At 39.2% G+C, this 144,179-nt stretch overlaps 5 protein-coding genes and 1 pseudogene across 21 annotated transcripts in view; 1 reads left to right on the plus strand and 5 right to left on the minus strand.

The window, feature by feature from the left end:
- Nucleotides 1–2,562: 2,562 nt before the first annotated feature.
- LOC148116827 (amine sulfotransferase-like) lies at nt 2,563–45,917 on the minus strand (annotated as a pseudogene). The gene is made up of 7 exons (XR_015731402.1): nt 45,873–45,917; nt 23,172–23,326; nt 21,049–21,257; nt 14,162–14,288; nt 12,504–12,598; nt 4,520–4,700; nt 2,563–3,483 (listed from the first exon to the last, which is right to left on the minus strand). The product of XR_015731402.1 is annotated as an amine sulfotransferase-like (transcript).
- LOC132711998 (amine sulfotransferase-like) lies at nt 40,077–70,498 on the minus strand. 2 transcript variants are annotated; one of them, XM_087882684.1, is made up of 8 exons: nt 70,321–70,498; nt 68,105–68,259; nt 54,315–54,469; nt 52,200–52,408; nt 45,873–45,993; nt 44,224–44,318; nt 42,027–42,207; nt 40,077–40,991 (listed from the first exon to the last, which is right to left on the minus strand). In XM_087882684.1, exons 3-8 carry the CDS (start codon nt 54,457–54,459, stop codon nt 40,798–40,800), a joined length of 945 nt encoding a protein of 314 aa, XP_087738810.1. In that variant the 5' UTR covers nt 54,460–54,469; nt 68,105–68,259; nt 70,321–70,498; the 3' UTR covers nt 40,077–40,797. The 2 variants fall into 2 exon arrangements, with proteins under 2 accessions (XP_087738810.1, XP_060548159.2); XM_060692176.2 differs by lacking the exons at nt 68,105–68,259; nt 70,321–70,498 and adding an exon at nt 55,245–55,344.
- A 691-nt stretch (nt 70,499–71,189) lies between these two features.
- On the minus strand, nt 71,190–83,121 carry LOC148116828 (amine sulfotransferase-like). Its single transcript, XM_087882683.1, has 7 exons — nt 81,708–83,121; nt 80,504–80,658; nt 78,050–78,258; nt 76,977–77,103; nt 75,324–75,418; nt 73,135–73,315; nt 71,190–72,104 (listed from the first exon to the last, which is right to left on the minus strand). Exons 2-7 carry the CDS (start codon nt 80,646–80,648, stop codon nt 71,911–71,913), a joined length of 951 nt encoding a protein of 316 aa, XP_087738809.1. The 5' UTR covers nt 80,649–80,658; nt 81,708–83,121; the 3' UTR covers nt 71,190–71,910.
- Nucleotides 83,122–89,269: 6,148 nt separating this feature from the next.
- LOC117658132 (amine sulfotransferase-like) lies at nt 89,270–128,300 on the minus strand. 8 transcript variants are annotated; one of them, XM_087882681.1, is made up of 9 exons: nt 128,191–128,300; nt 126,743–126,837; nt 125,459–125,535; nt 112,807–112,961; nt 104,226–104,434; nt 103,028–103,154; nt 93,210–93,304; nt 90,844–91,024; nt 89,270–89,778 (listed from the first exon to the last, which is right to left on the minus strand). In XM_087882681.1, exons 4-9 carry the CDS (start codon nt 112,949–112,951, stop codon nt 89,585–89,587), a joined length of 951 nt encoding a protein of 316 aa, XP_087738807.1. In that variant the 5' UTR covers nt 112,952–112,961; nt 125,459–125,535; nt 126,743–126,837; nt 128,191–128,300; the 3' UTR covers nt 89,270–89,584. The 8 variants fall into 8 exon arrangements, with proteins under 8 accessions (XP_087738807.1, XP_060548152.2, XP_087738808.1 ...); XM_060692169.2 differs by lacking the exon at nt 125,459–125,535; XM_087882682.1 differs by lacking the exons at nt 126,743–126,837; nt 128,191–128,300 and adding an exon at nt 126,875–127,256.
- On the minus strand, nt 127,388–143,339 carry LOC117659057 (amine sulfotransferase-like). 8 transcript variants are annotated; one of them, XM_087882686.1, is made up of 9 exons: nt 143,203–143,339; nt 141,806–141,960; nt 138,885–138,979; nt 134,352–134,498; nt 133,786–133,994; nt 131,453–131,579; nt 130,909–131,003; nt 129,844–130,024; nt 129,030–129,348 (listed from the first exon to the last, which is right to left on the minus strand). In XM_087882686.1, exons 4-9 carry the CDS (start codon nt 134,488–134,490, stop codon nt 129,188–129,190), a joined length of 912 nt encoding a protein of 303 aa, XP_087738812.1. In that variant the 5' UTR covers nt 134,491–134,498; nt 138,885–138,979; nt 141,806–141,960; nt 143,203–143,339; the 3' UTR covers nt 129,030–129,187. The 8 variants fall into 8 exon arrangements, with proteins under 8 accessions (XP_087738814.1, XP_087738812.1, XP_087738811.1 ...); XM_087882685.1 differs by lacking the exon at nt 138,885–138,979; XM_060692180.2 differs by lacking the exons at nt 138,885–138,979; nt 141,806–141,960; nt 143,203–143,339 and adding exons at nt 136,760–136,938; nt 139,017–139,566.
- A 112-nt stretch (nt 143,340–143,451) lies between these two features.
- The window catches only part of LOC117656841 (dehydrogenase/reductase SDR family member 1-like), a 3,403-nt gene continuing 2,675 nt past the window's right edge, over nt 143,452–144,179 (plus strand). Inside the window, exon 1 of the mRNA XM_034405009.3 lies at nt 143,452–144,179. This exon is cut by the window's right edge and continues 2,675 nt beyond it. Coding sequence (XP_034260900.3) covers nt 143,452–144,179 — 728 coding nt within the window.

Below are 144,179 nucleotides of genomic sequence, written 5' to 3' on the forward strand. Positions count from 1 at the left end.
CTGGTTTAATCCTAAACAAATGTATGCATTTTTTGATCCTTGCATCCACATGACTTTTTTCTAAAAAAAAAAAATGAAACAATGTATGTGCTATACCTGTTAATAGTAAAACGTCAGAGAACTACTTTAAAACGAAGCTTAAAATCATTAACATCTTAATCAAACATTTTCTAATAAACTACTATCATCTGTCTTAATGCTAGGAATAAATCTTTTAGAATTACCTTTATGGTTCTTTCTTGCTGATTATTTAATATCTTTCAGAAATAAAGCACTGAACAGAGCAGAAGGAAAATGACACTCCTGAAATTTAGAAGCAGGCTTTTATCTGTTGACTATGAAAGGATGCACGGTTGACTGACATTGTTTCTTTAAAGGGTTTGAACTGTGGACTGTTGACATCAGAAAGCAAGCCTAAATTGCCTCTCTAAACAGTTTACAGAATCAGGATATTGACCCCAACAATCTATGTCCTCTTTTTATCAATCTCAGAAAGATGGAAGGCTGAGTCAACCTTGAGCCAGTCAGAATGTTTGTGACTGGTTTGGCAAGATTGTCCGCATTAGGTATCAGCAAATGTAGGATTGGATTCAACTGGATTTTACTGTGTCGTCTCAGGTGTAGGACAACTCGGCAAGGGTGGGTCGGTGCAAGCAGCTCAGTGTGGATTGGTCGGCGCCAACAGATCGGTGTGGAGCACTTGGCACCAATGGGCCAGTGTTCATGGATTGGCGCTGACGGGTTGCCGATGATAGTTCGGTGCAATGGCATGCCCGGTTGTCTGAATGCATAACAAGTGGTCCCCCGCCCCCTGGATGTGGGGACAATTCACCACCATGGGACAACGAAGTGGGGAGGAGATAATTTATGAACGGGGAGGGAATAACATCTGCACCAATTTATTACACATAAAAATATATCTCATTTTGCAAGATGTTATGATTTGAATGTAAGGGATAAAAATAATATAAATAAGTGACTTTTTAAATATTAAATCTGCTCAAATTTTAAATTTACTCAAAGGTTCTGTGTTTCTTTGCAGCATCACACACTTGCAAGAGGTTAGGAGTTTGGATACGTACTGAAAACGATTTTCAAAGATAAGAGTTTTTAAAAGTGCAATGCGGTTTAATTAATTATACATTATTGTTTCCTTTCCTTTTTAAAATGAAACATTTCCTCTCTTTGGTATCCGTTTCAGTAATGAACATGAGGAATGAAAAAATAAGTGATTACATATGACTTTAGTGGACTGGATTTCTAGCTGGACCTCGTCTGATAGTTGTGACTCCATGTTCCATAACCTCTCAACCTTAAATATGGTTTCCCATAAATTGTCTGGAGGATCCCAGATCTGATCTTTACCTTGAAAGCAGGTTTAATAGTGCCAAAAGGCAAATCTTCAGAGGATAACCCAATGTGCATTAAAGCATGGGAAGACTACTTGGGAGAAATTATAAGTATCTTGCAAACTGAATTTAGCACGGACGCCTGGATTTAATTCACACAGAGCATGTTTGATTTGTTGGTTGGTTTAACTATGAGGTTGGCATTTTAGGCAGTTTTATCTGCAAGCTGTAGTTTATAGTTTAAACATGATGTGTGAATCAAGTCAGATGTGTTTTATTCTGTTAATAAAACTTACATCTGGTTTATATCTTTAGTGATGTGTTCATAGTTTGATAATCAGGTCAAAGGGATAACCTTGAGCTAATGTTTACCTTGCTTTCCATCATACCTTCAATTATAACCTCATATTTGCTGTTGGAATTTCAGGTTAGTTTATAGAATCTGTTGCAGATTAAATGTTGATAGTAACTTGAATAGTGGGAAGTAAACTGCTGCAAATTTATATGGCCTGGCCAAAATTGGTAACCATAAGTCTATATAACCATATGTTTTATATTACTGTCTTACCATGGGGAGTAGTGATGTCTCTCTTGGACAATTCCTCTGATTCGTTTTCGGAGGCCTGCTTGAGGGAGGATGAGTTTATTCCGGACATTTTAGGAACAAGGTTAATTACTGACCCTGAACCGCCAGGAGAAAGAGAATTACAGGCTTCTGCTGGGGACAGCTTGCAGGTAAGTGAAGAGGATGGGGAAGAGTTGCCGTCCATGGTGGATCTCAGAGCACGCAGAATAGAGAAATGGAGGTCTGCCAGGTTACTCAGGAGAAGGCCCCACTCCTCTTGATAGGATGCACCAGGAAGATATTTAGTATGGCAGGCAGAGGGAGGTGTTGCTGGCATCAGTGTGTATGATTTATGGCTGTGTGTTTGTTCATGCTTCCTGCTGGACTTTTGAACTTCTCCTGACCAGTGAGTTTCCGTGGAGGTACTTTTAGTTTTGCCTAGTGACTTTGAGTTGGTTTAGTGGACTTACTTGCTGGAGCAGCTTTGCATTTGTTTTATGGACTATTGGCCATTGCATGGTGGACTAATCTTGGCTTGCTTGTGGATGACTTATTGTTCGATGATTGAGTGTTTTAATATTTGTAAACCACTGAGAGTTGCAAAATTGCAACAAGTTAAAAAACCCTAATGAAATTGATCTGATCAACTAATTTTTGAATAATTTTATTAGTGAGGCAGATCAAATAAATGAAGAAGAATGATAATGTTTGGCAAGAAACTATATGGAAAGAGAAGGAAGAACTTAGGGGAAAAATAAGCTCCATATGATATCAACTGCATTTTAATTTTTAAACTTATTAAACTAGAGCTATAGAGAAAACTGATCACTTGTACCCTCTGACTTGGCCTCTACATCATAATCTATATCCATAGGTATTACTTAAAGTTGTTGGATGTAGCATGTAAGTAACCAAATGTGCTAAATATTTTTTCCCTAACTTCATCTTTTTTATAAAATCGAGCAATACAAAATTAATATATCCAAGATATATAAAGGTGCTGTTCCAAAATAGTTTTCCCATTATCGAAGCAACCATTATGTTGACCCATTAAAAAAATTGATTAGCATATCTTTATTCTCTACTATATTACAAAAGTCATTTCTCCCAGCCGCCAAAGCATTTGTTTCTATTGAAAAATATTTATGAAATCATTCTGGTATATCTTGACCCATTTGTGGTGATAAATTATAGGATGTTTTCAATATTTCGAAAAAGAAAAAGATGGGGTTACCGAAAGCCATGTTTTTTTTAAGGGTGCAGGAAAGCAGGAAACAACTTTGAGAAGAAAGCAGTTATGCACACAATACACATAAGTACATACAGAAAATACATAGGTGTATTGTGATAGCTTAAACTACTGTGCATATACGTATTATGGTTGTGTTGAACATTTCGGCTCTTTGTCCTCCTGGAGAGGTTCCTGCCGCTTCCCATGCTGAGTAGATTGTATTTCTTTTATATCCCAAATGAATTTGAGAGGTATATCCTTCATTTGTGCTTGAAAAATATTGTCAAACCTTTCACTTTGCGATACTGTCATAATATTCTTCCAGTCTCCAACAGTTCCTGATGAAAAAGGAGCAGATTGAAGAATCAATTATTGGTCCTAGCCAGTAGTCTGTTCTCGTGAAAAGAGCCCCAGCATTGATGTTGAATCCTCACAGACCTGCCCACCATGAAGGTCCCACCAGTGATGATCATCCTTTTGGCTCTGTGTATCTAGTACAATTCTGGAACCACTGTTCTGTCTTCCCACAAGATCCAGCTGCCACCGTTATTCTCTCATAGCACATTTATTCATCACAGGAGTAAGTAAATGAGTGAGTTTTGGACTCAGCAATAGTCACAACTGAGGTTTTTTATAGTAATACCTTACTTTGGACAATTTTTTCAGCAGAAAGAGGATATACATGTAGTCCTTGAGTTACAAACACAATTGAGCCCAACTTTATGTCTTATTTTGGGGGAAACAGGGTAATAAAGGTGGGATCAAAACCTAATAAATAAAAAGCTGCACTTCTGAAGGACCAGGAAATCCTCTCAAAGGAGTCATGGGGCACAGCAGTGAAGATCCAGCTATTGCTCAAGTTGCAGGGACATCAGCTCTCTCTCTTTTCATCTCCCATTTCTCTCCCTCTTTCTTTCTCTCCTCCAACACAACCTCTCAGCCTGGTTCAGCCCCCTTTCAAAGCTACATCTCAAAATCTGGAAGATTCAGGGGAAAGCCTCATCAGAAAGAATTGGATTCTTCACTGTCCAAGCCAGAATGGCCCTGATAGGCCTAGAGAATTGAGGCCATGTCCTTTCTAGTGACCAATGGGAGTTGAACTGAACCTACCCCCAGGAATAACGTGAGTGCAGAATTCACCTCTCCTCTACAATAAACTAACATAGATTTTGCCTGCTGAAGAAGGGGAGATGTTCATTCAACACTGGAGAAGCTGAGGATGACGTAGAACTACCTCAGGTATATGCTGGGGACAAGAAGTCAATGTCTTGAGGACACAAGAGAAAAAGAAGTGATTTCTAAAGCATTTTTGTCCCATGGTTAGATGCAAGAGAGGGAAAATACCAAAGTTTGATTTTGTTCTGTTGGTATTACCTTTGCGTATATGCTTTACATTTTTTTGTCCAAAACACTCTTCATATGTTTTCACATAATTTGCCCTAGGATCAGCTTTCATGTTCTTGAATGTAGACATCTCTACAACTTTGTCCACTTCCTGGCTGCTCAGCTCTTTTCCAATAAATTTGCATATTTTAAGTACTGTGCCTCTGAGATCCTGGAAGAAGAATTATTTGCTTTTGGAATATTTCTACAGTATACCCTTGTATACCCTTAATTTGGAGGAAGCTCCACTGAACAGAATGGAATTGATTTCTGAGTGAAAACATTATATAGAATAGCATTAAAAAGGTTTAAAAAGTGTCATTTCTTTCTTTATGCAGATAAAACACTGGTGAAAATGAATTGGATGGAGATCCTGGACTTCCCACTACATCTATAGGCACTTCCCACTACATCTATATAAATTTCAGATGAAGCAAGTTATGTATGTATGTATGTATGTATGTATGTATGTATGTATGTATGTATTGTAAATAATTACATGCACATACATACATGTGTTTTATATCTTACATTATTTATCTAGAAATGTTATAGTGAGCTGAACACCATATAAACCAACTAATCAACCAATTGATTAGTATACATCAATTCCCATCATGCTTTTTTCCTTTGGGAACAAGCAATGTTATGCAAAGCACACAAAAGGAATAAGGCAACCAGGAAAAAAAGAAATAGAACAATGGTTAAATCAAGCTAAATCAATACTGTGCACTATACCTTTCCAATCTTATCAGCTTCATCTAACTATCATTTTCTCTGCCTTCTTCTGCATCCATTCAGTGTTCCTTCAAATATTTGTTATGTAATTGATCCTGATTAATATGACTAAATCATTTCAACAAATGTGCTTCTCTCAAATACTCATTTGTATTTAATCCACATTCATTCAGCACTTATTGAATCTTAATGCTAACTCTTCTTGTTTCGTTACCTATTTACACCTTAAGTTGATATTTCTCCTGACCACATCTCAATTCCTTTTAACAAATTGAGCAAAGCATGCTCTTATATGAAGTCATTTTCATTGCATTCTTTGTCATGCACATACATGAAGCAAGCATGTCAAAGTGCTATGGCAGAGAGAAGCAGCTGAATCTCCGGTGTGTCAGATCTTGCAGCTTTTTCTTCCAGCCCTTGGTGCTGGGTGAGCCTTGGTCACTTGGGGATATGCTCCACGTGCTCTCCCGAGACAATGGCACAGCCCCGCTGCTTTTCTCCACCACTGCTCTTGCTGGTGGCCTGCCGGAAAAGTGTCTTGTGCAACACAGTGAAATTTAGCAGCCGTGAGCTGCCGCTTTGGGTCCTTTAAGTCACATCCAGAAAGCACTGCAGTGGAGAGAAGCAGCATTTAACCCGGCTGCTTCTCTTTTCTGCAGCACTTGTCAAACCCTTAAAGAAGGATGAAAAGAGAATAGGGATAGAAGAATGGTGTGTTCTTCCTGTATCTGTCAGATGTAAATGCCTTATTCTCCAATGTGTAAATAATGTATATATGGAACATCAGAGGTTAACTTATTCTTTGGACTTTAATGTATTCATAACTTACCACTCCCATTCCTAGCTCCACCCCTTGTATATATAAGGAGCCACCCTCACCATTCTCATTGCTTCTACCTTGAATATTCAGTGAATATAGAATGCCTATCATAATTAAAAAGAAATATATTTAAAGCTTTAACTTCTATTATTTTTATTGAGTCTGATCCTGGAAATATTGCAACAAGCTGGTAGCAGAGGATGGTTAATTGACTCAATAAGTAATTAAAAATGTCCAAGAAAGATAGGCCCAACACCAGGGCCTACAGCAAAGAAATAGAAACTGATCAAGAGATGATCAACGAATCCACCAATGCGATTTCGAGAGAATCCGAAGAATACACCACTGAAGAAGAAGAACTAATGAGTGAAAATAATGACCAGAAAGAAATCGAAATAGAAAATAACGAACTCAGGTCAGAGATATTAAAGATACTAAAAAGCCAAAAGAATGATGAAAGTCTCATCGCGGACCTCCAGGAGATGCTGAAGAACAGCGGAGCAGCGAGAGAGAAAAACGTCATTAAAGAAAAACCCAAAGATCAAAAAATCGTAAGTGAGATGACTACTGAGAAAATAGTTGTTAAAAAGAAAAGATGTGATCCCGCGCGAAATTTTGAATGGCAGCCATCTTGGTTTCAACGAACTTCAAAAGAGAATGGAGCAGAGCCAATCAAAACGCTCAGTTCAAAATTTCTGGCGCGAAAAACACTATCAGACGAAGAAAGTGAGAAAGAAGTCTCAAACTCTTCAGATGATCCAAAATCAGAAAGTGAAGACGATTTAACAAAATCTCAAGTAAAATCAGCAATGAAAACGCTTTTTGCTGCTTTTGGGCCAAGACTGAAAATTACCAAGACATCTACGAAGAAGCAAGAAATCAAACCGGCGACTCAAGACCTGCACGCTCCCATCCTGACTTCGAAAGCAACGACGCCCGAGCCCAGAGAGCCATGCCGATTTCGCCCTACACCACAGACAAAATCGAATACCAACGCACACAAAAAGAAGAAAAGAACCGTCACCACCACCAGAACCCCAAAAACCGAGCCAGAGACCGACTCATCTGAGGAGGAGCGGATCGAGAGAGCTGAAAGGGAGAGAACCTTCCACGACGCCACCAAAGAAGAAATGAACAACGCGCATGTGCGAAACTACGTAGACGACCCAGAAGGACTTGAACTGGCCAGAGAACCGCGCAGACTCATTGCAAGCATCCCAATGCCGTTCTGTAATTTCCTGCACTTGAGAGATCACGGACTGCCCCAGGTTGTAAGTAATGGACAGAATAATGTAGGTAACTTACCCAGTGACTTCCCAAAACTTAGAATTGATGGCATTAATTTACAAGAGTGGTATCAACAGCTTCAGGTTATTTTCATGAAAGAAAATTTACTATTCTTTATAACTAGCCCTCCAAGAAGACCTTGGACTTTAAAAATAGATTGTTTACATCATAGAGCATTTTTCATAATAATATCTAGCGTGTCTCCTGCAATGTATCATAGCATCAAACCAAACCTAACTGTATCAGAAATAATTCAATGCATGTTTAATCTATTTCACAGCGATAGCGTAGCTACAACCACAAGAATGTCTAAGGATTTCTTTTCCTCTAGAGTAAAACCAGGGGTTTCTATAAGTGAGCATTTGATAAATCTAAACAAAATAAGAGCTGAGCTACAATTGAGGGGGGAAGTGATTTCAGATCAAACAATGAAAAGTGTTATTATCAATTCACTTGATCCATCATGGGATAGCTTTATGTCACACTTAGATACCATTAATTTGGGATATTTATCCATAGAAAGTCTATCTAACAAATTGATAGCAGAAGACAATTCAAGAAAAAATCGATCCAGTAACCAAACAGACCACAAACCTTTTAGGAAAGTAGTCTTTCAAGATAAACATAATGAGGCCTTTAGATGCTACAATTGTGGATCCAGGGAACATAGTAGAAGAGACTGCCCCAAAGTCTCAAGAGAGAGACATAGACCAGAATATAGGAGCAAATATAATTACAGACAATCTTCCACAGATAGACACAAATATAGAAGCCCACCAAATTACAAAGAAGGTAGAGGGGGTAGAGAAAATTCAAAAGAGAGGAAATCTGGGTCACTGAATGGGCTAAATAAACAAGACAGCACCAGAACACAGCAGGATGAGAATAACAATTGGCTTATTGATTCTGGTGCAACAAATCACACCACCAACAACAAAAGTATATTATCTTCATTTATAGAAGATAAGTTTGTGATAAAGGTAGCTAATCAAGAAAAGGTTCAAGTACTAGGCAAAGGAAATGTGACCTTGCCTGGTCTAGGGAAAATAGAGGGGGTATTATTAATCCCAGAAATACCTCACAACATACTAAGTGCCATAAAATTAAGCAGAGAATCTGATATCAATATAGTTTTCTCAAAGGGGAAAGCAACTATAGAAAAGAACAAAACAAATGTAGGTACTGTAATGATAAAAGGAGGTCTACCCTATCTGATAACTAAAGAAAGATGTTTACATAACATTGATTCAAATATGGAAGATTGTATTGAAGCAGATGATGAAAATGTCAGTAACAGTGACAATGATGAGTGTAGAATAACTCATGATCACAAAAACACATACAAGGAAAAGAAACCAAAAATAGGTAAACCAATTCATGATGAGTGTGCTCACATCTTACACAGGAAGTTAGGACATGCAAGCTTTCCTGTAGTACAAAAAATGACTGAACACGCAGAAGGTGTCAAAATAAAAAATTGTGAAAATTATTTGGAATGCTCAGTATGTAAGTCCACCAAACTAAAAACCAGTCCCAGACCAAAAAAATCTAACAGATCAACTAACAATATTTTTGATTTGGTACATATGGACTTAGTTGGTCCATTAAGTCCCTCAATTACCTATAGAAAACGTTACTTCCTAACAATAGTGGATGACTACAGCCGATATGGTTTTGTTTACACATTAAAGCACAAGGATGAAACATTTCAGAAATTTAAGGAATTCTACAAACGTATAGAAACACAACATAATATCAGAATAAAGCAAATTATGACAGATAGGGGATGTGAGTTCATGTCTAAAGAATTCTCCCAATGGTTAAAGGATAGAGGAATGTTACATTTCACGTCCAATCCTTTTTCTGCATTTCAAAATGGAGTTGCAGAGAGGAAAAATTCCACACTACAAACCATGATTAGGTGCACATTAGAGGATGCTGGTTTAGGCAAACAATTTTGGTCAGAGGCATTACATTATTCGAATTACACTCAAAATAGAACCTGGTCCAGTATTGTGAATAAGACACCATATGAGGTGATGTACAATAGAAAACCCAAATTATCACACATGCACATATTTGGAGTCACTGCAGACGTACACATACCTAAACAATTGAGGAGAAAGGGAGAAAACGTATCCAGGAGATTAAGATTCATGGGATACGAAACTGGAACCAAAGGGTACAGATTTATTGATAGTAATAACAAATTTATAGTATCCAGAACAGCTGTGTTCCATGAACAGGCCAATTGGTCAAAATTGCACCTTAATGAAATATTTCCTAATAAATGTAAAGATAAGATATCTTGCGAGGAAGGAACAACAGAAAATCAAAATATTAACAAAAGTAAGAACAAAACCAAAACTTGGACTAATAGTCAGCATAAAATAAAGACAGACACATTAACAAAAAAGGAAGCTAGATATTTGCATGATAACCATAGCAAGCCTGAAAGAACTATTAGAAACAATAGAAACCAAATACCAAATAAATACAAAGATTACATAATGTATATGAATGGAGAACAAATAACACCTAATACATATGAAGAAGTATTGAAACTTCCACATGAAGAAAGAGAAAAATGGGAACTAGCTATGGAAAAAGAGATGGAAAGTTTACAAGGATTAAATGTATTCACACCTGCGATCGCACCTAAGGATAAAACAATTATAGGTACCAGATGGATTTATAAAATTAAGAACTTAGAAGGAGGCAATACCTTATACAAGGCTAGACTAGTTGCACAAGGCTATGCACAAAAATATCCAGAAGACTATACTGATACATATTCACCCACAGTGAGAACAGAGAGTGTCAAAACAGCCCTTGTAGTAGCATCTGCACTCAATCTGGACGTATTCCAATATGACATACAGACCGCATACTTACATGCAAAATTAGATAAGGAAATATATGTAAGAGCACCACACAGTCAATACACTAATAAGAACGAAATTTGGTTATTAAATAAGAGTCTGTACGGATTAAAGCAATCCGGCAAAAGATGGTACGATTGCTTGGTAAAAGTACTTAAGACCATGGATTTCAACGCCACCACTGCTGATAACTGTTTCTTTGTAAAAAAGAGTAATGATCATATTGAATTTGTATTAATTTACGTGGACGATATTTTATACATTGGAAAACATAAAGAGAGCAGGGAAATCTTTGTAAATAAGTTAAATGAACACTTCTCACTGAAATCTCTGGGTAAAGTGAATAAATACCTTGGTGTGCAAATTAACAAAACTAAAAGGGGATTCAAACTTACACAGAAAGATAAAATCATCGAACTCCTAAACAAATGTAACTTAAATAATGCTAAAACCTGTGACACCCCTATGCAAACTGATTTTCTTAGAAACACTGATGAATCTTCCCCTGAGTTTAAAGACAACACATTTTACAGATCAGTTATAGGTTCACTCCTTTATATATCTAATTGGACTAGGCCAGATATTGCATTACCTCTCAATCTATTGTCAAGATATGTTAGTAAACCAACCTTGTATCATTGGGAAGCTGTCAAAAGAATTCTAAGATATCTGAAGGGTACATTAGATTTTTGTTTAATGTTGGAACCCAATAATGACAGAGAACCAAAAATTACTTGTTATGCTGATGCAGATTGGGCTGGTGATACATCATGCAGAAAGAGTACTTCTGGTTATGTTTTTCTATTGAATGATTGTCCAGTTTACTGGTATACTGGTAAACAAGAACTAGTAGCCACTTCTACTACAGAAGCGGAATATGTTTGTTTGTCCAAAGCTGCAAATAACCTTGTATGGTTCAATGATCTGATCACTGATGTTTGGAAGAAACCCACCTTACCATTTATTATGCATGAAGACAATAAAGCGGCCATTGAAATATCCAGATCCGATGCAATTGGACAAAGGTCCAGGCATATTGATATAAAGTTTAAGCATGTGAGACAACTGTCTCAAGACGGATTCATTAAAGCAATACATTGCGATACTTCTGAACAATTAGCTGACATATTAACAAAACCCTTACCTTCTAAACAACACAAATATTTAACTTCTAAATTATATGTATTATATTGTCCTGAATCAGAATGTAATTGGTGTTGTGTAACGAACCGGCATTTAGAGGGGGATTTGTCAGATGTAAATGCCTTATTCTCCAATGTGTAAATAATGTATATATGGAACATCAGAGGTTAACTTATTCTTTGGACTTTAATGTATTCATAACTTACCACTCCCATTCCTAGCTCCACCCCTTGTATATATAAGGAGCCACCCTCACCATTCTCATTGCTTCTACCTTGAATATTCAGTGAATATAGAATGCCTATCATAATTAAAAAGAAATATATTTAAAGCTTTAACTTCTATTATTTTTATTGAGTCTGATCCTGGAAATATTGCAACAGTATCTCCTCTTCAGGAACTTGATCTATCCAAAAGCTTTGGAACAAACCCTTTTCTTCCCTTGTCCCTTTTCTATACACTTCTTTTAGGGGGAAAAAAAAAGCCCTGTCTGAATCAGCTCTACAAACTCTGCTTAGCTGCATAAGCAGAGAGTTAGCAGGAGTCTGATTTTCAAGTTCTTGGCAAACCCACTGGAATAGTTTATGTTGAATGGAAAAGAAAAACAGGCATGAACTCTTCGGACCTTAAAAATGTAAAAGTTAGTTTGTTCAGAACATTCACAAATGTTCAATCATAGATAAAAGCGAACTGTACCTGAAGCTGCATCTCTATTTGTCTAGGCCTATTCCCTGAATCCTATTGACCTTGACAAAGGAATACAGCATTTTTCGGAGTATAAGATGCACATTAGTTTTTGGGGAGGAAAACAAGCTGTTCCAGGCTGTGGTGATCGCCCAGGCCATCGCCACCTCCACACATGGTGTTTTGGGCCTCCTCCGCATGTTACGTTTTTGGCCGCCAATCCCCACCACCTAGAACCGGCCAAAAACACGATGCGCTGATGTAAAAAACGGCCAAAGGGTGGGGGCCGGAGGATGGGTGGGTCTTCAGCAACATTTGCTGTATAAGATGCACAGACATTTCCACCCACTTTTGGTGGGGGAAAGTGCATCTTATACTTGGAAGAATATGGTAAGTGGGGGAAATAAGTGAATACTCTCACCTGGATCATTTACTCATAGCACAGGAAGAGAATATTGAATTCATTCTGATGTGTATACCAGCCTTTCACATGATTGAAGACCAGACTGCTAGGAACTGAGAATGGAAATAAGAATTGTCGTGCTTAAGTTAATTCTGATTCCTCACATGAGCTATAAGGAAAATATTTTTCTTTTAAACATTATATACACAAAGCCAATGTCAGTAAGGCATAATGATTTTGAGGATCACTTCTTTCTAAACAGCATGCATTATACAATTAGAATAGGAACTCTTTGGAGATCTCTTTGGAAATGGAAAAAAAATTGCTAAGGATACCAACAATTGTTTTTGCATTTTAAGGCGTACAGGAGGCCATCAACTGTTTGTACAGGGACTGTTTGAAATTATGACATCACTGAATTAAGGGGCTTATAACTCCTGCCCGAATTTATGGCTACTGCCATGCCCCCATGATTGTGTGAACAAAATTTGAGCTCTTTGCAATCCACCTGCCTTTACAAGGGATGCTATAGAGGCCTCCCCTCCTATATTCTTACCATACTGTCCCACTGGGTCCCTGTGGGCCTCTTTCCTACCTCCATCACTGATGAGTCAGTTGCTATTTTGGTGCTGTAGATCTCCTTCTGGAAGCAGCTACTCCACCATGTGGCCTTCCTACATAGTGAAAATACAGCCACCATATGGCTGTATTCAGGAAGTGGGCATCATGTCGGAGCAGACACTAATTCATTGCAGCAACTCACAAAATGGTCTCTGCTTCCAAGGCAGACCCAAAGGAGCCCACGGGACTGAGTGGCCTGCTCTCCTTCCCCAGCGTGATCTCTGGAGCTCCATTGGGGAACAAGAACAGGTTGTTCTACCCCTCTACAATGTTTGTCTACAATTTCCCTCGGCCTGTTTCTCTACAGTGGAGGTTGTGTTGCTCCATTCCACAAATGGCTGCAATTTTGGGAGCAGCTACCATAAATTGTGGGACCTATGGGATGCTGAGGTCTAGGAAGCAGAGCGTGGGCTGCCTCAGAGAGTGGGGCAGGCCTTGGAGGCCCGGGGCAGGCCATGAGTGGGCTGTAAAAGTGTTGCAGCACATGCCTGGGCCTGCACTAGGCTTCCCAGGGTCTCCCCCAACCCAGAGACACCCTTTGCTCTGCTTAATTGCCAGCCTGGTTACTTAACACCCGTGAAGAGCAGGGATGGGGATTGTTAGGCAAGGCAGTGAAGACAGTTACAATTAATGATAGCCCTGAGTTGAAAAATGACTCAGTTGGGATTGTTTTCCAACTCATCCAAGTCACATGTTGTCTCTGGCCAAATTTACACCATTACTGTTTAATGCAGTTCCTCTAGTGGACCCCGTTAGATCCTTATCGCTATGTTGGCTGACATGGATTTTATTTTAATAGAGAGAGGTGGAAGTTTCTGAGTGTTTAATTTTTCCCCACACACAAACCAATATGAGCAACTGTGCAAAGTGAGATTTAGCCTGGAGTTTCACTGGAGAATGAGGAAACTTGGGATTCATTAAATGTAAAGTTCTCTCCTATTGCTGAAATGCTTCAAACTGAGTGTTGTTGTTGTTAATAACTCCAAGGGGACACACTAGCAAACCAGCCCTTTTTGACAGTGTTGTGATAATTAAAGTTTTTATTTCCATCTTACCATTTCCAGATAAAAATCTTTCCATGTATTCCTCCAAATTAAATGAATTTTCCACTGCCCTGAATGAGTTGATATAATGAAAAAAGGACACTAAAGTGTCTTTTGGATTTCGGTATACGTAAATAACCTGCAAGAATATATATTATATGTAATCTGTAATAAATACATTCATTTTTAATAAACTGAGGATACTTTCTAAAGTACATTGAAAAACATTCTTATAAAATTATATAAATGTTTCCCCTTTCCTCTTATAAAACTATATAAATGTTTTCCTTTTCTTCATATAAAGTATATTTCACTGGCCCACATTTTATTCTCACTTCCATGTCATGAATTAGAGTACATTGAGCTAGAGCAGCGGTTCTCAACCTGGGAGTCGCGAACCTTTTGGGGGTCGAACGGCCATTTCACAGGGGTCGCCAAAGCCCTCTCTTGCCCCCCCCATGCCTTCACTCACCCTCACTCTCTGCTCTGTTGGATCGCCGGCCGTTCGCTTACCCCGCCCACCCCCAATCTATTGCTGCCTCCTGAGTCCCAGCTGATGGCTAGAGGAAAAAAAACTGTTTAAATTCTTGCCGCGGGGCTTCAAAGGGCCGCCCTATAGCCAGTGGTGGGATTCTGCCGGAACCGTTTGTTAAATTGCTGGCTTGCCCCACCCCTCCGCACCTTATTTATTGCCAATAAATAATGGTGGGCAAGGGGCGGGCGAGCCAGCAATTTAACAAATGGTTCGGTGTTTTTTTGTAATTTTATTAGCCCGCGGAGCTTCAGCATAGGCTAATTAGCCCTTGATTAGATCGGCTCCCGACTCTCAGATGATTTGTCTCAGCTGTTTTGCTCAGGGCTCTGCTGCTTCCTTGCAAAGAGTCCTGGAGCAGATTTTTTTTTCCCCTAGCTATGCTGAAAAACGAAACTGAAACTGCTTTGCTGTTGCTGCAAGGTTGGAAAATTAGGCAGGCAGATTTCTTTTCTTTTTCCTCACCAGAAAAGGTAGGTGCAAACATTGGGAAATTTAGGGAAAAAGAGGAGAATTCAAGATTTTAAAACACAAAAGAAAAAAAGCTCTATTTAACTAGGGAATTGTAATAATTGAGATACTATTAATTGTTTATTGTGTTGAAAGCAGAAATAGTTAAGTTGTGGTTTGGAGGAATATATGGGGGAAATTATTTGGTTTATTATTATTGGTAAATATAATTAATTGATTTGTAAGAAATTGGATTGCATGGAATTAATTGGAATATTCATGTTCATATTGATTAATATACAAAAAAGGTAGTTATATAACTAATTGATTCATATTAAAATGTTGAATTTATATTAAACAACTGTAATATTACATAATTAACCAATGTGAGGATGGATATAAAAATATATGACAATGGGAAGGGGTATAATATAGAATAGAAGGGGGAAATAGAATTTGATTAACATTAGAGATGAGGATGAAGGGTAATATTGGTTTTTTACAAAAATAGATGAGGAATAAATATGGCAAAAAGGAAATATAGAAATTGTACATTTAATTGAAATGACTAAACACTGTTTAAATTTGTGAACCAGCCAAATACTCTGTTCAAAGAAAATACATTGTATGTTTGTCTGTGTGTTTCTAATTATTGTTATTTATTCATATTTGTTTTCTTTTATTCTTTAAAGTTTAACAATTCATTCTTTATCTTAATATCTTTATATTTGTTTGGGGTTGGCTTTTTTCCCTTTCATCTTTTTTATTGTACAGCAATCTTTCTCCTCAAACCTACTACCTCTCTCTTTTCTTTCCTTCTTACTTTCTCTTCCTCCCCCTCTTCTTCTCCTCCCTACTTCCTCTTCCTTTCTCCTTCTCCTCCTCTCTTCCTCCCTCTCTTACCCTCCCTCCTACTCTAATTTCCCTTCCCTTCCTTCATCCCTCTCTATTGCTGTATCCTTTTATGCATATGGACTACTCAAAGGGCTGAAAAAGTTATTTTTGACTGGTCCTCGCACTTTTGATCAGTCCTCGAACTTACGACTGTCCTCACATTTTACGTTTTTGCCCTAGCTTGTCACCATGGTGAAGAGAAGCAGTTGTGAAATGAGTGACATGGTTGTTAAGAATTCCTCTTCCTTTCTCCTTCTCCTCCTCTCTTCCTCCCTCTCTTACCCTCCCTCCTGCTCTAATTTCCCTTCCCTTCCTTCATCCCTCTCTATTGCTGTATCCTTTTATGCATATGGACTACTCAGAGGGCTGAAAAAGTTATTTCTAACTGGTCCTCGTACTTTTGACCAGTCCTCGAACTTACGACTGTCCTCACATTTTACGTTTTTGCCCTAGCTTGTCACCATGGTGAAGAGAAGCAGTTGTGAAATGAGTGACATGGTTGTTAAGAATTCCTCTTCCTTTCTCCTTCTCCTCCTCTCTTCCTCCCTCTCTTACCCTCCCTCCTGCTCTAATTTCCCTTCCCTTCCTTCATCCCTCTCTATTGCTGTATCCTTTTATGCATATGGACTACTCAGAGGGCTGAAAAAGTTATTTCTGACTGGTCCTCGCACTTTTGACCAGTCCTCGAATTTACGACTGTCCTCACATTTTACGTTTTTGCCCTAGCTTGTCACCATGGTGAAGAGAAGCAGTTGTGAAATGAGTGACATGGTTGTTAAGAATGCTGCACGGGCATAAATGTGAAGATGGTCATAAGTGTGAGGACCAATCAAAAGTGCGAGGATCTGTCAGAAATGACTTTTTTCAGCCCTCTGAGTAGTCCCTATACACATAGCCATGGCCACCCGGTCACGTGACCAGCTAGCCACGCCCACCCAGTCACATGACCTCCAAGCCACGCCCACAAAATAAGCCACGCCCACAGACCCCCCTGGTTGGGGGTCACCACAACATGAGGTACTGTATTAATGGGTCGCGGCATTAGGAAGGTTGAGAACCACTGAGCTAGAGCAATTGGCTATATAGTAATTGGCTGTCAACTTGCAAAGCTTTCAAGTTGCCATGAGCAGGAGGAGGGAGAACTGAAGTGAATTCCATACATTTTTCTGCCGCAATCAGAAGGAGGGTGTTAGGTTTCACAGCCAGCCAAAGTGGTTAATTGGAGAATGTGATTTATGACATGGCCAGGGGGGAGGGGAGAGACAGGGTCATAGGGGAACGTAAATCTACGTGGGATCAGTCCTGACTGCATCCGAGTATGGCCTGCATCCGAGAATGTTGCTCCTAATAAATCACTATATTTCCTTTGAAGTTTGGCTCATGGCTCATGAATTAATTAGGGCATCTTTCGGAAACTTGACATTGGCTATATTAGCAATCAAACAATAGATAATACCTTAATCAAGAAACCACTAACTTAGTCACACAGTAAACAACAGCCTAATCAAGGAACTACCAAGAACACTCCTACCAACACTGGCAGGGGAAGCCTCTTCTATATAAAGTGAGCAAAGTCCACTACTTTCAAGCACTCAGGATTTTATCTAATTGGGTAATGAATACAGTTACATTACAGTGCTTTTTCTCCTACAATCTGTACTCTTTTCTCCTGCTTTTCTCCTATATGAATATAAATACATATATACATAAATATGCACATATACTTATACAATCATTGTAGTTTTTCAGCTAACTCATTTTTATAGTCAGACTAGAGTAACAAGATTGACCTACTTTTCCCTTCTTGCCCCTCAGTTTCTTGCATTTGCATTTCTTGCATTCTTGCATTCTTGCTTTGCATTTCTTTGAAGCTTGTAGAAATAGTTTAGCTAATTTGTGATAGAGGTGTGGTGTGATTCCTCTGAAGTGGGGAGAGTTGAGTATTTATTGAGACTTTATTGATTTATTGATAGTTAATTCTAAACTACGTTGTTTGGAAGAAAGGTTGAAGAGTTGAAGAAAGTAATAATATAGTGTTGCTCCAGTGTTATGTTTGCCTGGTTTAAGGAAAAAAATTTCCACTTGTCTGTAGTAGTGGAAGATGGTATAGCCAAAGGAGTGTTGGTTCGCATGTGGACTGGGAACTAAAAGGTGGTGCACAAATGCTAGGTTTTTAAAATTGTCTCAAGGGAGTTTGGTTCTCTTGACCAATAGGAGAGAGAGATGGGACGATGTGGAACGAAATTGTGTGGTTATGAATAAATGAATTGAGAATGGGATGGGACTGGATGGTTATGCAGTTGTGAATGGAGACACTATTGAGATATTGGACGCTGGAAAGTTACCATTTGAATGGTCAGTGTAGACATGTGAGGTTTTTGCTTTATTGTAAGCATTGCACATATTAACTAATGAGGTAGGGAATATTCATGCTGATTTAAACTATGCTTATGGTATCTTACATACTTTTGGGATAATCTGGATTGAAAGGGGGTTGATATTTAGTAAAAGGGATTGCGATAGGTGGAACTTATCACAGCTGTTTTAAAGGCAGCTGAGGATCCTTCTAACCTTGATATTATACAAATAGTGGATGAAGGGGTGTGTAAGTGAATGGGAAATGGATGCCTAAAGATGGGGTGAAAATTTTTACTAAAGTTGTGATGTGGAATGTGATTGAACAAGTGCATGAGGGAACCTATTGGGGAACGCAAGCACTTATTGATTTTATTAAATGTATATGCATATATGTGTCTAGGGGTGTGTATACAATAGTTATACAAATGGTACGGAAATGAATACATTTTGTATGTAAAAAAAATGTAGAGATTTGACCATTTGGCCTTTTCAAATGAATCTAAGTAGATTACATTGAAATGCTGGTGGTGTGACCATTGATATATGTAATAATAATAGTGGATTATTTTACTGGATAGGTTGAAGCCTTTCTTTCTGTAAAGACAGGTGCTCAGAAGATTGTTAAATCATATTGGAGCGAATAATACCCAAATATGCATTGGTTGATCTTATTGATAGTGATAGGGGTATACATTTCATTGTCCAAGGTGATGAAGCTTATGGAACAATTAGGAATTGATTGGCAACTACATTTATTGTTTATGCCAAGTTCTACAGGGTGTTGTGAATGTGCTAATCAGATAAGTAAATCTATGTTATAAAAATTAATGTTAGAGCTTCAACTACCTTGGATGAAGTGTTTGCCTTTAGCTCTATTAAGAATAGGAACTAGTCCTAGGAAAGATCTGGGGATATCTACATATGAAATGATGTTTGGATTGCCATATGTGGGGAAAGTTGAGATGCCTAGGATAGAATTGAAGGATGTTTTTTTCTGAAAATATATACAGGGACTGTCCCAGTGTTTTTCTCATTTAAGGTAAAAAGGACAGAATCCACCTCTTGATTTCCAAGCACATGAATATAAAAGTGGAGTCTGGGTCCGATAAAAGCCACTACTGAGAAGAAGTTGCAGCTGGTGTGGAAGGGACCGTTCCAAGTTCTGCTAACTACAGGGTTGGCTGTAAGGACTAAGGAACAAGGTTGGGTATGCTATTCCAGAGTCAAGGGACTGGTGACTTTGCCTTATGGAAGGACAGTTGCTACGGAACCTGCAAACCCTCTTAAACTGACTTTTTGATGACAAACCTTAGACGATTGGGGACCAACGGATGGAAGAAGAGTTTTATGAAGAATTTTGTATTTGGCTAGGAGTGGTAATAATTCTTGTTGTGTTTTTGATTGTATTGAGGAAAGATATTATTGATTGGTGTAAATCTATGTTTTGGTATCCAGTGGATGTAAGTTCTCCTTGATTGATTGATGAATTGGAGGTAAGATAATAATCTTTTATCTTTTGGACAATACGTTGGGGGAGCTAGTTCACTAGGAATAATGGATTTTTTTTGTGGTAATGTTTGTTATTCTACAGGTGCAGATAGGAATGGGGATTTTGGCTGTGTTGCCTAGTTACCCTATAACATGGTAGCAGTTATGTTTCCATACTGAATTCGAGCACCGTTATTCTTTTATAGAAACACCACTAACCCTAATAGACACCACTGAGGAAGCTGAGATATATATTAAGTCATCTTTTGAAGATGGTGTGTGCCAAGTGCAAACGTACATATGAGATAAGTTCCTCAATACATTGGCCTTACAAATAGAATGGAATTTTTATATAAGCAATGCACTGAGCTATTTGGTAATTATACACCTTCATACAAGAAGTTTTAGATTTTGGAGGAAGGGTTACATTTTCTATGTTTAAGGATACAAGTTCCCTCCAAGTTAATGTTTTTATGTGGTAACATGGCATTGCCCAAATTACCTATTGTATGGAGAGGAGTTTCTATACTGTTACAGGATATTCATAATTTACAGGAATAAACTGATAAAGAGAAGAATTGGGGATTGTGAGAAAAATAAGAATTATTCCTGTAAAAGCATAACCTGAGTTACGCCATTTTAAAATCATGTTAAGGCTTTGTTTAACCTTGTATAACCTGATTATATAATTTAGCTGACATTTAAGAACATGAGAAAGGAAGTGTGTAATTCCTGTGTTTTTGAGGATGTTTATCTTGCAGGAAATATGCTCTTGGGTTAACTTGCCCTAATTAATTAAAGGAAGTACGCAATTGAGGGGTATTTCTGTTGGGAATTGGGGAATTTCCAGGGTGGATTATGTACTGCATATGTTATATAAGATGTTATGTAAGATCTGAAACTGATTCCCAAGGTACTTTATTGACGTGTATTCTGATGTTCCTGAAGACTATAAAAACTCGTGTAAATTGTTTTATTTCCGTCTTTCTCTACAGCAGAGAGAAAGGCCCTTTGCAAAGTGAATAAGTAAATAAACTCTGTCCCAGGATTATTTTAGTCTCTGTCTCTTTAAAACGGTAATGGGATTTACCTGTTGACCACATATACTTATACAATCATTGTAGTTTTTCAGCTAACTCATTTTTATAGTCAGACTAGAGTAACAAGATTGACCTACTTTTCCCTTTTTGGCCCTCAGTTTCTTGGGAACTAGGTAATATGGCAGATGGGACATGAGGACACGAGGTGATGGCATCTGGGTGATATCCACATTGTATATGTTGTATTCTATGGATGCACACCGATGTGATATGGAAATATTTTCTGTTCCATTCCGATGGCCTTCATACAAAATCAAGCATATAATATTCTGGGTCCAGATAGTTCCTAAAAATGAAAATCAACTTGTTTTAAAGTTGAGGAAATTATCTGGGTTTCACATTACTTATATCACCAAAGTTGTATCACTAAGCAAAGAAATAATTAAGAAATAATTTATCACTAAGCAGAAAAAAACGTAGCTGTATCACATACTCATACATCACCTAGAGAGAAAACTCACTTAGAATCTAGAAATGTTCCATTTGACATTTAAATATGCTTTAAATAGTATTTGCTTATAGTATATAAGAATAGTATTTGATTATATAGTGAGTTGTATGAGGTAGTCTATGATTCTGAAGGTCCGGTTTGAGAGCTTTTAGGCTATCAAACCTATGTCCCCATATGTACGAACTTCTAAACTCTGGGATTTATGTTTGTCCCTTGTTGGAGTAGGAAGGAATTAATTTCATAGTAAAGGGATGATTTTTTGCTACTTCTAGAGCTCTTCTTCCAAGAGTTCCTCAGGGAGGGAGGGAGGAAGGGAGGGAGGGAAGGAGGGAGGGAGGGAGGAAGGAAGGAAGGAAGGAAGGAAGAAAGAAAGAAAGAAAGAAAGGGTTGTTGCATACTGTAGATGCATTCTTTCCTTCTTTCTAGCTCTAGAGCTCTGGAGAAAGAAAGGAGCTTGGAAATTGTTTTTTCAAAGTCACAGCATAGAAAATACTCCAGAATCTTAAGAAAACAAAGGGGAGGTAGAACCATGCATTTAATAAGGCTTGTTCTGTGAACAAGGCACAACATGTAAGAAATGTGAGGCTTGTTCTGTGAGCAAGGCATGTTCTGTAAGAAATGCCTGATTTCAATGATATAGACCAAGTTCCAAAATAAAGGCATTTATTTGTGAAGAGGGGAACTCACATGTACAGAATTCCAAATGAAATCAACATAATCAGTGCAATGTATCTATTCACAAGTGTTGGAAGAAATGTCCCTCTGGGTTCAGTTCCAAGTAGGGAGGAAAACATTGGAAACATGGAGGATGTTTGGAAAGATGGTTTAATGGTTGGCAGGACCATATGGTTTGAAGTCCTAGGCCCATGATGGCGAATCTATGGTACATGTGTGAGAGGTGGCACACAGAGCCCTCTCTGTGGGCACGCGCTCCATCACCAGCTGCTCTTCTTTGTTCTGTCGCACACATGGGCGCTGGCCAGCTGCTCTCTTCCGGGTTCCGGCAGGCACATGTGTGCTGGAAAACCAGCTGGGTGGCACCCATGTGTGCACCAGAACCCGGAAGAGAGCAGCTGGCCAGTGCACATGCGTACTGGATTAGGTGTCTGGCACCCCGGTGCGCGATGGAACCCAGATTAGCTGGCTGCCGTGCACCTGCTAACCTGCCAGCTGCTCTCTTCTGGGTTCCAGAGCTTGCCTTACAGTTCCTGTATAAGGGCAGGTATCCTAATTGGTTATCAGACTCCCATGGAACCATGCAGGGTAACTTTGTAGGTTGTCTTGAGTCCCAGGCTTGGTTGAATCTTGCTGGGTGATGATGTAATGAAGAGGGTTGTGTACTGAAAGTGTGTTGGGCAATTCCTATTATGGCTTAATGGCTTTGTCCTGTTTTGGATCTTGAGTAAGGGCTAATCCTATCATGTCCTGAGGGTGAAGGTCTTTTGTTTTGTAGATAAGCTGGGCCAGCCTTTTGTTTTGTAGATAGGTTGGCACCAAAATATCTGCTGGGAGGGCAGGGAGCTGAGGCTCTGAGTTTATGTCTTTAGAAACATGTTTCTCCTTTAGGGAAAATATAATATTCTGCCTTTTTAATATTTTCTAGAATATTTCATTTTTTTAGGAGGGCGGATGCTAGCTTTCTATATTACTTTCATACAGAGGGGCAGAATGAAACTTCCCAAGGAGAAAGTTTAGTTACAGTATGAAATTTAAATATACATTGCTCATGTCATATTACAGAATTCTTACCAGACTTTGGATAAGTGATTATGAATATATCACTATCCCTGGTTTCAAAATCTTCTAGTGCTTCAACGAGATCAAGTTTCATGGTTTCTTTTGCTAAATTATACCCTTTATAGTTGAATAATGCTGCATGTTCTGCTTTTTCCATAATAACAGGGCTGCAATAAAAGAGAAATTAAAGGGTTTTTTCTCCTTCCTTAATGCTAGCAGCATAAACAGAGGGTCAAGATCTCTCACTTCACAATTATTGGAATTATTGTTTCAATAATTCACATTTGGCAACCTTCTTCAGTGATGATCCCCAGGAGAAAACAACCTGGAAAAAGTCAACTTTTTTTTTCTACAACTGTTAAAACAGGAACTCAAAAAGTTACATTTATGGTCTTCAATGTTATCAAGAGGAAAACAAGGAAGTTTGTATACTGTGTTAGTCTGGGATAGTAACAAATAAAACTGTGTTAGTCTGGGATAGTAACAAATCAGGAGTCTGATAGCATCTTTCCAAATTAACACTTTTTATTAAGAGGCATAAGCTTTTGTGAGATACTACTCAGCTCCTTCTGATTTCTAGTTTATAGTAATTACAGATGTACATATCTAGTTGATATTCTAATGATTAGATGACCATATGCATGCCTCATATGCAAAAAGTCTTAATACCTTTTAATAGCACTGATCTGTTTAATATTCTGGTTAATATATGAAGTCAAACTGGTTTAATCCTAAACAAATGTATGCATTTTTTGATCCTTGCATCCACCTGACTTTTTTTTTTAAAAAAATGAAAGAATGTATGTGCTATACCTGTTAATAGTAAAACGTCACAGAACTACTTTAAAACGAAGCTTAAAATCATTAACGTCTTAATCAAACATTTTCTAATAAACTACTATCATCTATCTTAATGTTAGAAATAAATCTTTTAGAATTACCTTTATGGTTCTTTCTTGCTGATTATTTAATATCTTTCAGAAATAAAGCACTGAACAGAGCAGAAGGAAAATGATACTCCTGAAATTTAGAAGCAGGCTTTTATCTGTTGACTATGAAAGGATGCACAGGTGACTGACTTTGTTTCTTTAAAGGGTTTGAACTCTGGACTGTTGACATCAGAAAGCAAACCTAAATCGCAGTATCATTTCATAAACAACCATTTTGCAATCCAGAATTAACTTGATAAAGCCATATCCACATAAAACACAACCTGGATCAGTATCATGCAGGGGATGAATAGTGAAGGACATTGCACAAACCATAAAGGTGGAAAGGAGAAAAAAGAATGGCAGGAGTTGCCTTTTTTCCTTCTTTCTCATCAGATACAGTAGGGTGGGAAGGGATACCTGTTTCACACTTCACCTTCACTCAAACCACCAAGTGTTGTGGTTTTGTTAATGATGACCAGATTGACATCAGGAAAGAAGTCTTATTTGGCATGTATTATAGTGATTCTTTCCTTAGAAAAGTGTTTATAGACATTATAAACCCATTAGATCAAAGAGATCATGGTATCACATCAAGGCGATGTAACAGTAACAGAGTTGGAAGGGACCTTGGAGGTCATCTAGTCCAAACTCTTGCTCATGCAGGAGACCTCTACTAGGGATTCAAACCGCTGAACTGCTGACCTTTCTGATCGACAAGCTCAGTGTCTTAGCCACTGAGCCACCTAGTCAGGTTTAAAGGCAATGCAATTATTTGAATCTTGATTCTTTATATTTAACGCATGTGTATTTTATTATTGTATTTCTTTTTTCTTGATTTTGAAGGAACCAAATTAATCTCCAAAACTGAACACCTCAACAAGAGAATAATTATGGAAGCCATTGAAATAGAAAAACACCCCCATAACATGAATAAATGTGACAATACCTCCTGCCTGCCAGACATCTGGAAACTAGCCCTTGTCAACAAATGAGTCCCAGCACCCACAGACAGAAAAATCTGCACCCCAGAAGCCAGACACACACACCCCGAGACTTCCAACCAAATCACATTCCAGCCAGCCACAAAGATGAAGCCCTGCCACCTGGTGGAGAAAAACCAACCATACACCCGAAGCCAAGCCAATAGACACAGACTGAAACTCCCAACCAATCAGAACGAAGAGATGGGGAAGATTTGAAATAGTAACGGCAGTTGCTGCAAAAGACCCCTTGCATAAACCTGATGATGGCAGATGAGATTCTGTCGAAACGTTGCCAAAGTGCTCTCAATCTTACACGGGAGAAGACCCGAATACACCAAGACTTGCATACCTGTACCCATGAAAATCTACAAATATATATATACCCGAGCACAACCAAGCCCCCACCCAAACAGAACACACCCCCATCCAATCAGAGCACAGCCAAACCCCCAACCAATCAGAACACACTTCCACCCAATCAGAACACAGCCAAGCTCCCACCCAATCAATTCACACCCCCACTGGCAGTTAAAAGGAAGAAACAGCTGCAATCACACATTGCTCCTAGAAGCCCGAAGCCGAAAACACCAGCCTGAAGATGACGAATGAGACTATATAATACAAGCAACATGGCTATAGACATAAGTGGGAAGAGGTAGGTACTAGTAAGGATGAGAATAATAGTAATATAGTCTTAGTAGATAATTTGACAGTGTTGTGGGAATTGGTTGTTTAGCAGAGTGATGGCATTCGGGAAAAAACTGTCCTTGTGTCTTGTTGTTCGTGTATGCAGAGCCCTATAGCATCGTTTTGAGGGTAGAAGTTGAAACAATTTATGTCCAGGATGGGAAGGGTATGTAGCAGGGATGAAATGCTCCCAGTTCGGACCAGATCACCTGATGTTCAGAGAACCAGGAAAAATCCCTGCCCCACCCCCCATGCCCAGCTGAGCCGCGCAATCATCAGAGGCTTTTTTTTTTTTACTTTTAAAAGCATTTTTTCTACAACTGCTTTGGCCAAAAAAATGCTTTTAAAAGTTAATGATGATTGCACGGCTCAGCTGGGATTCTCAGAGGTTTTTAAAAGCATTTTTTCTACAACCTCTTCAGCGAAAGAGGTAGTAGAAAAAATGCTTTTAAAAGTAAAAAAAAAAAAAAAGTTGGCCACGCCCACCCAGTCACATTAGTCTCCCCCACCAAGAACCGGGAGTAACAAATTTTACATTTCACCACTGGTCTCTAGATATTTTCACAGCCCTCTTTTTGACTCGTGCAGTATACAGGTCCTCAGTGGAAGACAGGTTGGTAGCAATTGCTCTCTCTGCAGTTCTGATTATCTGTTGAAGTCTGTGTCTGTCATGTATGGTTGCAGAGCCAAACCAGACAGTTATAGAGGTGCAGATGACAGACTCAATAATTCCTCTGTAGAATTGAATCAGCAGCTCTTTGGGCAGTTTGAGTTTTCTGAGTTGGCGCAGAAAGAACATTCTTTGTTGAGCTTTTTTGATGACATTTTTGATGTTAGGTGTCCACTTTAAGTCGTGAGATATAATAGAACCTAGAAACTTAAAGGACTCTACTGCTGATACCGTGTTGTCTAGTATTGTAAGAGGTGGTAGTATAGGAGGGTTTCTCCTAAAATCTACCACCATAAGTACAGTTTTGAGTGTACTTAGTTCAAGATTGTTCTGGTCGCACCACAAGGCTAGTTGTTCAACCTCCTGTCTGTATGCAGATTCATGTTGTCTCAAATGAGACCAATCACTGTTGTATCATCTGCAAACTTTAGTACTTTAACAGAGGGATCTTTTGAGGAGGAGAAAGTGTTAAAGTATTTACAAGAAGCAAAATTACCTCGGATTTCTAAAGATATGGAGGAGATGCTGGAAAGAAACATAACGACGATGGAATTAACAGAAGCAATCAAGAAGCAAAAGAACGGGAAGGCACCAGGGCCAGACGGTCTACCAGTTGAATACTATAGGACATTACAAGAGTCTCTAACCCTTCCATTATCGAAGGTGATGAATGAAGCAATGACAAAGAAGGAAATACCTAAATCATGGGATGAGGCATATATTACATTGATACACAAAGAAGATACAGACCCACAACAAATCAAAAACTATAGGCCTATATCCTTGCTAAATTCAGATTATAAAATTTTTGCTTCAATATTGGCGGAAAGACTTAAGAGATATTTGAATAATTTTATACATGCAGATCAAAATGGATTCCTCCCAAAAAGACAAATTAGATATAATATAAGGATAATTTTGGATGCATTAGAGTATTACAAAGCACACCCTGAAAAACAGATGGCTTTGGTATTTTTAGATGCACAAAAAGCTTTTGAAAATGTAAATTGGCGATTCATGATACTCCAAATGGAAAAGTTGGGCTTTGGCAGGAAATTTATACAGTTTGAAGCCATATACTTCAAACGGACGGCAAAAGTAATGATAAACTGATCCTATCAAAATAGAAAAAGGTACTAGACAAGGATGCCCGCTATCCCCATTGTTGTTTATATTGACTTTAGAGTCTTAAACAGACAGATTAGAGAAGAAAAAGAGATAAAAGGCATGAAAATTTGAAAAGAAGAATATAAACTACAAGCCTTCGCAGACAATTTGATCTTTATTATTGAAGAACCATTAATAACAATAAATAAATTGATAAAAACTATTGGAGAATTTGGGAAAGTAGCTGGATTGAAAATTAATAAAGATAAAATGAAGATAATGACTAGAAATATGTTGAAAAAGCAAAAAGAAGAACTGATGGAGATTTCAAAAATGCAGGTTACAAATAAAGTAAAATATCTGCGGATATATTTAACACCAAGATGTAGCGCACTTAAAGAAAATAACTATAATAAGCTTAAACAACAGATAGGCCAAGATTTGATGAAATGGGGAAATTTGCAGTTATCCTTGATTGGTAGGATCTCAACTATTAAGATGAATATTCTGCCCAGAATTTTGTACTTAATTTTGTACTTTCAGACAATTCCAATCAAGTTAGGTAAGGAATTTTTTGTAGATTTAAATAAAATGATATTGAAATATATTTGGCAAGGGAAAAAGGCGAGAATAAAACTAAAGCTGTTACAACATGCTAAAGTTAGAGGTGGTTTTGGTTTGCCTAATTTTGAATTGTATTACCAAGCTGCAAGTTTAATGTGGATTAAAGACTGGATAACTTTGAGAAATACCAGATTATTGAATTTGGAGGGACATGATTTGTTGATGAGGTGGCATGCCTTTTTATGGTAGAAAGGAACAAAAATACAAGGGTATTTTAGAAGACATCAGATTCGTGAAGCTTTATGGTTGAATTGGGAGGAGGTCAAAAAATATCACTATTTGAAGATTCCAGTCTGGGTATCTACAATTTATTTTATTTTATTTTATTTTACTTCAAATTTATATACCGCCCTTCTCCCTAGGGACTCAGGGCGGTGTACAGCCAAATAAAAACACATAATAAATACATTAAGAACAGATTAAAAGAAAATATCTCAATTTGGCCCAAAATTTAAAAAGACAAACAAATTTAAAATCATTTAAAAGATTTGTTAGGCCAGCCCGGCTTGTTGGAAAAGGAAAGTTTTAAGGGCACGGCGGAAGGCACGGAGGTCTTGGATTCTCCTTATCTCTGGGGGCAGCTGATTCCAGAGGGTGGGAGCCCCCACAGAGAAGGCCCTCCCCCTGGGGGTCACCAGCCTGCATTGCTTGGCTGATGGCACCCCGAGGAGGCCCTCTCTGTGGGAGCGCACGGGTCGATGGGAGGTCGTCGGTGGCAGAAGGCGGTCTTGAAGATAACTAGGTCCTATGCCATGGAGCGCTTGCAAATATTTTCTAGATATCGAGAGGATCTCAAACAAAAGGTTTTTATAATGTTTTGACTAATTTGGATAAGATTTTAATGGGCTCTGTTGATCATATAATTAAAAAGTTGTATGGATATTTGTTAGAAGTAAAACTGGAAGAAGAACAAGTTAAAGAAGCAATGATAGCATGGGGGGAAAATGTTGGCTATGGTATTGATTTAGAGAAATGGCAAAAATTGTGGTCACATAATTATAAAATGACGATGTCAACAGCATATAAGGAGAATTTGTATAAGATGTTTTACAGGTGGCATTTACCCCCAACAAGGATAGCCAGGATGTTCCAGAATAAATTGGAGAAATGTTGGAAGTGCCATCAGACTCCAGGATCCTATTACCATATGTGGTGGACATGCAGAGAAGCAAAGCGATATTGGACTAAGATACACACGTGGTTGGAAAAAATGACGAAGAGACATATTGACTTTAAACCAGAGATATTTTTATTAGGGATCTTACCAGAGACATATAATAAAGAATTGCAATATTTAATTGTAAACCTTCTAACGGCGGCTAGAATTGTATTTGCTAAAAATTGGAAAGGAGAAAAGACACTTACTGATGAAGAAATTATTAAGAAAATGATGGATTGTGCTGAAATGAGTAAATTGACATTTGAAAGAGCCTTGGTAGTACTGGGGCTTAAGGCACCCTGTTATTAAGCTTATTAAGACCAGCTGCCTGCAATTACTGCAGGGTTCGAATCTCGCCAAGGCTCAAGGTTGACTCAGCCTTCCATCCTTTCTAAGGTAGGTGAAATGAGGACCCAGTTTGTGGGGGCTTTGTATATTTATGACTTTGTATAAATATACAAAAGGATGAAGGCTATTGCTGAGCACATTGTAAGCCGCCTGAGTCTTCGGAGAAGGGCGGCATATAAATCAAATTAAAAAAAAAAGAGAGAGAACAGGAAGATAAACAATATTATTTGATATGGGACTTATTTTATCAATGGATGGACAATAAAACATGGAGATAAATATATAACATGTAGATATTGAGATCAATTAAGTGAAATATTTTTTATGAAATTAAGCTTTGGATGTATAGTGATATTTTGAAGAAAAGAGGGAGCACAATAGGATGTTAACCGATCACTGTCTGTAATTATTTGGAATGATGATGTTTTTATGTTTTATTTTTGTTTTAAAATTAAAAAAAGTGATTTGGGGGAAAAAACAGAGGGATCTTTTGAGATGCAGTCATTGGTATAGAGAGAGAGAAGAGAGAAGTGGAGAGAGCACACAGCCTTGGGGGGCTGCTGTGCTAATTGCACAGGTATCAGATGTGATTTTGCCTAGGTTCACCTGCTGCTTCACCTTCTTCACCTGCTGTAGCTACATTCTTTCCTTCTTTCTAGCTCTAGAGCTCTTGAGAAAGAAAGAAGCTTGGAAATTGTTTTTTCAAAGCCACAGCATAGGAAATACTCCAGAATCTTAAAAAAACAAAAGGGGAGGTAGAACCATGCATTCAATGAGGCTTGTTATGTTCAATGATACAGACCAAGTTCTAAAATAAAGGCATTTATTTGTGAAGAGGGGAACTAACAAAGGCTACAATCACAGGTGCGGAATTCCAAACTAAATCAACATAATCAGGGCAATGTATCTATTCACAAGTTAGAACTGTGTCATGGGAAAGGTCCATCTCCTGCTTTGATGGAATCCAGCATTTTCCCCAAACCAGAGAAAATAGTTTTCAGAAAAACTATTCTTGAAATTCCTTCTGTCTATAAAGCCCTTGAATACAAGAGATCAAAGTAGCTATTATTTTTTTCCTGGCTGACAGAGGTGAGTCAGAATATGGAGGAAGTGATAGGGTGAATAGTAAAGAGCACCAAGCTCTTGAATGGGGTGTCACTGCGTTATTTTATTTACCAGCTGAGCTCATTATTTCTGGACTGTCAGACTCTCCGTAGCTTTGCCAACTTCTTATCAGTAAGCTACGTGTTTCCGTATCCACCCACATTCCTTCACACTCTTCCTTTGTTCTCTTTCCAGAAAGGTCCGGCTAAGAGATAGCCGGCCCGAATTACTTTCAAAAATGTAACAATTAACTTTTCTTAGTTAGTGAGGTGTTTTATTATCTTTATAACAAATAAATGAGTTTTATTAGAAACTTTCCTCGCGTTTCTTTTCAGATTATTGCAACTTGGAATAAGCCTCGATTCATCTCCTCCTCTAAACCAGGGTAATTAGTCCCAGAGCCAAACATGGGATTAATAAATGCCCTGACATTCTGGTAGCAGAGGATGGTTTGATTTATGGCTTTTTTCCTTGTTTTGTTATTTCTGATAAGAGCGCATAGGCAATTAGTTTTTAGCTACTGAGGTACGCTAATTATATTGCTGAGATGCCGAAACAGAAGTAAAACAAATACAAAATGTATTTTGCTGAGAAGGTGGCAGAAAGGAGGTTTCCAGATTTCCAGCCCCTTACTACAGCCACACGCCTGGAACAAGAAAAAGCCGTGGGAACAGAAATGGAGACAGATAAGACAGAAGCTGTTTTTGAAGATGATGATTTACGACTGAGGTCAGTAACATTTTCTTCTGGTCTTCCAAGCTCTGAAAAAGTCTTCCCAGAACCTTCTGAATTTGTAACGCTCGATGCAAGGCCAAAGCACACTGCTGAGCAAAATTCCTCCCACACAGAGAGAGAAACATTTCATTACTCTTCTCAAAGCCCTGAGCTCACCCAGCGTGAGATGGCTATGAAAGCCTATCGTGACCGTATAAAACTCTATGAACAGCAGCTATCCCAGGCAAAAATGGCTATATCTATGCTTGAGCAAGATAAGGGAGATATCTTAAATTTTTCAAAAAGCGCCATATTGTCTTCTTGCTCAGAGCCAAAGACACTCCCCCTGGTGGATTCTGTGTCAGGCCAATTAAGGCAGAGAGCACTGCATACGTCACATGAAAGTCTCCCTGATCAAGTTACACATGTCTTACATAACCACTCCTACTCTAAAGCATACAATGCCTTGTATGCAAAGCTGCCCAAATGTGCAGCACCATCTGCTGGCAAAAGTAATTTACTACAGGAAGCTGAAATGCCACAAGTGTTTCCACAGGCCCAAACTCAAACACCCCCTGGCGGTGTTGGTGTCCTTTTAGATGGAACACAGCAAAGGCAAATGACTGCATCTCCAGCAGGTCATGCCAATATTGCAGCTCAAGCACAAATGGCAACTGGAATACAGCAGATTCCAGTGCATCAGCCACAGCAGCTACAAATGCCTGCATATGTGCCCCAGCCACAAGTGCAAATAGGGCCACCTCCTGGCCCACCTCCAATGGCACAACCAAGACCATTTTTAGGTCCACAACAGGCACAGCAAATACCACAGGCATTTCTGCCAGCACAGCCAGCATATCAAGTGCAGGCTCCTTACCAGGCATTTTCTGTCTCTCCACTAACTGGTGAGTCAAAACTAAAAATGTCTGAACTCCACGGTTCGAGATTGAAACCTGGTGAACAAATTGGAGGACATTTGACCAAACTGAAAGGTCTGAGAACAGAATTGAGAGAAAGAGGCCATAACATTGAAGATATCCAAATGATCAGCATCATTATTAACTCTTTGAATTATGAATGGAAAGATGCTGTTACAAAAATTAACCAAGTCCCAATTGCTCAACGCACAGTGGACAATGTTTGTAGACTTTTAATTGAAGAAGAGGCATTCATGTTGGCCACGCCACACTTGAGAGGACCACCCGCATCAAGAGCTCCAGCTAAGCGCCCCTTCCGAGGAAGGACCTACGCTCCAAGGATGCCAAGATGCAACACCTGCAATCGTGTGGGACATGCCACCCGGGATTGTCCCCAACGAGTTCCAGCTCCCGTCACATACCAGCCCAGAGGAACAGACTCCAGAGGCAGAGGCAGAGACGGAAGACAAGGTCGTCGTGGTCCCCGGCGTGATCCACAAACTCCACTCGCCACATTGGCTTTAACCAATGATCCACAACCTCAACCAGAGTACGACAGACGACTCCTGTGGACTTTGGACAGTGGTGCAGCATTGCATGTTACCTACAGAAAGGAACTTTTCACAGAGATGCACGAGCCTGAATCAGAACTACGTGAACTTTATTCTTTTTCAAATCATCCTTGTCAGGTCAAAGGAAAAGGAACTGTTTATGTTGAAGAGCTCGATGCATTGATTCCTGATGTTTATTACATACCAACAGCAACCAGTAATTTGCTTAGTCAGTGTCACTTGTCTAGAATGTTAAAGTTCCAGGTTCACCACCTTGAAAAAGCAAGTTACATAGTTAAAGATGGAGATATTGTTGCTGAAACCATATTAATTGGTGGTGTTTATTACTTAAAGCCAAAGCCTAAAACACAAACACAGGGAAGTATGCAAACTCCAAAAAGGGAGAGCACAGGCCCAGAGAGAGATGCTCCAGTGAGAGATCCTGTTGCTACCCCTAAGGCTCCTAAAGCCAACAAAAGAAAGTTGGTAAACAGGTTGCTCAGAGCAAGCCTGAGGTTCCGCATAAAAATGTTAATGTTGAGAATTCACTAACAGGTAAACCTTTGCATTCCAGGTGTATCCACAAATGGCATAGAAGATTGGGGCATGCCAGTTTCCGTGTTCTTAGGAAGATGCCGGAGTTCGCAAAAGGTTTGGATCTAAAGGGGTGTAAGGTGTTTTTGGATTGTGCTGTATGCAAGAAGGCCAAATCCAAAGCAGCAGCCATTCCCAAACACGCTACACGCCTGTCAACACGCATTTTTGATTTGGTTCACATTGACATAGTTGGTCCATTCCCGCCATCATTTGGTGGTAGAAAATATTTTCTAACAATTGTTGATAATTACTCTAGATATGGATATGTATATCCTATGAAAGAAAAATCAGAGACCTTTCAGATCTTTAAAGACTTTGCAACCCTTGTTTCTACCCAACACCAAGTTCGCAGCGCCAGAATCCAGAGTGATCGTGGTGCCGAATTCATGTCTCAGCGTTTCCAGGACTGGATGCGTAAGAATGGAATTCTTCATCAGACATCGGCCCCTTTCACACCAGCTCATAATGGAGTCGTAGAACGAAGACAAGGGGTACTGCAAACCATGATGCGTTGTCTCCTAGAAGACGCCAACCTTGATATGATATACTGGGGTGAAGCTATCAAGTATGCAAATTACATTGTCAACCGTACTTGGAGCAGTGTAACAAATCAGACTCCTTTCTTCATGTTGTATGGCTACAAGCCCGATCTTAAAAACATCCATATTTTTGGTGAGCTATGGTGAACATTCCCTTAGCTCAAAGAAGAAAAGGAGGTCCAACAGCAAAGAGACTGAGATTTATGGGTATTGATGATAATTCAAAATGGAGCAAATTTATTGACTCTAAACATGCAATTGTGATTTCCCAATCTGCTAATTTTGAGGAAGATATTGACTGGTCCAGGATTCATTCCAATGATCCTGGAGTTTATTTTCCCAGAGATGATACTGCTGATGCTACGCAGATTGATGATCAAGATTCCACTGATTCTTCTCAACCCGATGTTCCGTCTTCGCAAGCCGCGGATGCTGATGCTAGCGACGAAAGTGAGGACGAGGACGAAGAAGAAGACTGGACAGTTGTTCCGAGACATTCCAAGAGGGTCACAAAAGGAATTCCTCCACAACGATATTCTTGGCAACTGACAAAAGCACCCTTGCCTTTGATTTGCAATGTCACACTTCCACCTGATAATTTCACACAAATCAAGCAGCTCCCTGATTCAGAGCAAGACAAATGGTATGAAGCAATGCAGGTTGAAATGGACAGTCTAAAGAAACTTAAAGTATTTACACCTGCAAAACCTCCAGCAAACAAAAAGGTCATTGGCACTCGATGGGTCTACAGAATCAAAAAGAAACCAAATGGTGAGTCACTGTACAAGGCCAGACTTGTAGCTCAGGGTTTCGCTCAACGTTATCCTGAGGACTACACAAATACTTACTCACCGACAGTCAGAACTGAGAGTGTAAAAATTGCTTTAGCAACTGCAACTATCCTTGGTTTAGAAGTTTTCCAGTTTGATGTTGACACGGCTTATCTACATGCAGACCTAGACGAAGAGATCTACGTGAGAAGTCTTCCAGGATTCCGACAGCAAGAAGGGGATACCTGGTTCCTAAACAAAAGTCTCTATGGTCTGAAACAATCTGGTTTAATGTGGTACTTATGTCTTACTGACAAACTAAATTCAATGGGCTTTATTAAGTCCGAAACTGATGAGTGTGTGTTCACAAAAAGATCTAACAATGCATATGAGATAGTTCTTGTTTATGTTGATGATATTGTTTATATTGGTCCAAATAAGCAAATGAGTGAAATTTTTGCCAAAGCTTTGCAGAGATTCTTCACATTGAAATCATTAGGTCACAATAGCACTTATTTAGGTGTTCAGATTGAAAAAACACAGAAGGGGTTTAGTCTTTCACAAGAAGATAAAATTGAACAAATTTTGCATCATTGCAACATGAAAGATGCTAACACAACAAAGACACCCATGCAAACAGATTTTCACAACTTGACACAAGAAGAAAGTCCTGAGTTCAAAGATCAAACACTTTATCGTTCAGTCATTGGGTCACTGTTATACATTAGTAGTTGGACCAGACCCGACATTGCACTTAGTGTTAATCTCTTATCTCGACACGTAGGTAAGGCAAAACAGTTTCATTGGACATGCATTAAGAAATTACTAAGATACCTAAAATACACTAAACACATGAAGTTATTGTTAGAACCAACACACACTGATTATGCAGAATTATGTTGTTATGCAGATTCTGATTGGGCAAGTGATAAGAAATCACGCAAAAGTACTTCAGGTTATATGATGTTCTTAAATGGATGTCCTGTTTATTGGCAAGTACGTAAGCAGAATTTTGTTTCTTGTTCATCTACTGAAGCTGAATATGCTTGTGTTTCAGATGCATGTAATTCTCTAACTTGGTTTGATGCTTTAGTCACAGATATCTGGACACACCCGATCCGACCGATCACCGTGATGGAAGACAATGAATCGGTGGTTTATATTTCTGAATCTCATTTCACAGGTTCTAGGTCCAGACACATTGACATTCGTTATCAAAATATAAACCATTTAGTGAAAAAGGGTTTTGTCAAAATGCAATATGTATCAACACATGATCAAATTGCTGATATGCTCAACAAACCACTTCCAGCAGCTCAACACGAGTATCTGCGTGAGAAGATGTGCCTTATTTGATGATGAACTGATATTCGCTCAACTGGCAAAGAAGGGGAATGTCACTGCATTATTTTATTTACCAGCTGAGCTCATTATTTCTGGACTGTCAGACTCTCCGTAGCTTTGCCAACTTCTTATCAGTAAGCTACGTGTTTCCGTATCCACCCACATTCCTTCACACACTCTTCCTTTGTTCTCTTTCCAGAAAGGTCCGGCTAAGAGATAGCCGGCCCGAATTACTTTCAAAAATGTAACAATTAACTTTTCTTAGTTAGTGAGGTGTTTTATTTTCTTTATAACAAATAAATGAGTTTTATTAGAAACTTTCCTCGCGTTTCTTTTCAGATTATTGCAACTTGGAATAAGCCTCGATTCATCTCCTCCTCTAAACCAGGGTAATTAGTCCCAGAGCCAAACATGGGATTAATAAATGCCCTGACATGGGGATCCTTATTTCGCTTTAATACTTTCAAAATATCCTTTAAACAAAACCATAATCGCGCAGAATTCCCTTTGTTAGTAAAGGATACAAATATGGAGGATTTCTGAGATTCTCTTAGCTTCACTAGTACCAGATTTAAAAAATAAATCATACCCTTTTGGCAGACCTATTACCTTTTGTTAAATGCAGAATGATTTCCAACAAGAAGGGTTACTTACTTTCATACAGAGGGGCAGATTGCAACTTCCCAAAGAGAAAGCTTAGTTACAGTATGAAATTTAAATATGCATTGCTCATGTCATATTACAGAATTCTTACCAGACTTTGGATAAGTGTCTATGAATATATCACTGTCCCTGGTTTCAAAATCTTCTACTGCTTCAAGAAGATCAAGTTTCATTAATTCTTTTGTTAAATTATACTCTTTATAGTTGAATAATTCTGCATATTCTGCTTTTTCCATAATAATAGGGCTGCAATAAAAGAAAAATTAAAGGGTTTATTTTCCTTCCTTAATGTTAGCAGCATAAACAGAAGGTCAAGATCTCTCACTTTATAATTATTGTTTCAATAATTCACATTTGGCAATCTTCTTCAGCGATGAATCCCAAGAGAAACAACCCAGAAAAAGTCTATTTCTTTTTTCTACAACTGTTAAAATTGGAACTCAAAAAGTTACATTTAAGGTCTTCAATGCAGGGGTGAAATCCAGCAGGTTTGGACAGGTTCTGGAGAACCGGTAGCAGAAATTTTGATTATTCGGAGAACCAGCAAATACCACCTCTGGATGGGCCCAGAATGGGGTGGGAATGGAGATTTGGCAACTCGGAATGGGTGGGTTGGTGCAAGCAGCTCAGTGTGGATTGGTTGGCGCCACAGATTGGTGTGGAGCGCTTGGCACCACTGGGCCACTGTTCATGGATTGGCGCTGACAGGTTGCCGATGATAGTTCAGTGCCAATGGCATGCCCGGTTGTCTGAATGCATAACAAGTGGTCCCCCGCCCCCTGGATGTGGGGACAATTCACCACCATGGGACAACGAAGTGGGGAGGAGATAATTTACGAACGGGGAGGGAATAACATCTGCACCAATTTATTACACATAAAAATATATCTCATTTTGCAAGATGTTATGATTTGAATGTAAGGGATAAAAATAGTATAAATAAGTGACTTTTTAAATATTAAATCTATTCAAATTTTAAATTTACTCAAAGGTTCTGTGTTTCTTTGCAGCATCACACACTGTGCCTGATCAATAGAAACCAATCTCAACTCCTGTTAGAAGAGAAGCTTGCAAGAGTTTATGAGTTTGGATACGTACTGAAAACGATTTTCAAAGATAAGAGTTTTTAAAAGTGCAATGCGGTTTAATTAATTATACATTATTGTTTCCTTTCCTTTTTAAAATGAAACATTTCCTCTCTTTGGTATCTGTTTCAGTAATGAACATGAGGAATGAAAAAATAAGTGATTACATATGACTTCATATGTACATATGAAATCCAGTGGCCTGGATTTCTAGCTGGACCTCGTCTGATAGTTGTGACTCCATGTTCCATAACCTCTCAACCTTAAATATGGTTTCCCATAAATTGTCTGGAGGATCCCAGATCTGATCTTTACCTTGAAAGCAGGTTTAATAGTGCCAAAAGGCAAATCTTCAGAGGATAACCCAATGTGCATTAAAGCATGGGAAGACTACTTGGGAGAAATTATAAGTATCTTGCAAACTGAATTTAGCACGGACGCCTGGATTTAATTCACACAGAGCATGTTTGATTTGTTGGTTGGTTTAACTATGAGGTTGGCATTTTAGCCAGTTTTATCTGCAAGCTGCAGTTTAAACATGATGTGTGAATCAAGTCAGATGTGTTTTATTCTGTTAATAAAACTTACATCTGGTTTATATCTTTAGTGATGTGTTCATAGTTTGATAATCAGGTCAAAGGGATAACCTAGAGCTAATGTTTACCTTGCTTTCCATCATACCTTCAATTATAACCTCATATTGCCCTTTCTGTGATGTCCCACTGCCTGGAAGCGGTGCGGGTTTGGATGGGGAGGAACAGGCTTAGACTCAACCCTTCCAAGACTGAGTGGCTGTGGATGCCGGCATCCTGGGACCTGGAGGTTCCATCCTTAATGATCGGAGGTGAAACCCTTGCTCCCTCCGATAGGGTCCACAACTTGGGTGTCCTCCTGGATTCTCGGCTGTCTTTAGATGACCATCTGATGGCCGTAACCAGGGGGGCCTTCGCACAGGTCCGTCTTATGCGCCAGTTGCGCCCATTCCTAGACCGGGATGCCCTCGCCATGGTCACTCACGCCCTTGTTACCTGTAGGTTGGACTACTGTAACACCCTCTACATGGGGCTGCCCTTGGGATGTGTCCAGAGGCTTCAGCTAGTCCAAAATGTAGCTGCGCGGGTAGTTACGGGAGCGTCTAGATACTCCCGTGTAACACCCTCCTGTGTGAGCTGCACTGGCTACCTGTAGCACTCCAGATACGTTTCAAGGTGCTGGTGCTCACCTATAAAGCCATTCGTGGCTTAGGCCCGGGGTACTTGCAGGACCATCTCCAGCCGTTCTCCCATCGTCCTGTGCGCTCTTACAGAGTCGGCCTCCTCAGGGTGCCGTCGGCCAAACAATGTTGGCTGACAGCCCACAGGGGGAGAGCGTTCTCTGAGGGAGCCCCGACCCTCTGGAATGGATTGCCCACTGAGCTCAGGACAGCCCCCGACCGTCTTTCCTTCCGTCACGAGCTGAAGACGTGGCTCTTCCGCCAATTAAACTGATCCGTTTGGGGGTACACTGGTATAATTTTAAATCGTTTTTTAATTGGGTTACTGATTTTAATTTGGTATTGTATTGTGATTTGTATTGAAGTTGTCATCTTGTAAGCCGCCTTGAGTCCCTAGGGAGAAAGGCGGCATATAAATCGCAATAAATAAATAAATAAATAAATAAATAAATAAATAAATAAATAAATAAATAAATAAATAAATAAATATATATTTGCTGTTGGAATTTCAGGTTAGTTTATAGAATCTGTTGCAGATTAAATGTTGATAGTAACTTGAATAGTGGGAAGTAAACTGCTGCAAATTTATATGGCCTGGCCAAAATTGGTAACCAGAAGTCTATATAACCATATGTTTTATATTACTGTCTTACCATGGGGAGTAGTGATGTCTCCCTTGGACAATTCCTCTGACTCGTTTTCGGAGGCCTGCTCGAGGGAGGATGAGTTTATTCCTGGCATTTTAGGAACAAGGTTAATTACTGACCCTGAACCGCCAGGAGTGGACTAATCTTGGCTTGCTTGTGGATGACTTATTGTTCGATGATTGAGTGTTTTAATATTTGTAAACCACTGAGAGTTGCAGAATTGCAACAAGTTAAAAAACCCTAATGAAATTGATCTGATCAACTAATTTTTGAATAATTTTATTAGTGAGGCAGATCAAATAAATGAAGAAGAATGATAATGTTTGGCAAGAAACTATATGGAAAGAGAAGGAAGAACTTAGGGGAAAAATAAGCTCCATATGATATCAACTGCACATTAATTTTTAAACTTATTATTAAACTAGAGCTATAGAGAAAACTGATCAGCTGTACCCTCTGACTTGGCCTCTACATCATGAGTAAGTTTTACTTAAAGTTGTTGGATGTAGGATGTAAGTAACCAAATGTGCTAAATATTTTTTCCCTAACTTCATCTTTTTTATAAAATCAAGCAATACAAAATTAATATATCCAAGATATATGAAGGTGCTGTTCCAAAAGAGTTTTCCCATTATCGAAGCAACCATTATGTTGACCCATAAAAAAAAATTGATTAGCATATCTTTAATCTCTTCTCATTACAAAAGTCATTTCTCCCAGCCTCCAAAGCATTTGTTTCTATTGAAAAATCTTTATGAAATCATTCTGGTATATCTTGACCCATTTGTGGTGATAAATTATAGGATGTTTTCAATATTTCGAAAAAGAAAAAGATGGGGTTACCGAAAGCCATGTTTTTTTTAAGGGTGCAGGAAAGCAGGAAACAACTTTGAGAAGAAAGCAGTTATGCACACAATACACATAAGTACATACAGAAAATACATAGGTATATTGTGATAGTTTAAACTATTGTACATATACGTATTATGGTTGTGTTGAACATTTCTGCTCTTTGTCCTCCTGGAGAGGTTCCTGCCGCTTCCCATGCTGAGTAGATTGTATTTCTTTTATATCCCAAATGAATTTGAGAGGTATATCCTTCATTTGTGCTTGAAAAATATTGTCAAACCTTTCACTTTGTGATACTGTCATAATATTCTTCCAGTCTCCAACAGTTCCTGATGAAAAAGGAGCAGATTGAAGAATCAATTATTGGTCCTAGCCTGTAGTCTGTTCTCCTGAAAAGAGCCCCAGCATTGATGCTGAATCGTCACAGATCTGCCCACCATGAAGGTCCCACCAGTGATGATCATCCTTTTGGCTCTGTGTATCTAGTATAATTCTGGAACCACTGTTTTGTCTTCCCACAAGATCCAGCTGCCACCGTTATTCTCTCATAGCACATTTATTCATCACAGGAGTAAGTAAAAGAGTGAGTTTTGGACTCAGCAATAGTCACAGCTGAGGTTTTTATAGTAATACCTTACTTTGGACAATTTTTTCAGCAGAAAGAGGATATACATGTAGTCCTTGAGTTACAAACACAATTGAGCCCAACTTTATGTCTTATTTTGGGGGAAACAGGGTAATAAAGGTGGGATCAAAACCTAATAAATAAAAAGCTGCACTTCTGAAGGACCAGGAAATCCTCTCAAAGGAGTCATGGGGCACAGCAGTGAAGATCCAGCTATTGCTCAAGTTGCAGGGACATCAGCTCTCTCTCTTTTCATCTCCCATTTCTCTCCCTCTTTCTTTCTCTCCTCCAACACAACCTCTCAGCCTGGTTCAGCCCCCTTTCAAAGCTACATCTCAAAATCTGGGAGATTCAGGGGAAAGCCTCATCAGAAAGAATTGGATTCTTCACTGTCCAAGCCAGAATGGCCCTGATAGGCCTAGAGAATTCAGGCCATGTCCTTTCTAGTGACCAATGGGAGTTGAACTGAACCTACCCCCAGGAATAACGTGAGTGCAGAATTCACCTCTCCTCTACAATAAACTAACATAGATTTTGCCTGCTGAAGAAGTGGAGATGTTCATTCAACACTGGAGAAGCTGAGGATGACGTAGAACTACCTCAGGTATATGCTGGGGACAAGAAGTCAATGTCTTGAGGACACAAGAGAAAAAGAAGTGATTTCTAAAGCATTTTTGTCCCATGGTTAGATGCAAGAGAGGGAAAATACCAAAGTTTGATTTTGTTCTGTTGGTATTACCTTTGCGTATATGCTTTACATTTTTTTGTCCAAAACACTCTTCATATGTTTTCACATAATTTGCCCTAGGATCAGCTTTCATGTTCTTGAATGTAGACATCTCCACAACTTTGTCCACTTCCGGGCTGCTCAGCTCTTTTCCAATAAATTTGCATATTTTAAGTACTGTGCCTCTGAGATCCTGGAAGAAAAATTATTTGCTTTTGGAATATTTCTACAGTATACCCTTGTATACCCTTAATTTGGAGGAAGCTCCACTGAACAGAACGGAATTGATTTCTGAGTGAAAACATTATATAGAATAGCATTAAAAAGGTTTAAAAAGTGTCATTTCTTTCTTTATGCAGATAAAACACTGGTGAAAATGAATTGGATGGAGATCCTGGACTTCCCACTACATCTATAGGCACTTCCCACTACATCTATATCAATTTCAGATGAAGCAAGTTATGTATGTATGTATGTATGTATGTATGTATGTATGTATGTATGTATGTATTGTAAATAATTACATGCACATACATGCATGTGTTTTATATCTTACATTATTTATCTAGAAATGTTATAGTGAGCTGAACACCATATAAACCAACTAATCAACCAATTGATTAGTATACATCCATTCCCATCATGCTTTTTCCTTTGGGAACAAGCAATGTTATGCAAAGCACAGAAAAGGAATAAGGCAACCAGGAGAGAAAGAAATAGAACGATGGTTAAATCAAGCTAAATCAATACTGTGCACTATACCTTTCCAATCTTATCAGCTTCATCTAACTATCATTTTCTCTGCCTTCTTCTGCATCCATTCAGTGTTCCTTCAAATATTTGTTATGTAATTGATCCTGATTAATATGACTAAATCATTTCAACAAATGTGCTTCTCTCAAATACTCATTTGTATTTAATCCACATTCATTCAGCACTTATTGAATCTTAATGCTAACTCTTCTTGTTTCGTTACCTATTTACACCTTAAGTTGATATTTCTCCTGACCACATCTCAATTCCTTTTAACAAATTGAGCAAAGCATGCTCTTATATGAAGTCATTTTCATTGCATTCTTTGTCATGCACATACATGAAGCAAGCATGTCAAAGTGCTATGGCAGAGAGAAGCAGCTGAATCTCCGGTGTGTCAGATCTTGCAGCTTTTTCTTCCAGCCCTTGGTGCTGGGTAAGCCTTGGTCACTTGGGGAGATGCTCCACATGCTCTCCCGAGACAATGGCACAGCCCCGCTGCTTTTCTCCACCACTGCTCTTGCTGGTGGCCTGCCGGAAAAGTGTCTTGTGCAGCACAGTGAAATTTAGCAGCCGTGAGCTGCTGCTTTGGGTCCTTTAAGTCACATCCAGAAAGCACTGCAGTGGAGAGAAGCAGCATTTAATCCGGCTGCTTCTCTTTTCTGCAGCGCTTGTCAAACCCTTAAAGAAGGATGAAAAGAGAATAGGGGTAGAAGAATGGTGTGTTCTTCCTGTATCTCCTCTTCAGGAACTTGATCTATCCAAAAGCTTTGGAACAAACCCTTTTCCTCCCTTGTCCCTTTTCTATACACTTCTTTTAGGGGAAAAAAAAAAGCCCTGTCTGAATCAGCTCTACAAACTCTGCTTAGCTGCATAAGCAGAGAGTTAGCAGGAGTCTGATTTTCAAGTTCTTGGCAAACCCACTGGAATAGTTTATGTTGAATGGAAAAGAAAAACAGGCATGAACTCTTCGGACCTTAAAAATGTAAAAGTTAGTTTGTTCAGAACATTCACAAATGTTCAATCATAGATAAAAGCGAACTGTACCTGAAGCTGCATCTCTATTTGTCTAGGCCTATTCCCTGAATCCTATTGACCTTGACAAAGGAATACAGCATTTTTCGGAGTATAAGATGCACATTAGTTTTTGGGGAGGAAAACAAGCTGTTCCAGGCTGTGGTGATCGCCCAGGCCATCGCCACCTCCACACATTGTGTTTTGGGCCTCCTCCGCATGTTACATTTTTGGCCGCCAATCCCCGCCACCTAGAACCGGCCAAAAACACGATGCGCTGATGTAAAAAATGGCCAAAGAGTGGGGGCCGGAGGATGGGTGGGTCTTCAGCAACATTTGCTTTATAAGACGCACAGACATTTCCACCCACTTTTGGTGGGGGAAAGTGCATCTTATATTTGGAAGAATATGGTAAGTGGGGGAAATAAGTGAATACTCTCACCTGGATCATTTCCTCATAGCACAGGAAGAGAATATTGAATTCATTCTGATGTGTATACCAGCCTTTCACATGATCGAAGACCAAACTGCCAATAACTGTTGGTTCAAGCAGAGAATGGAAATAAGAATGGTCGTGCTTAATTCTGAGCTATAAGGAAAATATTTTTCTTTTAAACATTATATACACAAAGCCAATGTCAGTAAGGCATAATGATTTTGAGGATCACTTCTTTCTAAACAGCATGCATTATACAATTAGAATAAGAACTCTTTGGAAATGTCTTTGGAAATGGAAAAAAAATTGCTAAGGATACCAACAATCGTTTCTGCATTTTAAGGCGTACAGGAGGCCATCAACTGTTTGTACAGGGACTGTTTGAAATTATGACATCACTGAATGAAGGGGCTTATAACTCCTGCCCGAATTTATGGCTACTGCCATGCCCCCATGATTGTGTGAACAAAATTTGAGCTCTTTGCAATCCACCTGCCTTTACAAGGGATGCTGTAGCGGCCTCCCCTCCTATATTCTTACCATACTGTCCCACTGGGTCCCTGTGGGCCTCTTTCCTACCTCCATTACTGATGAGTCAGTTGCCATTTTGGTGCTGTAGATCTCCTTCTGGAAGCAGTTACTCCACCATGTGGCCTTCCTACACAGTGAAAATGGCTCCACCATATGGCTGTTTTCAGGAAGTGGGCATCATGTCGGAGCAGACACCAATTCATTGCAGCAACTCCCAAAATGGTCTCTGCTTCCAAGGTAGACCCAAATGGCCTCCAGGAGCCCATGGGACTGAGTGGCCTGCTCTCTTTCCCCAGCGTGATCTCTGGAGCTCCAGGGATCACATTGGGGAACAAGAACAGGTTGTTCTGCCTCTCTACAATGTTTCTCTACAGTGTCCCTCAGTCTGTTCCTCTACAGTGGAGGTTGTGTTGCTCTATTCCACAAATGACTGCAATTTTGGGAGCAGCTACCATAAATTGTGGGACCTATGGGATGCTGAGGTCTAGGAAGCAGAGTGTGGGCTGCCTCAGAGAGTGGGGCAGGCCTCGGAGGCCCATGGGCAGGCCATGAGTGGGCTGTAAAAGTGTTGCAGCACATGCCTGGGCCTGCACTAGGCTTCCCAGGGTCTCCCCCACCCCAGAGACACCCTTTGCTCTGCTTAATTGCCAGCCTGGTTGCTTAACACCCAGGAAGGATGGGGATTGTTAGGCAATGAAGACAGTTACAATTAATGATAGCCCTGAGTTGAAAAAATGACTCAGTTGGGATTGTTTTCCAACTCATCCAAGCCACATGTTGTCTCTGGCCAGATTTACACCATTACTGTTTAATGCAGTTCCTCTAGTGAACCCCGTTAGATCCTTATCGCTATGTTGGCTGACATGGATTTTATTTTAATAGAGAGAGGTGGAAGTTTATGAGTGTTTAATTTTTCCCCACACACAAACCAATATGAGCAACTGTGCAAAGTGAGATTTAGCCTGGAGTTTCACTGGAGAATGAGGAAACTTGGGATTCATTAAATGTAAAGTTCTCTCCTATTGCTGAAATGCTTCAAACTGAGTGTTGTTGTTGTTGTTAATAACTCCAAGGGGACACACTAGCAAACCAGCCCTTTTATTTAGTTTTTATTTCCATCTTACCGTTTCCAGATAAAAATCTTTCCATGTATTCCTCCAAATTAAATGCCACTGCCCTGAATGAGTTGATATAATGAAAAAAGGACACTAAAGTGTCTTTTGGATTTCGGTATACGTAAATAACCTGCAAGAATATATATTATATGTAATCTGTAATAAATACATTCATTTTTAATAAACTGAGGATACGTTCTAAAGTACATTGAAAAACATTCTTATAAAATTATATAAATGTTTCCCTTTTCCTCTTATAAAACTATATAAATGTTTTCCTTTTCTTCATATAAAGTATATTTCACTGGCCCACATTTTATTCTCACTTCTATGTCATGAATTAGAGTACATTGAGCTAGAGCAGGGGTTCTCAACCTGGGAGTCGCGACCCTTTTGGGGGTCGAACGGCCATTTCACAGGGGTCGCCAAAGCCCTCTCTTGCCCCCCCCATGCCTTCACTCACCCTCACTCTCTGCTCTGTTGGATCGCCGGCCGTTCGCTTACCCCGCCCACCCCCAATCTATTGCTGCCTCCTGAGTCCCAGCTGATGGCTAGAGGAAAAAAAACTGTTTAAATTCTTGCCGCGGGGTTCAAAGGGCCGCCCTATAGCCAGTGGTGGGATTCTGCCGGAACCGTTTGTTAAATTGCTGGGTTACCCCGCCCCTCCACACCACTATTTATTGCCAATAAATAATGGTGGGCGAGGGGCGGGCGAGCCAGCAATTTAACAAATGGTTCGGTGTTTTTTTGTAATTTTATTGGCCCGCGGAGCTTCAGCATAGGCTAATTAGCCCTTGATTAGATCGGCTCCCGACTCTCAGATGATTTGTCTCAGCTGTTTTGCTCAGGGCTCTGCTGCTTCCTTGCAAAGAGTCCTGGAGCAGATTTTTTTTCCCCTAGCTATGCTGAAAAACGAAACTGAAACTGCTTTGCTGTTGCTGCAAGGTTGGAAAATTAGGCAGGCAGATTTCTTTTCTTTTTCCTCACCAGAAAAGGTAGGTGCAAACAATGGGAAATTTAGGGAAAAAGAGGAGAATTCAAGATTTTAAAACACAAAAGAAAAAAAGCTCTATTTAACTAGGGAATTGTAATAATTGAGAAACTATTAATTTTATATTGTGTTGAAAGCAGAAATAGTTAAGTTGTGGTTTGGAGGAATATATGGGGGAAATTATTTGGTTTATTATTATTGGTAAATATAATTAATTGATTTGTAAGAAATTGGATTGCATGGAAATAATTGGAATCTTCATGTTCATATTGATTAATATACAAAAAAGGTAGTTATATAACTAATTGATTCATATTAAAATGTTGAATTTATATTAAACAACTGTAATATTACATAATTAACCAATGTGAGGATGGATATAAAAATAGATGACAATGGGAAGGGGTATAATATAGAATAGAAGGGGAAAATAGAATTTGATTAACATTAGAGATGAGGATGAAGGGTAATATTGGTTTTTTACAAAAATAGATGAGGAATAAATATGGCAAAAAGGAAATATAGAAATTGTAAATTTAATTGAAATGACTAAACACTGTTTAAATTTGTGAACCGGCCAAATACTCTGTTCAAAGAAAATACATTGTATGTTTGTCTGTGTGTTTCTAATTATTGTTATTTATTCATATTTGTTCTCTTTTATTCTTTAAAGTTTAACAATTCATTCTTTATCTTAATATCTTTATATTTGTTTGGGGTTGGCTTTCTTCCCTTTCATCTTTTTTATTGTACAGCAATCTTTCTCCTCAAACCTACCACCTCTCTCTTTTCTTTCCTTCTTACTTTCTCTTCCTCCCCCTCTTCTTCTCCTCCCTACTTCCTCTTCCTTTCTCCTTCTCCTCCTCTCTTCCTCCCTCTCTTACCCTCCCTCCTACTCTAATTTCCCTTCCCTTCCTTCATCCCTCTCTATTGCTGTATCCTTTTATGCATATGGACTACTCAGAGGGCTGAAAAAGTTATTTCTGACTGGTCCTCACACATTTGACCAGTCCTCGAACTTACGACTGTCCTCACATTTTACGTTTTTGCCCTAGCTTGTCACCATGGTGAAGAGAAGCAGTTGTGAAATGAGTGACATGGTTGTTAAGAATGCTGCACGGGCATAAATGTGAAGATGGTCGTAAGTGTGAGGATCAGTCAAAAGTGCGAGGATCTGTCAGAAATGACTTTTTTCAGCCCTCTGAGTAGTCCCTATACACATAGCCATGGCCACCCGGTCACATGACCAGCTAGCCACGCCCACCCAGTCACATGACCTCCAAGCCATGCCCACAAAATAAGCCACGCCCACAGACCCCCCTGGTTGGGGGTCACCACAACATGAGGAACTGTATTAATGGGTCGCAGCATTAGGAAGGTTGAGAACCACTGAGCTAGAGCAATTGGCTATATAGTAATTGGCTGTCAACTTGCAAAGTTTTCAAGTTGCCATGAGCAGGAGGAGGGAGAACTGAAGTGAATTCCATACATTTTTCTGACCGCAATCAGAAGGAGGGTGTTAGGTTTCACAGCCAGCCAAAGTGGTTAATTGGAGAATGTGATTTATGACATGGCCAGGGGGGAGGGGAGAGACAGGGTCATAGGGGAACGTAAATCTATGTGGGATCAGTCCTGACTGCATCCGAGTATGGCCGGAATGTTGCTCCTAATAAATCACTATATTTCCTTTGAAGTTTGGCTCATGGCTCATGAATTAATTAGGGCATCTTTCGGAAACTTGACATTGGCTATATTAGCAATCAAACAATAGATAATACCTTAATCAAGGAACCACTAACTTAGTCACACAGTAAACAACAGCCTAATCAAGGAACTACCAAGAACACTCCTACCAACACTGGCAGGGGAAGCCTCTTCTATATAAAGTGAGCAAAGTCCACTACTTTCAAGCACTCAGGATTTTATCTAATTGGGTAATGAATACAGTTACATTACAGTGCTTTTTCTCCTACAATCTGTACTCTTTTCTCCTGCTTTTCTCCTATATGAATATAAACACATATATACATAAATATGCACATATACTTATACAATCATTGTAGTTTTTCAGCTAACTCATTTGTATAGTCAGACTAGAGTAACAAGATTGACCTACTTTTCCCTTCTTGCCCCTCAGTTTCTTGCATTTGCATTTCTTGCATTCTTGCATTCTTGCTTTGCATTTCTTTGAAGCTTGTAGAAATAGTTTAGCTAATTTGTGATAGAGGTGTGGTGTGATTCCTCTGAAGTGGGGAGAGTTGAGTATTTATTGAGACTTTATTGATTTATTGATAGTTAATTCTAAACTACGTTGTTTGGAAGAAAGGTTGAAGAGTTGAAGAAAGTAATAATATAGTGTTGCTCCAGTGTTATGTTTGCCTGGTTTAAGGAAAAAAATTTCCACTTGTCTGTAGTAGTGGAAGATGGTATAGCCAAAGGAGTGTTGGTTCGCATGTGGACTGGGAACTAAAAGGTGGTGCACAAATGCTAGGTTTTTAAAATTGTCTCAAGGGAGTTTGGTTCTCTTGACCAATAGGAGAGAGAGATGGGACGATGTGGAACGAAATTGTGTGGTTATGAATAAATGAATTGAGAATGGGATGGGACTGGATGGTTATGCAGTTGTGAATGGAGACACTATTGAGATATTGGACGCTGGAAAGTTACCATTTGAATGGTCAGTGTAGACATGTGAGGTTTTTGCTTTATTGTAAGCATTGCACATATTAACTAATGAGGTAGGGAATATTCATGCTGATTTAAACTATGCTTATGGTATCTTACATACTTTTGGGATAATCTGGATTGAAAGGGGGTTGATATTTAGTAAAAGGGATTGCGATAGGTGGAACTTATCACAGCTGTTTTAAAGGCAGCTGAGGATCCTTCTAACCTTGATATTATACAAATAGTGGATGAAGGGGTGTGTAAGTGAATGGGAAATGGATGCCTAAAGATGGGGTGAAAATTTTTACTAAAGTTGTGATGTGGAATGTGATTGAACAAGTGCATGAGGGAACCTATTGGGGAACGCAAGCACTTATTGATTTTATTAAATGTATATGCATATATGTGTCTAGGGGTGTGTATACAATAGTTATACAAATGGTACGGAAATGAATACATTTTGTATGTAAAAAAAATGTAGAGATTTGACCATTTGGCCTTTTCAAATGAATCTAAGTAGATTACATTGAAATGCTGGTGGTGTGACCATTGATATATGTAATAATAATAGTGGATTATTTTACTGGATAGGTTGAAGCCTTTCTTTCTGTAAAGACAGGTGCTCAGAAGATTGTTAAATCATATTGGAGCGAATAATACCCAAATATGCATTGGTTGATCTTATTGATAGTGATAGGGGTATACATTTCATTGTCCAAGGTGATAAAGCTTATGGAACAATTAGGAATTGATTGGCAACTACATTTATTGTTTATGCCAAGTTCTACAGGGTGTTGTGAATGTGCTAATCAGATAAGTAAATCTATGTTATAAAAATTAATGTTAGAGCTTCAACTACCTTGGATGAAGTGTTTGCCTTTAGCTCTATTAAGAATAGGAACTAGTCCTAGGAAAGATCTGGGGATATCTACATATGAAATGATGTTTGGATTGCCATATGTGGGGAAAGTTGAGATGCCTAGGATAGAATTGAAGGATGTTTTTTTCTGAAAATATATACAGGGACTGTCCCAGTGTTTTTCTCATTTAAGGTAAAAAGGACAGAATCCACCTCTTGATTTCCAAGCACATGAATATAAAAGTGGAGTCTGGGTCCGATAAAAGCCACTACTGAGAAGAAGTTGCAGCTGGTGTGGAAGGGACCGTTCCAAGTTCTGCTAACTACAGGGTTGGCTGTAAGGACTAAGGAACAAGGTTGGGTATGCTATTCCAGAGTCAAGGGACTGGTGACTTTGCCTTATGGAAGGACAGTTGCTACGGAACCTGCAAACCCTCTTAAACTGACTTTTTGATGACAAACCTTAGACGATTGGGGACCAACGGATGGAAGAAGAGTTTTATGAAGAATTTTGTATTTGGCTAGGAGTGGTAATAATTCTTGTTGTGTTTTTGATTGTATTGAGGAAAGATATTATTGATTGGTGTAAATCTATGTTTTGGTATCCAGTGGATGTAAGTTCTCCTTGATTGATTGATGAATTGGAGGTAAGATAATAATCTTTTATCTTTTGGACAATACGTTGGGGGAGCTAGTTCACTAGGAATAATGGATTTTTTTTGTGGTAATGTTTGTTATTCTACAGGTGCAGATAGGAATGGGGATTTTGTCTGTGTTGCCTAGTTACCCTATAACATGGTAGCAGCTATGTTTCCATACTGAATTCGAGCACCGTTATTCTTTTATAGAAACACCACTAACCCTAATAGACACCACTGAGGAAGCTGAGATATATATTAAGTCATCTTTTGAAGATGGTGTGTGCCAAGTGCAAACGTACATATGAGATAAGCTCCTCAATACATTGGCCTTACAAATAGAATGGAATTTTTATATAAGCAATGCACTGAGCTATTTGGTAATTATACACCTTCATACAAGAAGTTTTGGATTTTGGAGGAAGGGTTACATTTTCTATGTTTAAGGATACAAGTTCCCTCCAAGTTAATGTTTTTATGTGGTAACATGGCATTGCCCAAATTACCTATTGTATGGAGAGGAGTTTCTATACTGTTACAGGATATTCATAATTTACAGGAATAAACTGATAAAGAGAAGAATTGGGGATTGTGAGAAAAATAAGAATTATTCCTGTAAAAGCATAACCTGAGTTACGCCATTTTAAAATCATGTTAAGGCTTTGTTTAACCTTGTATAACCTGATTATATAATTTAGCTGACATTTAAGAACATGAGAAAGGAAGTGTGTAATTCCTGTGTTTTTGAGGATGTTTATCTTGCAGGAAATATGCTCTTGGGTTAACTTGCCCTAATTAATTAAAGGAAGTACGCAATTGAGGGGTATTTCTGTTGGGAATTGGGGAATTTCCAGGGTGGATTATGTACTGCATATGTTATATAAGATGTTATGTAAGATCTGAAACTGATTCCCAAGGTACTTTATTGACGTGTATTCTGATGTTCCTGAAGACTATAAAAACTCGTGTAAATTGTTTTATTTCCGTCTTTCTCTACAGCAGAGAGAAAGGCCCTTTGCAAAGTGAATAAGTAAATAAACTCTGTCCCAGGATTATTTTAGTCTCTGTCTCTTTAAAACGGTAATGGGATTTACCTGTTGACCACATATACTTATACAATCATTGTAGTTTTTCAGCTAACTCATTTTTATAGTCAGACTAGAGTAACAAGATTGACCTACTTTTCCCTTCTTGCCCCTCAGTTTCTTGGGAACTAGGTAATATGGCAGATGGGACATGAGGACACGAGGTGATGGCATCTGGGTGATATCCACATTGTATATGTTGTATTCTATGGATGCACACCGATGTGATATGCAAATATTTTCTGTTCCATTCCGATGGCCTTCATACAAAATCAAGCATATAATATTCTGGGTCCAGATAGTTCCTAAAAATGAAAATCAACTTGTTTTAAAGTTGAGGAAATTATCTGGGTTTCACATTACTTATATCACCAAAGTTGTATCACTAAGCAAAGAAATAATTAAGAAATAATTTATCACTAAGCAGAAAAAAACGTAGCTGTATCACATACTCATACATCACCTAGAGAGAAAACTCACTTAGAATCTAGAAATGTTCCATTTGACATTTAAATATGTTTTAAATAGTATTTGCTTATAGTATATAAGAATAGTATTTGATTATATAGTGAGTTGTATGAGGTAGTCTATGATTCTGAAGGTCCAGTTTGAGAGCTTTTAGGCTATCAAACCTATGTCCCCATATGTACGAACTTCTAAACTCTGGGATTTATGTTTGTCCCTTGTTGGAGTAGGAAGGAATTAATTTCATAGTAAAGGGATGATTTTTTGCTACTTCTAGAGCTCTTCTTCCAAGAGTTCCTCAGGGAGGGAGGGAGGAAGGGAGGGAGGGAAGGAGGGAGGGAGGGAGGAAGGAAGGAAGGAAGAAAGAAAGAAAGAAAGAAAGGGTTGTTGCATACTGTAGATGCATTCTTTCCTTCTTTCTAGCTCTAGAGCTCTGGAGAAAGAAAGGAGCTTGGAAATTGTTTTTTCAAAGTCACAGCATAGAAAATACTCCAGAATCTTAAGAAAACAAAGGGGAGGTAGAACCATGCATTTAATAAGGCTTGTTCTGTGAACAAGGCACAACATGTAAGAAATGTGAGGCTTGTTCTGTGAGCAAGGCATGTTCTGTAAGAAATGCCTGATTTCAATGATATAGACCAAGTTCCAAAATAAAGGCATTTATTTGTGAAGAGGGGAACTCACATGTACAGAATTCCAAATGAAATCAACATAATCAGTGCAATGTATCTATTCACAAGTGTTGGAAGAAATGTCCCTCTGGGTTCAGTTCCAAGTAGGGAGGAAAACATTGGAAACATGGAGGATGTTTGGAAAGATGGTTTAATGGTTGGCAGGACCATATGGTTTGAAGTCCTAGGCCCATGATGGCGAATCTATGGTACATGTGTGAGAGGTGGCACACAGAGCCCTCTCTGTGGGCACGCGCTCCATCACCAGCTGCTCTTCTTTGTTCTGTCGCACACATGGGCGCTGGCCAGCTGCTCTCTTCCGGGTTCCGGCAGGCACATGTGTGCTGGAAAACCAGCTGGGTGGCACCCATGTGTGCACCAGAACCCGGAAGAGAGCAGCTGGCCAGTGCATATGCGTACTGGATTAGGTGTCTGGCACCCCGGTGCGCGATGGAACCCAGATTAGCTGGCTGCCGTGCACCTGCTAACCTGCCAGCTGCTCTCTTCTGGGTTCCAGAGCTTGCCTTACAGTTCCTGTATAAGGGCAGGTATCCTAATTGGTTATCAGACTCCCATGGAACCATGCAGGGTAACTTTGTAGGTTGTCTTGAGTCCCAGGCTTGGTTGAATCTTGCTGGGTGATGATGTAATGAAGAGGGTTGTGTACTGAAAGTGTGTTGGGCAATTCCTATTATGGCTTAATGGCTTTGTCCTGTTTTGGATCTTGAGTAAGGGCTAATCCTATCATGTCCTGAGGGTGAAGGTCTTTTGTTTTGTAGATAAGCTGGGCCAGCCTTTTGTTTTGTAGATAGGTTGGCACCAAAATATCTGCTGGGAGGGCAGGGAGCTGAGGCTCTGAGTTTATGTCTTTAGAAACATGTTTCTCCTTTAGGGAAAATATAATATTCTGCCTTTTTAATATTTTCTAGAATATTTCATTTTTTTAGGAGGGCGGATGCTAGCTTTCTATATTACTTTCATACAGAGGGGCAGAATGAAACTTCCCAAGGAGAAAGTTTAGTTACAGTATGAAATTTAAATATACATTGCTCATGTCATATTACAGAATTCTTACCAGACTTTGGATAAGTGATTATGAATATATCACTATCCCTGGTTTCAAAATCTTCTAGTGCTTCAACGAGATCAAGTTTCATGGTTTCTTTTGCTAAATTATACCCTTTATAGTTGAATAATGCTGCATGTTCTGCTTTTTCCATAATAACAGGGCTGCAATAAAAGAGAAATTAAAGGGTTTTTTCTCCTTCCTTAATGCTAGCAGCATAAACAGAGGGTCAAGATCTCTCACTTCACAATTATTGGAATTATTGTTTCAATAATTCACATTTGGCAACCTTCTTCAGTGATGATCCCCAGGAGAAAACAACCTGGAAAAAGTCAACTTTTTTTTTCCTACAACTGTTAAAACAGGAACTCATAAAGTTACATTTATGGTCTTCAATGTTATCAAGAGGAAAACAAGGAAGTTTGTATACTGTGTTAGTCTGGGATAGTAACAAATAAAACTGTGTTAGTCTGGGATAGTAACAAATCAGGAGTCTGATAGCATCTTTCCAAATTAACACTTTTTATTAAGAGGCATAAGCTTTTGTGAGATACTACTCAGCTCCTTCTGATTTCTAGTTTATAGTAATTACAGATGTACATATCTAGTTGATATTCTAATGATTAGATGACCATATGCATGCCTCATATGCAAAAAGTCTTAATACCTTTTAATAGCACTGATCTGTTTAATATTCTGGTTAATATATGAAGTCAAACTGGTTTAATCCTAAACAAATGTATGCATTTTTCGATCCTTGCATCCACCTGACTTTTTTTTTAAAAAAAATGAAAGAATGTATGTGCTATACCTGTTAATAGTAAAACGTCACAGAACTACTTTAAAACGAAGCTTAAAATCATTAACGTCTTAATCAAACATTTTCTAATAAACTACTATCATCTATCTTAATGTTAGAAATAAATCTTTTAGAATTACCTTTATGGTTCTTTCTTGCTGATTATTTAATATCTTTCAGAAATAAAGCACTGAACAGAGCAGAAGGAAAATGATACTCCTGAAATTTAGAAGCAGGCTTTTATCTGTTGACTGTGAAAAGATGCACAGGTGACTGACTTTGTTTCTTTAAAGGGTTTGAACTCTGGACTGTTGACATCAGAAAGCAAACCTAAATCGCAGTATCATTTCATAAACAACCATTTTGCAATCCAGAATTAACTTGATAAAGCCATATCCACATAAAACACAACCTGGATCAGTATCATGCAGGGGATGAATAGTGAAGGACATTGCACAAACCATAAAGGTGGAAAGGAGAAAAAAGAATGGCAGGAGTTGCCTTTTTTCCTTCTTTCTCATCAGATACAGTAGGGTGGGAAGGGATACCTGTTTCACACTTCACCTTCACTCAAACCACCAAGTGTTGTGGTTTTGTTAATGATGACCAGATTGACATCAGGAAAGAAGTCTTATTTGGCATGTATTATAGTGATTCTTTCCTTAGAAAAGTGTTTATAGACATTATAAACCCATTAGATCAAAGAGATCATGGTATCACATCAAGGCGATGTAACAGTAACAGAGTTGGAAGGGACCTTGGAGGTCATCTAGTCCAAACTCTTGCTCATGCAGGAGACCTCTACTAGGGATTCAAACCGCTGAACTGCTGACCTTTCTGATCGACAAGCTCAGTGTCTTAGCCACTGAGCCACCTAGTCAGGTTTAAAGGCAATGCAATTATTTGAATCTTGATTCTTTATATTTAACGCATGTGTATTTTATTATTGTATTTCTTTTTTCTTGATTTTGAAGGAACCAAATTAATCTCCAAAACTGAACACCTCAACAAGAGAATAATTATGGAAGCCATTGAAATAGAAAAACACCCCCATAACATGAATAAATGTGACAATACCTCCTGCCTGCCAGACATCTGGAAACTAGCCCTTGTCAACAAATGAGTCCCAGCACCCACAGACAGAAAAATCTGCACCCCAGAAGCCAGACACACACACCCCGAGACTTCCAACCAAATCACATTCCAGCCAGCCACAAAGATGAAGCCCTGCCACCTGGTGGAGAAAAACCAACCATACACCCGAAGCCAAGCCAATAGACACAGACTGAAACTCCCAACCAATCAGAACGAAGAGATGGGGAAGATTTGAAATAGTAACGGCAGTTGCTGCAAAAGACCCCTTGCATAAACCTGATGATGGCAGATGAGATTCTGTCGAAACGTTGCCAAAGTGCTCTCAATCTTACACGGGAGAAGACCCGAATACACCAAGACTTGCATACCTGTACCCATGAAAATCTACGAATATATATATACCCGAGCACAACCAAGCCCCCACCCAAACAGAACACACCCCCATCCAATCAGAGCACAGCCAAACCCCCAACCAATCAGAACACACTTCCACCCAATCAGAACACAGCCAAGCTCCCACCCAATCAATTCACACCCCCACTGGCAGTTAAAAGGAAGAAACAGCTGCAATCACACATTGCTCCTAGAAGCCCGAAGCCGAAAACACCAGCCTGAAGATGACGAATGAGACTATATAATACAAGCAACATGGCTATAGACATAAGTGGGAAGAGGTAGGTACTAGTAAGGATGAGAATAATAGTAATATAGTCTTAGTAGATAATTTGACAGTGTTGTGGGAATTGGTTGTTTAGCAGAGTGATGGCATTCGGGGAAAAACTGTCCTTGTGTCTTGTTGTTCGTGTATGCAGAGCCCTATAGCATCGTTTTGAGGGTAGAAGTTGAAACAATTTATGTCCAGGATGGGAAGGGTATGTAGCAGGGATGAAATGCTCCCAGTTCGGACCAGATCACCTGATGTTCAGAGAACCAGGAAAAATCCCTGCCCCACCCCCCATGCCCAGCTGAGCCGCGCAATCATCAGAGGCTTTTTTTTTTTTACTTTTAAAAGCATTTTTTCTACAACTGCTTTGGCCAAAAAAATGCTTTTAAAAGTTAATGATGATTGCACGGCTCAGCTGGGATTCTCAGAGGTTTTTAAAAGCATTTTTTCTACAACCTCTTCAGCGAAAGAGGTAGTAGAAAAAATGCTTTTAAAAGTAAAAAAAAAAAAAAAGTTGGCCACGCCCACCCAGTCACATTAGTCTCCCCCACCAAGAACCGGGAGTAACAAATTTTACATTTCACCACTGGTCTCTAGATATTTTCACAGCCCTCTTTTTGACTCGTGCAGTATACAGGTCCTCAGTGGAAGACAGGTTGGTAGCAATTGCTCTCTCTGCAGTTCTGATTATCTGTTGAAGTCTGTGTCTGTCATGTATGGTTGCAGAGCCAAACCAGACAGTTATAGAGGTGCAGATGACAGACTCAATAATTCCTCTGTAGAATTGAATCAGCAGCTCTTTGGGCAGTTTGAGTTTTCTGAGTTGGCGCAGAAAGAACATTCTTTGTTGAGCTTTTTTGATGACATTTTTGATGTTAGGTGTCCACTTTAAGTCGTGAGATATAATAGAACCTAGAAACTTAAAGGACTCTACTGCTGATACCGTGTTGTCTAGTATTGTAAGAGGTGGTAGTATAGGAGGGTTTCTCCTAAAATCTACCACCATAAGTACAGTTTTGAGTGTACTTAGTTCAAGATTGTTCTGGTCGCACCACAAGGCTAGTTGTTCAACCTCCTGTCTGTATGCAGATTCATGTTGTCTCAAATGAGACCAATCACTGTTGTATCATCTGCAAACTTTAGTACTTTAACAGAGGGATCTTTTGAGGAGGAGAAAGTGTTAAAGTATTTACAAGAAGCAAAATTACCTCGGATTTCTAAAGATATGGAGGAGATGCTGGAAAGAAACATAACGACGATGGAATTAACAGAAGCAATCAAGAAGCAAAAGAACGGGAAGGCACCAGGGCCAGACGGTCTACCAGTTGAATACTATAGGACATTACAAGAGTCTCTAACCCTTCCATTATCGAAGGTGATGAATGAAGCAATGACAAAGAAGGAAATACCTAAATCATGGGATGAGGCATATATTACATTGATACACAAAGAAGATACAGACCCACAACAAATCAAAAACTATAGGCCTATATCCTTGCTAAATTCAGATTATAAAATTTTTGCTTCAATATTGGCGGAAAGACTTAAGAGATATTTGAATAATTTTATACATGCAGATCAAAATGGATTCCTCCCAAAAAGACAAATTAGATATAATATAAGGATAATTTTGGATGCATTAGAGTATTACAAAGCACACCCTGAAAAACAGATGGCTTTGGTATTTTTAGATGCACAAAAAGCTTTTGAAAATGTAAATTGGCGATTCATGATACTCCAAATGGAAAAGTTGGGCTTTGGCAGGAAATTTATACAGTTTGAAGCCATATACTTCAAACGGACGGCAAAAGTAATGATAAACTGATCCTATCAAAATAGAAAAAGGTACTAGACAAGGATGCCCGCTATCCCCATTGTTGTTTATATTGACTTTAGAGTCTTAAACAGACAGATTAGAGAAGAAAAAGAGATAAAAGGCATGAAAATTTGAAAAGAAGAATATAAACTACAAGCCTTCGCAGACAATTTGATCTTTATTATTGAAGAACCATTAATAACAATAAATAAATTGATAAAAACTATTGGAGAATTTGGGAAAGTAGCTGGATTGAAAATTAATAAAGATAAAATGAAGACAATGACTAGAAATATGTTGAAAAAGCAAAAAGAAGAACTGATGGAGATTTCAAAAATGCAGGTTACAAATAAAGTAAAATATCTGCGGATATATTTAACACCAAGATGTAGCGCACTTAAAGAAAATAACTATAATAAGCTTAAACAACAGATAGGCCAAGATTTGATGAAATGGGGAAATTTGCAGTTATCCTTGATTGGTAGGATCTCAACTATTAAGATGAATATTCTGCCCAGAATTTTGTACTTAATTTTGTACTTTCAGACAATTCCAATCAAGTTAGGTAAGGAATTTTTTGTAGATTTAAATAAAATGATATTGAAATATATTTGGCAAGGGAAAAAGGCGAGAATAAAACTAAAGCTGTTACAACATGCTAAAGTTAGAGGTGGTTTTGGTTTGCCTAATTTTGAATTGTATTACCAAGCTGCAAGTTTAATGTGGATTAAAGACTGGATAACTTTGAGAAATACCAGATTATTGAATTTGGAGGGACATGATTTGTTGATGAGGTGGCATGCCTTTTTATGGTACAAAGGAACAAAAATACAAGGGTATTTTAGAAGACATCAGATTCGTGAAGCTTTATGGTTGAATTGGGAGGAGGTCAAAAAATATCACTATTTGAAGATTCCAGTCTGGGTATCTACAATTTATTTTATTTTATTTTATTTTACTTCAAATTTATATACCGCCCTTCTCCCTAGGGACTCAGGGCGGTGTACAGCCAAATAAAAACACATAATAAATACATTAAGAACAGATTAAAAGAAAATATCTCAATTTGGCCCAAAATTTAAAAAGACAAACAAATTTAAAATCATTTAAAAGATTTGTTAGGCCAGCCCGGCTTGTTGGAAAAGGAAAGTTTTAAGGGCACGGCGGAAGGCACGGAGGTCTTGGATTCTCCTTATCTCTGGGGGCAGCTGATTCCAGAGGGTGGGAGCCCCCACAGAGAAGGCCCTCCCCCTGGGGGTCACCAGCCTGCATTGCTTGGCTGATGGCACCCCGAGGAGGCCCTCTCTGTGGGAGCGCACGGGTCGATGGGAGGTCGTCGGTGGCAGAAGGCGGTCTTGAAGATAACTAGGTCCTATGCCATGGAGCGCTTGCAAATATTTTCTAGATATCGAGAGGATCTCAAACAAAAGGTTTTTATAATGTTTTGACTAATTTGGATAAGATTTTAATGGGCTCTGTTGATCATATAATTAAAAAGTTGTATGGATATTTGTTAGAAGTAAAACTGGAAGAAGAACAAGTTAAAGAAGCAATGATAGCATGGGGGGAAAATGTTGGCTATGGTATTGATTTAGAGAAATGGCAAAAATTGTGGTCACATAATTATAAAATGACGATGTCAACAGCATATAAGGAGAATTTGTATAAGATGTTTTACAGGTGGCATTTACCCCCAACAAGGATAGCCAGGATGTTCCAGAATAAATTGGAGAAATGTTGGAAGTGCCATCAGACTCCAGGATCCTATTACCATATGTGGTGGACATGCAGAGAAGCAAAGCGATATTGGACTAAGATACACACGTGGTTGGAAAAAATGACGAAGAGACATATTGACTTTAAACCAGAGATATTTTTATTAGGGATCTTACCAGAGACATATAATAAAGAATTGCAATATTTAATTGTAAACCTTCTAACGGCGGCTAGAATTGTATTTGCTAAAAATTGGAAAGGAGAAAAGACACTTACTGATGAAGAAATTATTAAGAAAATGATGGATTGTGCTGAAATGAGTAAATTGACATTTGAAAGAGCCTTGGTAGTACTGGGGCTTAAGGCACCCTGTTATTAAGCTTATTAAGACCAGCTGCCTGCAATTACTGCAGGGTTCGAATCTCGCCAAGGCTCAAGGTTGACTCAGCCTTCCATCCTTTCTAAGGTAGGTGAAATGAGGACCCAGTTTGTGGGGGCTTTGTATATTTATGACTTTGTATAAATATACAAAAGGATGAAGGCTATTGCTGAGCACATTGTAAGCCGCCTGAGTCTTCGGAGAAGGGCGGCATATAAATCAAATTAAAAAAAAAAAAAAGAGAACAGGAAGATAAACAATATTATTTGATATGGGACTTATTTTATCAATGGATGGACAATAAAACATGGAGATAAATATATAACATGTAGATATTGAGATCAATTAAGTGGAATATTTTTTATGAAATTAAGCTTTGGATGTATAGTGATATTTTGAAGAAAAGAGGGAGCACAATAGGATGTTAACCGATCACTGTCTGTAATTATTTGGAATGATGATGTTTTTATGTTTTATTTTTGTTTTAAAATTAAAAAAAGTGATTTGGGGGAAAAAACAGAGGGATCTTTTGAGATGCAGTCATTGGTATAGAGAGAGAGAAGAGAGAAGTGGAGAGAGCACACAGCCTTGGGGGGCTGCTGTGCTAATTGCACAGGTATCAGATGTGATTTTGCCTAGGTTCACCTGCTGCTTCACCTTCTTCACCTGCTGTAGCTACATTCTTTCCTTCTTTCTAGCTCTAGAGCTCTTGAGAAAGAAAGAAGCTTGGAAATTGTTTTTTCAAAGCCACAGTATAGGAAATACTCCAGAATCTTAAAAAAACAAAAGGGGAGGTAGAACCATGCATTCAATGAGGCTTGTTATGTTCAATGATACAGACCAAGTTCTAAAATAAAGGCATTTATTTGTGAAGAGGGGAACTAACAAAGGCTACAATCACAGGTGCGGAATTCCAAACTAAATCAACATAATCAGGGCAATGTATCTATTCACAAGTTAGAACTGTGTCATGGGAAAGGTCCATCTCCTGCTTTGATGGAATCCAGCATTTTCCCCAAACCAGAGAAAATAGTTTTCAGAAAAACTATTCTTGAAATTCCTTCTGTCTATAAAGCCCTTGAATACAAGAGATCAAAGTAGCTATTATTTTTTTCCTGGCTGACAGAGGTGAGTCAGAATATGGAGGAAGTGATAGGGTGAATAGTAAAGAGCACCAAGCTCTTGAATGGGGTGTCACTGCGTTATTTTATTTACCAGCTGAGCTCATTATTTCTGGACTGTCAGACTCTCCGTAGCTTTGCCAACTTCTTATCAGTAAGCTACGTGTTTCCGTATCCACCCACATTCCTTCACACTCTTCCTTTGTTCTCTTTCCAGAAAGGTCCGGCTAAGAGATAGCCGGCCCGAATTACTTTCAAAAATGTAACAATTAACTTTTCTTAGTTAGTGAGGTGTTTTATTATCTTTATAACAAATAAATGAGTTTTATTAGAAACTTTCCTCGCGTTTCTTTTCAGATTATTGCAACTTGGAATAAGCCTCGATTCATCTCCTCCTCTAAACCAGGGTAATTAGTCCCAGAGCCAAACATGGGATTAATAAATGCCCTGACATTCTGGTAGCAGAGGATGGTTTGATTTATGGCTTTTTTCCTTGTTTTGTTATTTCTGATAAGAGCGCATAGGCAATTAGTTTTTAGCTACTGAGGTACGCTAATTATATTGCTGAGATGCCGAAACAGAAGTAAAACAAATACAAAATGTATTTTGCTGAGAAGGTGGCAGAAAGGAGGTTTCCAGATTTCCAGCCCCTTACTACAGCCACACGCCTGGAACAAGAAAAAGCCGTGGGAACAGAAATGGAGACAGATAAGACAGAAGCTGTTTTTGAAGATGATGATTTACGACTGAGGTCAGTAACATTTTCTTCTGGTCTTCCAAGCTCTGAAAAAGTCTTCCCAGAACCTTCTGAATTTGTAACGCTCGATGCAAGGCCAAAGCACACTGCTGAGCAAAATTCCTCCCACACAGAGAGAGAAACATTTCATTACTCTTCTCAAAGCCCTGAGCTCACCCAGCGTGAGATGGCTATGAAAGCCTATCGTGACCGTATAAAACTCTATGAACAGCAGCTATCCCAGGCAAAAATGGCTATATCTATGCTTGAGCAAGATAAGGGAGATATCTTAAATTTTTCAAAAAGCGCCATATTGTCTTCTTGCTCAGAGCCAAAGACACTCCCCCTGGTGGATTCTGTGTCAGGCCAATTAAGGCAGAGAGCACTGCATACGTCACATGAAAGTCTCCCTGATCAAGTTACACATGTCTTACATAACCACTCCTACTCTAAAGCATACAATGCCTTGTATGCAAAGCTGCCCAAATGTGCAGCACCATCTGCTGGCAAAAGTAATTTACTACAGGAAGCTGAAATGCCACAAGTGTTTCCACAGGCCCAAACTCAAACACCCCCTGGCGGTGTTGGTGTCCTTTTAGATGGAACACAGCAAAGGCAAATGACTGCATCTCCAGCAGGTCATGCCAATATTGCAGCTCAAGCACAAATGGCAACTGGAATACAGCAGATTCCAGTGCATCAGCCACAGCAGCTACAAATGCCTGCATATGTGCCCCAGCCACAAGTGCAAATAGGGCCACCTCCTGGCCCACCTCCAATGGCACAACCAAGACCATTTTTAGGTCCACAACAGGCACAGCAAATACCACAGGCATTTCTGCCAGCACAGCCAGCATATCAAGTGCAGGCTCCTTACCAGGCATTTTCTGTCTCTCCACTAACTGGTGAGTCAAAACTAAAAATGTCTGAACTCCACGGTTCGAGATTGAAACCTGGTGAACAAATTGGAGGACATTTGACCAAACTGAAAGGTCTGAGAACAGAATTGAGAGAAAGAGGCCATAACATTGAAGATATCCAAATGATCAGCATCATTATTAACTCTTTGAATTATGAATGGAAAGATGCTGTTACAAAAATTAACCAAGTCCCAATTGCTCAACGCACAGTGGACAATGTTTGTAGACTTTTAATTGAAGAAGAGGCATTCATGTTGGCCACGCCACACTTGAGAGGACCACCCGCATCAAGAGCTCCAGCTAAGCGCCCCTTCCGAGGAAGGACCTACGCTCCAAGGATGCCAAGATGCAACACCTGCAATCGTGTGGGACATGCCACCCGGGATTGTCCCCAACGAGTTCCAGCTCCCGTCACATACCAGCCCAGAGGAACAGACTCCAGAGGCAGAGGCAGAGACGGAAGACAAGGTCGTCGTGGTCCCCGGCGTGATCCACAAACTCCACTCGCCACATTGGCTTTAACCAATGATCCACAACCTCAACCAGAGTACGACAGACGACTCCTGTGGACTTTGGACAGTGGTGCAGCATTGCATGTTACCTACAGAAAGGAACTTTTCACAGAGATGCACGAGCCTGAATCAGAACTACGTGAACTTTATTCTTTTTCAAATCATCCTTGTCAGGTCAAAGGAAAAGGAACTGTTTATGTTGAAGAGCTCGATGCATTGATTCCTGATGTTTATTACATACCAACAGCAACCAGTAATTTGCTTAGTCAGTGTCACTTGTCTAGAATGTTAAAGTTCCAGGTTCACCACCTTGAAAAAGCAAGTTACATAGTTAAAGATGGAGATATTGTTGCTGGAACCATATTAATTGGTGGTGTTTATTACTTAAAGCCAAAGCCTAAACCGCAAACACAGGCAAGTATACACACTCCAAAGAGGGAGAGCACAGGACCAGAGAGAGATGCTCCAGAGAGAGATCCTGTTGCTGCTCCAAAGGCTCCTAAAGCCAACAAAAAGAAAAATGGGAAACAGGTTGCTCAGAGCAAGCCTGAGGTTCCGCATAAAAATGTTAATGTTGAGAATTCACTAACAGGTAAACCTTTGCATTCCAGGTGTATCCACAAATGGCATAGAAGATTGGGGCATGCCAGTTTCCGTGTTCTTAGGAAGATGCCGGAGTTCGCAAAAGGTTTGGATCTAAAGGGGTGTAAGGTGTTTTTGGATTGTGCTGTATGCAAGAAGGCCAAATCCAAAGCAGCAGCCATTCCCAAACACGCTACACGCCTGTCAACACGCATTTTTGATTTGGTTCACATTGACATAGTTGGTCCATTCCCGCCATCATTTGGTGGTAGAAAATATTTTCTAACAATTGTTGATAATTACTCTAGATATGGATATGTATATCCTATGAAAGAAAAATCAGAGACCTTTCAGATCTTTAAAGACTTTGCAACCCTTGTTTCTACCCAACACCAAGTTCGCAGCGCCAGAATCCAGAGTGATCGTGGTGCCGAATTCATGTCTCAGCGTTTCCAGGACTGGATGCGTAAGAATGGAATTCTTCATCAGACATCGGCCCCTTTCACACCAGCTCATAATGGAGTCGTAGAACGAAGACAAGGGGTACTGCAAACCATGATGCGTTGTCTCCTAGAAGACGCCAACCTTGATATGATATACTGGGGTGAAGCTATCAAGTATGCAAATTACATTGTCAACCGTACTTGGAGCAGTGTAACAAATCAGACTCCTTTCTTCATGTTGTATGGCTACAAGCCCGATCTTAAAAACATCCATATTTTTGGTGAGCTATGGTGAACATTCCCTTAGCTCAAAGAAGAAAAGGAGGTCCAACAGCAAAGAGACTGAGATTTATGGGTATTGATGATAATTCAAAATGGAGCAAATTTATTGACTCTAAACATGCAATTGTGATTTCCCAATCTGCTAATTTTGAGGAAGATATTGACTGGTCCAGGATTCATTCCAATGATCCTGGAGTTTATTTTCCCAGAGATGATACTGCTGATGCTACGCAGATTGATGATCAAGATTCCACTGATTCTTCTCAACCCGATGTTCCGTCTTTGCAAGCCGCGGATGCTGATGCTAGCGACGAAAGTGAGGACGAGGACGAAGAAGAAGACTGGACAGTTGTTCCGAGACGTTCCAAGAGGGTCACAAAAGGAATCCCTCCACAACGATATTCTTGGCAACTGACAAAAGCACCCTTGCCTTTGATTTGCAATGTCACACTTCCACCTGATAATTTCACACAAATCAAGCAGCTCCCTGATTCAGAGCAAGACAAATGGTATGAAGCAATGCAGGTTGAAATGGACAGTCTAAAGAAACTTAAAGTATTTACACCTGCAAAACCTCCAGCAAACAAAAAGGTCATTGGCACTCGATGGGTCTACAGAATCAAAAAGAAACCAAATGGTGAGTCACTGTACAAGGCCAGACTTGTAGCTCAGGGTTTCGCTCAACGTTATCCTGAGGACTACACAAATACTTACTCACCGACAGTCAGAACTGAGAGTGTAAAAATTGCTTTAGCAACTGCAACTATCCTTGGTTTAGAAGTTTTCCAGTTTGATGTTGACACGGTTTATCTACATGCAGACCTAGACGAAGAGATCTACGTGAGAAGTCTTCCAGGATTCCGACAGCAAGAAGGGGATACCTGGTTCCTAAACAAAAGTCTCTATGGTCTGAAACAATCTGGTTTAATGTGGTACTTATGTCTTACTGACAAACTAAATTCAATGGGCTTTATTAAGTCCGAAACTGATGAGTGCGTGTTCACAAAAAGATCTAACAATGCATATGAGATAGTTCTTGTTTATGTTGATGATATTGTTTATATTGGTCCAAATAAGCAAATGAGTGAAATTTTTGCCAAAGCTTTGCAGAGATTCTTCACATTGAAATCATTAGGTCACAATAGCACTTATTTAGGTGTTCAGATTGAAAAAACACAGAAGGGGTTTAGTCTTTCACAAGAAGATAAAATTGAACAAATTTTGCATCATTGCAACATGAAAGATGCTAACACAACAAAGACACCCATGCAAACAGATTTTCACAACTTGACACAAGAAGAAAGTCCTGAGTTCAAAGATCAAACACTTTATCGTTCAGTCATTGGGTCACTGTTATACATTAGTAGTTGGACCAGACCCGACATTGCACTTAGTGTTAATCTCTTATCTCGACACGTAGGTAAGGCAAAACAGTTTCATTGGACATGCATTAAGAAATTACTAAGATACCTAAAATACACTAAACACATGAAGTTATTGTTAGAACCAACACACACTGATTATGCAGAATTATGTTGTTATGCAGATTCTGATTGGGCAAGTGATAAGAAATCACGCAAAAGTACTTCAGGTTATATGATGTTCTTAAATGGATGTCCTGTTTATTGGCAAGTACGTAAGCAGAATTTTGTTTCTTGTTCATCTACTGAAGCTGAATATGCTTGTGTTTCAGATGCATGTAATTCTCTAACTTGGTTTGATGCTTTAGTCACAGATATCTGGACACACCCGATCCGACCGATCACCGTGATGGAAGACAATGAATCGGTGGTTTATATTTCTGAATCTCATTTCACAGGTTCTAGGTCCAGACACATTGACATTCGTTATCAAAATATAAACCATTTAGTGAAAAAAGGTTTTGTCAAAATGCAATATGTATCAACACATGATCAAATTGCTGATATGCTCAACAAACCACTTCCAGCAGCTCAACACGAGTATCTGCGTGAGAAGATGTGCCTTATTTGATGATGAACTGATATTCGCTCAACTGGCAAAGAAGGGGAATGTCACTGCATTATTTTATTTACCAGCTGAGCTCATTATTTCTGGACTGTCAGACTCTCCGTAGCTTTGCCAACTTCTTATCAGTAAGCTACGTGTTTCCGTATCCACCCACATTCCTTCACACACTCTTCCTTTGTTCTCTTTCCAGAAAGGTCCGGCTAAGAGATAGCCGGCCCGAATTACTTTCAAAAATGTAACAATTAACTTTTCTTAGTTAGTGAGGTGTTTTATTTTCTTTATAACAAATAAATGAGTTTTATTAGAAACTTTCCTTGCGTTTCTTTTCAGATTATTGCAACTTGGAATAAGCCTCGATTCATCTCCTCCTCTAAACCAGGGTAATTAGTCCCAGAGCCAAACATGGGATTAATAAATGCCCTGACATGGGGATCCTTATTTCGCTTTAATACTTTCAAAATATCCTTTAAACAAAACCATAATCGCACAGAATTCCCTTTGTTAGTAAAGGATACAAATATGGAGGATTTCTGAGATTCTCTTAGCTTCACTAGTACCAGATTTAAAAAATAAATCATACCCTTTTGGCAGACCTATTACCTTTTGTTAAATGCAGAATGATTTCCAACAAGAAGGGTTACTTACTTTCATACAGAGGGGCAGAATGCAACTTCCCAAAGAGAAAGCTTAGTTACAGTATGAAATTTAAATATGCATTGCTCATGTCATATTACAGAATTCTTACCAGACTTTGGATAAGTGTCTATGAATATATCACTGTCCCTGGTTTCAAAATCTTCTACTGCTTCAAGAAGATCAAGTTTCATTAATTCTTTTGTTAAATTATACTCTTTATAGTTGAATAATTCTGCATATTCTGCTTTTTCCATAATAATAGGGCTGCAATAAAAGAAAAATTAAAGGGTTTATTTTCCTTCCTTAATGTTAGCAGCATAAACAGAAGGTCAAGATCTCTCACTTTATAATTATTGTTTCAATAATTCACATTTGGCAATCTTCTTCAGCGATGAATCCCAAGAGAAACAACCCAGAAAAAGTCTATTTCTTTTTTCTACAACTGTTAAAATTGGAACTCAAAAAGTTACATTTAAGGTCTTCAATGCAGGAGTGAAATCCAGCAGGTTTGGACAGGTTCTGGAGAACCGGTAGCAGAAATTTTGATTATTCGGAGAACCAGCAAATACCACCTCTGGATGGGCCCAGAATGGGGTGGGAATGGAGATTTGGCAACTCGGAATGGGTGGGTTGGTGCAAGCAGCTCAGTGTGGATTGGTTGGCGCCACAGATTGGTGTGGAGCGCTTGGCACCACTGGGCCACTGTTCATGGATTGGTGCTGACAGGTTGCCGATGATAGTTCAGTGCCAATGGCATGCCCGGTTGTCTGAATGCATAACAAGTGGTCCCCCGCCCCCTGGATGTGGGGACAATTCACCACCATGGGACAACGAAGTGGGGAGGAGATAATTTACGAACGGGGAGGGAATAACATCTGCACCAATTTATTACACATAAAAATATATCTCATTTTGCAAGATGTTATGATTTGAATGTAAGGGATAAAAATAGTATAAATAAGTGACTTTTTAAATATTAAATCTATTCAAATTTTAAATTTACTCAAAGGTTCTGTGTTTCTTTGCAGCATCACACACTGTGCCTGATCAATAGAAAAAAATCTAAACTCCTGTTAGAAGAGAAGCTTGCAAGAGTTTATGAGTTTGGATACGTACTGAAAACGATTTTCAAAGATAAGAGTTTTTAAAAGTGCAATGCGGTTTAATTAATTATACATTATTGTTTCCTTTCCTTTTTAAAATGAAACATTTCCTCTCTTTGGTATCTGTTTCAGTAATGAACATGAGGAATGAAAAAATAAGTGATTACATATGACTTCATATGTACATATGAAATCCAGTGGCCTGGATTTCTAGCTGGACCTCGTCTGATAGTTGTGACTCCATGTTCCATAACCTCTCAACCTTAAATATGGTTTCCCATAAATTGTCTGGAGGATCCCAGATCTGATCTTTACCTTGAAAGCAGGTTTAATAGTGCCAAAAGGCAAATCTTCAGAGGATAACCCAATGTGCATTAAAGCATGGGAAGACTACTTGGGAGAAATTATAAGTATCTTGCAAACTGAATTTAGCACGGACGCCTGGATTTAATTCACACAGAGCATGTTTGATTTGTTGGTTGGTTTAACTATGAGGTTGGCATTTTAGCCAGTTTTATCTGCAAGCTGCAGTTTAAACATGATGTGTGAATCAAGTCAGATGTGTTTTATTCTGTTAATAAAACTTACATCTGGTTTATATCTTTAGTGATGTGTTCATAGTTTGATAATCAGGTCAAAGGGATAACCTAGAGCTAATGTTTACCTTGCTTTCCATCATACCTTCAATTATAACCTCATATTGCCCTTTCTGTGATGTCCCACTGCCTGGAAGCGGTGCGGGTTTGGATGGGGAGGAACAGGCTTAGACTCAACCCTTCCAAGACTGAGTGGCTGTGGATGCCGGCATCCTGGGACCTGGAGGTTCCATCCTTAATGATCGGAGGTGAAACCCTTGCTCCCTCCGATAGGGTCCACAACTTGGGTGTCCTCCTGGATTCTCGGCTGTCTTTAGATGACCATCTGATGGCCGTAACCAGGGGGGCCTTCGCACAGGTCCGTCTTATGCGCCAGTTGCGCCCATTCCTAGACCGGGATGCCCTCGCCATGGTCACTCACGCCCTTGTTACCTGTAGGTTGGACTACTGTAACACCCTCTACATGGGGCTGCCCTTGGGATGTGTCCAGAGGCTTCAGCTAGTCCAAAATGTAGCTGCGCGGGTAGTTACGGGAGCGTCTAGATACTCCCGTGTAACACCCTCCTGTGTGAGCTGCACTGGCTACCTGTAGCACTCCAGATACGTTTCAAGGTGCTGGTGCTCACCTATAAAGCCATTCGTGGCTTAGGCCCGGGGTACTTGCAGGACCATCTCCAGCCGTTCTCCCATCGTCCTGTGCGCTCTCACAGAGTCGGCCTCCTCAGGGTGCCGTCGGCCAAACAATGTTGGCTGACAGCCCCCAGGGGGAGAGCGTTCTCTGAGGGAGCCCCGACCCTCTGGAATGGATTGCCCACTGAGCTCAGGACAGCCCCCGACCGTCTTTCCTTCCGTCACGAGCTGAAGAAGTGGCTCTTCCGCCAATTAAACTGATCCGTTTGGGGGTACACTGGTATAATTTTAAATCGTTTTTTAATTGGGTTACTGATTTTAATTTGGTATTGTATTGTGATTTGTATTGAAGTTGTCATCTTGTAAGCCGCCTTGAGTCCCTAGGGAGAAAGGCGGCATATAAATCGCAATAAATAAATAAATAAATAAATAAATAAATAAATAAATATTTGCTGTTGGAATTTCAGGTTAGTTTATACAATCTGTTGCAGATTAAATGTTGATAGTAACTTGAATAGTGGGAAGTAAACTGCTGCAAATTTATATGGCCTGGCCAAAATTGGTAACCAGAAGTCTATATAACCATATGTTTTATATTACTGTCTTACCATGGGGAGTAGTGATGTCTCCCTTGGACAATTCCTCTGACTCGTTTTCGGAGGCCTGCTCGAGGGAGGATGAGTTTATTCCTGGCATTTTAGGAACAAGGTTAATTACTGACCCTGAACCGCCAGGAGTGGACTAATCTTGGCTTGCTTGTGGATGACTTATTGTTCGATGATTGAGTGTTTTAATATTTGTAAACCACTGAGAGTTGCAGAATTGCAACAAGTTAAAAAACCCTAATGAAATTGATCTGATCAACTAATTTTTGAATAATTTTATTAGTGAGGCAGATCAAATAAATGAAGAAGAATGATAATGTTTGGCAAGAAACTATATGGAAAGAGAAGGAAGAACTTAGGGGAAAAATAAGCTCCATATGATATCAACTGCACATTAATTTTTAAACTTATTATTAAACTAGAGCTATAGAGAAAACTGATCAGCTGTACCCTCTGACTTGGCCTCTACATCATGAGTAAGTTTTACTTAAAGTTGTTGGATGTAGGATGTAAGTAACCAAATGTGCTAAATATTTTTTCCCTAACTTCATCTTTTTTATAAAATCAAGCAATACAAAATTAATATATCCAAGATATATGAAGGTGCTGTTCCAAAAGAGTTTTCCCATTATCGAAGCAACCATTATGTTGACCCATAAAAAAAAATTGATTAGCATATCTTTAATCTCTTCTCATTACAAAAGTCATTTCTCCCAGCCTCCAAAGCATTTGTTTCTATTGAAAAATATTTATGAAATCATTCTGGTATATCTTGACCCATTTGTGGTGATAAATTATAGGATGTTTTCAATATTTCGAAAAAGAAAAAGATGGGGTTACCGAAAGCCATGTTTTTTTTAAGGGTGCAGGAAAGCAGGAAACAACTTTGAGAAGAAAGCAGTTATGCACACAATACACATAAGTACATACAGAAAATACATAGGTATATTGTGATAGTTTAAACTATTGTACATATACGTATTATGGTTGTGTTGAACATTTCTGCTCTTTGTCCTCCTGGAGAGGTTCCTGCCGCTTCCCATGCTGAGTAGATTGTATTTCTTTTATATCCCAAATGAATTTGAGAGGTATATCCTTCATTTGTGCTTGAAAAATATTGTCAAACCTTTCACTTTGCGATACTGTCATAATATTCTTCCAGTCTCCAACAGTTCCTGATGAAAAAGGAGCAGATTGAAGAATCAATTATTGGTCCTAGCCAGTAGTCTGTTCTCCTGAAAAGAGCCCCAGCATTGATGTTGAATCCTCACAGACCTGCCCACCATGAAGGTCCCACCAGTGATGATCATCCTTTTGGCTCTGTGTATCTAGTATAATTCTGGAACCACTGTTTTGTCTTCCCACAAGATCCAGCTGCCACCGTTATTCTCTCATAGCACATTTATTCATCACAGGAGTAAGTAAAAGAGTGAGTTTTGGACTCAGCAATAGTCACAGCTGAGGTTTTTATAGTAATACCTTACTTTGGACAATTTATTCAGCAGAAAGAGGATATACATGTAGTCCTTGAGTTACAAACACAATTGAGCCCAACTTTATGTCTTATTTTGGGGGAAACAGGGTAATAAAGGTGGGATCAAAACCTAATAAATAAAAAGCTGCACTTCCCAAAGGACCAGGAAATCCTCTCAAAGGGGTCGTGGGGCACAGCAGTGAAGATCCAGCTATTGCTCAAGTTGCAGGGGCATCAGCTCTCTCTCTTTTCATCTCCCATTTCTCTCCCTCTTTCTTTCTCTCCTCCAACTCAACCTCTCAGCCTGATTCAGCCCCCTTTCAAAGCTACATCTCAAGATCTGGAAGATTCAGGGGAAAGCCTCATCAGAAAGAATTGGATTCTTCACTGTCCAAGCCAGAATGGCCCTGATAGGCCTAGAGAATTGAGGCCTTTCTAGTGACCAATGGGAGTTGAACTGAACCTACCCCCAGGAATAACGTGAGTGCAGAATTCACCTCTCCTCTACAATAAACTAACATAGATTTTGCCTGCTGAAGAAGTGGAGATGTTCATTCAACACTGGAGAAGCTGAGGATGACTTAGAACTACCTCAGGTATATGCTGGGGACAAGAAGTCAATGTCTTGAGGACACAAGAGAAAAAGAAGTGATTTCTGAAGCGTTTTTGTCCCGTGGTTAGATGCAAGAGAGGGAAAATACCAAAGTTTGTTTTTGTTCTGTCGGTATTACCTTTGCGTATATGCTTTACGTTTTTTCGTCCAAAACACTCTTCATATGTTTTCACATAATTTGCCCTAGGATCAGCTTTCATGTTCTTGAATGTAGACATCTCCACAACTTTGTCCACTTCCGGGCTGCTCAGCTCTTTTCCAATAAATTTGCATATTTTAAGTACTGTGCCTCTGAGATCCTGGAAGAAAAATTATTTCCTTTTGGAATATTTCTACAGTATACCCTTGTATACCCTTAATTTGGAGGAAGCTCCACTGAACAGAATGGAATTGATTTCTGAGTGAAAACATTATATAGAATAGCATTAAAAAGGTTTAAAAAGTGTCATTTCTTTCTTTATGCAGATAAAACACTGGTGGAAATGAATTGGATGGAGATCCTGGACTTCCCACTACATCTATAGGCACTTCCCACTACATCTATATCAATTTCAGATGAAGCAAGTTATGTATGTATGTATGTATGTATGTATGTATGTATGTATGTATTGTAAATAATTACATGCACATACATGCATGTGTTTTATATCTTACATTATTCATCTAGAAATGTTATAGTGAGCTGAACACCATATAAACCAACTAATCAACCAATTGATTAGTATACATCAATTCCCATCATGCTTTTTCCTTTGGGAACAAGCAATGTTATGCAAAGCACACAAAAGGAATAAGGCAACCAGGAGAGAAAGAAATAGAACGATAGTTAAATCAAGCTAAATCAATACTGTGCACTATACCTTTCCAATCTTATCAGCTTCATCTAACTATCATTTTCTCTGCCTTCTTCTGCATCGATTCGGTGTTCCTTCAAATATTTGTTATGTAATTGATCCTGATTAATATGACTAAATCATTTCAACAAATGTGCTTCTCTCAAATACTCATTTGTATTTAATCCACATTCATTCAACACTTATTGAATCTTAATGCTAACTCTTCTTGTTTCGTTACCTATTTACACCTTAAGCTGATATTTCTCCTGACCACATCTCAATTCCTTTTAACAAATTGAGCAAAGCATGCTCTTATATGAAGTCATTTTCATTGCATTCTTTGTCATGCACATACATGAAGCAAGCATGTGAAAGTGCTATGGCAGAGAGAAGCAGCTGGGTTGAATCTCCGGCGTGTCAGATCTTGCAGCCGCTTCTTCCAGCCCTTGGTGCTGGGTGAGCCTTGGTCAGTTGGGGAGATGCTCCACGTGCTCTCCTGAGACACTGGCCCAGCCCCGCTGCTTTTCTCCACCACTGCTCTTGCTGGTGGCCTGCCGGAAGAGTGTCTTGTGCAGCACAGTGAAATTTAGCAGCCGTGAGCTGCCGCTTTGGGTCCTTTAAGTCACATCCGGAAAGCACTGCAGTGGAGAGAAGCAGCATTTAACCCGGCTGCTTCTCTCTTCTGCAGCACTTGTCAAACCCTTAAAGAAGGATGAAAAGAGAATAGGGGTAGGAGAATGGTGTCTTCTTCCTGTATCTCCTCTTCAGGAACTTGATCTATCCAAAAGCTTTGGAACAAACCCTTTTCTTCCCTTGTCCCTTTTCTATACACTTCTTTTAGGAAAAAGAAAAAAGCCCTGTCTGAATCAGCTCTACAAACTCTGCTTAGCTGCATAAGCAGAGAGTTAGCAGGAGTCTGATTTTCAAGTTCTTGGCAAACCCACTGGAATAGTTTATGTTGAATGGAAAAGAAAAACAGGCATGAACTCTTCGGACCTTAAAAATGTAAAAGTTAGGTTGTTCAGAACATTCACAAATGTTCAACCATAGATAAAAGCGAACTGTACCTGAAGCTGAATCTCTATTTGTCTAGGCCTATTCCCTGAATCCTATTGACCTTGACAAAAGAATACAGCATTTTTCGGAGTATAAGATGTACATTAGTTTTTGGGGAAGAAAACAAGCTGTTCCAGGCTGTGGTGATCGCCCAGGCCATCGCCACCTCCACATATTGTGCGCCTCCTCTGCATGTTACGTTTTTGGCCGCCAATCCCCGCCACCTAGAACCGGCCAAAAACGTGATGCGCTGATGTAAAAAACGGCCAAAGAGTGGGGGACGGAGGATGGGTGGGTCTTCAGCAACATTTGCTGTATAAGATGCACAGACATTTCCACCCACTTTTGGTGGGGGAAAGTGCATCTTATACTTGGAAGAATATGGTAAGTGGGGGAAAGAAGTGAATACTCTCACCTGGATCATTTCCTCATAGCACAGGAAGAGAATATTGAATTCATTCTGATGTGTATACCAGCCTTTCACATGATCGAAGACCAAACTGCTAGGAACTGAGAATGGAAATAAGAATTGTCGTGCTTAAGTTAATTCTGATTCCTCACATGAGCTATAAGGAAAATATTTTTCTTTTAAACATTATATACACAAAGCCAATGTCAGTAAGGCATAATGATTTTGAGGATCACTTCTTTCTAAACAGCATACATTATACAATTAGAATAGGAACTCTTTGGAGATGTCTTTGGAAATGGAAAAAAAATTGCTAAGGATACCAACAATCGTTTTTGCATTTTAAGGCGTACAGGAGGCCATCAACTGTTTGTACAGGGACTGTTTGAAATTATGACATCACTGAATTAAGGGGCTTATAACTCCTGCCCGAATTTATGGCTACTGCCATGCCCCCATGATTGTGTGAACAAAATTTGAGCTCTTTGCAATCTACCTGCCTTTACAAGGGATGCTGTAGAGGCCTCCCCTCCTATATTCTTACCATACTGTCCCACTGGGTCCCTGTGGGCCTCTTTCCTACCTCCATCACTGATGAGTCAGTTGCTATTTTGGTGCTGTAGATCTCCTTCTGGAAGCAGCTACTCCACCATGTGGCCTTCCTACATAGTGAAAATACAGCCACCATATGGCTGTATTCAGGAAGTGGGCATCATGTCGGAGCAGACACTAATTCATTGCAGCAACTCCCAAAATGGTCTCTGCTTCCAAGGCAGACCCAAAGGAGCCCACGGCACTGAGTGGCCTGCTCTCCTTCCCCAGCGTGATCTCTGGAGCTCCATTGGGGAACAAGAACAGGTTGTTCTACCCCTCTACAATGTTTCTCTACAATGTCCCTCGGCCTGTTTCTCTACAGTGGAGGTTGTGTTGCTCCATTCCACAAATGGCTGCAATTTTGGGAGCAGCTACCATACATTGTGGGACCTATGGGATGCTGAGGTCTAGGAAGCAGAGCGTGGGCTGCCTCAGAGTGTGGGACAGGCCTTGGAGGCCCATGGGCTGGCCATGAGTGGGCTGTAAAAGTGTTGCAGCACATGCCTGGGCCTGCACTAGGCTTCCCAGGGTCTCCCCCACAACAGAGGCAACCCTTGCTCTGCTTAATTGCCAGCCTGGTTACTTAACACCCGTGAAGAGCAGGGATGGGGATTGTTAGGCAAGGCAGCGAAGACAATTAATGATAGCCCTGAGTTGAAAAATGACTCAGTTGGGATTGTTTTCCAACTCATCCAAGCCACATGTTGTCTCTGGCCAGATTTACACCATTACTGTTTAATGCAGTTCCTCTAGTGAACCCCGTTAGATCCTTATTGCTATGTTGGCTGACATGGATTTTATTTTAATAGAGAGAGGTGGAAGTTTATGAGTGTTTAATTTTTCCCCACACACAAACCAATATGAGCAACTGTGCAAAGTGAGATTTAGCCTGGAGTTTCATTGGAGAATGAAGAAACTTTGGATTCATTAAATGTAAAGTTCTCTCCTATTGCTGAAATGCTTCAAACTGAATGTTGTTGTTGTTAATAACTCCAAGGGGACACACTAGCAAACCAGCCCTTTTTGACAGTATTGTGATAATTAAAGTTTTTATTTCCATCTTACCGTTTCCAGATAAAAATCTTTCCATGTATTCCTCCAAATTAAATGAATTTTCCACTGCCCTGAATGAGTTGATATAATGAAAAAAGGACACGAAAGTGTCTTTTGGATTTCGGTATATGTAAATAACCTGCAAGAATATATATTATATGTAATCTGTAATAAATACATTCATTTTTAATAAACTGAGGATACGTTCTAAAGTACATTGAAAAACATTCTTATAAAATTATATAAATGTTTCCCTTTTCCTCTTATAAAACTATATAAATGTTTTCCTTTTCTTCATATAAAGTATATTTCACTGGCCCACATTTTATTCTCACTTCCATGTCATGAATTAGACTCCATTGAGCTAGAGTAATTGGCTATATAGTAATTGGCTGTCAACTTGCAAAGTTTTCAAGTTGCCATGAGCAGGAGGAGGGAGAACTGAAGTGAATTCCATACATTTTTCTGCCGCAATCAGAAGGAGGGTGTTAGGTTTCACAGCCAGCCAAAGTGGTTAATTGGAGAATGTGATTTATGACATGGCCAGGGGGGAGGGGAGAGACAGGGTCATAGGGGAACGTAAATCTACGTGGGATCAGTCCTGACTGCATCCGAGTATGGCCGGAATGTTGCTCCTAATAAATCACTATATTTCCTTTGAAGTTTGGCTCATGGCTCATGAATTAATTAGGGCATCTTTCAGAAACTTGACATTGGCTATATTAGCAATCAAACAATAGATAATACCTTAATCAAGGAACCACTAACTTAGTCACACAGTAAACAACAGCCTAATCAAGGAACTACCAAGAACACTCCTACCAACACTGGCAGGGGAAGCCTCTTCTATATAAAGTGAGCAAAGTCCACTACTTTCAAGCACTCAGGATTTTATCTAATTGGGTAATGAATACAGTTACATTACAGTGCTTTTTCTCCTACAATCTGTACTCTTTTCTCCTGCTTTTCTCCTATATGAATATAAACACATATATACATAAATATACACATATACTTATACAATCATTGTAGTTTTTCAGCTAACTCGTTTTTATAGTCAGACTAGAGTAACAAGATTGACCTACTTTTCCCTTTTTGGCCCTCAGTTTCTTGGGAACTAGGTAATATGGCAGATGGGACATGAGGACACGAGGTGATGGCATCTGGGTGATATCCACATTGTATATGTTGTATTCTATGGATGCACACCGATGTGATATGGAAATATTTTCTGTTCCATTCCGATGGCCTTCATACAAAATCAAGCATATAATATTCTGGGTCCAGATAGTTCCTAAAAATGAAAATCAACTTGTTTTAAAGTTGAGGGAATTAACTGGGTTTCACATTACTTATATCACCAAAGTTGTATCACTAAGCAAAGAAATAATTAAGAAATAATTTATCACTAAGCAGAAAAAAACGTAGCTGTATCACATACTCATACATCATCTAGAGAGAAAACTCACTTAGAATCTAGAAATGTTCCATTTGACATTTAAATATGTTTTAAATAGTATTTGCTTATAGTATATAAGAATAGTATTTGATTAATTATTTATTTTTATTAATTTTATTGGATTTATATGCCACCCTTTCTGCACAAGGACTCAGGGCAGTTCAGAGCAATAATCAACCAGATTAAGTCCAGATTAAAATTCAAACAATAAAAGAAATTAAAATTCCCATTAAAACCCCATTCAGTCCAGGCCAGCCTGGCGAAATAACCATGTTTTAAGGTCACAGTGGAAAGAGCGAAGGTCGGGGGCCACCCGGAGCACCAAGGGGAGCTGATTCCAGAGGGTAGGTGCGCCTACAGAGAAGATTCGCTCTCTAAGGGCCGTCAGCCGGCATTGCTTGGCCGACGGGACCCCAAGTAGGCCCTCTCTGTGTGAGTTGTAGTGAGTTGTATGAGGTAGTCTATGATTCTGAAGTTCTGGTTTGAGAGCTTTTAGGCTATCAAACCTATGTTTCCATATGAATGAAATTCTAAACTCTGGGACTTATGTTTGTCCCTTGTTGGAGTGGAAAGAAATTAATTTCATAGTAAAGGGATGATTTTTTGCTACTTCTAGAGCTCTTCTTCCAAGGGTTCCTCAGGAAGGGAGGGAGGGAGGGAGGGAGGAAGGAAGGAAGGAAGGAAGGAAGGAAGGAAGGAAGGAAGGAAGGAAGGAAGGAAGGAAGGAAGTGGTGTTGCATACTGTAGATGCATTCTTTCCTTCTTTCTAGCTCTAGACCTCTGGAGAAAGAAAGGAGCTTGGAAATTGGTTTTTCAAAGTCACAGCATAGAAAATACTCCAGAATCTTAAGAAAACAAAGGGGAGGTTGAACCATGCATTTAATAAGGCTTGTTCTGTGAATAAGGTACAGCATGTAAGAAATGTGAGGCTTGTTCTGTGAGCAAGGCATGTTCTGTAAGAAATGCCTGATTTCATTGATACAGACCAAGTTCCAAAATAAAGGCATTTATTTGTGAAGAGGGGAACTCACATGTACAGAATTCCAAACAAAATCAACATAATCAGTGCAATGTATCTATTCACAAGTGTTGGAAGAAATGTCCCTCTGGGTTCAGTTCCAAGTAGGGAGAAAAACACTGGAAACATGGAGGATGTTTGGAAAGATGGTTTAAGGTGGGCAGGACCACATGGTTTGAGGTCCTAGGCCCATGATGGCGAACCTATGGTACACATGCCAGAGGTGGCATGCAGAGCACGCGCTCCATCGCCAGCTGCTCTTCTTTGTTTCGTTGCACACATGGGCGCTGGCCAGCTGCTCTCTTCCGTGTTCCGGCACGCACATTGTGCCAGAAGACCAGCTGGGTGGCACCCATGTGTGCACCAGAACCCGAAAGAGAGCAGCTGGCCAGTGCACATGCGTACTGGACTATCTGTCTGGCGCCCCGGTGCGCGATGGAACCCAGATTAGCTGGCTGCTGCGCATCTGCGCACCTGCCAGCTTCTCTCTTCTGGGTTCCAGAGCTCGCCTTACAGCTTCTGGTTCCTGTATAAGGGCAGGTATCCTAATTGGTTATCAGATTCCCATGGGGCCATGTTGGGTAACTTTGTAGATTGTCTTGAGTCCCAGGCTTGGTTGAATCTTGCTGGGTGATGATGTAATGAAGAGGGTTGTGTACTGAAAGTGTGTTGGGCAATTCCTATTATGGCTTAATGGCTTTGTCCTGTTTTGGATCTTGAGTGAGGGCTAATCCTATCATTTCCTGAGGGTGAAGGTCTTTTGTTTTGTAGATAAGCTGGGCCAGCCTTTTGTCTTGTTGGTACCAAAATATCTGCTGGTAGGGCAGGGAGCTGAGGCTCTGAGTTTATGTCTTTAGAAACATGTTTCTCCTTTAGGAAAAATATAATATTCTGCCTTTTTAATATTTTCTAGAATATTTCATTTTTCTAGGAGAGGGGTGGGTGCTAGCTTTCTATATTACTTTCATGCAGAGGGGCAGAAGGAAACTTCCCAAGGAGAAAGTTTACTTAGAGTATGAAATTTAAATATACATTGCTCATGTCATATTACAGAATTCTTACCAGACTTTGGATAAGTGTCTATGAATATATCACTATCCCTGGTTTCAAAATCTTCTAGTGCTTCAAGGAGATCAAGTTTCATTAATTCTTTCCCTAAATTATACCCTTTATAGTTGAATAATGCTTCATGGTCTGCTTTTTCCATAATAACAGGGCTGCAATAAAAGAGAAATTAAAAGGTTTCCCCCCCTTCCTTAATGCTAGCAGCATAAACAGAGGGTCAAGATCTCTCACTTCACAATTATTGAAATTATTGTTTCAATAATTCACATTTGGCAGCCTTCTTCAGCAATGATCCCCAAGAGCTTTGATAGTACAGTGGTCTACGCACCCTGTTATTAACACAGCTGCCTGCAATTTCTGCTGGTTCGAATCTCTCCAAGGCTCAAGGTTGACTCAGCCTTCCATCCTTTCTAAGGTAGGTGAAATGAGGACCCAGTTTGTGGGGGCAATAAGCTGACTTTGTATAAAATATACAAAAGTATGAAGGCTATTGCTTAACGCATTGTAAGCCGCCCTGAGTCTCCAGAGAAGGGCGGCATATAAATCAAATTTAAAAAAAAAAGAGAGAGAGAGAGAGAGAAAACAACCTGGAAAAAGTCTACTTTTTTTTTTCTACAACTGTTAAAACAGGAACTCAAAAAGTTACATTTATGGTCTTCAATGTTATCAAGAGGAAAACAAGGAAGTTTGTATACTGTGTTAGTCTGGGATAGTAACAAATAAAACTGTGTTAGTCTGGGATAGTAACAAATCAGGAGTCTGATAGCATCTTTCCAAATTAACACTTTTTATTAAGAGGCATAAGCTTTTGTGAGATACTACTCAGCTCCTTCTGATTTCTAGTTTATAGTAATTACAGATGTACATATCTAGTTGATATTCTAATGATTTTATTAGATGACCATATGCATGCCTCATTAATCATATCTTTTAATAGCACTGATCAGTTTAATATTCTGGTTAATATATGAAGTCAAACTGGTTTAATCCTAAACAATTGTATGAATTTTTTGATCCTTGCATCCACATGACTTTTTTTAAAAAAATGAAACAATGTATGTGCTATACCTGTTAATAGTAAAACGTCACAGAACTACTTTAAAACGAAGCTTAAAATCCTTAATTTAACATCTTAATCAAACATTTTCTAATAAACTACTATCATCTGTCTTAATGCTAGGAATAAATCTTTTAGAATTACCTTTATGGTTCTTTCTTGCTGATTATTTAATATCTTTCAGAAATAAAGCACTGAACAGAGCAGAAGGAAAATGATACTCCTGAAATTTAGAAGCAGGCTTTTATCTGTTGACTGTGAAAAGATGCACAGGTGACTGACTTTGTTTCTTTAAAGGGTTTGAACTCTGGACTGTTGACATCAGAAAGCAAACCTAAATCGCAGTATCATTTCATAAACAACCATTTTGCAATCCAGAATTAACTTGATAAAGCCATATCCACATAAAACACAACCTGGATCAGTATCATGCAGGGGATGAATAGTGAAGGACATTGCACAAACCATAAAGGTGGAAAGGAGAAAAAAGAATGGCAGGAGTTGCCTTTTTCCCTTCTTTCTCATCAGATACAGTAGGGTGGGAAGGGATACCTGTTTCACACTTCACCTTCACTCAAAACCACCAAGTGTTGTGGTTTTGTTAATGATGACCAGATTGACATCAGGAAAGAAGTCTTATTTGGCATGTATTATAGTGATTCTTTCCTTAGAAAAGTGTTTATAGACATTATAAACCCATTAGATCAAAGAGATCATGGTATCACATCAAGGCGATGTAACAGTAACAGAGTTGGAAGGGACCTTGGAGGTCATCTAGTCCAAACCCTTGCTCATGCAAGAGACCTGTACTAGGGATTTGAACCGCTGAACTGCTGACCTTTCTCATCGACAAGCTCAGTGTTTTAGCCACTGAGCCACCTAGTCAGGTTTAAAGGCAATGCAATTATTTGAATCTTGATTCGTTATATTTAACGCATTTGTATTTTATTATTGTATTTCTTTTTTCTTGATTTTGAAGGAACCAAATTAATCTCCAAAACTGAACACCTCAACAAGAGAATAATTATGGAAGCCATTGAAATAGAAAAACACCCCCATAACATGAATAAATGTGACAATACCTCCCGCCTGCCAGACATCTGGAAACTAGCCCTTGTCAACAAATGAGTCCCAGCACCCACAGACAGAAAAATCTGCACCCCAGAAGCCAGACACACACACCCCGAGACTTTCAACCAAATCACATTCCAGCCAGCCACAAAGATGAAGCCCTGCCACCTGGTGGAGAAAAACCAACCATACACCCGAAGCCAAGCCAATAGACACAGACTGAAACTCCCAACCAATCAGAACGAAGAGGTGGGGCCATCCCAGCAAAGCAGACTACCAGCACCAGATTTGAAATAGTAACGGCAGTTGCTGCAGAAGACCCCTTGCATAAACTTGATGATGGCAAATGAGATTCTGTCGAAACGTTGCCAAAGTGCTCTCAATCTTACACGGGAGAAGACCCGAATACACCAATACTTGCATACCTGTACCTGTGAAAATCTACAAATATATATGTACCCGAGCACAACCAAGCCCCCACCCAAACAGAACACACCCCCATCCAATCAGAGCACAGCCAACCCCCCATCCAATCAGAGCACAGCCAAACCCCCAACCAATCAGAACACACTTCCACCCAATCAGAACACAGCCAAGCTCCCACCCAATAAATTCACACCCCCACTGGCAGTTAAAAGGAAGAAACAGCTACAATCACACATTGTTCCTAGAAGCACGAAGCCGAAAACACCAGCCTGAAGATGATGAATGAGACTATATAATACAAGCAACATGGCTATAGCCATAAGTGGGAAAAGGTAGGTACTAGTAAGGATGAGAAGAATAATAGTAATATAGTCTTAGTAGATAATTTGACAGTGTTGTGGGAATTGGTTGTTTAACAGAGTGATGGCATTTGGGAAAAAACTGTCCTTGTGTCTTGTTGTTCGTGTATGCAGAGCCCTATAGCATCGTTTTGAGGGTAGAAGTTGAAACAATTTATGTCCAGGATGGGAAGGGTATGTAGCAGGGATGAAATGCTCCCAGTTCGGACCAGATCACCTGATGTCCAGAGAACCAGTAGCAAAAGTCCCTGCCCCACCCCCCCATGCCCAGCTGAGCCGTGCAATCATCAGAAGCTTTTTTTTTTTTACTTTTAAAAGCATTTTTTCTACAACCGCTTTGGCCAAAAAAATGCTTTTAAAAGTTATTTTTTAAAAAGCCTCTGATGATTGCACGGCTTAGCTGGGATTGTCAGAGATTTTTAAAAGCATTTTTTCTACAACCTCTTCGGTCAAAGTGGTAGTAGAAACAATGCTTTTAAAAGTAAAAAAAAAAAAAGTTGGCCACGCCCACCCAGTCACATTACTCCCCCCCACCAAGCCATGCCCACAGAACCGGGAGTAACAAATTTTACATTTCACCACTGGTCTCTAGATATTTTCACAGCCCTCTTTTTGACTCGTGCAGTATACAGGTCCTCAGTGGAAGGCAGGTTGGTAGCAATTGCTCTCTCTGCAGTTCTGATTATCCGTTGAAGTCTGTGTCTGTCATGTATGGTTGCAGAGCCAAACCAGACAGTTATAGAGGTGCAGATGACAGACTCAATAATTCCTCTGTAGAATTGAATCAGCAGCTCTTTGGGCAGTTTGAGTTTTCTGAGTTGGCGCAGAAAGAACATTCTTTGTTGAGCTTTTTTGATGACATTTTTGATGTTAGGTGTCCACTTTAAGTCGTGAGATATAATAGAACCTAGAAACTTAAAGGACTCTACTGCTGATACCGTGTTGTCTAGTATTGTAAGAGGTGGTAGTATAGGAGGGTTTCTCCTAAAATCTACCACCATAAGTACAGTTTTGACTGTACTTAGTTCAAGATTGTTCTGGTTGCACCACAAGGCTAGTTGTTCAACCTCCTGTCTGTATGCAGATTCATGTTGTCTCAAATGAGACCAATCACTGTTGTATCATCTGCAAACTTTAGTACTTTAACAGAGGGATCTTTTGAGGAGGAGAAAGTGTTAAAGTATTTACAAGAAGCAAAATTACCTCGGATTTCTAAAGATATGGAGGAGATGCTGGAAAGAAACATAACGACGATGGAATTAACAGAAGCAATCAAGAAGCAAAAGAACGGGAAGGCACCAGGGCCAGACGGTCTACCAGTTGAATACTATAGGACATTACAAGAGTCTCTAACCCTTCCATTATCGAAGGTGATGAATGAAGCAATGACAAAGAAGGAAATACCTAAATCATGGGATGAGGCGTATATTACATTGATACACAAAGAAGATACAGACCCACAACAAATCAAAAACTATAGGCCTATATCCTTGCTAAATTCAGATTATAAAATTTTTGCTTCAATATTGGCGGAAAGACTTAAGAGATATTTGAATAATTTTATACACGCAGATCAAAATTCCTCCCAAAAAGACAAATTATTTATTTATTTATTTATTTATTTATTTATTTATTTATTTATTTATTTATTTAATTTGTATACCGCCCTTCTCCCAGAAGGGACTCAGGCTGGTGAACAGCCAAAATTAAAAAACATACAAATGCAAAAGTTAAGATAATTAAACAGAATTAAATCACTGGCTACCCAATTTAAAACCCCAAATCCATCAAATTTAAAATCCCAATTAAAAACCATTTAGGCTAGGCCGGCTTGATTAAATAAAAACGTCTTCAGTGCTTCACGGAAGGTACGGAGGTCTGGGATCAATCGTATTCCAGGAGGCAGCTCATTCCACAGGCGGGTGCCCCCACAGAGAAGGCTCGCCCCCTGGGGGCTGCCAGCCGACATTGCCTGACCGACGGCACCCCGAGGAGGCCCTCTCTGTGAGAGCGTATTGGCCGGTGGGAGGTTATCGATAGCAGCAGGCGGTCTCGCAAATACCCTGGCCCTAAGCCATGGAGCGCTTTAAAAATGAGAACCAACACCTTAAAGTGCACCCGGAAGACCACCGGGAACCAATGCAGCTCGCGCAGGAGAGGTATTACATGGGAGCGCCACATCGCTCCCATAATCACCCGCGTGGCCGCATTCTGCACCAGCTGGAGCCTCCGGGTGCTCCTCAGGGGGAGGCCCATGTAGAGAGCGTTGCAGTAGTCCAGGCGTGACGTAACCAAGGCATGAGTGACTGTGCACAAGGAGTCCCGATCCAGAAAGGGGCGCAACTGGCGTATCAGGCGAACCTGATAAAAAGCCCCCCTGGCCACAGCCGTCATATGCTCTTCTAAAGACAGCCGTGTGTCCAGGAGGACGCCCAAGTTGCGAGCCCCCTCTGTGGGGGTCAGTGACTCACCCCCAATAGCCAGCAATGGCACCAGCTGGCTATACCGGGACGCGGGCATCCACAGCCACTCGGTCTTGGAAGGGTTGAGCCAAAGCCTGTTCCTCCCCATCCAGACCCGCACGGCCTCCAGACACTGGGACATCACTTCGAGGGCATCATTGGGGTGGTCTGGGGTGGAAATGTACAGCTGAGTGTCATCAGCGTACAGATAGCATCGCACCCCAAAACCACGGATGATCTCACCCAGCGGCTTCACATAAATGTTGAACAGGAGCGGCAAGAGGACCGACCCTTGCGGCACCCCGCAAGCAAGGCGCCTCAAGGTCGACCTCTGCCCCCCTGCCAACACAGACTGCGACCGGTCAGAGAGATAGGAGGAGAACCACCGCAGCACGGTGCCTCCCACCCCCAATCCCCCCAGCCGGCGCAGCATGATACCATGGTCGATGGTATCAAAAGCCACTGAGAGGTCTAACAGGACCAGAACAGAGGAACAACCCCTGTCCCGAGCCCTCCAGAGATCATCCACCAATGCGACCAATGCCGTCTCCGTGCTATACCCAGGCCTGAAGCCGGACTGGCACGGATCTAGATAGACGGTTTCATCCAGGAACTGTGGGAGCTGTCACGCAACCACACTCTCCACAACCTTCGCAACAAAGCGAAGGTTGGAGACCGGACGGTAGTTTGCCAAAACGGCTGGGTCCAGAGAAGGCTTCTTGAGGAGGGGCCTCACCACTGCCTCTTTCCAGGCGGGAGACAAGAAACCCTCTCTCAGAGAAGCATTTAGAGATAATATAAGGATAATTTTGGATGCATTCGAGTATTACGAAGCACACCCTGAAAAACAGATGGCTTTGGTATTTTTAGATGCACAAAAAGCTTTTGACAATGTAGCCAGTCAGAATGTTTGTGACTGGTTTGGCAAGATTGTCCGCATTAGGTATCAGCAAATGTAGGATTGGATTCAACTGGATTTTACTGTGTCGTCTCAGGTGTAGGACAACTCGGCATAGGTGGGTCGGTGCAAGCAACTCAGTGTGGATTGGTCGGCGCCAACAGATCGGTGTGGAGTGCTTGACACCACTGGGCCACTGTTCATGGATTGGTGCTGATGAGTTGCCGATGATAGTTCGGTGCCAATGGCATGCCCGGTTGTCTGAATGCATAACAAGTGGTCCCCCGCCCCCTGGATGTGGGGACAATTCACCACCATGGGACAACGGAGTGGGGAGGAGACAACTTACGGACAGGGAGGGAATAACTTCTGCACCAATTTATTACACATAAAAATATATCTCATTTTGCAAGATGTTATGATTTGAATGTAAGGGATAAAAATAGTATAAATAAGTGACTTTTTAAATATTAAATCTGCTCAAATTTTAAATTTACTCAAAGGTTCTGTGTTTCTTTGCAGCATCACACACTGTGCCCGATCAATAGAAACCAATCTAAACTCCTGTTAGAAGAGAAGCTTGCAAGAGGTTAGGAGTTTGGATACGTACTGAAAACGATTTTCAAAGATAAGAGTTTTTAAAAGTGCAATGCGGTTTAATTAATTATACATTATTGTTTCCTTTCCTTTTTAAAATGAAACATTTCCTCTCTTTGGTATCTGTTTCAGTAATGAACATGAGGAATGAAAAAATAAGTGATTACATATGACTTTAGTGGACTGGATTTCTAGCTGGACCTCGTCTGATAGTTGTGACTCCATGTTCCATAACCTCTCAACCTTAAATGTGGTTTCCCATAAATTGTCTGGAGGATCCCAGATCTGATCTTTACCTTGAAAGCAGGTTTAATAGTGCCAAAAGGCAAATCTTCAGAGGATAAACCAATGTGCATTAAAGCATGGGAAGACTACTTGGGAGAAATTATAAGTATCTTGCAAACTGAATTTAGCACGGACGCCTGGGTTTAATTCACACAGAGCATGTTTGATTTGTTGGTTGGTTTAACTATGAGGTTGGCATTTTAGCCAGTTTTATCTGCAAGCTGTAGTTTAAACATGATGTGTGAATCAAGTCAGATGTGTTTTATTCTGTTAATAAAACTTACATCTGGTTTATATCATTAGTGATGTGTTCATAGTTTGATAATCAGGTCAAAGGGATAACCTAGAGGTAATGTTTACCTTGCTTTCCATCATACCTTCAATTATAACCTCATATTTGCTGTTGGAATTTCAGGTTAGTTTATAGAATCTGTTGCAGATTAAATGTTGATAGTAACTTGAATAGTGGGAAGTAAACTGCTGCAAATTTATATGGCCTGGCCAAAATTGGTAACCAGAAGTCTATATAACCATATGTTTTATATTACTGTCTTACCATGGGGAGTAGTGATGTTTCTCTTGGACAATTCCTCTGACTCGTTTTCGGAGGCCTGCTTGAGGGAGGATGAGTTTATTCCGGGCATTTTAGGAACAAGGTTAATTACTGACCCTGAACCGCCAGGAGAAAGAGAATTACAGGCTTCTGCTGGGGACAGCTTGCAGGTAAGTGAAGAGGATGGGGAAGAGTTGCCTTCCATGGTGGATCTCAGAGCACGCAGGATAGAGAAACGGAGGTCTGCCAGATTACTCAGGAGAAGGCCCCACTCCTCTTGACAGGATGCACCAGGAAGCTATTTAGTATGGCAGGCAGAGGGAGGTGTTGCTGGCAACAACGTGTATGATTTATGGCTGTGTGTTTGTTCATGCTTCCTGCTGGACTTTTGAACTTCTCCTGACCAGTGAGTTTCCGTGGAGGTACTTTTAGTTTTGCCTAGTGACTTTCAGTTGGTTTAGTGGACTTACTTGCTGGAGCAGCTTTGCATTTGTTTTATGGACTATCGGCTATTGCATGGTGGACTAATCTTGGCTTGCTTGTGGATGACTTATTGTTCGATGATTGAGTGTTTTAATATTTGTAAACCACTGAGAGTTGCGGAATTGCAACAAGTTAAAAAACCCTAATGAAATTGATCTGATCAACTAATTTTTGAATAATTTTATTAGTGAGGCAGATCAAATAAATGAAGAAGAATGATAATGTTTGGCAAGAAACTATATGGAAAGAGAAAGAAGAACTTAGGGGAAAAATAAGCTCCATATGATATCAACTGCAAATTAATTTTTAACCTTATTATTAAACTAGAGCTATAGAGAAAACTGATCAGCTGTACCCTCTGACTTGGCCTCTACATCATGAGTAAGTTTTACTTAAAGTTGTTGGATGTAGGATGTAAGTAACCAAATGTGCTAAATATTTTTTTCTCTCACTTCATCTTTTTTATAAAATCAAGCAATACAAAATTAATATATCCAAGATATAGAAAGGTGCTGTTCCAAAAGAGATTTCCCATTATCAAAGCAACCATTATGTTGACCCATTAAAAAAAATTGATTAGCATATCTTTATTATCTACTCATTACAAAAGTCATTTCTCCCAGCCTCCAAAGCATTTGTTTCTATTGAAAAATATTTATGAAATCATTCTGGTATATCTTGACCCATTTGTGGTGATAAATTACAGGATGTTTTCAATATTTTGAAAAAGAAAAAGATGGGGTTACCGAAAGCCATGTTTTTTTTAAGGGTGCAGGAAAGCAGGAAACAACTTTGAGAAGAAAGCAGTTATGCACACAATACACATAAGTACATACAGAAAATACATAGGTGTATTGTGATAGTTTAAACTATTGTACATATACATTTTATGGTTGTGATGAACATTTCTGCTCTTTGTCCTCCTGGAGAGGTTCCTGCAGCTTCCCATGCTGAGTAGATTGTATTTCTTTTATATCCCAAATGAATTTGAGAGGTATATCCTTCATTTGTGCTTGAAAAATATTGTCAAAACTTTCACTTTGTGATACTGTCATAATATTCTTCCAGTCTCCAACAGTTCCTGATGAAAAAGGAGCAGATTGAAGAATCAATTATTGGTCCTAGCCAGTAGTCTGTTCTCCTGAAAAGAGCCCCAGCATTGATGTTGAATCCTCATAGACCTGCCCACCATGAAGGTCCCACCAGTGATGATCATCCTTTTGGCTCTGTGTATCTAGTACAATTCTGGAACCACTGTTTTGTCTTCCCACAAGATCCAGCTGCTACCTTTATTCTCTCATAGCACATTTATTCATCACAGGAGTAAGTAAAAGAGTGAGTTTTGGACTCAGCAATAGTCACAACTGAGGTTTTTATAGTAATACCTTACTTTGGACAATTTTTTCAGCAGAAAGAGGATATACATGTAGTCCTTGAGTTACAAACACAATTGAGCCCAAACTTTATGTCTTATTTTGGGGAAAACGGGGTAATAAAGTTGGGATCAAACCCTAATAAATAAGATAAATAGATAAATAAATAAATAAATAAAAAGCTGCACTTCTGAAGGACCAGGAAATCCTCTCAAAGGGGTCGTGGGGCACAGCAGTGAAGATCCAGCTATTGCTCAAGTTGCAGGGACATCAGCTCTCTCTCTTTTCATCTCCCATTTTTCTCCCTCTTTCTTTCTCTCTTTCAACACAACCTCTCAGCCTGGTTCAGCCCCCTTTCAAAGCTACATCTCAAGATCTGGGAGATTCAGGGGAAAGCCTCATCAGAAAGAATTGGATTCTTCACTGTCCAAGTCAGAATGGCCCTGATAGGCCTAGAGAATTGAGGCCATGTCCTTTCTAGTGACCAATGGGAGTTGAACTGAACCTACCCCCAGGAATAACGTGACTGCAAAATTCACCTCTCCTCCACAATAAACTAACATAGATTTTGCCTGCTGAAGAAGTGGAGATGTTCATTCAACACTGGAGAAGCTGAGGATGACATAGAGCTATCTCAGGTATATGCTGGGGATAAGAATTCAATGTCTTGAGGACACAAGAGAAAAAGAAGTGATTTCTGAAGCGTTTTTGTCCCATGGTTAGATGCAAGAGAGGGAAAATACCAAAGTTTGATTTTGTTCTCTCGGTGTTACCTTTGCGTATATGGTTTACGTTTGTTTGTCCAAAACACTCTTCATATGTTTTCACAAGATTTGCCCTAGGATCAGCTTTCATGTTCTTGAATGTAGACATCTCCACAACTTTATCCACTTCCTGGCTGCTCAGCTCTTTTCCAATAAATTTACATATTTTAAGTACTGTGCCTCTGAGATCCTGGAAGAAAAATTTGCTTTTGGAATATTTCTACAGTATACCCTTGTATACCCTTAATTTGGAGGAAGCTCCACTGAACAGAACGGAATTGATTTCTGAGTGAAAACATTATATAGAATAGCATTAAAAAGGTTTAAAAAGTGTCATTTCTTTCTTTATGCAGATAAAACACTCGTGGAAATGAATTGGATAAAGATCCTGGACAATAGGCACTTCCCACTACATCTGTATCAATTTCAGATGAAGCAAGTTATGTGTGTATGTATGTATTGTAAATAATTACATGCACATACATACATAGATGTAAACACATACAGACACACCTGTATTGATGTAATGGGACATGTTATATGATACTCTACTGTTTTTTCTCCATCCTAATAGGGTCAGTATTATCCTAATGTTTTCTTGATAGTTTTCTAATAGACGAATACAGATATTTATACAGTATATATATATTTTCTTCAGATCAACAATTATAGATCTTCAGTTGTATTTTCAGCTCTGTATTGTGTTTTATATCTTACATTATTCATCTAGAAATATTATAGTGAGCTGGACACTATATAAACCAACTAATCAACCATTTGATTAATATATATCCATTCCCATCATGCTTTTTTCCTTTGGGAACAAGTAATGTTATGCAAAGCACAGAAAAGGAGTAAGGCAACCAGGAGAGAAAGAAATAGAAAGATGGTTAAATCAAGCTAAATCAATATTGTGCACTATACCTTTCCAATCTTATCAGCTTCATATAACTATCATTTTCTCTGTCATCTTCTGCATCCACTCAGTGTTCCTTCAAATATTTGTTATGTAATTGATCCTGATTAATATGACTAAATCATTTCAACAAATGTGCTTCTCTTATATAGGTTACTCTCATTTATATTTAATCCACAGCATTTATTAAATCTTAATGCTAACTCTTCTTGTTTCGTTACCTATTTACAGTTCCATTCACCTTAAGTTGATATTTCTCCTGACCACATCTCAATTCCTTTTAACAAATTGAGCAAAGCATGCTCTTATATGAAGTCATTTTCATTGCATTCTTTGTCATGCACATACATGAAGCAAGCATGTGAAAGTGCTATGGCAGAGAGAAGCAGCTGGGTTGAATCTCCGGCGTGTCAGATCTTGCAGCCGCTTCTTCCAGCCCTTGGTGCTGGGTGAGCCTTGGTCACTTGGGGAGATGCTCCACGTGCTCTCCTGAGACACTGGCCCAGCCCCGCTGCTTTTCTCCACCACTGCTCTTGCTGGTGGCCTGCCGGAAGAGTGTCTTGTGCAGCACAGTGAAATTTAGCAGCCGCGAGCTGCCGCTTTGGGTCCTTTAAGTCACATCCAGAAAGCACTGCAGTGGAGAGAAGCAGCATTTAACCCGGCTGCTTCTCTCTTCTGCAGCGCTTGTCAAACCCTTAAAGAAGGATGAAAAGAGAATAGGGATAGAAGAATGGTGTGTTCTTCCTGTATCTCCTCTTCAGGAACTTGATCTATCCAAAAGCTTTGGAACAAACCCTTTTCCTCCCTTGTCCCTTTTCTATACACTTCTTTTAGGGGAAAAAAAAAAAGCCCTGTCTGAATCAGCTCTACACACTCTGCTTAGCTGCATAAGCAGAGAGTTAGCAGGACTTTGATTTTCAAACCCACTGGAATAGTTTATGTTGAATGGAAAAGAAAAACAGGCATGAACTCTTCTGACCTTAAAAATGTAAAAGTTAGGTTGTTCAGAACATTCACAAATGTTCAATCATAGATAAAAGCGAACTGTACCTGCAGCTGCATCTCTATTTGTCCAGGCCTATTCCCTGAATCCTATTGACCTTGACAAAAGAATACAGCATTTTTCGGAGTATAAGATGCACATTAGTTTTTGGGGAGGAAAACAAGCTGTTCCAGGCTGTGGTGATCGCCCAGGCCATCGCCACCTCCACACATTGTGCTTTGGGCCTCCTCCGCATGTTACGTTTTTGGCCGTCAATCCCCGCCACCTAGAACCGGCCAAAAACACGATGCGCTGAGGTAAAAAACGGCCAAAGGGTGGGGGCCGGAGGGTGGGTGGGGCTTCAGCAACATTTGCTGTATAAGACGCACTGACATTTCCACCCACTTTTGGTGGGGGTAAGTGCATTTTATACTTGGAAGAATATAGTAAGTGGGGGAAAGAAGTGAATAGTCTCACCTGGATCATTTCCTCATAGCACAGGAAGAGAATATTGAATTCATTCTGATGTGTATACCAGCCTTTCACATGATCGAAGACCAAACTGCCAAAAACTGTTGGTTCAAGCAGAGAATGGAAATAAGAATGGTCGTGCTTAATTCTGAGCTATAAGGAAAATATTTTTCTTTTAAACATTATATACACAAAGCCAATGTCAGTAATTCATAATGATTTTGAGGATCACTTTTTTCTAAACAGCATGCATTATACAATTAGAATAAGAACTCTTTGGAAATGTCTTTGGAAATGGAAAAAAAATTGCTAAGGATACCAACAATCTTTTTTGCATTTTAAGGCGTACAGGAGGCCATCAACTGTTTCTACAGGGACTGTTTGAAATTATGATATCACTGAACGAAGGGGCTAATGTTGAGTCCTCGCACTTACGACAAAGTCTTTGCACTTACAACGCCCGTCCCTGATAGGCTAAGATGCACGGACTTGCCGGCGGGAGAATACTGCCATCCCATTGGTTACTTAGTTTGACAGCTACAGTATAAATAGCTGTCAAATGCCAAAGTTGTTGCTCTGTTTCTCATTAGCTTCTACAGTTGTAGTTAGCAATAAAGAGTTCCTGTTTGGTCTTAACCTAGTCTCGCCTCAGTTATTGGTTCCCGGGTCGCCCTACAGAGCACTGGCAACGAGGATGGGATCCCGGGTGTAAGGAGACAGGTAGATCAACAGCTGAAGTCACTAGCGCTAAACCAAGGCGCTAGCTGAGTGTTCTGTCCCCGTCCCATACATGCACCCACAGACGGCCTGGAGTTAATAAGCCACATGACAAAATCTTTGAAGATAAAGCTGGCAGCAACCCAGTGGCTAGCTGCCAATTCAGACTTTACTCACACAAAACAAAGATTAGACTGCAAGCATTCCGATAAAGCAGGCAAAGTTTCAGCAATACAAGGATTAGTCCAAATGCAGTCCGACACAGAGATCATGGATTATTTCTAGTTTTTGCTCGTCACAAACTAACCGGCCACCACACCCACATTTATACCCTGTGGGGTGTGGTCCAGTGACTCAGCTAATCTCTGGCACGCCTTCCCCTCTGCTGCACATGCTTCTCCCTGCGCCGCTGCCGAGGATCCAGCCAGCACTTATCTACTTCGTTGCTGTCCACCTGTGGCTGCGGGGACGTGCTTGGCTCTGAGCCTATCTCTTGGCCTTCGGTGTCCTCTGGAGGCATTGCCAGAGAGGAGGGTCCTGGAGAGGGAGGCCTTGCCAACTCCTCTCCCTCACTCTCAGAGTCTGCATCTGTCGATAGCCCAGGCTCAGGCAATGAAGCCACAACATTGAGTCACTAAACGACGAGACATTGTCAAACTATTCCTCACAGAGAAACAGAGCCCATCCTTATAAGGATGGCACCTCCAACATTAGCTCCTTTCAACCAAGCCACCGAAACCTGGCATTCGTATGAGGCTTGGTTCGAGTGTTTCCTGGAGGCAAATGATTACACAGGACTGACCAGCAGCCGGAAAAGGGCGCATTTCTTAAACACCTGTGGTCCAGAGATGTTCGCTGTTGCACTGGCCCTGCTAGCCCCTGTCCCTGTCCAGTCAGTACCATGGGAAGTCCATCATGGCCGAATTTGCAGACGTCTTCAACGATGAATTGGGTAAATATAAGGGTTCACCCATCTCCCTCAATTTAGACCCTCAGGTAGCCCCCATTAGGCTAAAGCCCAGAAGGCTAAAGCCTTTTGCACTCAGACCTCTGGTTGATAAAGAGTTAGACAAACTCATAGCGCAGGGTGTGCTAGAACCCACTGACCATGCCCCTTGGGAGACCCCCATAGTCCTACCCATTAAGCCAGATGGGTCAATCTGCATCTGCGCGGATTACAAAAATACAGTCAATAAGGCGCTCCAGGCCAACCCATATCCAGTGCCCGTAGTGCAACACCTGTTGCACTCATTTGGCAAGGCTCCATTTTTGCCAAGCTGGACATGGCGCAAGCCTATCAGCAACCCCCCCATGGACTCTGCCACAGCTGCAGCCCAAACCATTGTTACACACAGGGGTGCATTCAAATGCCACCGCCTCCAGTTTGGCATAAGTGTGGCCCCGGGGATTTTTCAGGGCCTTATGGAGCGACTCCTGCACGGGCTGCCAGGGGTCGTTCCATATTTTGATGACATTTTAATTTCCGCCTCCAGCCCGTCAGACCTCAAAAGCAAATTGAGGACTGTCCTGCGCCCCTTCCAAATGGCTGGTCTCAAACTCAAAAGAACAATATGTAGGATTGGGGTGCCACAGGTAGAATTCTTAGGGTACTTAGTAGATGCCTCTGGCATACACCCCACACCTTCGAAAGTTGCAGCCATCAAAAGGGCCCCCACCCCTAACAACAAGACAGACTTGCGGCTTCCTGACGCCGAAAGATGTTCCCATTTTTGGACCGCCAGCCCCGCTGCCTGTTAGAGCCGCTTCGATCAAGAGAAGCGGCTCGGAAGTTCCAGAATCCTGCAGGATTATTGGAAGAGAGTGGGTGAGAAGCAGGTTGAGCCCCTGTGAGCCCCCAGAAAGCTATTGTTTGCTTCTGGGGAGGAAACAGGCGCGACTCCCTTTCAGCTCGCCGAGACTCCGGACAGCGTGGGACGAGTCTGCCTAGCGCAGAACAAGGCGCCAGGAGCAACCTCTTTTTACTGAAAACAAAGCAATTCAAACTACCAGGGTGGAAGAACTTGGACCTTAAAAACTGCAAGTATTACTAGCCCTGTGATTTATTCTAAAACGGAAGAGTGAGTGAAAGTCTCTTGAAAATGGCGCCCGGCTTCAGCGTTAACGAGCTGAAAGCGAGAGTGGATTTCAACTAGTTACAAAGTTGCATTGTCTGTAACAAGTGGAGGAAGAGAAAAGAAAACTCTCTTTAAAATAAGTCTGATTTTGCTTCAATTTCACCCTTATTCTGATTAAACCTGGGGGAATTTTTTAGAGGACTTTGTGGAGGAGGAAAGGGAAAAAGGATTTATTTTTTTGGAAAAGCTAGCTTACGTGGCAGGATGGCTTCTAAGCAGACCAAACAGGAAGGGAAGGCGGCAGGGGGGGGATCCCCCACACGTAAGCCTGAACAGCAGCCTCCCAGCCAGCAGAGCCAGAAAAAAGAGATTGACCTTGAAAGCTTAAAGGATTTCATTACCCAGGTTTTGGATGAAAAATTTAAAGAATCACAACAGGAAATTAAGCAGGAGATTAAAGAAATTAAAGAGGTGGTGCAAGAAAAGTATGATAAGGTGACTAATAAATTAATGACAGTGGTGACTGGATTATCAGAAGCAATTATTAAAACGGATGCTAAGGTGGAAGTATTTAAATTAGAAATGGATGTCAAAATGAAGGAGACTGACTATAAAATTTTTGATGCTGACAATAAAATGCAGAGATTTGAAAATGAAATTATAATGATACAATTCAGGTCAATGGAATTTGCCATAAGGCTGAGAGGCATAAAAGAGAATGATAGACAAGATCTGAGACAGATTTGTTCTGATGCTCTTGCTGTGTTCTTAAAGATTAGCCCTGAAGAGATTTTTTGCAAAATTGATAAAATTTACAGTGAATTCGTGGGTGGCCAGACAAAGACAATTGCCTAGAGATGTGGTAATATACTTTACAGACAGAAGAATGAGAAATGATATCTTGCAAAAGTCTTTTCTCTCTACTGTCCAAGTGGAGGGGAAGGAGATTGGAGTTTATAAAGAACTACCACCTAAGATGTTAAAAGATAAAAAGGATTTTGGATTCTTGGTGAATGAATTAAAAAAACAACAAATTCCATTTCGGTGGGATGCTCCAACTGGTATAATTCTGAGGTATAATGGAGAAAGATATCGATTAAACACTGTTGAGAAGGCGGAAGAATTTTACTCTAATGTTTTCAAAAGGAGTTCACCATCCCCACGTACATCTACTGTGTTGGAGATAAAGGAGAGTAACAAGGAGAAGCAACTTCAGAAAGAGATGGAAGAGCAGTTTAAGCAGGTGGAGCCAGAGGTAATGGAAATGCAGGGAGCTATAGGAGGTTTTCTGGAGGAGCCCTTGCTAGACCCTCCTTCGAAAATTGTGATTGACCCACCTAAGACTACAAGAGATGTGGCTTTGGATCTAGCCCTGATGGCTGAAGCTAAAGATCAGCGTGTAACTCGAGCAATTTCTAAGCAACTCAAAGAAAAACAACAACAGGAAAGGCCCAAGCCACAACAATATAAGAAAGGAGCCAAGAATGTGAAGCCATGGGGGGAGCAAAGCCGAAGACTACCGATTCGGAAGATCTTCGGCAATTTTGCTCGTCGCTTCAAAAAAGTGTACATGACGATTAAGATTATATCTTGGAATGTGAATGGATTGAACTCACCACAGAAAAGGAAGAAATTATTTACATACCTGAGACAATTTAATAATGATATAATCTGTTTACAAGAAACTCATGTTAGAACACAAGATCAAAAATATCTGATAAATTCAAGATTAGGAATACATTTTATAGCCTCAAGTCTGGAAAAAAAGAATGGTGTGGTTATTTATATAAATAAAAGACTGTCAGCTAAAATTATAGAAGCAGATGAAGGCGGTAGGTTTATAGCAATTGAACTGCACACAGCAAGTGGTCCAACTCTAGTGATTGGAATTTATGCTCCTAATCAACAACAGGATAATTTTTACAAAATTTTGCATTCTAAAATATTGCAATGGGACTATAGATCTATTTTAATCATGGGAGATTGGAATGGAGTAATTGATTCAAAAATAGATAAAAAGAGTTCGGCAAAGTCAAGGATTAAACTACCACAGACTTTTTTTGATATGAAAGAAGATTTGGAATTAAAAGATATTTGGAGAATACATAATCCAAAAGAATTGGACTTTACTTTCTTTTCAGATAGACATAGATCTTTCTCTAGGATTGATTTTATTTTACTATCAACCGATTTACTTGTAAAAACAAAAAGAACAAAGATTTTTCCAAGGACTTTAACTGACCATAGCCCAGTATGGATAGAAATTGAGATGGGAAAGAGTGAGAGAAGATCATGGAGAGTAAATGAAAATTTGTTTAGATATGAAAAGAACATAACAGAACTTAAAAAGCAGATGAAAGAATTTTTTGAAATGAACTTGAACAAGGGTACCCCTATTGAAATCATGTGGGATGCGAGTAAAGCATATATGAGAGGGGTACTCATCCATATGAACTCTAAACATAAATTGAATAGACAAAAGAAAAGATCTGAAATCGAAGCAGAAATAAAGATTAAAGAACAGTTACTTATAAAAAATCCAACAGATGAAAGAATATGAGGAGCTATAAAACTTCTGAAAGACCAATTTCAAATGCTTATGGTGGAACAAACAGCAACAAATTTACAATTTGCGAAACATAACACATTTTGTAACGCTAACAAACCGGGCAGATGGTTGGCTTATACACTAAAGAAGAAGCAGAGTACACGGATTATTGATAGTATTGATATTGGAGGGAAGGAAATTTTTCAACAAAAATTAATTAAAGAAGTTTTTGTAGATTATTATACTAAATTATATGCCAAAGATGATACACAGAATGGACTTATAGAAAAATATCTAGAAAATAAAAGAGTTACAAAAATTACCAATCAACAAAAGGAGAGAATGAATTATCCTATAACAGCCGAGGAGATTATTGCCGCAATTAAACAATTGAAAACAGCTAAAGCTCCTGGGATGGATGGTTTAACTGCGATGTACTATAAAACTTTACAAGCAGAAATGATTGAGCATCTTAAAGATTTATTTTGTAGTATACAACAAGGGGGTAAAATACCCCCATCATGGAAAACATCTTATATTTCATTGATACCGAAAGAGCAAGTAGGTCCTAAAAAACCTGAGAATTTTAGACCAATATCTCTTCTGAATAATGACTATAAAATATTTGCAAAAGTATTAGCCAACAGGTTGATGCCAGTTATTTAAGAGGTGATTCATTGTGACCAAGCGGGATTTATAGAAGGCAGATATATGAAGGACAATGTAAGGCAAGTTATAGATTTATTGGAATATCTTGAGAAGAATAAACAGATCCCTGCAGTGCTGGTCTTCTTGGATGCGGAGAAGGCCTTTGATAGAGTGGATTGGAATTTTCTATTAAAGACTTTTAAAAAGATGGACTTTGGGGATCAATTTATACAGGCGGTTTCAGCAATTTATCAAGAACAAAAGGCACAGATTATTATTAATGGAAGTTTGACAACAGATTTTAATATTGAAAAAGGAACAAGACAAGGTTGTCCGTTATCCCCATTGTTATTTATTTTAACATTAGAAGTCTTGTTGAATACAATACGGGACTTGAGTACCTTGAAAGGAATAGTGATAAGCCAAGAGGATTGCAGAATAAGGGCATTTGCAGATGATCTGGTTGTTACCCTAACACAGCCGATGGAATCAATAATCCAGATGAAAGATATTATAAAAGATTATGGTATAGTATCAGGATTTAGATTGAACCAGAATAAAACTAAGATGATAGTTAAAAATATGACACAAGATCGAAAACACGAACTTGAAAGCAAGGCAGGTTTTGAGATAATACCAAAGGTCAAATATCTAGGAGTTCAGGTTGCAGAATCAAATATGAAACTGTTTCAAAATAATTATGAGGTGTTGTGGCGAGACATACAGAAAGATATGGAGACTTGGAAAAAACTGCAGCTGTCTTTACTTGGAAGAATAGCAGCAGTTAAGATGAACATTTTGCCAAGATTTCTTTTTTTATTTCAAATGATTCCAGTGCTTAAAAGTGATAAACAATTGAAAGAATGGCAAAGAGGACTGAATAAGTTTGTCTGGAATGAAAAAAAACCTAGAGTGAAACTGAAAATTATGCAAGATGTTCCAGAAAGGGGAGGCCTTAAACTTCCAAACCTACAATTATATTATGAAGCAGCAGCTTTGACGCAAGCGATTGGTTTGGAAGGAAAAAGACTGAATATTGAATATAGAAAGTTTTGATCTTGAATTTGGTTGGCATGCTTATTTATTTTATGAGAATAAAGTGGACAAAATATTCAAAAGCCATATACTTAGAGATTCCCTGATGAGAGTTTGGAAAAAGCACCGATTTAAATAGGACTACAAAATACCGTTGTGGTTGGATCTTGGTCATATCATGTGGAATACAAATATAATGTCACTCGGGGGGTTGTTATATAAAGAAGTTCTTTTTGCAGATGCGGGCAGATGGCAACTGAAGACTTTAGAAACACTGTTGGAAGAAGGAACTAATTTAACTTGGTTACAGTATAATCAACTTCAACTGAGGTGGAAAGAGGACCAAAAAACTGGTATAATGATGCATGAGGAGGAATTGGTTAGACATATAAAAGAGAAAGGTCCAATGCATATTAAAAGGGTATATAATGTTTTGTTAGAAAGAGATTCAGAAACTGAATTGGTTAAAGATTGTATGATAAAGTGGGCACAAAATTTTGCAGAACCAGTGATGTTGGAAACATGGGAAAAAATATGGGTTCAGAATGTTAAATTTACTCAGTCGCAGAATTTGAGGGAAAATTTTTATAAAATGTTTTATAGATGGCATCTAGATCCTAAGAAACTGTCATGCATGTACCCTAATGTTCAACCAAAATGTTGGAGATGTGATTGCTTAGACGCCACATATTATCATATGTGGTGGACTTGTAAGAAAGTGAAGGCCTTTTGGATAAAAATTTGGTGGGTTATGCAGAATGTTCTGAAGAAAAAAATTCAGTTTTCTCCACAATTGTTTTTGTTGGGTATAGTTAAGGGCTTTACATTGGGTGAAACAAAGTTGATATTGTATATGATAACAGCAGCGAGATTATTGATAGGTCAATATTGGAAAAATGAAGCTATGCCTACTATTGAAGAATGGACTTTGAAGATGGCCAGTTTTGCAGATATGGCAAAGATTTCAGCATACTTAAAAGATCGTTCACAAGAGACTTATCTATGGGAGTGGAAAAAGTGGATAGACTATGTGCAGAATAAATATCAAACTAGGAAATACCAGATAGCTTTTAATTGAAAGTATTATATAGGGATAGAATAATAGAATTTTGTGAAGATGTGAAAAATATATAGGGGGTGGATGGGTTCAAGTTTTATAAAAAGGGGATTTTGATTTGGATTATATTCTGAGGAAGTCAGGGGGGGAAGGGAGGGTTAGGGAGGGTTAGGGAGGTTAGGGGGGGGAAATGGGGAGAAAATGTAATTGTAAAACTTTTTCAATAAAAAAAAACAACAAGACAGACTTGCAAGCTTTCCTCGGCCTCTTAAATTTTTACAGCTCCTTTTTGCCCCACAAGGCTTCAGTGGCCGAACCATTGCACCATTTGCACCTCTGCACCATTTATTAGATAAAAAGACCCCCTGGCGTTGGGGACCCCAGAAAGCCGCCTCTTTTTCGGCTGTCAAATCCCTCCTGACATCCAAGGCTGTCTTGGTGCAATATACTGACAGCCTTCCCTTAGTTCTCGTTGCTGACGCTTCCCTGTTTGGAATTGGGGCCTTCTAAGCCACGCCCTCCCAGATGGCAGAGAGGCCCCCATTGCCTTCTATTCTAGAATGCTCTCCTCTACGGAGCGCAATTACGGCCAAATCGACAAGGAAGCGCTGGCTGCTGTCCAGCCGTCCTACCTCCATCACTGATGAGTCAGTTGCCATTTTGGTGCTATAGATCTCCTTCTGGAAGCAGCTACTCCACCATGTGGCCTTCCTACATAGTGAAAATGGCTCCACCATATGGCTGTGTCCAGGAAGTGGGCATCATGTCAGAGCAGACCCCAATTCATTGCAGCAACTCCCCAAATGGTCTCTGCTTCCAAGGCAGACCCAAATGGCCTCCAGGAGGCCGCGGGACTGAGTGGCCTGCTCTCCTTCCCCAGCGTGATCTCTGGAGCTGCAGGGATCACATTGGGGAACAAGAACAGGTTGTTCTTGTTCCCCAATGTTTCTCCCTCTACAATGTTTCTCTACAGTGTCCCTTAGCCTGTTCCTCTACAGTGGAGGTTGTGTTTCTCCATTCCACAAATGGCCGCAATTTTGGGAGCAGCTACCATGAATTATGGGACCTATGGGATGCTGAGGTCTAGGAAGCAGAGCGTGGGCTGCCTCAGAGAGTGGGACAGGCCGTGGAGGCCCATGGGCAGGCCATGAGTGGGCTGTAAAAGTGTTGCAGCACATGCCTGGGCCTGCACTAGGCTTCCCAGGATCTCCCCTACCCCAGAGACACCCGTTGCTCTGCTTAATTGCCAGCCGGGTTGCTTAACATCCAGGAAGAGCAGGGATGAGGATTGTTAGGCAAGGCAGTGAAGACAATTAATGATAGCCCTGAGTTGAAAAATGACTCAGTTGGGATTGTTTTCCAACTCATCCAAGCCACATGTTGTCTCTGGCCAGATTTACACCATTACTGTTTAATGCAGTTCCTCTAGTGGACCCCGTTAGATCCTTATCGCTATGTTGGCTGACATGGATTTTATTTTAATAGAGAGAGGTGGAAGTTTATGAGTGTTTAATTTTTCCCCACACACAAACCAATATGAGCAACTGTGCAAAGTGAGATTTAGCCTGGAGTTTCATTGGAGAATGAGGAAACTTTGGATTCATTAAATGTAAAGTTCTCTCCTATTGCTGAAATGCTTCAAACTGTGTGTTGTTGTTGTTGTTAATAACTCCAAGGGGACACACTAGCAAACCAGCCCTTTTTGACAGTGTTGTGATAATTAAAGTTTTTATTTCCATCTTACCGTTTCCAGATAAAAATCTTTCCATGTATTCCTCCAAATTATATGAATTTTCCACTGCCCTGAATGAGTTGATAAAATGAAAAAGGGACACTAAAGTGTCTTTTGGATTTCGGTATACGTAAATAACCTGCAAGAATATATATTATATGTAATCTGTAATAAATATATTCATTTTTAATAAACTGAGGATACATTCTAAAGTACATTGAAAAACATTCTTATAAAATTATATAAATGTTTCCCTTTTCCTGATATAAACTATATTTCACTGGCCCACATTTTATTCTCATTTCCATGTCATGAATTAGAGTACATTGAGCTAGAGTAATTGGCTATACAGTAATTGTTTTATTTTATGTTTTATTTTATTTGTATACCGCCCTACTCCCGAAGGACTCAGGGCGGTGAACAGCCAAACAATAAAATAACATAGATACAAAAAATTTAAAAAACCAGATAAAATCAGATTAAATCATTTTGGCCCAGACAAATTTAAAACACCCCAATAATTTAAAAACAGATTAAAATTTACATGTTTAAAAAGGGAAGAGATTAGGCCAAGCCCGCCTGATGGAATAAAAAGGTCTTCACAGCGCGGCGGAAGGTGCGCAGATCCGGGATCCTCCGTATCTCTGGGGGGAGCTCATTCCAGATGGTAGGTGCCCCCACAGAGAAGGCTCTCCCCCTAGGGGTCGCCAGCCGACATTGTTTGGCTGACGGCACCCGGAGGAGTCCCTCTCTATGAGAGCGTACTGGCCGGTGGGAGGCTATTGGTGGTAGTAGGCGGTCCCGTAGATAACCAGGTCCTAAGCCATGGCTATATTAGCAATCAAACGATAAATACCTTAATCAAGGAACCACTAATTTAGATAGTCACACAATAAACAATAGCCTAATCAAGGAACAACCAAGAACACTCCTACCAACACTGGCAGGGGAAGCCTCTTCTATATAAAGTGAGCAAAGTCCACTACTTTCAAGCACTCAGGATTTTATCTAATTGATACAGTTCATTTTATCTAATGAATACAGTTGCATTACAGTGCTTTTTCTCCTACAATCTGTACTCTAATGTTCATTCCTGCTTTTCTCCTCTATGAATATAAACACATATATACATAAATATACTTATACAATCATTATAGTTTATCAGCTAACTCATTTTTATAATCAGAATAGAGTAACAAGATTGACCTACTTTTCCTTTTTTGGCCCTCAGTTTCTTGGGAACTAGGTAATATGGCAGATGGGACATGAGGACACGAGGTGATGGCATCTGGGTGATATCCACATTGTGTAAGTTGTTTTCTATGGATGCACACCGATGTGATATGGAAATATTTTCTGTTCCATTCCGATGGCCTTCGTACAAAATCAAGCATACAATATTCTGGGTCCAGATAGTTCCTAAAAATGAAAATCAACTTGTTTTAAAGTTAAAGGAATTATCTGGGTTTCACATTACCGTATTTTCCGGCGTATAAGACAACTGGGCATATAAGACGACCCCCAACTTTTCCTGTTAAAATATAGGGTTTGGGCTATACTTGCCATATAAGACTGCCCCTCTTCCAATGCACACCAAATAAAAATTAAAAAACATCAACTGGCTCACCTACAATGTAAAAGCAGCTGTGCTAGACCCAAAATGGCCCCTGTAACAAGCAGGAACCTCACACAGCCACAAAAAGCCCCCCCAAAAAACTTTCACACTCTAAACACACACAACACAACACAACTGGCTCACCCACAATGTAAAAGCAGCTGTGCTAGACCCAAAATGGCCCCTGTAACAAGCAGGAACCTCACACAGCCACAAAAAGCCCCCCCAAAAAACTTTCACACTCTAAACACACACAACACAACACAACTGGCTCACCCACAATGTAAAAGCAGCTGTGCTAGACCCAAAATGGCCCCTGTAACAAGCAGGAACCTCACACAGCCACAAAAAGCCCCCCCAAAAAACTTTCACACTCTAAACACACACAACACAACACAACTGGCTCACCCACAATGTAAAAGCAGCTGTGCTAGACCCAAAATGGCCCCTGCAACAAGCAGGAACCTCACACAGCCACAAAAAGTCCAAAAAACCACCTTTCACACTTTACACACACAAAATTCCACATACAGCTTTGTGAGATTTTGTGTGTTTGTGTAGTTGGAGTGAAACACTACAGAAACACACTAAATCTCAGAAAGCTGCACAAATATTATTTTATTTTATTTTATTTTTATTTTTATATGAAAGCTAAATTTAAAACTTCCTAAACGGCTTCCTAAATGGCTAGGTCTAAAAAAGAACAACTAAAAAAACCCCAATTGACTATTTTTTTTAAAGCTCCCAAAGGGGAAAAATCTTACCCAATAGAACAGGGGTCTCCAACCTTGGCAACTTTAAGACTTGTAGACTTCAACTCCCAGAATTCCTCAGCCAGCTTTGCTTTGCTGGCTGAGGAATTCTGGGAGTTGAAGTCCACAACTAACTCCTTGCTTGATTGCAGGCAGGGAGTTGCTTGCTTGCCTGAATAGATTCAAGTAAGCAAAGCAAGGCAAGCGTTGCGATTAGCAGCTGAGGTAAGCAAGCTGGAGGGGGAAAACTTTTTCCCTTTTACATGGCTCTGGCCATCCCAGCTGAGTTGCAGGGAACTCAGCTGGGATCGTCAGAGCTGGGATCGTCAGAGTAAAAGGGAAAAAACTTTTTCCCTTTTACCTGGTTTCTGGCGATCCCAGCTGAGTTGCAGGGAACTCAGCTGGGATTGTCAGAGCTGGGATCGCCAGAGCTGGGATCGCCAGAGCCATTTAAGGCTCGTCAGAGCCTTTCGGGCTGGTCTGCCTGGTTACAGGAGAACTACACCCGGCGTATAAGACGACCCCCGACTTTTGAGAAGATTTTCATGTGTTAAAAAGTCGTCTTATACGCTGGAAAATACGGTACTTATATCACCAAAGTTGTATCACTAAGCAAAGAAATAATTAAGAAATAATTAATCACTAAGCGGGAAAAAAACGTAGCTGTATCACATACTCATACATCATCTAGAGGGGGGGCGTGGTTATGGCCGTGGTGGTGTGAGGACGTTTTCTCCACTTCGCAGGGCATTTTACGGAAGATAAATGTGGATTAAAGTGTTTGAAATGCACCGATAAGGACCAAAATTTTATAAATTGTATCGGAAGAGCTACTGGCCCAGTAGACTGACTTTGAATCGGTAGGTCACCCTGAACGACTCGAATTTTGAAGCTTTTCATAGCGTGGGAAAGTGGAAGGAGCGAGGGGTGACCAGATAGGCAATCGCGATTGCGTATTTGGAGCAAATAGTTGCCTTTGTTCTCATTATTACCGCGATCTGTGTTTGTTTTTGCTGGGGGATAAAGGCACGGAACATCAAAAGACCGGTGGAAAGGGTTTTGTTTTTTTCTCTTGAAGAATATGTGAATTTTAAGTTGATCTTTTGTTTGTGAAAGTGCCTGAGCCGAAGCGGCAAAACGCATTTCTGGGCAGTGCCTTCCAACGGATGTTAGCTTTTTCTTTTTTTTTTTTTAGGGAAATTACGTAAGCTGAATTGACAACTATAAACTTTTATTGCTGGTCCTTTTGAGTGCAATAATAAGCTGTCTCAGCTTCAATTGTGAATTGCTGTCCCTTAATCTTCATTATAGACCCTCTTGGCAAAAGTGGATAATTAAAACTTATTAAAAAATGGCGACCCAACAATCTTTAGAAATGCAACAAGTTGCTGTGGCTTTAACTAAAATTGGTGAAAAGATATCAGGACTGTCAGATAGTATGGATAATATGATATTGGAAATTAAAAGAATGAAGCAAGAAATGAATGAAAATTTTGCAAAGCAAACAGTAGAAATGACAATAATTAAAGATGAAATTGAGCAGATTCATACACATGATGCAAAGATAGATCGGCAAATTGGAGAATTTTTTTTAAAAAATGAACAACAAGATAAAAAAATTTGTCTTTTGGAAGAAGAAGCAAGGAAATATAATCTGGTTATTCGAGGAATTCAAGAAGAAAAAGTGGACAATTTGAAACAACGAGTTTTAAAATGGCTCAATGACCTGGATACACAAATCACATTTACAGCAACAAATCTGGCAAGTGTTTTTAGAATTGGGTTTAAAAGACAAAACGGCTTAAATAGAAATGTACTTGTCAGATTTGCAAATCTTAGTGACAAACTGGAAGTGATGGTGAAAGTGAGAGAGATGGGTGAAGCTTTGAAATTTGAGGAGAAAATTATTCAAGTCTTTCTGGATATATCAAGAGAAGAAAGAGTGTGGAGATTTTTTTTGAAGCCAATTACAAAGGTTCTGAGAGACAATGGAATCAAATATAACTGGAGGCTGCCACAGCAACTAAAAATTTTTTATAAAGGAAGAATGCAAATAATTACTTTGGAAACAGATGCAGTGTCATACTTACATGAACTTGGATTGATTGTAAAGTATGAGGACATAACAGAGATAAAAGATCAAATAATCAAGATGGGTGGAACATATGCAAAAACATCAACACCAGAAGAAAAAGGGGCTGCTGGACAAGACCCTAAAGGATTAAAGCGGAAGGAAATCTCACCTGTGACAGTTGAACAAAAGAAAAGTCGTGATGATATAATGGGAGATGGAGTGGATAAGAAATTGTAGGATCTTGAAAAAGAATTGCAGGAAGCTGAGTGCGGGGAGAAGTTACCACCCTTTTCTCTGAGAGATGAATTTAAGTAGACTACCCGAAAGAAGTGACCCGACCATTAGCACGTCCCCTCTCCCCCACTCTCTTTATAGAGGCGGAAACCGATTGAGGATGTGGGGGACGAAGATTGTTTGTTATTTAATGTTTGATGTGTCTTTTGTCCTTTTTTATTTTATTTTTTTATTTTTTTTCTTCTATGTTGAATGTTGTTTGGAATGTGGGAGACTGGTGCTGGGATCTGGGCACAGAAAGGAAGAGGAGGGGAAAGGTTTAAAAAAGTTACAGTTTAAATGGGTTTAATAAAAATAATGACATGGAATGTGAAGAGTACAGGGAATCAGATCAAGAGAAGATGATTGGAACTTAAAATTAAAAGAGATCTACCAGATATATTATTTTTGCAAGAAACCCATCAGAAATCTGAAGACTCAAATAAAATGTATATAAAGGGTATGCAAATTTATGAAAAATCTTTTGGAACTTCAAAAGCTAGAGGAGTTGCAACATTGATATCAGATAGGGTATATTTTGAAAAAGAACAAGTAATTGTGGATGAAGAAGGAAGATATGTAATAATTGTGGGAAATATTAATGAGGAAAAAGTGACACTGGTCAATTTATATTTACCGAATGAGAAGCAAAAAGAATTTCTTGAAAAAATAACTAAAATTTTGGAAATTGAAAGTGTAGGGAAAGTAATTGTGGCTGGGGATTTTAATTTAATTAGAGATAAAATAGATAGTACTAACCCCACTCGTTGTGGAGGAGCAAATAAAATGGGGACCTTAAATAAATGGATGTTTCAAAACGGCGTGGTGGATGCCTGGAGAGAAGTGAAAGGAACTGAAAGAGTGTACACTTTTTATTCTAAGATACATAATACATATTCAAGAATTGACTATATCTTAGTTTCTAAAGACTTGTTGAATAATGTGGATAAGATAGATGTGGGAATTTTTAAGGATTCTGATCATGCAGAAGTTACGATGGAAATAGATTTTAATTTTGAGAAAAAAGGAAGTTGTTGGAGATATGATGAAAAACTGTATAAAAATGAGGAGGATAAAAAATGGATATTTAAAAAATGGGAAGAATGTTGGAGATTGAATGATAATGGAGAGGTTAAATTTGAAATTGTTTGGGATGTGATGAAAGCAGTGTTTAGAGGGGAAAGTATCAAGTTATCAAGCAGAAAATATAAAAATTATAAAAATAAAATTGAAAAAGATAAAAGCCAGATTAAGGAATTGGAGAATCAATTTTTGCTTACTAAAGAAAAAAAAATTTTGGAGGAACTAAATTTGCTAAAAAATAAATTGATAGAAGAAGATATAGAATTGGTAAAAAAGAATATGAGATATTTAAATAGGAATTTTTTTGAATTTAGCAATAAAAACTCTAAGTTATTGGCAAGGATGGCGAAAAATAAAAGAGAGAAGAGAGAAATTGGAGCCTTGATAGATGATAAGGGTATAAGATGCTATAAAAAATTAGAAAAATGTGAAGTGGTCAGGAACTTTTTTCAAAATTTATATTCGAAAAAATTAATTGATCGGGAAAAACTGAGAAGTTATTTAGAAAAACATGTTGTGAAAATTGACCAAACATATAAAGACTTGATGGAAGAAGATATAACACAAGACGAGATTAATGGAGTAATACAAAAAATAAAATTAGGGAAAGCTCCAGGTGAAGATGGATTACCTGCTGAGTTTTATAAAGAATTTAAGGAAATAATAATAATAATACCAAAATTGCAAAAACTATTTAACGGAATTTTACATGATGGAGAAGTTCCGTTGTCATGGAACAGAATGGTGATATCTATAATCCCTAAACCAGATAAAGACTTAGAAAGGATTGAGTCCTATCGGCCCATCTCCTTAATTAATCAAGATGCAAAGATATTTACTGCCATTATAAGTAATAGATTAAGTAGATTTATAGATAGGTATATAAGTCATAACCAAGTAGGTTTTGTGAAGGGTAGATACATGAGTGATATTGTCAGAAGAGTATTAAATATTATAGATGTTGCTGAATATAATGCTGATAAAATAGGTATAGTATCATTAGATATTTTTAAAGCTTTTGACTCTGTACAATGGGAAACTATTAAAACAATTGTTGAGGTACTAGGTTTTGGTAATAAGTTTATACATGTTATTTCAAAACTGTATCAAAAAAGTAGTGCAAGAGTGAAGGTGAATGGAAGGCTGACAGAAGAGATAAGATTGGAAGCGGGTAAGAGACAAGGATGTCCCCTGTCTCCAACATTATTTTTATTAGTTATGGAAATTTTGACAAAAATGATAGAAAAAGATGAAGAATTGGAAGGGTAGAAGGGATATAAGATAAATCTGTATGCGGATGATTCTTTGATTATTTTGAAAGATATAGAGAAAGATTTGAAAAAGATACATAAGCATTTGGAAGAATTTGAGGAAATGACAGGTTTGAAAATAAATTGGTCAAAATCTGAACTATTAATGAATAATAATAAGGAGTGGGAGAATATGCAAGAACAACTTGGGATAAGGATTAAAAAAACATTGAAATATTTGGGCATAACACTTTCACTCGAAGTTAAAGAAATGAAAAAACTAAATTATGAAGTGGTGATGAATGAAATTGAGAAAAAGATAGATAAATATAAAATGATAAAGTTGTCTTGGTTTGGTAGAATTGCAATGTGTAAGATGATGTTGTTGCCAAAGTTCAATTTTTTATTTGAGATGTTACCGTTAAACTTGACAGAGAAAGATATTGAAGGATATCAGAAGAAATTGGATAAATTTTGCAATGGTGGGAAAAGACCTAGATTAGTGAAGAAAATGTGGTATCAAAATCAAAAGGAAGGTGGATTAGGAATCCCCAAACTACTCAATTTTTATTGGGCTTATGCTATTCGGACTGTGGTAAAAATATTTAAAGGTGAAGATAGTCATTGGAGAGATTTAGAATTAAAAGACATCAAGAGAGTTGGCTCAACATGGTTTTTAGATAAAGCAAAATCAAAATGTGTAATTAATAGCTATTGGTTAAAGGGACTGAGTAAAATTTGGAATAAATTTGTTAAAATTTTAATTCCAGATATAATTTTCTTAGGGAAGACAATTGAAAATTGGCCGATTAAAACTAATATAAGTCGTGATAGGGTAATGGAAGATGAAAATATACAAACTATAATAGATTGGTTAAAAACTTCAGAAAATGAAAGGAGGAAAAAAGAAATCATTGAAAAATTGGGTTTAGGCTGGTTTGAAAAAATACAGATAGAAAAATGGACTAAGAAGGTAAGGGACAACTGTTCGATAAGTAAAAGTAAAACTGAATTTGAACATTTAGTATTCCAAATTATGAAAGATGAAATCGGGCTAAAGGGACTCGTTAGTAAGATATATAAGATTATAAATTTTGATGGAAAACCACAAAGGGTGATGAAGACGAATTGGGAAAAAGAACTTAATATTAAAATATCAGATTTAGATTGGAACGTGAATTGGAAGAATAGAATTATGAAGACTTTATCTGTAAGGATTAAAGAGCATAATTATAAGGTTGTTCGGAAATGGTATTTGACTCCATTAAGATTGTCATTAATGGATAACAAAATTAGTAAACAATGTTGGAGATGTGATATGGAATTAGGGACTTATGAACATATGTGGTACAAATGTGATAAAGTTAAAAATTTTTGGCAACAATTGGAGGAAATGATATTTGAAATGATGGGGAAAGCAATGGGAAAATTGGATGCTTCGGTACCTGTACCCCGAGAACGTGGATTTTGGCGATCATGAGGATATATCCGAAGAACCAAATCTTCCTTTCTTATGTATAGCACAGGGTGAAATATTGTATATGTTGTTTGTAATGTTAAAGTAATAAAAAATTATAAATAAATAAATAAAAAAAATATATCATCTAGAGAGAAAACTCACTTAGAATCTAGAAATGTTCCATTTAGCATTTAAATATGTTTTAAATAGTATTTGCTTATAGTATATAAGAATAGTATTTGATTATATAGTGAGTTGTATGAGGTAGTCTATGATTCTGAAGGTCCGGTTTGAGAGCTTTTAGGCTATCAAACCTATGTCCCCATATGTACGAACTTCTAAACTCTGGGGCTTATGTTTGTCCCTTGTTGGAGTAGGAAGGAATTAATTTCATAGTAAAAGGATGATTTTTTGCTACTTCTAGAGCTCTTCTTCCAAGAGTTCCTCAGGGAGGGAGGGAGGGAGGGAGGAAGGAAGGAGGGAGGGAGGGAGGGAGGGAGGGAAGGAGGGAAGGAAGGAAGGAAGGAAGGAAGGAAGGAAGGAAGGAAGGAAGGAAGGAAGGAAGGAAGTGGTGTTGCATACTGTAGATACATTTTTTCCTTCTTTCTAGCTCTAGAGCTCTGGAGAAAAAAAGGAGCTTGGAAATTGTTTTTTCAAAGTCACAGCATAGAAAATACTCCAGAATCTTAAAAAAACAAAGGGGAGGTAGAACCATGCATTCAATGAGGCTTGTTCTGTGAACAATGCACAACATGTAAGAAATGTGAGGCTTGTTCTGTGAGCAAGGCATGTTCTGTAAGAAATGCCTGATTTCAATGATACAGACCAAGTTCCAAAATAAAGGCATTTATTTGTGAAGAGGGGAACTCACATGTACAGAATTCCAAACGAAATCAACATAATCAGTGCAATGTATCTATTCACAAGTGTTGGAAGAAATGTCCCTCTGGGTTCAGTTCCAAGTAGGATGAAGGTCTTTTGTTTTGTAGATAAACTGGGCCAGGCTTTTGTCTTGTAGATAGGTTGGCACCAAAATATCTGCTGGGAGGGCAGGGAGCTGAGGCTCTGAGTTTATGTCTTTAGAAACGTATTTCTCCTTTAGGGAAAATATAATATTCTGCCTTTTTAATATTTTCTAGAATATTTCATTTTTTTAGGAGGGCGGATGCTAGCTTTCTATATTACTTTCATACAGAGGGGCAGAATGAAACTTCCCAAGGAGAAAGTTTAGTTACAGTATGAAATTTAAATATACATTGCTCATGTCATATTACAGAATTCTTACCAGACTTTGGATAAGTGTCTATGAATATATCACTGTCCCTGGTTTCAAAATCTTCTACTGCTTCAACGAGATCAAGTTTCATGAATTCTTTTGCTAAATTATACCCTTTATAGTTGAATAATGCTGCATGTTCTGCTTTTTCCATAATAACAGGGCTGCAATAAAAGAGAAATTAAAGGGTTTTTTCCCCTTCCTTAATGCTAGCAGCATAAACAGAGGGTCAAGATCTCTCACTTCACAATTACTGAAATTATTGTTTCAATAATTCACATTTGGCAGCCTTCTTCAGCGATGATCCCCAAGAGAAAACAACCTGGAAAAAGTCTACTTTTTTTTTCTACAACTGTTAAAACTCATAAATGTAACTCAAAAAGTTACATTTATGGTCTTCAATGTTATCAAGAGGAAAACAAGGAAGTTTGTATACTCTTTGTATACATTGTATGAGGAGAACTGTGTTAGTCTGGGATAGTAACAAATCAGGAGTCTGATAGCATCTTTCCAAATTAACACTTTTTATTAAGAGGCATAAGCTTTTGTGAGATACTACTCAGCTCCTTCTGATTTCTAGTTTATAGTAATTACAGATGTACATATCTAGTTGATATTCTAATGATTAGATGACCATATGCATGCCTCATATGCAAAAAGTCTTAATACCTTTTAATAGCACTGATCAGTTTAATATTCTGGTTAATATATGAAGTCAAACTGGTTTAATCCTAAACAAATGTATGAATTTTTTGATCCTTGCATCCACATGACTTTTTTTTTTAAAAAATGAAACAATGTATGTGCTATACCTGTTAATAGTAAAACGTCACAGAACTACTTTAAAACGAAGCTTAAAATCATTAACATCTTAATCAAACATTTTCTAATAAACTACTATCATCTGTCTTAATGCTAGGAATAAATCTTTTAGAATTACCTTTATGGTTCTTTCTTGATGATTATTTAATATCTTTCAGAAATAAAGCACTGAACAGAGCAGAAGGAAAATGACACTCCTGAAATTTAGAAGCAGGCTTTTATCTGTTGACTATGAAAGGATGCACGGTTGACTGACTTTGTTTCTTTAAAGGGTTTGAACTCTGGACTGTTGACATCAGAAAGCAAGCCTAAATCGCAGTATCATTTCATAAACAACCATTTTGCAATCCAGAATTAACTTAATAAAGCCATATCCACATAAAACACAACCTGGATCAGTATCATGCAGGGGATGAATAGTGAAGGACATTGCACAAACCATAAAGGTGGAAAGGAGAAAAAAGAATGGCAGGAGTTGCCTTTTTCCCTTCTTTCTCATCAGATACAGTAGGGTGGGAAGGGATACCTGTTTCACACTTCCCCTTCACTCAAAACCACCAAGTGTTGTGGTTTTGTTAATGATGACCAGATTGACATCAGGAAAGAAGTCTTATTTGGCATGTATTATAGTGATTCTTTCCTTAAGAAAAGTGTTTATAGACATTATAAACCCATTAGATCAAAGAGATCATGGTATCACATCAAGGCGATGTAACAGTAACAGAGTTGGAAGGGACCTTGGAGGTCATCTAGTCCAAACCCTTGCTCATGCAGGAGACCTGTACTAGGGATTCGAACCGCTGAACTGCTGACCTTTCTGATCGACAAGCTCAGTGTCTTAGCCACTGAGCCACCTAGTCAGGTTTAAAGGCAATGCAATTATTTGAATCTTGATTCTTTATATTTAATGCATGTGTATTTTATTATTGTATTTCTTTTTTCTGGAAGAAGACTCTGCATTTCACTTTTATTTTATTTTATTATTTTATTTTATTTTTATTTTTTACTTTGTTATTTGTTATTTTATTTGTTATTTTATTTTATTTATCTATTTTAGTTTTTTTGTTGTTGTAAGACCAATCAATAAAAAGCTACTTTTACTACTACTACTACTACTACTATTACACAACATACCTGACCTAGCCAAAAACACCAAGATTGAAATACACAGAATCATGGACCTCCTCAAGCTTTTTCTCAGTACCTACTTTTAGTGATGTACAAATATACCAAAAAATCAGAGAGAATCACCCATGGGATCACCACTGTCAGGGTTCATAGCAGAAACTATAATGCCGTATCTAGAAATTACAGTGCACTGATACATACAACCACAGAATAGATCTGGTATGTAGATGGCGCCTTTATCATAATAAAAAAGGAACAACTAGAGAAGACACATGACACAATCAACAACATCTTCCAAGAAATAAAATCCACAGTCAGAAGACATGAAGAAAACTCCTTACACTTACAACATATGGATAAACACAACCAAAGTTTCAACTGGGAAACAGTGAGCACTCTATACTGAGCTAAATCCAAAAATGTTATGGAATTCCTAGAAGCTTGGCATTCAGACAAATCAGGAAGCATGTAGAGATAAATCATATTTACACACCATACAAAAGAGGCAGCTAAAAAAGCTAAGAAGGAACTAAAAAGATTGGAACATATCCTCTCCAACAGTCTACACCAACACAGGAATTAACACCAAACATGCAATCAGGAATTAATACCAGCAAAAAAATCAACCAGAAAACAATCAAGGAGCTACCAAAGAGAAAACCACACCTCCGCTACCACCAATAAGCAATGTATATTAAGAAGGAGGAAGCCCCACACTGAACAGCACTGATAATGTTATCTAGTTGGGTAATGAAACATCTGCAAGCAAACAATCGAGCTCAGAGAGCACCAAGGACCCCATAGTTCAACCTCGAGCTACAAATAATACAAACTTCTTTTGTATTAGAAAATACAAAAAGAAAGTGGGATGGATGAAAGTCTTCCTTGAAGCTTGGTAGACCTTAGGGAACCTTCTGGAGGTCAGAACTCCATTTCTACTTTATTTCACAATATGTTAACTGTCCATGAATGAAATCTCTCTCTATTTATCTATCATCTATCATCAGCTAGCTGTTTGTGTAGATGCCCATCTCACAGTGACACTTGCGATGTCACTGTGAGATGACAGACAAGGGGGCAGATGGGAGAGGACAGCGTGCATCGACCTCCCAATACCTTCCCCCTGAAGGCTACAGGAACATTGTGGAGACGTTTTCCCCCTTCCCTCTTTCTCCTTTTCCTACCTTCAGCATTTGCCTTGTGGCAAGATGGGATAATAATAATAGTAATAATAATAATTATGATGATGATGTAATAATAATAACCATCAAGAAAGAAATGGAAGTTTTAATATTTGCTGCTCAAGAAAAAGCACTACAAACGAATGCCATGAAAGCAAAGATACAAAAATCCACTGACAATGCAGACTGCCAACTTTGCAATGACAAAGTTGAAACTGTTTCACACTTAATATGTGAGTGCAGCAAAATCACACAAACTGATTACAAAGCTAGACATGATCGAGTTGCTAAATTAATCCACTGGTCATTATGTAAAAAATATGCCCTATCTGTATCCAAAATGTCATGGGACCATTAAGTGGAAAAAGTTGTCGAAACTGAGACGGTGAAGATATTGTGGGACTTTCGAATACAGATAGATCGTCATTTGGAACACAACACGCCAGATATCATAGTTGTCAAGCATACAATTTATTGATATCGCTGTACCAGGAGACGTCAGAGTCGAAGAAAAAGAACTGGAAAAAATCATGAAATATCGCAACCTAGCCATTGAAACTACAGTTATGGATAAAACATGCAACAGTGATACCCATTGTCATCGGGGAACTTGGTACTATGCCCAAGAATTTTACAAAACACATCAATAAATTGCAGATTCCTACAATGACATCAGCGGACCTGCAAAAAAATGTGCTACTTGGAACATTGTATATTTTAAGAAGATACTTGGTTGATACCTAGGACACTGGCAGCAAACCATATCAACCATTAGCACCAGTCAATGGCATTTGTGATGCATTTTTGAATGTTCAGTTGACTGAGTTTCATGTTTAATGAATAAAGTAAATAGTAGTAATAGTACAGTCATCTAACAGGCTCCATTCTGTCATGGGATCTCAAGGCTTATTGGCAAAATCATATTTTCAGGATCTTCCAGAACGCCATCAGGGTTGGGGCCAGATTCACCTTGGCAGGAATGATGTTCCATTGGACAGGGGCCACATTAGAAAAAGCTTTCCTTGTAGGTCCTGTGCTACAAAACTCTAGGTGACAAGACCCCCCCCCCATAAAACCCCCATGTTTCATCTGCTGGATTTGATGGGATGGGTTGATGTAACTGGGGATCAGAGGGCCTTCAAATAACCTATTCCCAACTCATGGAGGACTTCAAAGGTTCCAACCAGCATCTTGAATTGGATCCAGAAGCAAGCTGGTAGCCAAACTGGTAACAGTTCATAAAACAGGTGTAATGTGCACAATTCTTGGATTGCAGACAACTGCCCATGCTGTTGCATTTTGTACCAGTTAAAGCTTCTGAATGCCTTTAAGGGAATCCCCATGTAAAGATGTTATGGTAGTCAATCTGAGATGTGACTACAGTATGAGTGACAGAGAGTAAAAGTTCGGATTTGAAAACAAAAGGTAACATTCCTCAAATTGGTACCCTCCAGAGCTAGCCATGCAGCATAAAAGTACAATCCATCTGGATTTTCCACGTCTTTTGATTAACTGATTAATTGGATCTCTAATATTTGAACCCTGGTTATCTCCTGAATAATAGTACTAATAAGAATTAATAAGAATTACAAATGGTTAAGGAATATAGAATATAGAATTCAAGTGCTGATTTTACCTTGTTGTTATTAAGTATATTTATATATTTATATATAAGGACCCGGATATAAAATTAACAAATTAATTACATAATCACATTTATTATATTTATATTTTTATATATGTTTATTTAAATCTATACTTATCTAGTTATATTTATCTACATTTATCTATCATAGATTACTTACTTTTACAGGTAATATTTATCAATTTATTTATATTAATCCCATATACTAAGTCTTGAATATAGATACATAAGAATCATTCGTAGCATTTATTAACTTATTTATATTAACTTTTATATTAAGATCTGAATTTAGCTATACTATAATTACAATATTTATTGGGAATTCTTAGATTCTAATTTATTAAGGAATTTTGAGAATTGCGGAGCAATATAAAGATTTGACTTAAGGAAGGTATTTTGATGAATTGAGGAATTGACCCTAATTAATTAAGATAGTAAATCTCTTAATAGACTTAAGAAGAGGAATTGATAGAGGAAATAGGGGCAAAATTATTGAATGGTCATTTGGAAAAATATTGAGAAAATCGTAAGAGAACAAAAGTTAACGTTGAAAGAAATGGCAACAATGACATCGACAATTCTGAAATCTGGCAAAAAAGCTCCATCTAATCCTACCCTAACAACACTGTCCCCGGTAATCCAGAAACCTTTAGAAGGTATACAAAAGTCAGACAAGCCACCACCAACTCCAACTCTCCAAACAGTACAATCTTCTCTATTCCTGATTCAAGAGACCATGTTAGCAATGCAGGAGAAATTGTTAAATAGTCACTCTGAACTTAAAACGGATATTCATGTTTTGGACGCAAAAATGACCAAGATCCAAGCCTCTATCGCGAATAACGAGAGAAGAATCCAAAATGTAGAACAAAGGATGGAACAAAGTGAGAAAAAACTAGACATGGTGGACCGAACATACGCGATACAAAACAAAGGAATCGAAGAGTCCCTGATACAGTTGGAAATGGATAAGGCTTCATACTACCTTCGCCTCCAAAACATCTGCGAAGAGAAGGAAGAGGACTTAAGCGATAAAATAGCCGAGTAGATAGCAGATGTCCTTCAACAGGATAAACAAGATATCATCAAAGAACTTGACGAGGTTTACAGGGTTCAAACGAACTATGTAAGAAGAAACAGACTCCCCAGGGAGGTCCATGTGAAGTTCGCCAGGAAGAAAGTGAGGGATATTCTTCTTAACATAGCGAGAGAAGAAAGGGTCGTATTTCAAGGAAAGGAGGTGAATATCCTGAAACAGATACCTAGAAGGGTGAGGGAAGTGAGGAAAAACTACAGGTTTCTGGCAAGCCAACTGAACAGAAGGAATGTTACATTTCGATGGATCCTGCCAGAGGGGATGATAGTATCATGGCAAGGAAGAAAAGTTAAAATCGATAGCTTAGCCGAAGCACAAGATTTTTTAGATCAACTAAGAGGAGGGGAAGAAGAACAAATTAACAAAGAAGAGATTGATACGGTAAACACGGAAGAAGAAACCTCACAAGAGCAAATCACAAAGGAAGATATAGAGGAGGAGAAGAAAAAAGAAGAAGCCGAAGGACAAGGAAAGAAGATTAGACCAGTAAGAGCAGTAACGCTAAAGACAAATAAGAACTAGAACCTGGACACAATATAAGAAATGGATGGCCTAAAAATTTTATCCTTAAATGTCAATGGCTTAAACGACCACAAAAAAAGAAAGAAAATTTTATCAAAACTGGTAAAACAGAACCCAGATATAATTTGTTTACAGGAGGTTCATATAAAAGAAGATGAGGCAAATTGTTTAGAATTTATTAAATTTGGCAAACTATTTGTGTCACTAGCAGAGAAAAAGAAAAGGGGTGTGGCGATATATGTGAAAAAAGGAATCGAGGCAGAATTAAAGTATAAAGATACTAAAGGGAGAATTCTAATGGTAGAAATTAGGAGAGGCAATGCAAAAATGATGTTGGTGGGAGTATACGCCCCAAATGAGAAACAGGGACAATTTTATAAAAAATTACATGAACAATTAGGGAGTCGGGCCCATGCTGAAATATGTATGTTAGGCGATTTTAATGGAGTTGTTAACCCAGTGAAAGATTATAAAAGTGGGGAGAGAAAAAGAAATAAAAGATTACCTCTGCCAAAAAGCTTCTTTGATCTCGTCGACGAAATTAACCTAATTGATATATGGCGTACTTTACACCCGCACGATTCCCAATATACTTTTTTCTCAAATCCACAGAATTCTTGGTCCAGAATTGACATGGTATGGACTACTAGAAAATTAGGTCTAGAAATTAAGAAAGTGGATATAAGTATAAATACTTGGACAGATCATAAACTTCTTGAAGTACATTGGCACTATATTAACAAGAGAAGACAACAAAGATGGAGTCTAAGGTCCAACCTCTTGAATGAAAAAGAGTTTATAATAAAATTAAATGAAGAAATTAAGAGTTTCTTCATCGAGAATGGCAAGCAAGGTACGGTGAAGGAAATTGTATGGGATACCATGAAAGCATATTTGAGAGGAGTAGCGATATCTTACACGGCGTTCAAAAATAAGGAAGAAAGGAAAGTTAGAGAGGATTATAATAAGAAACTAGAAGAAGCGGATAGCAAACTACAACAAAACCCGGGAGACGAGATGGCCAAACAAAAATGGATGATGGCAAGGCATAATCTTAACATTCTGGATCAGGAAGAGCTGGCGCAAAAAATCAAGAGAACAAAACACTACCACTTCGAGAACGCCAACAAGTCGGGAAGATGGCTGGCATATAGATTAAAAAAAGAACAGGAAAAAAATCAAATTCTTATACTAGAAGACTCCAAGGGAGATATCTTGACAAAAGAAGTGGACAAGTTAGAAAGAGCGAGAGAATTTTACGAAGCTTTATATAAAGAGGAAGCGATTGATCCAGATAAAACTGTACAATACCTGATGGAAGCTAACTTGCCACAGATAACGGAAGAAGAGAGAGGAATGTTAAATAACAAAATCACAGTGGAAGAACTCAAATTGGCTCTTGCCAAAATCAAGAAAAACAAAACACCAGGCCCAGATGGTCTCCCGGGGGAAATTTATGCGAAATTCGAGGAAGAATTACAATTAGAATTGTTAGACATATTTAATGAGGTATTAGTTGGTACAAGAATCCCAGATTCCTGGAAAGAAACCTATATTACCCTCATATTGAAAGAAGGTGCTGATTCAAAACAGATAGCAAATTATAGGCCGATTTCTTTGTTAAATTCAGATTACAAATTATATACAAGTATAATTGCGGAGAGACTAAAAAAAATTCTAAATGGCTGGATTCATAGTGATCAGAAAGGATTCCTCCCAGGGAGGCAAATGAGGGATAACGTGAGGACGGTAATAAATGTCATAGAATATTATGAACAGCACCCGGAAAAACAGCTGGCATTAGTGTTCTTGGACGCCCAAAAAGCGTTCGACAATTTAAATTGAAAATTTATGATTAACCAAATTGATTTGATGGGATTTGGGACAAATTTTAGAAAGATGATCGAAAATATTTATTATAAACAGAGAGCAAGCATATTAATAAATGGGGACAAGACACGGACATTTTGGATACAAAAGGGAGTTAGACAGGGATGCCCCCTGTCCCCTCTACTCTTTATAATGGCGCTGGAAATCCTACTCAGAAAGATTAGAGATAACAAAGAAATCAAAGGATTACAAATTAAGAAAGAAATTTTTAAAATACAAGCCTTCGCAGATGACGTGGCCTTAATAATGGAAGATCCCTTGAAATCTGGTCCCAAATTACTCCAGGAAGTACAACAGTATGGAGAAGTCGCTGGCTTTAAGCTTAACAAAACTAAAACTAAAATTTTAGCAAGAAATATGACAGAGATAAATAAGAAAGAGCTAGAAAAGTCCCTAGAACTTCAGATAGCAAAGAAAATAAAATATTTGGGAATTTGGATTACTGCAAGGTATTCCTCCTTAAAAGAGGACAATTACAGTCCATTACTACAAAAAATAAAGCAGGATATAGACAGATGGAAGAAGCTAAAACTGTCCTTTACAGGTAAGATTTCAGCAATTAAAATGAATATTCTCCCCAAGATTATATTTCTATTTCAAACTATTCCAGTGAACATTGATAAAAAATATTTTCTAGATTTGGAAAGGAAGGTGCGAGACTTTTTGTGGGAAGGGAAGAAGGCAAGGATTGCATATAAAACACTGCAAGGGAAAAGAAGCATGGGTGGCTTCGGATTACCCGATTGGCAAGTTTATCAGAAAGCGGCCAAATTAGTATGGATCAAAGAATGGGTTTCATTACAAAATAAGAGAATCCTGACGCTAGAAGGCCACGATCTACAGGCAGGCTGGCACGCTTATTTATGGGGCCCAAAGAATAAAAAGAACTCATATTTCCATAGACACAAATTAAGGGAGACCCTGATTCAAACATGGGAAGAAATTAGACAAAGATTTTATACGAAAGTACCAATTTGGCTCTCAATTATGGAGGCGTTGATTACCACTAATAAAAGGGATATCTTGAAATTTGGCACGTACAAAGATATATTAGATGAAAATGGTATTCTTAGATCACGAGAAACACTAAGTAATCAAGGTTTTAATTTAGACTGGTGGAACTACCTGCAGATAAGCTCTAGATATCAAAAAGATAGGGATCAATTTGGTATAGAGACTAAGTACAACAATTTAGATAAAATTATGCTGGGGATTGAAAAGAAAATGCTAGCGAGATTTTACAACCTCTTATTAGGCGAGGACAGAGCAGAAGGAATAGCCAGGAATCAACTAAGCATTTGGGAAAAAAATATTGGCTACAGACTAAATTTCAATGACTGGGAGGAGGCTTGGAATAGAAATTATAATCTTACTAAATCAGCAATTTACAGGGAGAACCACTATAAAATATTTCACAGATGGTACCTAGCCCCAGCTAGACTAGCAAAAATATTTCCCAGTGCCTCAGCAATTTGTTGGAAGTGTGGAAAGGAGGTTGGCACCTTCTTTCATATGTGGTGGTCCTGCCCGGAGACAAAAAAGTTTTGGACAAAAATACGAATTTGGCTACGAGAAATAGTGGAAGAAGATATAAAACTATCCCCCGAAATCTTTTTATTAGGAATGATGGGAGATGGACTCTCTAAGGACAAGATACAATTAATTATACATGTTATAACAGCGGCCAGATTAACCTTTGCAAAATACTGGAAGGATAAACAAACCCCTCCAGAGATGACAATAATAAATAAAATTCTAGAATGCGCAGAAATGGCAAAATTAACTAGTGTTCTTAAAGACGATGAGAATTCAAAATTTAAGGCAGTATGGGAAAGGTGGTACAAATGGTGGAATAATAGAACAAGACTATAAGGATATGTCTATTTCTAATAATGATAGATTTGAAGATACTTGATGTGTATATAATGTAAATATGTAATCGCATGACACCTCAGATGTTAACTGAGATTTGATGTTTTCTTTTTAAAAAACTTTTTAAAAAAATCAATAAAGTATTATAAAAAAAAAAGTTACAATCCATCTGGAGGTGTCATTTTGGAAAAGGTAAGATTAAAGATCTCTCTCTATATATATGGATCTTTAGTTTGCTTCTTAGCCTGTTTCCGCCAGGTAGGACATTCTGGGTTCCCTGTTTTGTTTGAGGTATTTTCTCTTGTACTTCAAACCTTGTTAGCACACACCAAACACAATAGAACTCAGCTGTGAGTTTTGGAAGGGTGTAGTATGTATTGTGTAACTGAGTGGGAAAATATCTTATACAAGGAATAATTTCATGGTGCAATGTAGAGTCATAGTCTTTGAACTACATGATTTTCATCTCTGTAGATACTGATAACAGTTTGGATATCACCAAGTTCTCTAATTGTTTTCTGCAGGTAAGGTCAAATTATCTACATTCAGTTAATTGTCAAGCTTTAAGAATGTTGTAAATCCTAATTTTATGCAAACTTACTCAATTGCTCACTTATTCAAAAAGATGCTGGGAAGAGACTAGATGAAATACAATCCTACTGCACAGACACACACTTCTTGAGAAAGATACTTGAAAAGATTGCAATAGATCAGCTTCATGGATCTCCTCAAGATCAAGGAATTATAGATTTACTCACAGATCTAGGAACTGAGTAGATCTTGGGTTCTGATATAAGTGCCTTCCCCCCCCCCATGATATAGAGTCATCTCTAGGTGGCTCAGTGGCTGTGTTTATTGTTGCTGATTTTTTGGGGGGCTGCTATATAATGATCATTATGTAGAGCTGAGGTGGCGCAGTGGATAGAGTGCAGTACTGCAGCTACTTCAGCTGACTGCTAGTTCAGCGGATCAGCGGATCAAATCTCACCGCTCAAGGTTGACTCAGCCTTCCATCCTTCCGAGGTGGGTAAAATGAGAACCCAGATTGTTGGGGGCAATATGCTATTTAGTATACTGTCTTTGGTGTCAGCCACCCAGAGTCCTCGGAGAGTGGGCGGCATAGAAATGTGAATAATTATTATTATTATTATTATTATTATTATTATTATTATTATTATTATTATTATTTTCCAGGGCAATTCCCTTTCACCCCTACTTTTTATTCTCTCAGTGCTACCACTGACAATCATTTTGAAGAAGATGAACTATGGATACGAACTTGGAAGAAAGGACTGAAAATCTCACACTTGATGTACATGGATGATTTGAAGCTGTTTGGTAAAACAAAAGCTGAACTGAATTTATTAATTGAAAACACAAAAGAATTCAGCCAAGACATCGGTATGCAGTTTGGAACTGACAAATGTGCAACAATAGCAACCAAATCAGGCAAGATCATAGAAGAGGATGGAATAGAACTAGAGAATGAAGAAATGATAAAGGCAATAAAATCAGAAGAAGGCTACAAGTACTTGGGGATTTTAGAAACCTCTGACTTAATGCATAATAAAGTCAAGGAATTAACTTCAGCCAAGTACATTCGGCGAATTTGTAAGATATTAATGTCCAAATTGAGTGGAGGAAACATCATAAAAGCCATAAATACCTGGGCTATACCTGTGATTAGATACTCTGCAAGAATAATTGACTGGACCCATATGGAGTTAGACAATTTGGACAGAAAAACAAGGAAGCTTATGACAATGAATCATGCCTTGCACCCTAAAAGTGATGTTGACCTATTATATTTACCAAGAGCAGAGGGTGGTCGAGGACTCCTACAAGTAAAGCAGACTGTGGAAGAAGAAAAACGCAGCTTGAATGATTACATCCAGAAAAGTGAAGAACCAATGATTAAGGAAGTAAATAAAGGAGGCTTATAAAGACAACTAAAACAAAAGCAGAATATAAGAAAGAAGTAATTGAGCAGTGAGCTGAAAATTGGAAAAGCAAAGCTCTGCATGGCCAATACTTGAAAAGTATTGAAGGCAAAGCTGACCGGAAACTAACTTGGAACTGGCTAAGATCAGGAGTACTGAAAAAAGAAACAGAAAGCTTTATTTTGGCAGCTCAAGAACAAGCCCTAGCCACAAACTGCATGAAGGCAAAAATTCAACATGTTACCACCAACAGCAAATGCCGCCTCTGCAATGAGAAAGATGAGACAGTTGACCACCTGATCAGTGGATGCAGCAAAATTTCAAACTGACTACCTACAACGCCATGACCGTGTTGCTAAGATCATTCACTGGAAATTGTGCCAGAAGTTTGGATTTGAGTACAGCAAAAACCACTGGGAACATCAGGTTGAGAAAGTTTTAGAGAATGAGAAACTCAAGATCTTGTGGGACTTTAGGATTCAGACTGACAGGCACTTGGTCCACAACACACCTGACATAACAATAGTTGAAAAGAAAAAAGTATGGTTCATTGACATTGCAATACCTGGTGATGCATGGATTGAAGATAAGCAGCAAGAAAAAATCACAAAGTACCGGGACTTGCAAACTGAAGTTGAGCGACTGTGGAAAAAGAAATCATGTGTTGTCCCGATTGTAATTGGAGCCCTTGGAGCAATACCCAAAGGGCTACCCCACTATTTAGAAATTCTAAATTTGCCAGACTTGAACATTTTGACTCTACAAAAAACCACCTTACTTGGAACAGCTTACATCCTCCGACGATACCTTAACAGTTCCTAGGTCCTTGGTTAGGACTCGAGCTGCTGAGGTATTAACCAGCCTCAAAGGCTGTGAATCTCACTAAAGATTAAATAATAATAATTAAAAAAAAATTGTTATACTCTTTTAAACTTATTATTAAGTATTGCTAGCTGGCCAGAGACATATGTTTGAGATGGGTGGCCATACAAAACAAATAGTAAGTAAAAAAACAGCCCTTTCTCCTTGCTCTGTAAAACCAATGATAATCCCATTTGAGAAATTTTATACATACACACTCCTGCTCATACTAACCCACAGATCAGTATAAGAAAGTTGTAAAAGTATTGCACAAATGGCCGATAATAAGAGTGTACACAGGTAGTCCTCAATATACAACCACAACTGAGATGGGAATTATGGTTAAGTCATTGTGGCTAAAAATTGAGTCACCACCTGATTTCACTCGACTACATTTGCCTTTCTCAGGGGTTATTAAATAATAATCATTAAATAAACATGAGGCTGATTACGTGGAGCACAAACTGCCCGCAGGAAGCTCTGAGAGCTGGAGGCCTATCACCCAGCTGGGTCCCAACAGGACAAGCAGCAACAAGCTTTGCTTAATGCACCGTAAGCCACCCTGAGTCTCCGGAGAAGGGCAGCATATAAATCAAATTTAAAAAAAAAAAAAAAAACTGGCCCAACAGGAGGGAAGTGCTTAGCTGGATTAGAGCCTAAGCATCCCCTTTTGATTCTGAAGAGGCTCCCAAACAAACCTACATAGTTGGCCGTGAGAAGCCCTGATGTTTTGAACCCTTGCTTGTGGGCTAGCTGGCAGTAAAGAGACTGCAGGCCTCCCCTACCTCTTCCTATGCTTTGGGAAACAGAATTCCCTGCATGCAAAGATGGCAGCTGCCAGACAAGCTTTCCAAAACTTTCCCCTTGTTTTAACCTCACCCTCCTCCTGCACAAACCCACTTTTTTTCCGGTGAAGAAAGCGATATAAAAATGCTGGAAGGGACAAACTTGTTGATCTTTCTCTTCCCCTTCCAGTGCTTCCACCCACCGGTGCTTTGGTGGAATGAAGCTCAATTCTCCGCCTCTGCCCTCCAATCTCCGTCTCCTTGAACAAACTCAATTTGCTAAATTTACCGCGTGCACCTAGAAAGAGGGTGACAAAATCTGTTAAGTGACTTACCTTGATGAGCGACTGGCAGGCTGAAGAGGAGAAGAAAAGAATCTTCCAGGGATTTAGCTTAAACGGAAGGGGAGGGGGGGAGCTGAACAACAACAACAACAAAACTTTAGAAAGTTTTTTCCTTCTATGATCCAGTTTGCTACATGTGTTCTGGCAGTTTCTCCGTTCAGCTCTCCAAATAAACAACCCACAGAAGATTTTTCTTTGCTTTCTTCATTCTCTCTCCTCTCCCCCCTCCCCACTTCTTTATAAAATTTTACTCCGCCCCTTCCAAGGACAAGCAGGAACTGCTAATGTTCGGACAAGCACGGTTAGGCTTATGGATACATGCAAAGCTATGGTTCATGTTTGTGCCAGGCATGCCCAGAGCAGATCCAGACATATCAGAATTCATAGCCGGGTCTTTTTAAAATGATTCTGCACACATGCTGAGTCCTAGGCTTGTCATTTACAGGCAGCTGTGAAATCCAGCAGGTCAAACGTCTGTGTGCAGTTGAAAATAATACAGCAGCCTCCGATTCCAAAGTGTTTACTAATGATTCTGCAAATTACATTGTTACATTGTTAGATACCACCAATGTATGGGGCAACTCAAGGCCTCTGCTAACCGAACACAACAAAGCCTGTTGGAGTTTTGATAAAATTATTTCTTCAGACTGATTTTGGATGTTATAATCCAGCGGCCGCCAACCTTTGGACACCAGGGATCTGTTCCATGGAGAGAGGTTTTTCTTGTGCTGCCTGCATCCTGCGGATGGGGCTTCATTAGTTTTTTGCGGCTCAGTTGCTGGCATGCCGCAACCCAGTGCCGGTCCACGGACCAGAGGTTGGAGACCCCTGTTATAAACCATGTTGTAATTTTAGTGATGAAGAATCACAAATTAGCTGAGCTCTACAGTGTCCTCCTTGAAGGACTACATCCTGCATATACTAATATTGTGCAACGGGATCTTTACTGCTCCTTGATAATTAGCACCTACCACCCTCCTAACACTTATATTCCTTTAAGGGCTAAACGAGATCTAAGAGCAATGCACCCATAAATACCATGGGGAACTGTGATTCCTATGTTTAAAGGTATTGTCGCCTGCCCTCCAGCTGGCACCACTTCCCCTTCTGGCATTACAAGATCTGCTCTTGCACTGTCAGATGTTGCTCGAAGGGGTAGCTTGCCATATGGCTGAATTTTCTACACGCTAAGATGGTCTATTAGTGTAGAAACAATTAGCTCAATCATGTATTGCAAAGATGTTTGTCCAATACAAATGGAGTGATTAATTAATTCAAATTCTGCTTGTTCAAGAACTATCCATCACCTCTTCAGTGTGTTATGATCCAGATGGTCAAGGCAAAGCAGGCCTCTAGAGAAACTTCATTTATACTGGTGTAGGAAGTTAGCACCCACCCCTTTCCTAGAGGAATGAAATATTTTTAGGAAATATTAAAAAAGGCTGAATATTATATTTCCCTGGATGTGAAATGGATAAGCATGTTTTGAAGCAGTTCCCATCTTCCTGCCCCCACCCTTTGTCAATGGGCCATTAAGGCCTGGTCCAGTCTATTCTACACAACAAAGATCTACCTCCTTCAGGCAGAGCCATAGTAGGAATTGCCAAAGATCCAACAAAGATAGGATTAGTCCTCTACACAATAGCAGCAGAAACTCACCACATGTGACCTGGGAAGCATGTGACCTGGGAAGCACATGTGACCATCAGCCAGCAAGGCTAGCTAAGACCCCCACCCCTGGGAGTCTGACAACCAATCAGAATACTGTTTCGGGGCCCCAGGAAATGGGGAGAGAGAGCATAAAAACCCGAGGATTTACTGTATCTGCCCTTTTCTGTTCAGGAACTCAAGCCATGTGATCCTGTCCACCATTAAACCATCTTTCCAAGCAGTCTCCATGTTTCCAGTGTCTTTTTCCCCACTTGGAGCAGAACCCAGAAGGATGTTTCTTCCTACACTGGTATAGTTCTACTTCTGGCTCAAGGCAATGAAGAAAAACCCTGAGCTGCATAAGAAAACCCATAGTGGGACTAGGCAAATTGTAATACATGCTAAGTATGTTTGAACTTAGCTGGACATCAAACGCTTGAACTCTTGTCTGTTTTCCCTCATTTCTAGAATAAAAAAATACAAACGATAATAAGAATTTCAAAGAGAAGTACAGTTCCTATTTTATTAATAGCAGAGAATTTAATGATGCCTTGTTCGATCATCTACTTAAAGTTGAGAATCAAACATTACAAGGTTACAGAAAGACCCTTCTTGGAAGGTCATCTCTAATTCAATTCCATTTCAAAGTGTATATCACAAATTATTTTCCTCCACTGAGCTGGAAATAGGCTCAGGATCCTCCTGAATATCCCAGCAGAACCTAAAGGGCAGCTTTTCCACTCTCTCCTTAAAGACACGGTCAAATCTTTCATTCTGGGCAACAGTCATGAGGTTCTTCCAGTCCCCAATAGTGCCTGGGGAACAATGGATAAAAATGTCAACAGTTTTAACTGGTTTACTGAATTAAACCAGAGGCTATTTATATCATCCTTTAATCCTGCAGGCTTTTTAAAGGAAGCAGTTCTGACACTGGAGGAGGACAGTGTCCAGGGTAGAGAGTGAAGAGTTTATGTCTCCCTCATCCTAAAGTGGCCAGTGTGAGCTAGAACAATCCCATTCCCAAAGGATCATTAGACTCTGCAGGCAACAGTCAGATTATATCCATGCCAAAAATCTGTCAGAGTGACAAGAACACTACTTAACATTGGTATAGCTAAGAAAGACCTATGGCTGTCTTAGATGTAGGCTGGTGATGAGACTAGCACAACATTATGGACAGCAGCAAATAGAGGGGTTGTTGGGATACATTTGTATCACTTAAGGAGGTGTCTTTCAAATGAAGGCAGTAATCCTGGTTTAAAATGAACCCTGGTAAGTTAAAACCAGAGTATGAATTTCTATTGATTTACCTTTGCGAAGAAAGTCTCCTTTTCTGCAATCTACAATGTCAGGAGGCATGAATGTGTAGTTTGCTCTAGAATCCACTTTCATGTTATCAAATGTAGCTTTATCTACCACATCATCCACCTCCTTTCCACTTAGTTCTCTTCCTAGGAAGTTGCATATTTTCAGTACAGAACTTCTCAGATCCTGCAATTCGATACAGCTTTATATTAGGTCATCCACAACAATGGAGAAAAGACAGAAAGGTATCTCACATATACTGCTATCACTCACTCCCACAGTCTTTAATTCTTTCTTTTCTTACTGAAAAAAATTACCCTGATAAAGTCATTTGTGTTTTTTTTTAATGAAAACTCTACATGCACATAGGAAGCAATATCAATGGATTAAACACAGAAGTGCTTCCTTAGGACTGCTGCTAAAGTAAGAGGCAAGTCGCTGAGAAATAATCTTGGATCTCAGTATATTTACTGTATATGAACAATTTTCTTAAGATTCAGGCCCTTACATTCTTAACAATCTTGGCAGCATCAGAGGCTGGCCAATTCTATAGCTAGGCTAAATAAATGCCTTGACCTCTCTTAAAAATGCAGTTGAGTTGAGACAATCTCTTTTGAGCCAAAACAGTAGAATATTATGAGACACTTTGGCTAATATTTTGCTGAATTATAGGTGCAGATTCCCATATTGGATTCCCTTACCAGTCAGTAACTTTTATCAAAGAGTAAGATCAACTTTTTTTTTTTTTTTGCAACATTGGTTTCCAACAGATACATGCTGGCTCTTTGAATTCTAGCATACCTGGACAAGTGCATATTATTCATTAATCTGATGTCAAGGTGACAAGAGACTAGTTTCCTGGATCTGCCACCTTTCTTTGGAAGAGGTGACATTTACTTTTTTTCAGAAATTTCACCAGTCCTTCAGGAGTTCACAGAGATAACTAAGAGTGGTTCTGTAATTACCTGTCTGCTCCTTTCCTGAATAAGGTATTCTACACATTCCTCCCTTTCTAAAGCCTCCTGTGCTTCAAGGTTGTTCATATTGCACTACACATTTACACATCTTACCTTTTTCATTTCTTCATAAGAAAGGAAGAGAATATTGAAATCACCCTTATGAGCGTACCAGCCTTCTACATGGTCAAGCCACAAATTACTAGGCACTGATAGGAGAGAAATGAAACTCACTACTTTTCAAATGAATATATTAACTTTTGTTAATTTTATATTCTGTCCATTCATGCCCAACATAATCACACCCTGATTTTAAGCCACCAAACAATTTACCTCTCTCTGTTTTTCTCCTCCTTATTAAATGGATCCTCGTATTTTCTTCTCACTCTCCCTTAATAAGGTGCCTTCTCTTGCCTCTCCCGCCCCCTTTTACATCATGAGTTGTCCTAGGAATCCTTCATTCATCTCTACCCATTCGTCCCATTATAAACCATTTTCATAAAGGTTTACACAAATTATTGCATAAATAAAATCATTATACTTATGTTAAGGGACAGGGTGGGTTGTTTGCTTTTGTAGGAAGTGGATTGAAATGTATTCATAATCTCTTACCCAAGACAAAAATTGACAAAACATGTCATGATCAAGGTCTTCTTACCTTTGCCAGACAAAAACCACTCCAAGAATGTATCAAAATCTTTTGGTGTTTCCCTTACAGGTGTAATTTTGGTAAAATGATAGGTAGAAACCAAGACATCCTTTGGATTTCTAAGCACATAAATAATCTGTAGGAGAAAAATGATCATATCTAGTCAAAATGTTATTGTCAGATCCTCCAAGTGGAGTGAATGCAAGGATGGCTTTCAGCTTCATACCCCAGGAAGAAAGTGGGATGGATGAAAGTCTTCCTTGAAGCTTGGTAGACCGTAGGGGACCTTCTGGAGGTCAGAACTCCATTTCTACTTTATTTCACAATATGTTAACTGTCCATGAATGAAATCTCTCTCTATTTATCTATCATCAGCTAGCTGTTTGTATAGATGCCCATCTCACAGTGACACTTGGTGATGAACACAATTAAATAAATGGCAGACAAGGGGGCAGATGGGAGAGGACAGCATGCATCGACCTCCCAATATCTTCCCCCTGAAGGCTACAGGAACATTGTGGAGACGTTTCCCCCTTCCCTCTTTCTCCTTTTCCTACCTTCAGCATTTGCCTTGTGGCAAGATGGGATAATAATAATAGTAATAATAATAATTATGATGATAATGTAATAATAATAACCATCAAGAAAGAAACGGAAGTTTTAATACTTGCTGCTCAAGAACAAGCACTACAAATGAATGCCATGAAAGCAAAGATACAAAAACCCACTGACAATGCAAACTGCCGACTTTGCAATGACAAAGTTGAAACTGTTTGACACTTAATATGTGAGTGCAGCAAAATCATGCAAGCTGATTACAAAGCTAGACATGATCGAGTTGCTAAATTAATCCACTGGTCATTATGTAAAAAATATGCCCTATCTGTATCCGAAATACGCCCTATCTGTATCATGGGACCATTAAGTGGAAAAAGTTGTCGAAACTGAGATGGTGAAGATATTGTGGGACTTTCGAATACAGACAGATCGTCATTTGTAACACAACACGCCAGATATCATAGTTGTCAAGCATACAATTTATTGATATCGCTGTACCAGGGGACGCCAGAGTCGAAGAAAAAGAACTGGAAAAAATCATGAAATATCACAACCTAGCCATTGAAACTACACAGTTATGGGTAAAACATGCAACAGTGATACCCATTGTCATTGGGGAACTTGGTACCATGCCCAAGAATTTTACAAAACACATCAATAAATTGTAACAACACCAGCAGAACTGCAAAAAAATGTGCTACTTGGAACATTGTATATTTTAAGAAGATACTTGGTTGATACCTAGGACACTGGCAGCAAACCGTATCAACCATTAGCACCAGTCAATGGCATTTGTGATGCATTTTTGAATGTTCAGTTGACTGAGTTTCATGTTTAATGAATAAAGTAAATAGTAGTAACAGTACAGTCATCTAACAGGCTCCATTCTGTCATGGGATCTCAAGGCTTATTGGCAAACCATGTTTTCAGGATCTTCCAGAACGCCATCAGGGCTGGGGCCAGACTCACCTTGGCAGGAATGATGTTCCATTGGACAGGGGCCACATTAGATAAAGCTTTCCTTGTAGGCCCTGTGCTACAAAACTCTAGGTGACAAGACCCCCCCCATAAAACCCCCCATGTTTCATCTGCTGGATTTGATGGGATGGGTTGATGTAACTGGAGATCAGAGGGACTTCAAATAACTTGTTCCCAACTCATGGAGGACATCAAAGGTTCCAACCAGCTTCTTGAATTGGATCCAGAAGCAAGCTGGTAGCCAAACTGGTAACAGTTCATAAAACAGGTGTAATGTGCACAATTCTTGGATAACACAAAACTGCCCATGCTGTTGCATTTTGTACCAGTTGAAACTTCTGAATGTCTTTAAGGGAATCCCCATGTAAAGATGTTATAGTAGTCGATCTGAGATGTGACTACAGTATGAGTGACAGAGAGTAGAATGTTCAGATTTGAAAACAAAAGGTAACATTGCTCAAATTGGTACCCTCCAGAGCTAGCCATGCAGCATAAAAGTTACAATCCATCTGGAAGTGTCATTTTGGAAAAGGAAAGATTAAAGATCTCTCTCTATATGGATCTTTAGTTTGCTTCTTAGCCTGTTTCCGCCAGGCAGGACATTCTGGGTTCCCTGTTTTGTTTGAGGTATTTTCTCTTGTACTTCAAACTTTGTTAGCACACACCAAACACAATGGAACAATGTAGTATCTGTGTCTTTGCCCTTACCTGTTTGTCAATAAAACATTCAGATTTAGAGATAAAAGAAGACAGAAAGCTCCCCAGTACATCTCAGGATACATACAGTGTAGCAAACTAGGTCCTACCTTTGCTCTTTTATTTTGTAATCCTTTGGGTACCAAATAGTAAGGCAGATGGGAAGTAAAGAGACGAGGTGATGGGCGATTGGGAAAATCTATGTGGGAAATATTACATTCCAGCCATGGAGCTCTGTCAATCAGAGTAATATTTTCAGTTCCATCTCGATGACCTTCATGAAGAATCAAGCTCACAATATTTTGAGTCCATATTGTGCCTGGAAGTAAACAACTAAATTAATTCATGCAGAGTGATTATTATTTGGACAATGCTGAAATTATGCAAAGTATACTTTCCTATTAGAAAGGATAGTAAACATTTCAGAGAAACATAAAAACAGTTGCTTCTTCTCAAATATTTCATAGATGTATGAGAGAAAGTTAGCTCTGAAAAGTAAAATAAAATAAAAATGGTCAAAATGCAGATTTAGCAGCTTTATTTTCTACATTTCTTACAAGTTCTAAAAAATGCCAAATGTTAAAAATCTGGTTACAGCATAGCAAAGTTGCAGCAACCAAAATATTAAAACCGGATACAGGCTTAACTCTTCCTCAGAAGACATCTTTAAACTTACCAGATTTAGGATATGTGATTATAAATATATCATCATCTCGGATTTCAAAACTTTCCAGTGAATCTATACTTTCAGGTGACACCCCTTCTACAAAATAGCATCCTTTGTGTTTATACAGGAACTTATTTACTGGTTCCATTATTTGACCTGTTGATATAATAATAGAGCAATTGACAATTGTTCCCACGTTTATGGTCAATCATGTATTAATTCTTTTTTAAAAAGCATACTTCCTGGAAACAAAGAAAAACAAAATATATTATTAGATCAGTTTCTGTAGAAGAGGCAAAGCCTGGGGCAGAGTCAAGCGGGGAATAAGTTTGGAGTCCTTACATTCCCACAAGCAATCTATGAAGAATTATGGATTTACCAAGTATGAAATTCAAATCTTAATTGTTCACAGCTGGACTACAATTTAATCAAAATATAGTTTCCATTCTATGCATAAATGGGCACTCTATAAGTATAATTTAAAAAATTGAGCAGTTTTATTCTGTGTGGTCAAACTTTACCATTGCATTTAAAAATTGGGTTGAGTGACTTTTCAATATTTAACATATGTTGCTAAATCCATCTCAAAATAAGCTTTTAGTTAGCTAACATGCTAATGATTAACTTTCTACCTCTGGATTTTGCCTGGACATTCTTGACAGCACCTTAAGCTAAATACTACCTTTCCTTGTTTTAGTAACAGGCCCACTTATAAAATTCTTCAGCCACATCATGTCAGCTAGACTGACACTTATTACATAAGAAGCATCTGTGGCCAGGGTGTAGTATGTATTGTGTAACTGAGTGGGAAAATATACAAGGAATAATTTCATGGTGCAATGTAGTGGCATAGTCTTTGAACTACATTTTTTTTTTAATTTGATTTATATGCTGCCCTTCTCCGGAGACTCAGGGTGGCTTACAATGCGTTAAGCAATATTTAATAAGTAAAATATTTAATAAGTAAAACATGATTTTCAACTCTGTAGATACTGAAAACAGCTTGGATACCACCAAGTTCTCTAATTGTTTTCTACAGGTAAGGTCAAATTATCTACATTCAGTTAATTGTCAAGCTATAAGAATGTTGTAAATCCTAATTTTATGCAAAGTTACTCAATTGCTCACTTATTCAAAAAGATGCTGGGAAATATTTGCATATCGTGGCTTCATGGGTATATCTATGGAGTGAACTGAGGGAGTCTTCAGTATTGTGTGCGTTTTCCGTATCAGAGGTTTTATCAATAGTTCTCATAGTATCCAGGGGTTGTTTGATTTGACTCTTCCAAAATAATTTTACAGCATTACCACTTGGAAGAGCAAATAAGAACATCCCTGGATGAGAAGAGACTTGATGAAATACAATCCTATTGCACAGACACACACTTCTTGAGAAAGATACTTGAAAAGATTGCAATAGATCAGCTTCATGGATCTCCTCAAGATCAAGGAATTATAGATTAACTCACAGATCTAGGAACTGAGTAGATCTTGGGTTCTGATATAAGCGCCCCCCCCCCCCGCGCCACATGGTATAGATTCATCTCTAGATGCTCAGTGGCTAGGACACTGAGCTTGTCGATCAGAAAGGTCGGCAGTTCGGCGGTTCAAATCCCTAGTACAGGTCTCCTGCATGAGCAGGCGATTGGACTAGATGACCTCCAAGGTCCCTTCCAACTCTGTTACTGTTATGTGTTCCCTGGGATGTCTGATTGGGCCTTATCTGGTAGCTGTGTTGTAACATCCTCTCCTTAGAAATACAGCAATGTTCTTTGCATGGGTCTGCCCTTAATGATGACTCAGAAATTACAGAAAATTCAAAACATGGTAACAAAACTCAACCAAAAGATCCTTGTACAGGAACTTACATGAGACTTAAGGTTGGGAAATATCATTTAAAACCTTAAAATTTTTAGACAGCTATTATTTGAGGATATGCCTTTCTTGAAAAACACCATTTTGTTTCCATTCATCATGATAAAATGGAACGAAGTTTGCTTGGAGATGGGTCAATGACACAAGGCTGGGAGAAGAGTTATGCAAGAATGTGGGAAAGAGCTTCTCTGTTGCCGCATCTGTCGCAACACTTAGGCAAGAAAAACCAAAAGTACACATATACACTGGGTAAAACCAGGCTTAACAGCAATAACTGTGAGTGGGAACTTGGAGTCTTAGTGGACAACCAATTAAATGTGAGCCAACAGGGTGCAGTGGCAGCCAAAAAAGCCAATGCTTCAGGTTGGCTATATTGTATTAACAGGGGGATACAATCAAGATCACGTGAGCTACTAATACCACTCTTTAAAGCCTACTGCATCCAGTTTTGGTCACTACGCTATAAAAAAGATATTGAGACTCTAGAACAAGTGCAGAGAAGAGCAAGCAAGATGGTTAAGGGACTGGAAGCTAAAACTTACAATGAACAGTTGCAGGAACTGGGCATGGCAAGTCTACTGAAGAGAAGGACCAGGAGAGACATGATAGCAGTGTTCCAATATTTGAGGGGCTGCTACAGAGAGGAAAGGGTCAACCTTTTTTCCAAAGCACCTGAAGCCAGACAAGGAATAATGGATAGAAACTGAACGAGAGTTTTAACCTGGAAATAAGGAGAAATTTTCTGAAGTGAGAACAATCAACCAGTGGAACAGCTTGCCTTCAGAAGTTATGGGAGCTTCATCACTGGAAAATTTCAAGAAGAGATTGGACTGCCATGTGTCAGAAATGGTGTAGATCTCCTGTTTGAAGGGGGGTTGGACTAGATTACCTACAAGGTCCCTTCCAACTCTGTTAATCTGTTAATCTTGGCCTGGAACAATGTCTTTCTTAGGCAGCCAAGTTGATTTCAACTTTATCTGCTTTTTGACTTCAGATTACTTAGAGCCCATAGTCTAACTATACTTTTTATCCCTTCAGAATTGCTGTTAAATGTTAACCAGATTTGAGTATGTTTTAGCTGCAGGAGCCTCATCAGTGAAAGTTATGGTTTATAACTGTCTCAGAGGTGCTTTTTCAAAAGGCAACTGGACTTTATTTTGCCTTGAAGACATTTTGCTTCTTATCCAAGAAACTTTTTCACTTTTGGAAGAGCTTCTTGGATGAGAAATGAAACATCTTCAATGAAAAACAAAGAATGTCTGGTTGCCTTTGAAAAAGCACTTTTGGGACAACCATGAGCTGGATGACTGAGAACCTCGATAGACATTTATGGTTTATGGATGCCTGTCACTTGGCATATATGTGACACCTCTGATCCATAAGCTGCACTAGTTGCCTTCAATTCAAGGAACTGATGGTTACCTTTAAAACCATTCATGGCTTGGGGACTAAGTTATTTGCAGGACCATCTCTCCCTAGTCATCTCTCCCTGTCCTACTAGATCTGGCAGGAGAAGCGTTTTTTGGATCCTGACCTGTTATGTGGCAGGACCCAAGAGGAAAGGTTTTTCTATCTCGATACTCTGAGACATCATTCCCCCAGATAACATTTTGCCCTGACCTTGCTGGCCTTTTGGGAATCCTTGAAAACTCGGTTTTGTAGTGGAGTCATGGACCCTGATTTGAGTCTCTATCACAGCTATTTATTGTTGCTGATTTTTTTTTTGGCTGCTATATAATGATCATTAATTTTGTTATACTCTTTTAAGTATTGCTAGCTGGCCAGAGGCATATGTTTGAGATGGGTGGCCATACAAAACAAATAGTAAGTAAAAAAACAGCCCTTTCTCCTTGCTCTGTAAAACCAATGATAATCCCATTTGAGAAATTTTATACATACACACTCCTGCTCATACTAACCCACAGATCAGTATAAGAAAGTTGTAAAAGTATTGCACAAATGGCCGATAATAAGAGTGTACACATGTAGTCCTCAATATACAACCACAACTGAGCTTGGAATTATGGTTAAGTCATTGTGGCTAAAAATTGAGTCACCACCTGATTTCACTCGATTACATTTGCCTTTCTCAAGGGTTATTAAATAATAATCATTAAATAAACATGAGGCTGATTACGTGGAGCACAAACTGCCCGCAGGAAGCTCTGAGAGCTGGAGGCCTATCACCCAGCTGGGTCCCAACAGGACAAGCAGCAACAAGCTTTGCTTAATGCACCGTAAGCCACCCTGAGTCTCCGGAGAAGGGCAGCATATAAATCAAATTTAAAAAAAAAAACTGGCCCAACAGGAGGGAAGTGCTTAGCTGGATTAGAGCCTAAGCATCCCCTTCTGATTCTGAAGAGGCTCCCAAACAAACCTACATAGTTGGCCATGAGAAGCCCTGATGTTTTGAACCCTTGCTTGTGGGCTAGCTGGCAGTAAAGAGACTGCAGGCCTCCCCTACCTCTTCCTATGCTTCAGGAAACTGAACTCCCTGCATGCAAAGATGGCAGCTGCCAGACAAGCTTTCCAAAACTTTCCCCTTGTTTTAACCTCACCCTCCTCCTGCACAAACCCACTTTTTTTCCGGTGAAGAAAGCGATATAAAAATGCTGGAAGGGACAAACTTGTTGATCTTTCTCTTCCCCTTCCAGTGCTTCCACCCACCGGTGCTTTGGTGGAATGAAGCTCAATTCTCCGCCTCTGCCCTCCAATCTCCGTCTCCTTGAACAAACTCAATTTGCTAAATTTACCGCGTGCACCTAGAAAGAGGGTGACAAAATCTGTTAAGTGACTTACCTTGATGAGCGACTGGCAGGCTGAAGAGGAGAAGAAAAGAATCTTCCAGGGATTTAGCTTAAACGGAAGGGGAGGGGGGGAGCTGAACAACAACAACAACAAAACTTTAGAAAGTTTTTTCCTTCTATGATCCAGTTTGCTACATGTGTTCTGGCAGTTTCTCCGTTCAGCTCTCCAAATAAACAACCCACAGAAGATTTTTCTTTGCTTTCTTCATTCTCTCTCCTCTCCCCCCTCCCCACTTCTTTATAAAATTTTACTCCGCCCCTTCCAAGGACAAGCAGGAACTGCTAATGTTCGGACAAGCACGGTTAGGCTTATGGATACATGCAAAGCTATGGTTCATGTTTGTGCCAGGCATGCCCAGAGCAGATCCAGACATATCAGAATTCATAGCCGGGTCTTTTTAAAATGATTCTGCACACATGCTGAGTCCTAGGCTTGTCATTTACAGGCAGCTGTGAAATCCAGCAGGTCAAACGTCTGTGTGCAGTTGAAAATAATACAGCAGCCTCCGATTCCAAAGTGTTTACTAATGATTCTGCAAATTACATTGTTAGATACCACCAACGTGTGGGACAACTCAAGGCCTCTGCTAACAGAACGCAACAAAGCCTGTTGTTGGAATTTTGATAAAATTATGTCTTCAGACTGATTTTGGATGTTATAAACCAGCGGCCGCCAACCTTTGAGCACCAGGGATCTGTTCCATGGAGAGAGGTTTTTCTGTGGACCGGAGGGGACATGGTTTCTTGTGCTGCCTGCATCCTGCGGTGGGGCTTCATTAGTTTTTTGCGGCTCAGTTGCTGGCATGCCACAACCCAGTGCCGGTCCATGGACCAGAGGTTGGGGACCCCTGTTATAAACCATGTTGTAATTTTAGTGATGAAGAGTAATGGAAAACATAGGACGTATCCTATAATTCTCACTAGACAGACTGTGAAATGGCAAACAGAGTTGGTTCTCCCTTTGATAACTTTCCATCAGTTACTTCAGGTCCTTTGGAGAATAGGTTGACCTCCTTTTTTGTGGCAGCCACTCAAATATTGGAACACTGCTATCATGTCATGTAGATTTTGTCTTAATGAATCTACTCTTTACTTCAAATATAAAAGAAGTCTGTTGGCATTCCTTGATAGCTGGACTAAGCCCATTCTCTGCATTCAAAGCAACTACAAGTAGTCCCTGATTTACAACCACAATTGAGCACAACATTTCTGTTGCTAGTTGAGATATATGTTAAGTGAGTGCTGTCCCATTTTATGACTTTTCTTGCCTCAATTGCTAAGTGAATCACTGCAGTTGCTAAGCTAGTAACACGGTTGTTAAGTGAATCTGGCTTCTCCATTGATTTTGCTTGTCAAAACATTGCAAAAGGTGATCACTGCAACCATCAGAAATATGAGGCAGTTACCAAGTATCTGAATTTTGATGATGTGATCACGGGAATGCTGGTTGTAAGTGTGAAAATGGTCATAAGTCACATTTTCAGTGCTGTTATAACTTTGAATGGTATTTAAATGAACAGCTGTAAGTCGAGGACTATCTATACGTCACGGACATTTTATTTTTCAGAAGTGTTGTTCTGTTAGTTTTGCTTTTCTTTTGCTTTCCAATCTCCCACAGTAGGAAAGTGATATAATATTTGAGTAATTATATGACCTGATCAAATATAATTACACAACTCAAAAGTCTCTGTCCTCATCTGGATGTGAAAACTTAAATTCCCAGAATTCCTCAGTCAGCATACCATCAGAGAACAGGCTATTTGCACATGGAATTAAAGTGAAGACTGGCTTGCTTGCCATTGTGTGCATGATTTGCAGGATACATCCTACAAGAAGAGATCTTATCGGCTGGCAACCAATGGAAATTCTGCCCATTCACTTCTGGCATAATTCTGAATCTGATGATGTCCCTTCTGTTGTGACCTGATGATAAGCCACCATTAAAAAAAGCACACAGTCCTAGTACTATGGTCTCTAGTTAAGTTAAAATACAGGCAGTCCTTGACTTGCAAGTTTATTTAGTGACTGTTCAAAGTTAAAATGACACTGAAAAAGTGAATTATAGCTGTTTTTCACACTTATAATTGTTCCCCATGGGGATGATCAAAATTCAGATACTTGGCAACTGACTCATATTTATAAAGGTTGCAATGTCCCGGGATCATGTGATCATCTGTTGTGACCTTCTGATGAACAAAATCAATGGGGAAGCCAGATTCACTTAACAATCGTGTTACTAATTTAGGTCGTAAAATGGAGCGAAGCACACGGCCCCGTTGCGAACCGGTAGTAAAGGTAAGTAGAACCCACCCCTTTTGAATACCAAGAGATCAAGGTAGCTATCAGTGACTTATTTTTTCCTGGCTTAAAAATGTGAGTCAGAGAAAATTGTGGGGTGAATACCGGTAGTAAAGAGCTATACTACCAAGTTGTAGTATAGAAAAAGTTCCTTCTTTCGCATGGGTCAAAGCAGAGGATGGAAGTTAAATCTTTTGTTTCTGGATAGGGTTTTCCCACGCCAGGAAGCAAGACTCGAATTATGCAGAATTCCCTTGCTCAGTAAAGGATGCCAACATGGGAGAATTATTTAGATACTCTTTTTTTAATTTACCAAATTATATGCCCTTTCAACATTAATGTCTACTAATTGCAGAATGATTTTCAGCAGGATATGTTATTTAAAACATACAGAGGGGGAGAATAAAACTTCCCAAAGAGAAAGTTTAGTTACAGTATGAAATTTAAATATACATTGCTTGTATCATATTACAGAATTCTTACCAGATTTTGGATAAGTGACAACATATCACTATCCTGATTTCGAATTTTTCTACTGCCTCAAGGTGCTCAGGTTTCACCAAATCTTCTGAGAAATTAAGCCCTTTAAAATCCAACAATTCTGCATATTGCTTTTTTCCCTACCAATGTAAGAGTATCTGCAATAAAAGAGAAATTATACTATTTTTCCAGTATAATGCTAGCAGCTGGCACTTAGACACACTGTCAAGTTCTCTCACTTCATAAGTTCTTGGTCTCAACCATTCAGAGCTGGTAGTCAGCAATGATCCTCAAGAAAAGACAACCTGGAAAAAGTGGATTATTTTTATACAGTTGTTAAAATTGTAACTTAAAGTGTTACATTTAAGGGTTTCAGTCTTATCAAAAGAGAAACAAGCAAGGTGGAATTATTATAGCTGCTACATATTCCCGGGAGATAGAGAAGGTTCTGAAACTGAATATTTAAAAAAGTAATAAAAATATATGTTGGCATCATCTCTGATGGAAAGATGATGAGGAATTTAAGGAATTTCTCAGGATTTAATGGACAATGGCATTACTATAAATGTGTTTTAGCAGAGACTGCAATTTAAAAGCCAAATGTTTATTTGCTTAATGTAATGATTTGGTTTTTTTAAAAATCCTCTTTATGTTTGTGATTTTACAGATCATCAGGCATTTGGCTATCAGCTCTTCAATTCTGTGTGATGTATCCAGCCTGCAGGCTGCCACTTTGACACCCCTGAATTATACAAGAAATGGGAAGAATCTCTCATCCTAACTGATTTCTATAAAGACTCCTTCAGTGCCAATTTTTTTCTTTTCTTTTAAAAGAGACTTATATTGGACCTTTAAGCCAGCTGGGTGACTTTTGCTCAGTCATTCTTGTTCATCCCAACCCATCTTAGGGTTGTTATGGAGAAAATAGGAGGAAAGAATATTAGTTATGTTTGCTGCCTTGAGTTATTTACAATTTATAAAAGCAGGATATAAACAGATAAGTGAATAAACACAGTTACTGTAAACTTCATAGGCTTTTTAAATCAGCCAACTGCTGCTCCCATTTATTGGTGCTCTCATTTAATGTGAAAAAAATATTGGGAGTGGAGGAGGAGGAAATCGGTTAAAATTTGCTGTTGATAAAACATACCCAAGGCTTCAGAGTTAAGGTGGGTTTACTAAGACTGGAGATTTCAAATCCTTTTTTAGCTTTGGAAACAGGATTATTATTGTGGGGCTAAAATGAAGGGGGATTGAAAGAAATGCAGGGTCTTTGAAGAAATGCAGGCAAAAGAAAGAGAGAGAGAGAGAGCAGAGAGAGAGAAGGAAGGAAGGAAGGAAGGAAGGAAGGAAGAAGGAAGGAAGGAAGGAAGGAGGAAAAAGAGAGGAAAAAATCTTACTGATGTTTGTATTTGTTGGGTTATTAATCCTCTCCATTACTACAAGCTCTTGCGTCAAATCGGTCGGACGCTTCAACCGGTTCTGGCGCTTGGGCTGTATGTAACCAGCGGAGGCCCCGCCTTTTCGACTCGCGGCGGCTGTCACGGAGTTGAGCAAGCGCCACAAAAGCCCCTGTCGTCGCCGCGGCTTTCCTGTTTTCCTCAGCCGCTCAGCAAATTGCGCCTTTCTGTTCCGCTGCTGCTGCTGCTATGGCCTCGGGGACCAGGCCTCTGCTAGGACACATCTGCGTGGTGACCGGCGCCTCGCGGGGCATCGGGAAAGGCGTCGCGCTGCAGCTGTCGGAAGCGGGCGCCACCGTCTATATCACGGCCCGGCACCGGGAAACTCTGGAGCAAGCGGCGGCGGAGGTGCAAAGCCGGGGCGGCAAGTGCGTGCCGGTGGTGTGCGACTCTACTCGAGAGGAAGACGTGGCGGCGTTGTTCCAGCGCGTCCGAGAGGAGCAAGCCGGCCGCTTGGATGTTTTGGTCAACAGCGCTTTCTCCGCGGTGACTACCCTGTCCAAAGAGATCGGGGTGCCGTTCTGGGAAAGCGAGCCGTCCCTCTGGGACCAGGTCAACAACGCCGGCCTGAGAGGCAACTATTTCTGCACGGTTCATGCCGCCCGGCTCATGGTGCCCGCCGGGCGCGGTCTCATTGTCATCATCTCCTCGCCCGGTGGGCTGCGGTACATGTTCGACGTCCCGTACGGGGTGGGCAAAGCTGCCTGCGACCGCCTGGCGGCTGACTGTGGCGTCGAGCTGCGCCCCTTCGGCGTGGCCTGCGTCTCCCTTTGGCCCGGGCTCGTTCGCACCGAACTGGTCGTGCAGCAAGTGGAGAAAGTCAAGGAACAATTCAAGGATCTGTGGGAGCGGCTGGCGAACAAGGCAGAAAGTCCCGAAGTGAGCGGGAAATGCGTGGTGGCCTTGGCTTCGGATCC

The sequence above is a fragment of the Pantherophis guttatus genome, chromosome 1 (genome assembly GCF_059756535.1).
Source record: "Pantherophis guttatus breed Tessera chromosome 1, ASM5975653v1, whole genome shotgun sequence".
In the NCBI taxonomy this organism is placed as follows: Eukaryota; Metazoa; Chordata; class Lepidosauria; order Squamata; family Colubridae; genus Pantherophis; species Pantherophis guttatus.

What these genes read in the sequence shown, in the direction of transcription:
- LOC148116828 (XM_087882683.1), bottom strand. Translation starts at nt 80,648, where the DNA reads ATGGAAAAAGCAGACCATGAAGCATTATTCAACTATAAAGGGTATAAT. An exon ending in AGACACTTATCCAAAGTCTG is followed by an intron (nt 78,259 to 80,503) that starts GTAAGAATTCTG and finishes TTTCATTTTTAG; the next exon opens with GAACTATCTGGACCCAGAAT. An exon ending in TGAGGGCCAAAAAGGGAAAA is followed by an intron (nt 77,104 to 78,049) that starts GTAGGTCAATCT and finishes ATATTCTTGCAG; the next exon opens with GTTATTTACATATACCGAAA.
- LOC117659057 (XM_087882685.1), bottom strand. Translation starts at nt 134,490, where the DNA reads ATGGAACCAGTAAATAAGTTCCTGTATAAACACAAAGGATGCTATTTT. An exon ending in AATCACATATCCTAAATCTG is followed by an intron (nt 133,995 to 134,351) that starts GTAAGTTTAAAG and finishes GTTTACTTCCAG; the next exon opens with GCACAATATGGACTCAAAAT. An exon ending in GTGGTTTTTGTCTGGCAAAG is followed by an intron (nt 131,004 to 131,452) that starts GTAAGAAGACCT and finishes CTCTCCTATCAG; the next exon opens with TGCCTAGTAATTTGTGGCTT.
- LOC132711998 (XM_087882684.1), bottom strand. Translation starts at nt 54,459, where the DNA reads ATGGAAAAAGCAGAACATGCAGCATTATTCAACTATAAAGGGTATAAT. An exon ending in TGAGGGGCAAGAAGGGAAAA is followed by an intron (nt 45,994 to 52,199) that starts GTAGGTCAATCT and finishes ATATTCTTGCAG; the next exon opens with GTTATTTACGTATACCGAAA. An exon ending in AAGATTTTTATCTGGAAACG is followed by an intron (nt 44,319 to 45,872) that starts GTAAGATGGAAA and finishes TTGAACCAACAG; the next exon opens with TTATTGGCAGTTTGGTCTTC.
- LOC117658132 (XM_060692169.2), bottom strand. Translation starts at nt 112,951, where the DNA reads ATGGAAAAAGCAGAACATGCAGCATTATTCAACTATAAAGGGTATAAT. An exon ending in AGACACTTATCCAAAGTCTG is followed by an intron (nt 104,435 to 112,806) that starts GTAAGAATTCTG and finishes TTTCATTTTTAG; the next exon opens with GAACTATCTGGACCCAGAAT. An exon ending in CGTAAACCATATACGCAAAG is followed by an intron (nt 89,779 to 90,843) that starts GTAACACCGAGA and finishes CTTTTTCATCAG; the next exon opens with GAACTGTTGGAGACTGGAAG.